This window comes from Corvus moneduloides, chromosome 1 (genome assembly GCF_009650955.1).
Source record: "Corvus moneduloides isolate bCorMon1 chromosome 1, bCorMon1.pri, whole genome shotgun sequence".
Lineage (NCBI taxonomy): Eukaryota > Metazoa > Chordata > Aves > Passeriformes > Corvidae > Corvus > Corvus moneduloides.
Genome location: NC_045476.1, coordinates 150,852,221 through 150,996,399, shown reverse-complemented (window position 1 = coordinate 150,996,399; position 144,179 = coordinate 150,852,221). Strand labels below are relative to the sequence as shown.

The 144,179-nt window shown below is 38.4% G+C and overlaps 1 long non-coding RNA gene across 1 annotated transcript; it reads left to right on the top strand.

Annotated features, from left to right (window-relative positions):
* Positions 1 to 48,716: 48,716 nt before the first annotated feature.
* Positions 48,717 to 116,208, top strand: LOC116450288. The gene is made up of 4 exons (XR_004242748.1): positions 48,717 to 48,877; positions 101,469 to 101,522; positions 104,239 to 104,288; positions 116,008 to 116,208. It is a non-coding gene; the product is annotated as an uncharacterized LOC116450288 (long non-coding RNA).
* Positions 116,209 to 144,179: the final 27,971 nt, after the last annotated feature.

The window sequence follows — 144,179 nt, the reverse complement described above, 5'->3', positions numbered from 1 at the left end:
GAGGACCTGGTGGGGAATGTGAAGGTCAAGGGCAGCCTGGGCTGCATTGACTACAAAATGGTGGAGTTCAAGATCATTAGGGCAACAACAAGGATGCACAACAAGCTCACTGCCCTGGACTTCAGCAGAGCAGACTTTGGCCTCTTTGGTGATCTGCTTGGTAGATGTAGTGGGTTCAGTTTGTAACTGGGTGGAAACACCAATTTAGTGTAGTGGTTTGGTCCAAAATACTCATTACTGTTTACCTTCTGTGAGATAAGAATTAGGAGAAATGCAAAGCAGGCACCAAACTTGAAAAAATATAAAGAAGTTTATTAATAGACCTAAAAGAAGGGGGGGAAAAAAAAAATCATACCACACCATCAGAACACTTCTCCTCCCCACACCTGTCTCCCTCTTTTCTCTCTCTTTTACATTGTCTCCCACTGACAATGTAAAAAGACAACCCTTGAGATGTTCAGTTTGTTTACCACTTCCATAATAACCTTGTTCAGTCCATTTAGGAAGAGGAGTCTCTCTTGTTCATACTATGGAGACATTATCACAACAAGACAGCCGCCCGGGTTGGTTCTCTGCTTGCATCATGTGGGAGTCCTTTCCCATGACTTGCAGCTTTTCCCACAACTGCTTTTGAGGGTCCAATCTTGAGCTACTGGGGTACAATTTTAAGGTTGAGCCGTTCAGAAACAAAAGTTCTCTTCACCCATCTCTGGGAGCATTTTCATCTCTGAGAATAGAGGCCCTCCCCCTTCCCTGGGTGTCATAGGTTAGCAAGCATAGTCCCAGAAGTGATATCTTTGCAAAGGGGTGCTTACAGCTTCCTCTGTGACCTGACAGAACCTATCAGCTGGCCAGTTTGAATAGGGACAATTCTTTAAGCCACTTAAAGTTGTGACCGCCTCTGTGATCCACACTTAAGAATAGATCCCACCCCCCACAGCGCTCTCTCGTTTCCAGTGCTGGGACAGGTGGCTGCGGGCCACGTGCAGCCCAGGGCCTGCTCGGGCCACGCCAGGCCAGGCCACAGCCATCCTGGAGCCGCCCTGTTCCACCCGCAGAACCCCTCCCCCCCCCCAGCCCTGCTGTGGGCAGCCAGAGCGGCTCGGCTCCCCGCCTTCTCCACTGCGATAAGCCGCATTCCAGCTGCAAGGCCTAGGTGAGATTAACCCTTTTAGTGCTGTGAAGAGCTGAAAACCTGAGGGAAGAGAAAGAGGAGATGCTTAAAGCTGAAATTCGGTTGTAAAGCTATGATATATCAGAGTATCCCGTTGTAATTTCATGAAGATATGGGGGATGGAGTGTTCAACTCGTAAACAAAAGCACCTGTGCTGAGATAGGCCGATGCTGATGCAGCCGTAATTTCATGAGAAGTTTGGACAGGGAGAGATGGAAGTGATGAGGACTTTTGCTCCAAATGGGAAAGGAGAAAACCTCAGTTCCTAGAGATGCTCCCAGAGATAGTCCTAAAGATGAAGATGATGAAGACCCTTTGCTCCCAGGGAAGGAGAAGGGCCTCTGTTCTTAGAGATGAAATGCTGCCAGAGATGGGTGAAGAGAACTTTTGTTTCTGAACGGCTCAACCTTAAAATTGTATCCCAAAAACCTTCAAGAATGGACCCTCGACAGCAGTTGTGGGAAAAGCTGCAAGTCGTGGGAAAGGACTCCCACATGATGCAAGCAGAGAACCAACCCAGGCGGCTGTCTCGTGATAATGTGTTCATAGCATGAGCAAGAGAGACTCCTCTTCCTAAATGGACTGAACAATATTTGGAAGTGGGCGGCTGTCTTGTTGTGATAATGCTTTCATAGCATGAGCAAGAGAGACTCCTCTTCCTAAATGGACTGAACAAGGTTATTATGGAAGTGGTAAACAGACTGAACATCTTAAGGGTTGTCTTTTTACATTATCAGTGGGAGATGGGAGGAAGGTGGGGGGAGGAGAAAAGTTCTGACGGTGTAGTATAATTTTTTTTTTCTTCTTTTAGGTCTATTAATAAACTTCTTTATATTCTTTGCCTGCTTTGTATTTCTCCTAATTCTTATCTCACAGAAGATAAACAGTAATGAGTATCTTGGACCAAACCACTACACTAAATTGGTGTTTCTGCCCAGTTACACACCCAACCTGCTACACTGGGTGAAAAAGGGTCCTCATCATCTTCATCTCTAGGACTAGCTCTCGGAGCATCTCTAGGAACTGAGGTCTTCTCCTTCCAATTTGGAGCAAGAGTCCTCATCACTTCCATCTCTCCCTGTTCAAACTTCTCATGAAATTACAGCTGCTTCAGCATTTGCTTATTCCAGCACAGGTGCTTTTGCTCACAAGTACAAGTTGAACGCTCCACCCCCCATGCTTTCATGAAATTACAACAGGTAGTCTGATACATCATAGCTTTACAACAGAATTTCAGCTTTAAGCATCTCCTCTTTCTCTTCCCTCAGGTTTCCAGCTCTTCACAGCACTAAAAAGGTTAATCTCACCCAGGCCTTGCAGCTGGAATGTCGCTTATCGCTGTTGGTCACATGATCTCTGCCAGACAGCGGTGCAGCTTCAGCTGAATCTTGGCCGCACTGGAGTGGGGGGCCGCGTCATCTGCACGTAGCAGGACTGTGGGGGGCTGCAGGTGGAACAGGGCTGCATGGCTCCAGAATGGCTGTGGCGTGGCGTGGCCTGGCCCGGCAGGTCCCGGCAGGGCCCGCAGGCCCCGCTGGGCTGTGCATGGGCCCAGCCCAGTTACCTGTCCCCCGGCTGGAAGCAAGAGAGGGCACTTCTCAGAATTTGTCCATTCTTAAATGTGGACCACAGAGGCGGTCAAAATTCTAAGTGGCTTAAAAATTTGTCAATATTCAAACTAGCCAGCTTATAGGTTGTGTCAGGTCATAGAGGAGCTGTAAGCACCTCTTTGCAAGAACATCACTTCCAGGACTATGCTTACTAACCCATGACAGCAGAGTAGCATGGGATAGAGCCCTGGAGGGAAGAGGGGCCCTAAGAAGCTGGTAAATATTCAAGAGTCACCTCCTCCAACTCAGGAGTGGCACAGCGCAACAAAGATGAAGTCAGGATGCCTGCATGGATGAAAAAGGAATTTTTGGACAAATTCAAGCCTACAGAAGGTGGAAGCAAGGACCTGTATCTTTGGAGAAATACAGACCAATTGCCCAAGCAGTCAGGAATCGGGCTAGAAAAGTTAAAGATCTAATAGAATTCTATCTGGCCAGGGACATCAAGGCTAACACTAAAGCTTGTATAGGTAAACCAGTAAAAGAAAGACTAGGCCTTCTCCATAAGGAAACAGGAGATGTGGTTACCTGGGATATGGAGAAGGCTGAGGTTCTCACTGACTTTTTTTGCCTTGGTCTTCACCAGAAAGTATTCCAGCCACACCATCCAAGTTGCAGAAGCTTGGATGGAGAACAACTTCCACTGTAGGAGATCAAGTTTGAGACCATCTAAGGAACCTGCAGCTGCGTAAGTCTATGAGACATGGATTTGCCACAACACCCTTCGGCAGCCTGTTCCAATGCCTGACTCTCTTCTTGGGGAAAAAATTTTTTCTTATATCCAGCCTGAACCATGAACCAGCTTCAGTTCATGCCTGCTCTCTCATCCTCCAGCTGTTCAACCCTGTGAAAAATCTGGTTTCACTTTCTTGGTAATGTCCCTGCAGGCCCTGGAGGATACTGTTAAGCCCATCCCAGAGCCATACCCTCTCCAGGCTGCAGCAGTTCAGCTTGCTCAGCCCCTCCTCAGAGGGCAAGTGTTCCCACACTGAATATTTTGGTGGTCCTTTGTTAAAGTCATTTCAATATCCCCATGTCTTAATCAAAATTGCTTTTGCTTTTATTCTCAAGTTTTGGGTACTTTTATGGCCTCTTGGCTTCTTCTTGGGACAGCAGGAAGAAGAATGGCACAGATGAAAGGCTGTAACCTCATGTCCTCACTCCTGCTATCACCACACAGGTCTTCCACTGGTAACTCATTTGTGCTGTGTCCCCACTGAAGAACAGGCCTTCATGTCTTCATGGAAATAGCATGTTTCTCCAGGTTTATAGGTCTGATCAATGTCAGGCACCACCTTAGATATCAGTATATGTCATTCACTGTAGTTTCTTCTGGTGCTTTCCCACACAGATATTTCCATTCATACTTCATTCATTCCAGACTTTGTATTTCCATCACAGAGCTCTATGTTATAAGCCTTGGGATAGATATCACCCAGGAAATAAGAAAAAAAAGGGATCATTTCTTAGATAATCCAAAAATTTAGGGAAGAATAGACTTGTGTCTTGTTTGTATGTATGACACCTTGATTCCCCTTTTTGTATTGATGCTTGTATAAAGTGTTGAAGCTTCCCCATTGGAAATAATGGAGGACTGCCTCCTAGCATGTGACGTGTCCACTGAATGCAGGAGATTGAACCAAACTCATGGCATTGATGGGACTGCAGAAAGGATGGGATACAATAAAACATTCATATTTGATGGGGTTCCACTATAGCTAAAGAAAGTGCATGACCTTGAGGTCAATTTTTTGAAAGAAAGGGCAACCTGAGCCTCTTCCCAGAGACTCCAGACTGCTCTGCTTACCAGTCTTTTCCATGTAGTTTGTAGTATTCATTAAGTTACTCTCTGACTTCTTCACTGTAAGTGAAAAAGCAATTGCTTAAAAATACTAACTTTATAAATCTAATCATATGGAAAGACAGACAGAATAGTTCTAATTTAGTAATTATTTTGCTATGTATCTGTTAGATTTCTTTTTTCTTTCTCTTTACTTTGACATTTTTCTTCCTCATACTGATCCAGGCAGAAACAAGCTGAAAGCCTGAGCTCATGAGGCATCAGTTCCTATTTTGCTGATCTGAATTTGGATAATTTTCAGAAGCTTTGGCTGTTTATGTAAAGTGAACTTTTAATCCATTTCATTTTAATTTGGTGTTATTGTGTGTCATCTTCCTGATTTTGAGACTGTTTTCAATGTTCATGATAAAGTGAATTTGCCTGATGGAAATATTGGGAAATTTTCATTCTGTTTTCAATTAGAGATAAACAGGAATAAAACCTCTGTATCTCAACATTTCTGAATTTTGAGGAAACTTAAATCAGAGCCAAAGTCTAAAACTCTTTATTTTTTGGGAACTTTACTGTGTAAATCATACAGCCCTGCTTTTCAAAGTGATGATTTTCAGTGTGATTTTTATCAGTAGAAATAAGAGAGGCAAATTCTGGTGTTTTCCCCTGAAAAATGAGAGCAGATTCTTTTTTTTTTTTTAATTATTTTGTATTAAAATTTTGATTAGGAAGTCATCACTCAGAGAGAGCTTCTAAGTAAGTAGTGTAAGTAACATCTGAATTAATTGCCAGAATTTTTGGAAGAATGAAGTGTGTGAAAAGTAGTTAGTTTTGTTCATTGTCACACCTACACTTTGCAAAAATATAGATTCCTTTTCATCATACTCAGCAGTAGATGAGGGTTAGTGTACTGGAAATGGTACTTTAGATTAATTGTAACTAATTGTTTAAATAGGTGAGCCAGTTTTGAAGAGGTCAATCAGAAACTGAAAATCAAGGTCAGATACAGAGAACATTTTCTAGTCTAGTGTGAGAACATGAACGTATTGTTTCCAGAGAATTCTATTGGATCTGGCCACCAGCATACACAAGATTGCCTTTCACATTTGTCTATAGACTTTCCCTACTAGGAAAACAAGTGGAAACCATGTGACAGAATTGTTTCCAGAGCTGTCATGGGTTAGCAAGCATAGTCCCGGAAGTGATGTCCTTGCAAAGGGGTGCTTACAGCTTCCTCTATGACCTAACAGAACCTCTCAGTGGCCAGTTTGAATAGGGACAATTCTTTAAGCCACTTAAAGTTGTGACCGCCTCTGTGATCCACACTTAAGAGTAGGAAACTCTGAGGCAGAGCCTCTCGATTCCCGTTTCCGGTGCTGGGACAGGTGGCTGCGGGCCACGTGCAGAGGGCCAGTGGGCCCGGCCCAGGCCCTGCTCAGGCCAGGCCAGGCCAGGCCACGGCCATCCTGGGGCCAATGGGCCCTGTTCCACCCGCAGAACCCCTCCCCCTCCCCCCCCCCACCCAGCCCTGCTGTGGGCAGCCAGAGCGGCTCGGCTCCCCCCCTCTCCACTGCGATAAGCCGCATTCCAGCTGCAAGGCCTAGGTGAGATTTACCCTTTTAGTGCTGTGAAGAGCTGAAAACCTGAGGGAAGAGAAAGAGGAGATGCTTAAAGCTGAAATTCGGTTGTAAAGCTATGATATATCAGAGTATCCCGTTGTAATTTCATGAAGGTATGGGGGGTGGAGTGTTCAATTCAACTTGTAAGCAAAAGCACGTGCACTGAGATAGGCAGATGCTGAAGCAGCTGTAATTTCATGAGAAGTTTGGACAGGGAGAGATGGAAGTGATAAGGACTTTTGCTCCAAATGGGAAAGGAGAAAACCTCAGTTCCTAGAGATGCTCCCAGAGATAGTCCTAAAGATGAAGATGAGGAGGACCCTTTGCTCCCAGGGAAGGAGAAGGGCCTCTGTTCTTAGAGATGAAATGCTGCCAGAGATGGGTGAAGAGAACTTTTGTTTCTGAACGGCTCAACCTTAAAATTGTATCCCAAAAACCTTCAAGAATGGACCCTCGACAGCAGTTGTGGGAAAAGCTGCAAGTTGGGGGAAAGGACTCACATGCGAGCAGAGAGACTCCTCTTCCTAAATGGACTGAACAAAGTTATTTGGAAGTGGTAAACAGACTGAACATCTCAAGGGTTGTCTTTTTACATTGTCAGTGGGAGAAGGGAGGAAGGTGGGGGGAGGAGAAGAGTTTTGAAGGTGTGGCATAATTTTTTTTTTTCTTCTTTTAGGTCTATTAATAAACTTCTTTATATTCTTTCAAGTTTGGTGCCTGCTTTGCGTTCCTCCTAATTCTTATCTCACAGAAGGTAAACAGTAATGAGTATTTTGGACCAAACCACTACACTATATTGGTGTTTCCGCCCAGTTACAAACCCAACCCGCTACAAGAGCACACATATAGACACCTATGTAAAGAAGAAACCATTTTCAGTGTACAACTATCCTACAAAAATTAGGAATTATGCTATGGATTTTTGAGTGTTGTCTCCCAGTATGCAAGTTATTGCGTGACTGTTCACATAACAGCTCTACAGTACTCTTGTAACCTTAGAGGTATCAGAAGAAAAGACTCATATCCTACCATGCTTGTCTTTTTGAAATTGTAAGGAAAACTGATTATTCGAGAAATGGCTATACTTGTTCCATGCCAACTCAAATCTGTGGAATTTAAAATTTTGTAGTTCTTAAGGTCTGGTCAAATCAAAGGTTATGCAAATTAAACCTCATGTCTACTTTCACAAATCAGAGCAGGAGGTGAGAAATCTTTTCCTATATTCTGCCCAAAACTTAATGTTCTTAAACCTGTGGAATTTGGTTGCAGCTGAAGATGTTGCCTGTAAAATCTTCATCTTCCTTTTCTAAAGTCTTTCATGTCAGAGGAATGGTTGATAGAGAGTGTCCCTCAGACAAGGAGGTCATTTTGGGGCACAAACTCATTAACATAGTAAAAAGAGGTTTAAATGAGTTTCGAAAGCCCACAGGGCAAAAGTCCAAAGGCAAATTAAAACCCAAGCAGCAGCAACAGCAATTATTGATCTAGTCATTTGGATGGAATCTGAAGATGAGCAGAAATCAAACATGCTGCTGAAGAGACAGAATGAAAATAACAGGGCAAACTGCTGAGAGAATCTATGCACAAGATGCAAGGATTCAGTGGCTCGAAGATTCAAACAATGATGACATAATGAGTGGCAGATGATGAATCATAACATCAAATTACAATGCTGGTTGCAGAAGAGCACAGCTTGTCTGTAAGTCAAGAGAGGGAAAAAAAGTAATAGGTGTGACTATATACATCAAAGATAGTCACGGAGACTGAATTGTGTGGTCATTTAAGGTTTTTCCAGCTATATAATTTTTTGGATTTTGTGCTTCTGTAAATTATCCACTTAAGCCATTAGAATTTAGTGAAAGAACAAATTCATATGCTTTTTATATTTAACAGTGTGAACCTTTCTCATTTTTTTTAATTGAGGAAAATTTCATCAGCCCCATGAGATAAACATGTTTTGATGTGGTCCAGTAGAGGGCAATGACACCTATACGCAACAGCTGTGTTGGTACACCCTGAAAAAACCCTCTTAAAGTTATGGTGAGAATAATCACACCACCGCCCTACCCCCCCTTCCCCCCCCCCCCCCCCCACCTTAACCTTTCAGATATCGGGTTAATGAGGCAGAACTCCAGTTCATACATATTATCCCAAGGGAACATGTTACTGTATATTTTCCTTTTGGATGTACAGCTGCAGTACTAAGTCAGGCATGATTTACATATTATATGATAGGCAATAATGAGGCCTAGAGCCTCGATGAGCCCATATACTGTGGATAACTGGTTTAGTTTTAATAAGATGAGCTTGAAAGTATTACATGAATATCGCTTCAATGATTGAAAACATTATAAATATTGCGTATTGCTGGAAATGTTGCCCTGTAACTGAGCTAGAGGCAGCCTCCATCATCTAATTCTCTGCAGTGAAGATTTATTTTCCTTTGAAGACACACTAAGAGACTTGTAGTTGCTCAGCCTGGAAAAGAGAAGGCTCCAAGAAGACATTATAGCACTTTCCAGTACCTTAAAGTGGTTGCAAGAAAGCTAGAGAGGGATTTTTGACAAGGATATGTCGTGATTGGACAAGGGGTAATGGCTTCAAAGTGACAGAGGGCACATTCAGGTTACCTGTGAGGAAGAAATTCTTTGCCGTGAGGGTGGTGAGGCACTGGCACAGGTTGCTCAGAGAAGTTGTGGATTCCCCATCCCTGGAAGTGTTCAAAGCAGGGTTGGACAGAGCTCTGAGCAGCCTGGTAAAATGAAAGGTATCTCTGCCCATGGCAGGGGGGTTGGAACTAGATGACCTTCAAGGTCCCTTCCAACATAAACCATTCTATGATTTTAGGATTTTATTACTTTTTTTTAAAATTTATTTAGCATGGTCTGTCTCCTAAAGATTTCAGCATCTAAATCAGTCATAGATAGGTGAGTATTAGGTAGAAATTATTTGAAGGCAGACAAATAGTACTTGTCTAGGTAGGTCATAAACTGTTCATTTTGGAAATATTTCCCTTAATATTTAAAAAACTTCCACTCATATTCATCCCTATCTAACCTCTACTATTGTTGATGTAGGCTAGGTTCATTCTCTATACTACCATTACTTATTATTTTTAAGGCAATAAACAAGACATTGTCCTAACTGAAGGTACGTTTTATAGTTAAAGCCATTGTCCTCTAATGCACCTTCACTTTGTCTTTCCTTGCTGTGTTAAATCCAAGATAAAATATGAGTTTATTGGAGTAGATCTTTCTATCGTACCTTGATGTGAGTCATTATCGAAATTTTTTGTATTTTATGTTGCTTGAAACTTTAATGATGTTATCAAGAGATTTTATATAGGAAGCTAAAAGTTCATCCAAATTCTCAAAGGTGTAAATTAGGTATTGATACTTACATTATGAAATACATTGATTATTATTCAAGGTCTGTGTTAAGAAGCTTGTACTCCATTCCAGTACTGGACAAATAAGTTTAGGAGGCCTCATTATTCAGTGATTATGGTTGATGAGTGTGCTTAACTCTTAACTCTGTACAGAAATGGATAGAAGGACAAAATCCCTGACCCGAAGATTTTGCAACCTATTATTAGACAAATATGATGATCAGATGGAAAAAGGGATTAGACAGAGGGGTTATGGGGAAAACTTTAGAGGGCTTGTCAAGAATGTGGTAGTATGATGACACATTCTTATCATGTGCGTGTGCTGACACTTTTTAGTTAAAAAAAGTTTATATTTGGGAGGGATCTTGTGCTGTTTCAACTGAAATGAGTTTTGGAGAAGGATTGAAGAAAGTCGGGTTCAGGGAGAATAGAATTAACAGTTCAGGGTGTAGGTGAAAGATCTGGGGAGGCAGGAATTAACAGGATGGGCATAATTTGTGAAGTAGAAAGGAAAATGGAAAGTTAATATGAAGGAAGACAAAATAAATAGTCTATCTATTTGCCTAAGATTCATTCTCAGTATGTCAGGTTATCATTGCACTGGGACAAACCTGCCTCTCCTTCATCCCACACAATTTGAATTATAACCCTTACATGAACAATGAGAAAAGGCAGAGGCATTTAAATGGGTTTTAGTTGAGGTTACCTCAATAAAGAATGATTTGTCATACATAACAAATAATTCCTTATTATTAGCTGTGTGGTAATTTTAATGTTATTCAAGTAACTTGGAACCTTGGTGGTGGTGTTTTATTTTGTTTGCTCTTCTACTGTGAATACATTGAGGTCATTTCTGACCAGTCTTTGAAAGGTTGAAAATGACTGTGAAACCCAGTTTCTAGAGTAGTCTGCTTTTGTTTGAAATGGGTAATATATACTTTAATTTTTAAAATAGAAATGAGTCAAGCAAATCATATGTTTGCTATTTCCAGAAACTTTTTTAAAGGTTTGAGGGTTTTTTTTTGTTCTGTCTAAAGTTATATTAGAAAGAATTTCCACACAGCTACTGCAAACCTGAATAAAATCTGTAACTTCTCATCTAAATTTATCATGAGTTTTTAACTATTTCATACAAATCCAGACATATTTTTAGCAATGAAAACTGAGTTATGGCTTGGGATTTAAAGTGCTCTAAGAAATTATTAGATTATTTATGAATTCAAGATGGTGTGAGTGTACCTATATGCTATTCAAAACCCTACCTTTTGAAAAAAGTCCAAAATGCTCCACGACGTAACCGTGATTAGTAATTTGGAGGAAGATGGATTCTTGACTGTGGAATGCTCCAGTCCTGATGCAGCAGGCTGGCTTTTGTGTCATGCTTAATATAGCACACTGGGATGAGTTAGTCGTGTCTAGATATGGAAAATTATGGCAACTGAGATGTGGTCCATTTTCTCTAAAGTAGATATTTTTCTTCAGATTCCAGCATAGTGTCCTGCCAATAAACCAAGCCTGGTTGTCTCTGATTTAAGTAGTGACATACTGAAAACCTTGTGGGTTTGTGATAATGACAACACTGGCTTTTTGGCACACTGGGTCTGCTTTTGTTCTTATTTTAGCATGCATTTTTTATGTCAGGACTGTCCATATTCCTTTTCAGAGTAGCCGTGGAGCATCCCTAAGTGTCTTAATGTGCTGAGATAAAGAAATGTGTTCCAGAAATGACATTTTGAGTCATGGTTCACTCATTTTAAGATGGAAAATGAGTACTTCAATGCCTGAAAATTTGTTGATTTATTTAGACTTGTCCAGTTAGTGATAACATAAATGTTTGCTTCATGTTGGATTTACATTTTCTTAAAACAGTCACATTGCTCTGTCAATCCAAATACTGTGTGGGACATATTGACAAGATTTATAATTTCTGATCTATCTTTAGGCTTTCAAAGATTACGAGATGAATGCGTGAAACAAAAAGGGTACAGTCTGTCCTAGCTTAGTTTATACCTTTTCATGTTGTTTTCTGGGAAATATCCCTATTGTCTCAAGTGTCATCCTATATGATTTCCAGTTTTGGAAACTCCATTCTCATTCTCTTTGTTTTGCTGTGCATTAAGGGTTCCAAAGGCATGGCTCAGATTTCTAAGTCTCACAAGACAAATATTAAATTCAGATTTTTCTAAGTAAAAAGCCCTTAAAAATTATTTATTTGTATGTTTAAATAAACACATATTTTGTTAATCATCTGGGATTTTGGTTTTTTATTTGCAAAATTTGTACAATTGAACCTTCATATAAAATGCCAAAATATGTGACTGATTTTTAAAATTGTTAGTTTTTTATAAATCTATAAAACTTTTTGTTATAAACTTTATTAACAAAAGCAGTAGTTAACAGATATAAAAATAAGCAAGTTACATAACCATGGCAGGCTCCTGCAGTCTTTAGCTTTTCCCCACAAATGACATACACAACATTCTTGGCTGGAGCTTTATTCAAAACACATTTCAAAGACACAACTGTAAAACATTAGACCCTTCCAAAGAGCAAAGTGACTAGTGGGAAGAAACAAGACAGACCTGCTATGTGATACAAAAGAAGTCTCCACCTAACCAAAATTCTAGTTTCTAAGAAAGCTATCACCTATAGAAGTCAGGAAGAGAAAGTTCTTCCCTTAAATTCACTTTCTAACTTGAGATAACTACAAATGGCTTTACAGTCTGCAGTCCCTCTGCTTATATCCTTCCTTTCATTTGTTGCATTCATGTCTGTGCTGAATATCTTCCCAAGATACATCAGTGAAGATTATAGTCAACCTACAATTTGACTTCTGAATGAAGTCATGGTCATCTTCTAGTCTAAATCATGTTCACACACAGGAATATGGGCAAATTTATCTTCTAGCATGAGGCAGACCACCCCTTTCTTAGGTTTTAATGACTTAATATTTAGTTTAGATCTGAAGTTAAATATTGGTGCACATATTCATTCAGAGTTGAAACAGCCTGTTTAATAATTACTAATTTTTCCTCTTTCCTGCCTCTTAATGCTGAGTGATAGCTTTTTGTTCAGCTTGTTAGCTTTTTATTTGATAGAGCTAATACAAATAGTGAGGGAGGGGTGAAGAACTCACAAATCTATCAGTTGAACAGAATGCTGAATCTTCCCTATATCTCTCAAATTTTTCAGACCCTCCACTTGAACTTAATTAGCTTACTGTATTTTTAATTACATTGTGGCCTTGCTAGAATTCATAAGTATTATCTGGACAGATAAATGTGGGATAGGAAGATTTTTAGAGAAGACATCGGTATTTAAGTGAGATTGGTGTCTTGGTGAATAAAAATAATCTCTTTAAGGGTATATTGAACTTTTGCCACTGGAAGGCAGTTAAGGGAATATGGTGCTACCATCTTTGTATTTATGTCCATTTACATGTGCATGACTACTAACAGCAAACTTTGGGCTGCACTGAACTCAACTCAGTAGGAACTCTAGCTGAATAACTGCTTTTCTATTGATTATGATGTTGATTTAGTTAAATAAATTGCTTAAATTCACATTGAAATTTTTGTCAAATGCAGTTGGGAATTTTTCCCCTCCTATAAGGCATTATGGGCCACTTTTGTTTACAAAACCTCTAGGTTTAAAATTAAGATCAAGATTGATGAACTATTGAAGAAAATACATTTATTCGGTAAATGTTGTAGAATTGTTGGAGTGTTCTGTATAATCACAGAAGAATGATCTTTGCCTGAACAGCTACATTCTCTTTTTTGACCTGTTAGTCACCTAAGACTGATGCAAATACATAATGATGCAAATTTTCAAAGAATCACGAGGATAAAAGCCACCTTATAATTACCATCTTATTCTAATGATTGTGTCTAGTCACATGGAGACAATTAATAACAGTAGGCCATGTGGATCATCATGCTGGGAAGACACGTTAATGGAAAATTTCATAAGCCTGAAGGTTTTTGTTTGTTTATTTTTGGGGTGGAATGGAATAAGACAGGAAACAAGGGGGTATTATCAAGACAAAAGGCTTTTATAAAATAAAATACTTTAAATATCTTCAAATCCTGTCAGAAAAAGGTGTAGGACTTATGCTTGTGTAGAAGTGACTATGAAATTAAATAGTTTGGGTATTTGTTTCTGTCAGATGAAAATGTTAAATGAAGTGTTATCTCTTAAAATATTTTGGCTGTGGTGGTGACATTGTATAAATGAAATACTTCTCAGATATATATTGGAATGTCTTCTCAAGTTTAACACTGTTTAGATGTGGAAAACTGGCTTCAGCCTATCTCAATCTCTGTGATTTAATTCCTGGAATCGACATTTTTGGACTACAATTATAAATAATAAGCATGATCTGGCTGGTCTCCTTTTTTCTATTTTGTGCTGTAAATGGTGAGATTAAACAGGAAGATTAAGGTCGCCTCACATCTTCTAGGATGACACTGAGATGGTACCATACCTTTGTTCACTTTTATAGAGACATCTATTTGCAAAACTAATGAGAGAATGAGAATAAAGTCAGAGTAGAAGGGAAGAATGCATGTATTTTACTTCAGCTGTTATCAAATAGTTTTACTGGTTTTCCTAGCTGCAGTAGGCACCAAGGTTGTCCACAGTTCACAACAGCTTTATCCTGATTGCAGATGACATTACATCAGAAAGCACATCTAGTAATTTATGTTTCATTTCTCTTTAATTCTCTTATAAAAATTGCTTCCTAGCGTTCTCTTAAACAGAGAAAGAATCCCTGACTTGAAGAAATAGAGAAAAGTAACACCCACTCTAAAAATGCATATGAAAATGTTGTATGACAAACTTGCTACTGAAGCAGATATAAATAAAGGTAGGTCTCTGTCTTACTGATGTTACGTCACTTAGGATGGAGAATAATTTGTATTCATAGTTTCCATAGATCAACGTTTCCATCCACTGAGTAATGAGCAAATTTACAAGACACCTACTGAGCTGTCTTAAGACAATACATGTGAAAAGAATTAATTATTTTTCTCTGTGGAATACAAATCTCCATTCATGGCCATCTGTGTTGCTGACTGTGTAGACAATGGAGGACTGTATCAAGCAGGTGTATTTTTATGAATTATCATGCCCTTCTTAAAGGCTTTGACAGGGACAGTCCTTCAGAGAAGAAGGAAAAGTAGCCTGAACAGTCCCCACATGTCCCTTCATGTTTGTTGGTGAAATTTCAGTTTCCTTGAAGATTCATTTATACCATATCCATCAGCATAGCATCTGATCTTCTTCCAGTAGTACATTAGGCAATATGACAAATATCTGTCACATTTTAGTTCCCTCTTCCTCTCCCCGGGGGAGAAAGACTAAATGAATATAGATGCACAGGGATAAATTCAGACCTGCTGTAAGTAATTGTGATTCCATTGATGTCAGTGGAGTTGCACCCTACTACTTTTGATTTGAAACTGGAACAGAGAGCCACATTGTTCTTTGTAAAATAAAAATAAACAGTATGTGAAGATGTTTCCAAACATTTCAAGAATATTATCTAGGACAGATTCTGCTCACAGTTAAAACCATACAAATCCATTTGAGTTAATGATGTTACACAATTGTAAATGGAATCAACCCTACACAAACATACAGCTTACAAATGGCTGTGATTGTTAGACACACATTTATAGATGTACAGAGATCAACATGCAAAACTGCAAGTTTGGCCTTCTGTCTTTTAGCAAATAGATCAGTGGGATGAAATGCCTTTGGGTAAACCATCCTTCACAGTTTTTGTGTACTCTCTGTATTTTCAACTGCAAATAGAAAATATTTTTAAAAATAATTTTTCAGGTGAGCTGCTTAGGATTTACTGTGGTCTTATGAGCCACATGTATGCCACTGAACACAGTCCGAGGGTTACCAAGATATGATATTTCTTTGATTCGGTTCCCATCTTGATGTGATAGACCCTATTTCTAATTTATCCAAGGAAATGATAAATTGAAAATACAAATAATCTTTAGCAATAATTCTTTGAAGTTAGGATACATATGAAAGTAAAATAGCCTAAGTTGCCATAAAATAAGCCTGTGGGAATTCCCCGTGGTTTGACTGGAGGCTTCCCAAAAATGATGGGTATGATGATGGCTTACTTTGCTAAGAAGAAGAAAAGTGATGGTATTTTTCATCACCCTTTTTTGAGTTTTCAACTGAACTGACTAATGTACTGCATTAATGTACTGTATTTAGCAAATAAAAAAGGTTTTTCTTCATGTGTAGTGTAGTCAGTCAAGTAGAAATTTGGAATTTAGAAATCCCCATCTTTTAAGTCACCAATGAGAAGGGTCATTTATACTTGTTTTTATCTCTACTTTTTAAAAAGTGCATAAATTATGATTTTGGTTAGTTCCCTAGGAGAAAAGAGTAGGCAGTTTCTTTACTCTCTTTCTGTTCTTTCTCTTAGACTCACATACACAGAGCCTTCATCGAGCCATATTCCTTTTCACCATGACCACTCACAGCTGGCAGGTCTGACTACTCATTGCTGGCCTTGCAGCCAAGCAGAGCTGCCAGCACATGAAACAGCTCTTTGCCATGACACTTGCTGCCCTAAGGAGTCCCTCATTCCAGCAGAGGAGGAAGCATCCCAGCACTTTTGCATCTGAAGAAGAATTCTTGGTATGGTCCTTGTTGATGATGAGAGCTCTGTTTGTGGTTGGGCTAAAATACACATGAAAACTTCTATTAGCACACTGTTTTATGGAGTCAAGACCTCTTGACCAGAGCTTTCCAGCTCTCAAATGCAAATATGTGTTGTTGTTGTTGTTGTTCCATCTCTGTGTAATGGCAAGGCCTAACTATATTATGCTGTTTCTATTGCCTCTCAAAATTTCAGAAACTCAGGAGCATGGTCTGGAGAGAGGTGCTTCCGCAGGTTTGGAATGTTATGGATTTATCGTGGGTAGATCCAGCCACAGCACAAAGATCTAATTCAGTTTTCATTGCAGTGAGTGAAAATTTCTGTAATTTTAAAGGTCTTTGGTTTATGAACAGCACTAATTCAACTGGAACTGGAAAAGTCTATTTGTAATGGTTTTGACACAGAGAATTCATAAGCTCCAAGCTCCATTTCTGAGAATGACTTCCTCTGGAGATTCAAAAGATTTCTATGGAGATCATTTGCAAGAGAAAAAAATTTTTTTTCAGAAATACTACATGGAACAATTATAAATGGGTTTATGTTGGGAAGAGAAAGACAAATGCTATCAGTACAATTACTGCCTTTTTCATCGTCACTCTGGGTGATTTGCAAGTTACAAGTTCCTGATTCATATGTCTTGAGGTTATCTTTTCATGATTAATGCTACCATGTTTTCTAGAGACAGAAATTTAACCCTCACTTGTAGTTTTAGCTGTATGACTACTTTTTTTTTGTGTCTAATATGTTTTTAGTTACCTACCATGGAGGAATTCTTTGAATCCTGTGTTAAACTATTATTGATCATAAGGGGTGGTCCTTTCTCCAGATTCTGGCTCTAGTCTTCTTAGCTGGGAGCAAGGCTTAATAAAACTGAAACAATAAATATCTTATATCTACATAACACTTGAATCCAAAAACAGTTTAAAAAGCAAGGATGAATTCATTTACCACTGAAATGCCAGCCACCTCTGGGGTAGAACACATGGTTCTTATTTTCACAGAGCTAAGCAGCTGTTTAACAGTACGAAACAACAGTACATTATAGTTTAAGTCATGAAATGAAGAATAATCCTGTATCCAATTGAAATGTAAGATTAAACTTAGATGGGGGGAAATAATTACCCAAATTGGTAAAATGATCAGAACACAAAGACTAACCCCGTGTTTTTGGCACAATGGACCTTCAAAACACTAAGGACTGAGTATGGTAAGAAACATAATTTTTCATTACATCTAAGAGCTGCTATCTTCAGTTAGATTGAATTTTCTAGAGCAGAGTGATTTCATGCTTAAAACTGTCTGTCCATCAGTATCCAGTCTTTCTGTGGAAAATACATGTCATTAAGACAGAAAAGGTTTTTTTGGAGTCTGTTGTGGAATTTCTGATCAAATAGAGATTGAGTCAGAACGACTAGTAACCTGACTGTTATGCACATCTCCCAGGATGTGGGAGAATGAAATTCAAGTTCCTGTTAAGATTACTTCACAGCATAGACTTGGACCTGGGTTTCCTACATTTCAGAGGAAAGCCCTTAATCCTGGACTTGCAGCTATTCCAATTATGTTTTCTTCTTATTTTCCCATGGAAAAAATAAAAAAAAAATTTGAAAGGTCTTGGGTTTGGCTCAGTGTAGAATGTGAGTTTTGCAATTTCAAAAACTTTCCTGGAACAGGAAAGTTATTTTCCACCCAGTTTACCTCCTGCTGCAATGTATTCCTTTGCAATATGATGAAAAGTTACTGAATTTACTGCAGTATTATCTTAGAGGGAAGACAATTGTTCTGTAGGATTCATGTGGGTTTATATTATACTGTAATGTTTCTATACATTCAGCTATGTAGCCTATACATCAGGCTAGGTAATCAGAAAATTTAATCTCAAAGTGGCAATGTATCTAGCAATTGCAGCAATCACCTTTTAAAATATGCTCCCAGTAATACTAAAATGAACACAAACCTACCTGCTCTTAAGACGAAATTAATAATCCTCTCAAGGACCTATTTACAATATCCAGTAGGTGAACACCACAAGATGGGCATATATGTCCTCATTCCTTCAAAAATTAGTAACATGACCGTGCCTGGCAGAGACACCTTTTCACATTCTTCTCTGTTGGGCAGGTTAAGGAGTCAGAAGATATTTTTGTAGTGAAGAAGGTGCTATCACTTGCTTTTGCTTTTGGCAATCACTTCCAGTAGTATTTATGTTCTTGTAGATGCCACTCCTGATACTGGTAAAAACCAGTATCTTTTGTCTATCAGGAAACCAAAAAATAGATTTAAGACTGTTTACGTGTTCAAATCCCTCCAGGCCAGGTGTCAACAAAATTCTACCACTAATGAACAATGTTTGGTTTGATTCCATAATGATTCTTCCATTCTATATCAATGCACTGAGCTTTCAGGTCTAATAAGGTCTATTGATTCCTGCAGATTTCTAGTACTTATTAATCTGTCAAATTCATTAATCATGTTACTGAAAGAGGTGGTACACAATTTTAAAGAAATATATATTACTTTCAGCAATATAATTTCTGTCTGGTATATGGACACTAAAGGTGTTGAGCCCAGGAACTGTGAAGTCAATGAACACATTTCACTGAGATTTGGATGAGCTCAAAATATTTATGCAACCCCATTGGCAAGGAAGTCTAGCATTGAAGAAACTTGAGTCTAAAGATTCCTCAAGTCTCTTGTTCTCTTAAGGCCAACTTTTATGAAAGTCAATGGGAGGCTAGTTTCCAACAAAATTAATGGCTGTATATTAATGGTTATTCAGAAAATTGAATTGTTTGGTCTTTGAGGAAAACACTAACCCTTTCTATTGTATTTGGACCACAGGAGGAGCAGAAATTTTTTTAAACAAGGTAGGAATGATAGTTTCAGGTTTGGGAGAGAAAGACCAAGTCCGGTAACAAGAAAAAAAATCATCAGAAAGATTAGCCAAAGAACAACAAAAAAGAAAAAATAGATTACAGAGCTCCTCAACATAAATCTTATTTCTAGTCTGATGGGCTAGATACTGAGGCCTTTATAGTTAAGTCAAATTAAACTTCAGTTGTCATGTATATAGTCACATGTATAAAAAGTCAATACCAACATAAAAATATATTAGATGTTCTTGTTAAGAATAAACAAACATTGCCTTGTTTGGCAGAATTTTCAAATGCATATTGCTTCCTTTATTTATTTTTTTATTACAATAAAAATGTGTTTTGTATTAAATCTATTGTTGTAAAGAAATTAAGCCCTGAAATCTGCCAGCATGGCTTTTTTTCCATAAAGTGGGAAAAAAAAGTCCTGTTTTAGATACTTGAAAACTTTAGAAATCTGAAAATGAAAAGACCAGCCTTTGCGTAGCAAATTACTCCATAAAAATAAAAAGAATTCTTCTGTGTGAACTTAAATGGTTTGAAAGCAGAACACAGCAGAAGAGAATAGCGTGCATGGTCATAAAGGAAAACAGAGGGTTTAAGTCAATCTTTACAGATGTATCAGATCCATTCAGGAAGAAAAATAATAAAAAGTATATAAATCGGAGGTTATTTCACAGAGGTTTGGGTCTCATTCCCACTCTGCTGGGGTGAAGATTATTTTCTTAAGCCTGCACTTGTAAAGAAAATTCCAAGAAAATCCCTGCAAAAAGTCTTTTCCTAGATTTGTTCCTTAACTTTGAGCAATATGGACAAAATTTTACAGCCTTTCATCTGTATTAAAGGGTATGGCTTGCAAGGCCTAAGCTTTCAAACTTTACTATTTAGTGTGCTTAGGTTCTCCTTTCATCCTCTGCTGTGATTTAACCTTCACTTCATACTACACCTTACAGTTCCCTTGTGTCCATCTACATTTTTGTACCGTCATTAATTCTGTGTAGTAGGTTACATATAACTCAGTGGTAACAAGCTGTGCTTGGGTTCTGTTCTGCAACATGCTTTACAAATTCTTAATAAAAGACAATCCTTGCTCCAGAGAGTAAAACATTAAAAGCAATAGAAGATTGACTGGAAGCTTGCAATCCTACAATTTCTTCTGTCCAAGATCCCAGGATCAGCCAGTGGGATCAGAAATAGTGTCTTATCTTCAAGTCCCTGAACACAGCTTGCTTTCTCTTCTTGCTTGATTATTCCTTTCTCCCTCAGGAACTTTCTTAGAGGCTGCTGTATCTGCCTCTGAACATTCAGTAAGAGTAGAACATCCAGGTATTATGACCCAGGTCACTTATCAACATAGAAATGGTCTGAGTGTTCAGAATGGTCTGAGTGTTCAGAGAGCAAATATTTATTGAGGGTAAAAAAATGAATATGTTTTCCTTTTTTTTTTTTTTTTTTCATTTGTGGCATAATCAGTGACTTGGCTGATAATAGAAGGGGACTGTCTTGAACATAATTTTTTTGGACTTTAGCAAAACATTTGACAAAATGCAGGTCAGGGAGCATGGTGAGCTCCATGATGGCATCAGTATCTGATAAGACTTAATAATTAGATGTGTGGCAACATACAGATAATATAAAGCTAAGTGAAGGAAAGGTTTCTGGCAGCAATAAAAAAATGAAGAGCTTTTATGGCTTGGGATTGGGACCAGTTCTGTTCAAGAGTTATGTATAGACTTCATGCTTGTGTGCATTTCCTGACTGTGAGTTGAATCACTGCAGTGTCCTGCTTTATCATGATGCAGCTGCACTCAAGTTTAAGCAAAACTGCCAGCCTTCCAATGGATATTAAGAAGAAAATTTAAAAGAAACTACACCTGATATGGGCACCTACCATATTTAAGGATGATCCCTGGTATCTTCTCCATTTGTTTTCCTGTGGCTTTACTTTTACGCAAGACAGAATTTTGACGCTATTGTAGCTGATTGTGGCCGCTGTGGTCTGTCACATGGCTTTTTCATGTATATTCTGGTGGTTTGAAATGGCTGGAGGTACCACTCAGAAGAGGGGTTACACAATATTTTATGTTTCGAAAGGTTCTGGACAGGACCCCACCAAAATCTGGGTAGTCCTGGCTGGTGTAATGAAGCCATAGATATCATAAAGTAAAATTGTAAGAGACCTGTGGTTGCTTCAGACTGCCAAACCCAAGCTCTGTGATATTTATTAAAGCACCACAGTCAAGCTACCACCCATGTCTGTAGCAGGCATCACATTGTGAAGTGATATTGGCAGTCGTATGTTATTCTGCCTCCTTCGTAAGTTTGGAAGCCTGTCTGCTTTCAGCCAGTTGTCATCTCATAGCTGAAAGCAGTCTTTGATGTGAGTCTGAAATGATGCTTGTGTTCACAGCCCTTCATCTGCTGCAAAATGTTTGTCTATGTCCACACTACAGCTGTGCAAATATTGATTTGGAGTTTCTGCTGTCACACTGGACCATGCTATGGAAGGAATATCCACAGGTCCTTATGTTTGAAGAAGTATAGGGATATGGACAAGGACCTAGTAAGGGTTGTCTTTCCACAATAAGGTAAAAATAGGGACTTTTAGAGTCTGTTGACTATGCTGGTGGAAGGTGGAGACACCACTGAGATGAGCTTAGATGAATGTCTTTCAAGGAAGGAAGCACCGGTGGCAGAGAGCTTATGGAATGGAGATTTACCAAATCAGATCAAGGGACCTCCAGCATAGCCTTGCAGATCTGATTACGGGGGTAGCACAAATTTGGCATAGGACCAAAATTTCCTTTCCTTATGGGCAGAGTTTGAGAATGTTCTAGAAATGAGGAGAGCATTCCTGAATAGGATTAGCCTGGCTCTGTTCTCAAACTGTTTTGTCCCAGAGAATTCACAAGAAGCTCTTTTTTTTGGTCTCACATAAGATGTCCACATGTATTACCCTTTGCAAGACAGAAGAGACAGAACTTAAATGAAATCCAGTCTCAAACACAATGGGGATGTTCTAGTGAGCATGGTGGCCCACCCAGATTTTGGAACTCTTTACTTTGCAGTCTGAAGAACATGCATTGGTATGAGAAATGTAAATTTTGATGATATAACTAAGGCCAGAGACTTGCTCCTATCCAAGTTGGTGTAAGGGACCTGGTAAACTCATTTTCATGCAGAAATTCACACAGTCAAAAGTTCAATCTTGCTTAATATCTCTCGAAACAGTGATAAAAATCAAAAAGAACAGATAACCTGTTAATTAGGTTAGCTGATTTGGACTCTGGAAATGGGTTGTATTTAATTTCCTACATATCCAATGACTTGATTTTTCAACCTCTTGCCAGTCACCTAAGGTGTCCTAAGTCACCTTTAGATCATTTATATGTATACATTCATTACAGATGTCAAAATGTCTTTAAGACACATTTTCCCTCCTGGCAGGTTAATTCCTAATATTTGTACTAATTTTGGCAACCTGATATTGCCGCACTCAGAGTGTGTGATTCTTTACCTCTTTTCCATCTTTGGATGTAGCTCAAGACCGTGCTGATTTGGTATGGAATTGCTACACTGTTTGAAATGTAGAATTGATTACTTGCTTGCATGTATTAAACAGAATTTAGGAGGAAAATGGCTGGTTTACTATAGGATCCCAATGTGAAGCAACAGAAATATAGAGTAATTTTGAATTAAAGAGCACACAATACAAAGGTGCTGCTATGATGGACACCACTTCCCCATTTGATGGTCAAACAACAGGAAGATACATGACCTAATAAAATATAAGACTGGGAACTATCACTAGAATTTTAGGCTGTCATTCCTTCTCTGTTAGGACAGGATCCAGAGACCAGAGGTAGTACTGTCTTTTGTCTGAAGATTTCCAAATTTCTTTTAAAAACTCTTCCAAAACAGCAATTTCACAAATCATCTTAGAAGTGCCACAGATGAACAGAATTATTGACTGTTAGGAACATGATACTTACTTGCTAGGAAAAAAGCAAAGTGAGAATACTAACAATTCTGGTTGAATATTTCTGGTGTATGCTGCCGCCTTCATCAAAACCAGAGAAAGTACTTTGTGGGAAATAAGAGAAGAAGGAGAAGAAACAGCAGAACAAAAAGTTTAGATGTTAATGTGCAGTTTTTTCTGGTTTGTTTTCCAAGAGACTCAAGCATGATTAAGCTGAGCAGACATTCCTTGGACAGACGGCAAACTTTTATAACCAGGCAGGATCCTGACATTCTGAAAGAAGACAATACTTTTGAAAAAGAAGCTTTGAGTCTGCATATGACATAACAAATGACATTCAATCCTCCATTGTGACTTTTCAAAGACTGTAACAGGTCAGCATATTCTGAGTTTTGAAAAATCAGTTTGCCATATATATTCACACACAAATAGACAAAACCATTCTGGTTTGTGGTACTGTTTGTCCTAGCGTCATTATGTTCTCTATCTGTTTGCTTTGCTTTGTGCCAGACTAAGAATTCTTCACCCAGGGTATTGAAAATAATTGAAAAAATCTGTCTATGTGCCTTGAATAAGTAAAATTCATGTATTTTTTTGTAAAAATGCAGGTATTTTGTAAATCCTATTTTAAAAGGGGGCTGAACGTGCTGAAAATGCAAAATTATCTGTCTTTGCTCATACTACAGCTTCAGTTCTTTATTCAGAACTAGAGTAAATTACTTCTACCAAAGTAGGTAAAACAGGTTTGGTCTATTCTCAGATGAATGTCTTTATAGATTCCATTGGCAGTAATTAACATAACTAAAAATATTTGCATCCAGGTTATGTCTCATTTCCCTAGTCTTCCTGTAGTCAACAGAGAGACAGTTTTATTTTGTGGGTGTTGCAGACCATTTTAGTTTACTGTAGTGACTATCAAGAAGTTTAATGAAACATATGTCCTTATTTAAGCACAACAGCCACATATATGTCTGCAACTCCCCAGTGTTTGTGATTTCATTGCAACATATATTTCTTCTTATTTTCCCCCCTTTATTTTATACTGAAATATAATTCCTTAATGGTTAGACAAATATAACAGGACCTCATTACGTCCAATTTTAAGGATAAGGTATCCATAAAAAGGATGTATCTGGAGATACACCACGAGAGAGTGTCAAGTTATGTTTTTAGAAAGTTACTCGTCAGGAAGTACCAGCGGAGAATGATTTGAGGGAAGCAGTCAAAATTCATAGGTTCCATAGTAACTGGTTATACATTTATTTTACTTTTACTCTGCAAGACATCAGCAGGCTCAGCAGCTATCCACAATATTTCTGAGATGCAATCAAAGGCCATCAGACAACTAACCACATCATTCAGATTATCTTCACAACAAGAAAAAAACCAGTAATTGAACCATAGAGTTGAGACCAACTGAGCAAGAATACTGAGGGCATGTAGACAACAAATTAAAACAACGCAACTAATTGGTAGCATTGTAAAAAATCATCTTAGAATAAAACATTATTATTAGCTGAATGCAACTAAATACTTGACCATTTTAACAAATTCTACTGAAATAAATAATTGATTAAAAAATTTATGTAATATGTCTGTGCTAGAAATAATTTACTCATTATGTTAGGCTTAAGAATGATAAGAAGATTTGATGATATGGCTTTCTTCCTTCCTAACATTAAAAGTTTTTATGGAGTGCTTAAATGTAAATGAAGCCAAAATATTATGTATAAGTTCAATTAACTTCAGCTTTTCCTAGCAAGCTGGTCTGATTTTCAGGTCTGTGTTGGCTGTGGGTAGGTCCCATGCAAACCCTGAAGCTCTGAAAATCAGACCTCAAAAATATACTGAGTCATTGAGTCAGCCAAAAATTGTGGATGACAATTACAAAGAAGTGCAGGAACACTTGGAATGCTTTGTGGACCCAATCATCCAAGGAAAGCATGAGATCTAACTTTTTTTTGCCTACAAACTGCTTTCGGAGAAACAGACACCTAGAACTAAGTCTGTCACGTGGGTCCCAAAATCTCTAAGCTCGCCCCACATATGCTGGACCTTGAAACAGAAAGAGTGGTTCTCCCTGTACAGACACACCAGACCGAGAGCACAGCAGTGTGACCTGAACACACAAATGATGTGGATACACCAGCACTATGCTGTGTCTGCACCAAATTACCAGTGGCCAAGAGTTAGTGCAGTTCTTCCAGCTCTGTTGAGACCCTTGACAGATGGAGGCACTTGTGGCCTGGAGAGTCTGTCTTCAATTGGAAACGATAACCTGAGAACCTGTCTTGGAGTGAAGTCACTTCCTTTCCCTTTCCCTTTCCCTTTTCCTTTTCCTTTTCCTTTTCCTTTTCCTTTTCCTTTCCCTTTCCCTTTCCCTTTCCCTTTCCCTTTCCTTTCCTTTCCTTTCTTTCTGACTTGCTCATCAGAGCATCAACCTGAGGTGTAGGAGGGCAAGATTAAATTCCTTCTTTTGTCAGAACCTGCCAGTTTCACATTTTATACACCTTCTCAAAGCAGACAGCAACAGAGTGCCTTTCGAACAGCTCCTTCCATCCCTCTTCTTGAACCTGTAATGACCAAATATTTATTGATAAGAGTCTGAGCACCAAACTGCACCCTATTGTTTAAGATGCATGAGTATTAGCCAGTAATCCAAATCTTAATTTAGAATACTTGAATATAAATTGAAACAAGGGCTGAAATACAGACCTCTGCCTTGTCAGGTGAGTTTCCTCAAGCACAGACTGGTCTAATAGAGCCATAATCACATTAATAATTCTCTTTTCTGTACCAGTGAATATTTAATTATTCCATGCAAGTTTAAAGACTTTGAGCAGAAGAGGGCTGGGGATATGACAGACTATTTTATATCTTGGTCACTTGCACATTCACTAAGAATTCACTAAGAAGGTAGGAAATCCAGTTAGAAGTTTTTCTGGGCAAGTGAAGTCACTGAACTCACATCTTTCTCATGTTAAGAAGAATCATTGCCACTAACCGACTCTATAACTCTATAAATTAACACTAAACCCTGGACATTATTTTTTGTCATGTCTAAATAGTATGTATCCTTTGGGAATATCTTGGCTGCAGACCTTGCAGGTTGATCCCTTGCAGGTTGGATTTTTGTGAATAGCAGCCAATTGTGTAATTCTAGGTCTGTGCAGGTATTTCAGTATTGCACTAAATTACCCACAGAATTTCAGTGTCTCATAGGCCAAATATCTGTGCAGAGAGAATTAAAATTGAGTGTGTTTTATGTTGAGTAGACGTAGGTACCAGAGTCTTTTGGTGGTGGGAGTCCTTCAGCTGGCACCAGCTCACTAAGGGGTGCATTTTACAGCAGGCGCTAGAGCTGCACTGCATACAAGTCCTCTGAGTACTGACACAGAATCAGACATCAATCTGAAAGTAAAAAATGTTTGTTTCTAATACTTGTCTAATATGATTTATTAAATACAGCAGATGAATGTAGAAAATTAATGTTACGAGGATATGAAAGGTTATTTATCAAATACGGAGTAATAATAATACAACACACAAATTAATCTGATAGTAAAAGAAAAGCTCAGCGCACATACTAATTGCTGTTAGTAAACTGTGGTGACCTGTGCTCCCACTCAATCCAGGAGGTATTTTCCGTATAAGAGGAAATAAATTGGGTCTGACTGTGTTTTCACTTATATGTGTGCAAAGCAGGAAACATTCCATTAAAAATGATGAGGCAAAATGAGCAGTGGTTTGAGATCAGAACACAATCCCTAAAGTGTTTTGCTATACCTTAATCAGTCTTTATAAGAGATAAGTGTTAAAAGGATCCCTCTTGAATTATATTATCCTTCATTTCTTCTTCTGCATTAGTGTTACTTCAGATCCTATCAAGTGCCAAAAGGTGCGTAAAGAAAAATGTATCTGCAAGCCTGCACCCATAGGAGGTATTGCATAAAAATAGAACACAAACCTGACAAAAGCTTAAAGAATAAAAGAAAGAGAATGATATTCAGAAAAAAATAAATATCTCTGATTTAGGGACAGACAAAAATTATTCTTAGATAAAAATATAGACCCATCTTTGTCAAATAGAGTAAAAATACTTTAAATCTTAAAGACAGATTATCCAACCTCTGTACTATGAAATGAGGATAGTAATCATCTTTAGCTTCAGCAGGAAAACTTCAGCCTGAATGAAGGGTGACAAATGCCCCCAGGTTAGAACTTGCCTTTCTAAATGTTCACCAGTGGAGCATAGGAGTTGCTTTGACTTCAAACAAAGATGCTCCTGGCACAGGTACAAGTCCGTCCTCTTTCCTTCAGGAAAGCTTTTCAGATGACAATTGATTTCTTTGGCAATGAGTACACAGACAGGATAATGTATGTGACACATGACTTTTAAATATCAATTAAAATGCACTTTTTTTGGCATATAAAAAAATAGTTGCCTGAGAAACAGGTGGGTGATCAGACATCATTGCTAAAATCTGAAATATCTTCACAATTTGTTTCCAAAAATGGCAAGAACCTTCAACTCACAATAATACAAAATATTTTGAGGACAATTTTCTTGTCAAATTTGTCATTCTTTTTAGATAAAACCTCGTCAAAAAGTCTGTCTTCAAACTTACTGTATTTTATGGTAAGCTTTTATGGAGGGAGATGCACCTTAAACTGTATGTAAAAGAGTTTCTTGATAGATATTGAACTCTCCTCTACACAACCCGAAGTGCATCAGAAAACTCCAACCTAGAGTGGACATTGCATCATTTTATTAGCAACAAGTAGTGAAACACATTGTACAGCATACACAGAAGAAAGCAGGATATCTTTTCCTCAGCTCTGAGTTGTAAATTGTGAATGAAAAGAAAATTGGTGGTTTCCTTACTGTTAAGCTTGCATATTAAATATAGATATTGATTATGAAATAATTTAAATTATAAAACCCAGTTAGGATATTATGTTGTGTCTTACTAAAATGTGTTTGGCACTGTTCAAATTTTGTTTGCCAAGTAATCTGCTCAAATATTAATATCTGATATACTATGGACTTTCTAGTGACTTTGCTCAGGAGAAGGTATAAGAAACTTTCCAGGCTTTGATTACGTATTAACCAGTGGCTTGTAGAACAGATATTGATGGAGGTGATGAGAGCTTCTTAAATACAGATGTTTCCAAATACATAAAAATGATCCAATAGTCTGGAGATCTCCTGTAACTCCAGAAATATTTTGAAAAGCACAGTGAAACATTTGCCAAAGATTTAGACATTGACAAATAGTCTCCTTTGAGCATGTGAGTTCACTGCCATTCAGCCATTCATCCAAGCCACTGGGAAATGGGGACAGTTCACAAGCACTGGGGAACTGTTGGACTCATTTAGTCACATTCGAAATGAGATCATGAGGTTTGATGTCATTCAAAATATGATTATTTTTGGTTTGGGTGTGACTTGAGGTTTGAATGTCAGGAAATATGGGAAAATAAGGAGTGGAGGAGCAGAAAATAGGAATTTTGAAGTAGAATCAGAGAAAGAACAATCAGCACAGATGGCTGCATGTTGGTCTCTGCTTGCTGAGTCAAAAGTAAGTCTGAAACAAGCAAAAGAAATAATGCTTTTAATTTAATTCATTCCTTATACATAATGCTTACTCCTCAGGAGCGTTTGGCTCCCTGCTGAGAACATGCCATCATCTAGGCCTTATCAATAACACTCCCAGCCACAATTGTCTTTATAGATACTGTTGTGTTTACAGCATAGAAATTGCATAGACCAACTCCTGGAGCTTCTCTGGCTTCTGTAGTTGCATCCTGTCTTTCAAGAATATAAAATGAGGTTTTAAAATTCTCACCTACCCACAGAAGTGCACCTATGCCAAAATTTGGAGGCAGTGTAATGTCCACCTAATTTTTAGGAGTTACGCTGGTTTTGCTGTGGGCAGGCTTATTTTATTGTATGGTTTAAGAGTGGAGTCCTTTAGCTCTGGGGGTCAAATCACTGGAGTGAAATTAAACAAGTGCTTGGAGATGTGCCACCAAAGTAGGGATTGGTCTTTGTGCAATTGAGAGAAACTCCATGAGCCAGGCATTCTAAGTAGGATCTAACCAACCAGAATGAGTCATTAGTTTTTTGTGATGATAGGTAAGAACATAAAAGAAGGGGGGAAAAAAGAGAAGAAATTAAGGTTATAAGGATGATTAAGTTGTTTTAGTGCTTTGATGGTCATCTTTAAAATCAGATTATTAAGAAATCATATAATTTGAGGGAGATTTGGTCTGATTTGAAATTTCTTTCCATAAACAAATGTCCTTACTTTATGGCCAGGTGTTTGGCAGCACATCCACTGAGGGAAAAGTCAAGGAGTTGGCTGATTCATGTTCTGTGGTGTTACACATTATTTTGACAGTCCAAGGAGGTGTTCTGGTTCATTGTGTTTTCTGTGCTTCACCTATTGCTGACAGCCTGTGGTGGAAGGATCAGCGCAAATCCATTGCTCCACAGATGGCAGCTGACGCAGGGGTCCCCCACATCGAGAGGCATTGACGCAATTGCTCCTACAAACCACTTCATCAGATAATTTTGTGTGCCTCTCTTGCCAGCCCTTCTCCAGCACTCGACAGCTAACTGTGGCTGAATAGCAACAGGTAGGAAAAAACAAATGGTCACCAGGAGTACTGAGTATCATTGATAGGCATATCCCTAAGTATTATTGCATATTTAATTGGCAGACAGCCCTTTCCTTCCTGCATGGTTATTAGAGGAATGTGCTTCCACTGCAGAGCTACAGTTTGACCTACTCCATGACCTGCTTGGGCTGGAGCAGAAATGAGAAATGAAATGTCAAATAATATCTGCATTAATGGCTTGAACTCAACCAAACCTGCAGGTCTGTGGATAATGTAGAAGCAAAAGAGAATGTTCTTGCTTTTCTAGTGGTTCCTGTAACTGACTGCTGAGGCTGTTGGGGGTGAATGTAGTAGGTTCAGAGCAGGATCCACCACACCAGTCCACCGTGCTCTCTGTGGTGAGCTAGGCACAGCTCTCAGGTTTTTGCCATCTCCTACTACCGACTGCTGTGGTTTTGGTGAAGTCACATAACCTCATAGTGTACTGACAGTAATACAGATCAATTAATAGAGATAACTTCGCATCTATTGGCAAATTATCATTTAAGAAGAGTGAGGAGATAGAGAGATTTCCATTGACCTGCTTTTTGAAGCTGCTTCCTCCTTCTTCCAAAGAAGTTACACCTTGTCATTGATAAATGATGTTCTGTACATCCCAGAATTAATTATTTAAATTCCATTAGCTTAATAATAGTACATGATAACTCTGCCTGAACACCATTTTAGGTTTTCTTCTTTTTATTAAATTGGTATTTTGATTGATTTCAGTTATTTTTACACAGAGTAAAAGTGGGTCTTAAGCCAGGATCTTGCAAAAACCATCACATCCTTTATAAACTCAGGATAATATTTTGTATTGAGGGTGAATATTCATAACAACCCACTGCTAAATAAAGGAGGAATCCCACTTGCTCTTCCCTTCTTTTCCAATCAACCCTGTTTCCTGCACTGGTCTGGAGTCACTTACTTTACTTTGACCCTAACGATCTTCCCATCTTTGAAAAGGCAGTTTTTTTCACCAGGCAAATTCACAAATCGTTTAACTATTGTTTTTTCTGAGGGCTTTCTTTAGGTGGTTTAGTTTTCTAAAAGTGTGGAATCCAGAAGGTAAGGGGCTAATATGTATTTCTTAGACACCAATAGCCAGACGCTTGTGGAGCCAGCCAAGAATTGTTGGCAATAACCAAGGGCTGTTGATAATAACGCACTGTGGTAAAGAAGTTGTGGCAGGAGAAGGAGGTGATGTGGAGGTAGGGCAGCACTTTTCCAGGACAAACATCCTTGTTCTAGTTCCTAGACATAAGCACAAAACAATACAGTGCAAGCACAGGAATGAGATCAAGAAGTGGGCATGGATTGCAAAGGGAGATCAAAACCACCCAAGACTGCTGAAGCCCTCCAACCCTGGAAGAACAGACTGTATATAACAACTATTTTGCATAGAAAGTGAGAAAGTTACATCCAGGGTGAGGAAAACTTTCTTTCTCTCTCTCTCTCTCTCTCTCTCTTTTTCTTTCCATTCTATATGTGCAATTTACTAATAAAGCTTTGTAAGAAGACTGGAGCCTCTGATTTTGTCATTGTTTTCACCCACAAGCCTCTATGAATCTTGAGTGCTCTCTTACACTTAAGGGTGGGACATCACAGCAAAGTTGGGTTTTGATTAGGTTAATGAGCTGATTTACAGAGGGTCTGTTAATCGGCTGGGATGATCTGGACAGGCAGCTGGAAGGTGCAGTTCAGGGGTGGGGAAGGTGGGTAACAGGACTGACCTGGATTTCTCTCTTTGGGCTGTGCCAAACTGTTTGCACATGCTGCTCACAGTGTGTATGGCTTCATAATTAGTTCCCAGAATTAATTGCCATGAATACCAGCAGGAGTCAAGTCAGCTTGACAATGGGATCTAAATATTTTCAGGATGTAGATAATCACTGCTCAGTGTAATCTTGCAAATTCTTTGCTAGTTATAATCTGCAAATGCTTGAAAAAGCAAGATAAATAAACATTGACAGTGACAGAAACAGTCAGCTGGGCTCAAGCACAGGGCTGAATCAAAACCCAAGCAGGAACCAGGGGTGTTCTGGTCTGAAATGGGGACTTTTACAAGAGAAATCACACTTTCTTAGTTGTCTTGGTGAAAAGTCTGGTGTAGACAATCAGGTAAGAAGCTTACATACCAAATTCTGCATTTTGATAGATTTCCTATCCTGACATTTTTTTAAAATCTAGACTTGATCCCATGCATTTTATATGGTTGAGTATTGTATTTAGGGGACTCAGTACATGAAGGTGCTGAAATTTCCATTCTGTAAGTTAGAAAAAGGAAGCATGTTTCTCTTCCCCTTCACTGTTATAATTTCCCATGAGTTTATCTTTACTTATTCCTGAGCAAATGGTACATTTCTTCCCATAAAATGATAGCTAAATTCTATTTGCTTGGCACTTCAGAAGTTTCCAAGTCACCATATCAGGTTTAAAAACAGTTTATATTTAAATGAATACTGAAAATATCTGTGCTATGCAATGTCTGACGTTAAAACAAGACTCACCCTAAGGCTGGGATCTGTCCTGTTTGAATCTTACTGATACAGCTATTAACACAACTGACTATAGGATTCCTTCACTCCCTGGCCCTCCTAATGGGCTTATCTTCTCTTTATGACATAATGGCATTTCCTGTGGTGGGTTCACTCCTCAACCTTTTCTGATAGCCCCTTTTTCCAGTCCTGGTCTTAAAAAAAGTAGCAGTGATAGTAAAAAAAATTCCTAGGTAGCCTCATTTGCTCAATTCAAGTGCGTTAAACACAATATACTGACCTCTGCGCAGAATGTATCAAAGCTCATTTCTGCACAGATTAATGTCCCAGCTGGGGAACTTGGATGAAAAGTGGATCTGACTACCAGTCTGCTCAGCCACTGCTTTGGAAGCATGAGCCTGCATGGCCCTTTGAAGTGTGATACAGTACAGCTTGTTCAGATACAGCTTATCTACCTCTGTAGACTGCTCTCTTGAATTGTAAATACACCTCCATGGATAAATACCTGAACTTGAGCAGCTTAAAACAAAATATAGCAAAAAACTCAAACAGAGAAACTAGAACCTTAGGATCTGCAGCTTGGCAAATGAGATGAAAAATATCAGCACCCACTTCAGAAAACCATATTCATTAGGTTTTGGAGGAAAGTCATTACACAGCCCTAGTTTGATAACCCTGTTTTCAGAAGTGACATAACAAACCTCTTTCTATTTGTATAACATCTAATTAAAGTACAAAGATAAGTGAGAGTAGTTTAATTTTTTAACTAAAAACTCCCTACAAATATAGTCATTTTTTCAGGTATGACGGAAAAAGACAAAACATGCTGTTTTCACAATTCACAGTCTTGTTGGAGTAGTTAATTTTGAAAGTAAGAAGGTCCATTAGGGGGAGGGTATACACTATTGTAACATAAACAGCTTATTTGTCAAAGTCAAGAAATAGTTCTTTTTGGAGACATTTTCAGCTAGATTAATTATTTATTTGCTTCTGTCAGTAATTTTAGGTTAGGGTCCAGATCTTTTCGAAAACACACACTTAATTTGTGCTATCCCTGCTGCAGTTCTAAAGTTGATGATACTAAGGATGTGTTGAACTGTATTCAGATAGCTTCAGCCTGGCCAAGAGTTTTGCAGCAGGAATGCTGAGACTTAGTCTAAGTGCATTACCCTGTGTTGTATCCCATGCCTCACCCCCATCCCAGGTTTCCTTGGTTCCTAGCTGGAGGGTACACACGGGGTAGGAGGTCGCTGATCTTGGCCTGAAGAATCCTAAAAGTTTTGGTGGGGGTTCATGCGATTGTTGTGGGCAGATGAGCCCAGGGCCTCTGGGGAGTCGTGTGGAGCCAGACAGGCTCTGCAGGAGCTGAGGAGGGACTGCGACCCCTGAGGCAAAATCCTGGATGCAGATCTCCAGCACACAGGTTTGGGCACATAGAGTGCTCCATTCTGCTGGTGCATCCAGCCAGTTCTGCAGGCTGGTGCAAGGGTAAGTGGATTAATGGTCTGGCTCTTTTTCACTCCTCTGGGGTAACTTGGGAAGCCAGGAGAGAGCAAATCTGCTCTCATGACAGGACTTGCCCATAATCCACATTGCATGAAATAGCCACAGCTCACTCATAGGCTTCCTTCAGTGTAGACACAGCCCCCTGCTCAGGCTGGAGGCAGCGGCCACGAGTAGGGCCAGTTCTGCTACAGGTCATGATTTCCTGAGGTTCAGAGTCCTTGCCAGGGGCTGAAATTGGAGCCTCAACTACAGTCAAACAGCATGCTGTGCGCAGCCTGCCTGTCTGTCTGGGCGCTCAGCCTGTCTTAAACTGGCTCTCCACTGAGCACGGTAGGCATAGACATTTTATTTTCCAGAGGAAATATATTTTCTCCTCTGCATCATCTATAGGAAGGAAGTACTAGGAAGAGGAGGCCTCCAAGCTTCTCTTCCTTCCCCACAGATTTGTACTAGAACAAGACATACTGTGGACTATCAATTTTTTGTGAATTTTTCTGTTCTTTCCTACTCAAGTGGTTGATTCAATGTCTTGCATAACAAAATGCTAGGCATAAAATATAAATCTTCACAATGTCTTTCCTGCATCTAATAAACATCCAAATGATTGAAGTTTTAAATAACCTAAGAAAACTAAATTCATTTCTTTAATTTGCGCTTCCAAAGAAAAAGAGTGCCTTTGGGTCCTTGGCAGACAGAACATTAGACTCTTTTTTTTCCCCAGGTATGAAGATAGTTTAATCTTTTTTTCAAGTTTGGAAAAGTAAGATCCTGCAAGTAGAGGTAGGCAATTCATAGGAAAGGGAATCCAGGCTCTGTTCTGTGGCCCTGAAACCTGCAGGCTTGGTAAACAGCAGATGACCATGTATTTAACTATTCAAATGTACAGCAACAAGCTAAATATTAAATGATATTTAAATTAGAACATAAATATAGCTATGCATAATTCAACAGAAGGATGCCTCTGCAGTCAGAGCAGACAGGAGGTCAATGACCCTTGATGATAGCTCCTTCAAGTATTAATATTAAGTCTATATAATGAAGTCAGTCCTTGCACAAGCTTTTTGCTCACTCTGTATGGGGAAATAGGGCCCTCATCCATTATGAGCACATGTGTAGAGAGTGTGGTTTGAATCTCCCCTATGTTTAATTTGATTATTAACCTTCCCGGCTTTCCACATTTGTATTCAGAGTTTGCTGATGTTATGACTTCCATTAGAAAGGCTATGATGAAAGTATTACATGCCTTGCTCTAGCAATGCCAACTAATTCTGACCCAGGTAGAACTATCTTTTATCTTTAACATTCTAACACACCTTTCTTACAATAGTGTTAAGGAACTTCATCAGTTTTTCAATTTGCTTGTCCGTCTCATAAGCATATCTTTTAGTACTGCTTTTTTTCTAAATACTTGGCCCTGAAGTTAGACATATTGACACTATCTGCTCTGCAGTGCACAGAAAAGGTCTGTATTTTCATGGCTCAACAGTCAAACAGCTGAGAAGTGGTTAAAACACACTCCATTTTACAGTAATTTATTTTCAGCCCTTGACAGATTGATTTCCATGGGGTTATTTGCTTCTTTCTGCACCCTACTTCATAACAATGCTTACTAGAATGATTTATTAACTCAGTGCCAAATTCTTTGATACCTTAATAGTTAAATTAACTTCAGGACATGAGGCTAAGTTATTTTTACCAGGTGTTTGGGGTGATGTTTTTTAATAATGAATGAATAAGGTCATGAACTAGTAACACTTTGGTGCTTGTGTGTGCCAAAAATGTGCTTTCTCTCGGAGTATTCAAAGCAGACATAAACAAGCTGGATAATAACTCCTATTCAAAATACTCTCATTTTTCTATGTGTACCATTGATTACTCAAACAGGGCATCTAGATTGCAGATCTCCCTCGTAGCACTGATTCTTGGCTTCCTCAAATTGTTTTGAAAGACAATTTGTGAACTTTGTGTTCAGGAGTCTCAACAAAGCCAAAGTGTCTATGAAATCAGAATAGGTTAAATAGAGCTGCATGAATAATTGTTTTTACAGTTAACTGCTGAAGTAGAAAAAGAAAAGGTTGTCTTACACAGACCCAAATTTTTTTTTGTTCTTTTACTGAAATGAAAAACAATTTGCTTTGGTTCAAGCAAAACTTGTCATTTGCAACCCCTTATTTTCCTCAGTTAAAGGAGAAGATTAATTTCTTAATGAAAAGCCAAAAATGAGCAATAAAGAAGATGAGTTTGGACATAGCAAAACAAATTATTTACGTTTTTAAATAAACAGGTCTTTTGAAATAAAAAAAAAAAGTGGCTAATTCAGGAGACTCACAATTGTTTGTGAGAAGGGAATTTCTGGCAGATAAAATATATAAACAGGAAAAAAAATTTACTCCGCGGTCAGACTAGAGGTCTGTGCTCTACAAACAGAGAAGAAAATTACCTGTGTTATCAAAACATAACATTTATGCTCCTATCTCAGGCCAGCAACTTTTCTCTCTTAGCCTCCTTTTAAGTGCCTATTTAATGATGTTGACATATCACTTCAATTTCCAGATAACTGAGTACAAACTCATGTAGCACACTCTTGCCTAACCCTAGGCTTAGCTCATGCATGCTGGGCACTTACTAAGGAAACTGTCCAGTAGCTGTTGTTGCACTGTAATTTGGAAACACCCACATAAACTTCCCTATATGCTCTAAGAGCCATTTTGTGCCATCAGCAATGCATAGTGCAATAAGATGAACTGAAGAGTAGTGATGAATAAAAATATCAGCCACGGTCATTAGGTTTATTGAACCCAAGAAAATTTAGTGTGGTGTGGCTCCTGGGCCACTCTCAAGCTACAGTGCTATTGAGAAAATGAGAGTTAGCAGGTGAGTGAGATGACCATAAAATGTACAGAGATAGGCAAAAGCTTTCACAATAGAGTGGCTGTGCTCTGTTAAAATCATGGGACCATGGATTATAGAAGGATCTGTGTAGTTTAACTTCATGATCAAAGCAGAACCAAAACCAGGTCTCCAGGAAATGGGCCACATACTTCATTAATGTCTACAGGGGATGAAATTCAGTCAGAGGTACAAAGAAGGAGGAAATGTGATATGTTTATCATATAAAAAAAATTATCATCTCTTTGATAATTTTTAAAACTCTATGCTAAGAATAATTATCCTGTACCTTTCTTCACTTCAGCTGTCCTCAGCCCACTCATATAGTTCCCTTAGACTTTGCAAACATTTACGTTTACCAAACTGTTTTCACTTTTCTAAATGTGAATCAGACAGTTACTTCTTCTCTCTTTATTTATGAAATCTTGTTGCTTAATCATGCCAACCCAAAACAGCGTCTCAAACTGGGACTGGTGTCTGTGTGTAAAACTGGAATTGTCATGAAAGGATTTCAGTTCCCAACTTTCACTTCTTTCTTTTCTTTCTTTTCTGTTCTTTCATTTCTTCAGAACAGCCTTCTGCTCACTGCTGTCACCCCCAGACACTTGTGTCAATAAAATTTTTTGTGCTGCAGAAGGTTGATATGTCTTTCAGCCCTGGAGGGTCTTATGTTCAAAACCCCTACACCTAATAACATGTGTTCTAGACAAAGGAAGGTTAATCTATAATGGTCTATGGGACCCTACATCATCCTTCAAAGGTCCAATGACAACTGTGGCCATTTAGCATTTGTGAAAATAAAGTTATGGAAATCAAAACATCTGGGTATTCATGCAGAGACGTACTGTAAATACAATTTTTCAGGAAGAAAAACAATGTGCAAGTAGACATTGTGGTAGATACTTGAAAATGTATAACGTACCTTGTGAATCAATGACAGAATGGAATACTGTATATATTTTAATAGAATTCCTTTGGAAATGACTGACATAATACAGTACTTACCAGTATTGACCAAATTTTTAGGTGAGAGAATCAATGATTTATCTAGCTTGGGAGGGTACTCTGGAGACTGGCCAACTCAGCACATGGCCAACTTACTTGGTTGATAAGGTTGACACTTCCTTCATTGACCTTTTTGTCTCTAACAAGAAATATAAAACTAACACGAAACAAACTGATGTGCTGCTTGCAAAGCAAGATGAACCAACAGCCTTCTGCTCACTGCTGCGAGGTCAGTTTACTGGGTCTTGTTACGGTGGCATTTGATAAGACTGTGGTTTCGCAGGATGAGGATGAAAAAAATACTGGGCCAGTTACTTCCCCTGTTTGCCACTTGTACATGCACATATACTCACATATAATGAATAGTTCATGACTGCTTTGTTCCTGAAAGGCAACTCAGCACTTGATTCTTCTCTAACACCTCTTGCCATGATCTGTCTTCCTTTTAGCAGGTCTGGGTACTATATAAACTTGACTTCTTATGGAAATGACTTGAGGAACAATGTCTTATAATCTGCTCCAAACTTCCTTGCTCAGCTGAGTTTTCTCAAAGCCTAAACTGCTGCCAGGATGGATTGTCTTTTTGCCTTTTTAGTCACCATTTTAGTACTAAAGGAAGAGAGGTTAGATTGTCTCAAGAAGTGGTCATTTGCAAAAGCTTGGTCCCAGAGTACATTTATTTCCCTTGTAATGATTTGATTGCCATGCCCTAACTCCAAATGGCAGCAGATATTCTGAAAGGTATTTATTGCCTACCTACCTACTTTATCTTTTGAGTTAAATCACCCTCTCTTTCAAGACAAAGTAAGAGCTACAGCTTGGATTTATTTGGGGAGGAATGGGAGAGTGTTGCCAATGTATTCTTGTCTTTGAATGATCTGATTATTTTCTTTTTAAACATGACACTAAAATCAATCCCCGCCCCTGTACTGCAGACAGGTATATCCAAGAGACTTACACACAATTAATAGATCTCCCAGTAAGTCTACTGCATGGCCAGGATACTGGTACTATAATGCTCTGATTTCTTTTCAGTAGGGAGGAAATCATATTGTCTAGATGAATAAATAAGTTCCTAGACTACTTGTTTTCCTCTGACTTGCATCTGGATTCATACTCTATACTGTTCTGCTCATATTTCTACTCAGCATAGACACTCGAATTTCTTGAAAATTCCTGACTGAATGCAGAAGGAACATGACATAGCCTAAAGAGAGGTATTTCAAAAATAGGTTTTTCTGTTCGCAGGTGTTTGGTTTTTGACAGTGTCTTGTTTTTCAAAGATAAAAATGACTTCCTGATACTGCTGAATTCAACTGCTTTTGGAGCAATTTCCTGATTTGTTTCTGGTCTGGCCTTTAAAGCCATAGATGGTAGCCACTTCTGAAAAAACCAAACCAATCTGGAGTAGCTGTCACTAGAGACCACAGATACTCGTTCCGGAGTAAGGTTATATGCAAGCAAACCAACTGCCCTCATTTTGTAGGTTAGAGACAAATGTACTAATTGACTCTATTGTGTTGCCTGTTATTAAACCCACTTGACTTCCATGCACAGAACAGCTACAAAATCAGATGCTATGTGCATTTAATTAATTAAATGTGATTATTTTGATTCATAGAAAAAAATGCCCACCCATTGTTCTGAGTGCTTTCACGTTAAACAATAAAACATTCTAAGGCTTTTTTGCTCACCCTTTTTAACGGAGCTGTTAGCCATTAATGGGCATCGCAGACTGACTCACTTGTGAGGGAGCATTTTGTTAATGTAAAGTACAATCCTGTTTGAAAGTTCTGGTTTGTGGTTTTTATTTAATTATAAAAAACTATATATTATAGTTCCAGAAGGAACTAAAGAAGTAAAAAAAGGGTGTGGATATGGGTGTTGGTATGCTTTTAAAGCAGGTTCAAGCAGCCTGGGTAACTTTGATTTTTCCTTTCAGCATTTTAATTTACATTAGTTGCTTATAAAAGCTTTTGATTAAATGAACCACTGCTGTATTCTTATGCTCATCAGTCAAGTTTGTCTTGCTGTGCTGCATTTATGTTGTGACTCAGGCCAAGCTGTCCCTTTCAATGTGGAGAGAAGGAAAAGAAATATGTCATTGCCATAAAAGGCTGAGCTAGCTTGTGCTTCTTTGGTAATTTGTTTTCTCCAGGGGGTTTGGCCAGGGACTGAGACTGTTTTTAGGTGATTTTGCTCTGGCTTCTCACCTAGCTGAGGTTCTCCACAGCAGCTGGTGGTCTCATATCCAACAAATATTTTTGAAAGCTTGCCTGTAGTATTGGCACTGGCTTCTGCCTATTGGGCCCCTCCTATCCCCAAACTGAGCAGCTACAGGAGACCCCAGAAGGCATATGGCACCTGGGAGAGGAGTAAGGCAGTCCCACCCCCACCAGAACAGTCCTCTGTGGGTAGAAACTGGGTGGTGGTTACTATGACAAAGATACATGCAGACCTTTCAGTCACAGCCCTGACAAAATTTAAATTGCCTGACAGTAACCATTGGCTTCATACTGGTGGCCTGGAAGTGGGGAAGAGAATTGTATAAAGTTGTACAGTCATGAGGCAAGCATACAGATACACCATTACTAATCCCAGCAGCAAGTCAGAGTTCATAAATATTATTTTTTGTCCTGAAAATGTAGTAATTAATGTGCTAAGGAGAACAAAAAGCCTCTGTTCTTTGTGTTTAGCTCTGAGCCATTCTGAATGCCATAGGGAGAAAAGGGAGCCCAATGCTTAATCATACTTGTATTAGCTTGGTTGTACAGCTCGAGATTGTGCGTGTTGCAGCACTCTGCTTCAGAGTCATTAAGTGAGTATTTTATTAAGAACTGTCCTATGTGGCACTAAGATCTTATAGTTAGGTGTGTGCTTGGTGTAATAAGTTACATTGAGCCAAAAAATAGGACTTGGCTTACTCATCAAGATTTTCAAATTAGGAATGTCCACCTCTCTTAAAAGGGCATAAATGCTGTATTTTAAATGATTTCTTTGAAAGTTTCTAAGGGTTTTCTTTTACATGACAGCATGATTTCCCAGATTTTAGTTCAAGAAATATTCTTTATATTATAATATAACAGCATAATATAATATATATAATATAATAAACATAATATATTTTTATTATAATAATATTTTAACATCTTATTATTAGAATCAGTTGTTATCAACTGTATTGCACTGGCCAGAAGTTCTGCCTGGATTAGGGGCACCGTACATGCAAGTGCTACTGCAACCTCACCTGAAACAGATTGAGATTTGATTTCATGATGCAACAGTGAGACAGGTACACAGGAGGATATGAAAAATATGAGAAGTGTTGTTCTTAAAAAACAAGATTTGCATGGCTGGTCTCCAGTATCTCATAGGCCATGAGTCTGGAGCGGGCTCTGAAAAGGATTTTGAGGTAGGAACAACTACCTGGAGCATTTCGTTTGTGTGAAGGTTCAGTGAAAAATCAGTTCTACCTAAGGAATATCTTGAATCAAGATTATCAGTGGATCTTTACTGCATCCCATAGAGAAACAAAACTCTGGACTGGTGACTCTGTAACAGTGTTTATTTCAGATTCAAAATGTGTATTACTGCTCCTCCAGAAAGCAAACAAACCAACAAAAAGAACTTTCATGAAAACTTTTTCCTCTTCAGCAGTTTAGTGGTTTCTGTACCAATTGACAGGGGAAAGAGGAAGGCAGAAAGACATAAGGTGATTTATTACCTCTTAAAGAAAAACTGGAGTTACTAAAACTGTGGCTTAAGATCATACAAGGTAGAAGGTCTTTGCAGAGCACTGGTGAAAGATGGTTAACCATGTTTTCCTCTAAAAGAAAAGCTGTTTCAAAAAGCGACCCTGTAGAATTGTATTGTTGAGCATTTCATGTTTATCTGGTTTTGGAAAAGCTTTCTTCTGGCAGAGGAAATTTTAAGTATTCAGAGCCATAGAGCTTGTCCATGAGGAGCTGCAGAGATATACTCTCCCTCAAAAAAGGCACTGAGTAAGAGACATCTAGTTCCAGCAAAACTCTGCCTAGCACTGACAACAAAATTATACATCCTCTGCCAGGCTATTTGCAGTAAGTAAGTCAATTTTAGGAATTAAAAATATAAGTAAAATACATCAGTTCTGCCTCAATCCATTGAGGGCTTGGCAAATGAATTTTCACTGCAGTCCAGGAGCCACCTCATCTCAAAGTCAACTGGGCACTTGTTTGAGTTATTAATGTTTCTAGATAGAGGGACAGAAGACAGAGTTACTTTGTTTGTGCAGAACAAACTTTAATGCTTTCCTGTATTTTTTGACTTCCTTTGGTGGGAGGCTTCCAGTATTTTTTTCATTCTTAATGAGTTGTAAATACAACAAAAAATACACTCTACTGTGGTATCCTCAATTCACAGAGAGGACAGGGAATTAAATATTTCCTTTACAAGTCAGTCCTGGCTTTTTTCTTAAGGGTTTTCTGAGTCTCAGAAAACACACCTACATGTGTAAGGTGTTACATAAAAAAAGTCATCTTGTTCCCCCTTTTCAACAGTGCTGTGTGAAAAAGTCTTAATTTTTTTTCAGTGTTGGATGCTATCTCTAAGTAAATAAAGAATCTTTAATGGTCACACAGCAGTTGTAAATAATGGATGTAAATTCTCCGTATTCAAAAAATATCTTGGTGTCCCAAAACTTCTTTGCTTTTCCCCACTTAAATCAATTGGTCTCACTGCCTGCTCTTCTATGCAGACTTGGCTTGAGGAGGTATTGGTAACAATTGGCAACCCTTTGCAGTTCTGCAAGGGAGATCTGGGTAGGCACTTCTAAAGAGTGTCTGCTTCCTTTTCTGGACTTGGAAAACTTCAAGAAAAAATTTATTCTAGTCATGGTCAGCTGGCATTTTAATAGTTTCAATTTCATAATAGATCCCCAATACAGCAATATGGTCTAAGGTTTTTTTCTTTTCCTTATGAAGTCAGAAAGAGCATTACTTGGCAAATTCGAAAATACCTCAAAAGTTAATTTCAATGGGATTACTGCAGGAAACAGAGAATAGGTGTTTCTAAACTGAAGCCTTAACTTTACTTAAAACTATAATTCCTTCAATATGATTAGGCAGAAATGTGAATTTCAAATTTGCTGTATACATTTGCTGATTACTTAAGGTATGTGCAAATGATCATACTATTCTATTGAATTAATACCTTAAATTTAGGACTCAGGCGCAAAGACTTTAATCCTAACTTTTGTCCCTCTGGTACAATTAATTTCATTCTTAATTATTTATTTTATTGATAATGGCAGATATTAAAAATATGCTAAATCTTTCTTTGCTCTTACGGAGGTGTATGTCTTCTTACTCTAAGAGACACAAATTCAGAAACAACGATGTACTGGCATGAATCTTCATCTCAAGTAAGGAAATACTCCTGTTTCTCCTCTTTTCCGAAATGACTGTGCACCCCACATCCAAAATATAGTAGGAAAACAGAATGGGGACCTTTGTAGAATAGCTGATCATTACTCTTCCTGGGGTATTACAGCCAATGCAGGAGTTAATAATTTTTACAGGTTGGATTCTTGTTACAATGCATTTCTTTAAGAGACAAGAAGTTGGGAAGGATCTCAGGCAGAATGCCATAGGGAAAGCAAAGCACAGGAGCTTTGGAGTGAAAATGGTACTGGTTTTATTTGACAATAAAAATGTTGTTTCTATGTTAGAAGAAATTACTCTCACAGGGATTTTTTCTTGTTGTAGCTTGACAATCTTGATTTACATTGTCATGGTTATATAGAATACTGTTAAGAAGAAAAAAGGCATATGACATCAGTCTTGAAATTCTTGGACATTCTTACTCATCTGTGGATAAAGAATGGTAGTCAAGTGAAAGTAGTGTCTGTTAGTCAGGCACACTCACCCAAATAATCTGCATGTGGATTAGATTCAACAAACAAAGCTTAGATATCTTATTCTGAAGCTACCTTTAAACTCCAAGGCTGTGTTGTCACTTACCAAGCAGAGTATTTTAAACTATTAAATTATAGTATATATGTATATATTATATATATATATTAAATTTTTATTCAGCATCCATCTTAAATTTTAGTTTCACAACCCTTCTCTTTGGTGATATCACAGGACAGAAATATGTAACCTCTCTAGGAGATCTTTTCTTTGCAGATTTGAAGCATAATTTCAGAGATACAGTGTTTTCAGAAAGGGTCCAGGGCCAGAACATCAGAGTGAGATAGGGTCAGGCACCCTGTGTCATAAATTTCAGGAAATGGGTAGGAAGTCTAAAGGCATGATTGCAGCATACAGTAGCAACTACAGGAGTATGCCAGTCTGTATTTGCTGCTGTTTCTGCTTTTTTATGAAGGAGGCAACGGAGCACCTTTGATAGGAGAGGAGGGGATGACCCTACTCTGCTCATCCAATATCTGCATGAGAGAAACTGCATACCAAGGGATGTACCCTTTTCAGATTTGTGAAACCTTTGTGGCTTTTCATGGAACGGTCATTGACTCCTTCATGTATTTTAACAGTAGTTCAAGAATTTTCATCATGAATACGTTAAGCCCAAAATCTTAAAAATTCACAAAAATTTCAGCTGAATGTGCAGAAAAACATTTTTTGCTGATGCTTAGGGAAATTAGCCCATGAGAACTGGGAGATAGCTCAGTGGGAGCAAAGCCAGTGAGACAGGTATGCTGTGACTGCTTTATTACAACCTGCAGAAGTGTGCATTTTGCTCAGCATGATAAAATGTTCTGCAGTTAATTCCCCCCCCCCCCCCCCTTTTTTTTGTGCAGTAGAAACATATTTATGGATTACTTGGTCTATTGGTGCCATTGTCTACTGGGTATTTTTCATTGCTCCCAGTGAAGAAAGGTTTAATACTTTTCCTACACAGTATATTTTTACCCTCATTCAGTTCAGTGCCAGTCGAGCCAATGGCTGGGGAATGACTTCAGGCAAAGTTATCTGAGAGCCCCAGGATGGCAGCCGGGCTGGCTGCAGTGGGGTGCAGTAGGGTAACAGCGGTCAGGCAGCCCTTCGTCCCTCCCTCCAGGGGGCTTCCCCTCCTTCCCTGTATCTGTCTCTGTATATATTGGCAGTCGCCTGGAATAGTGACTCACTCTCCTGACTGGTATGTAAAACCTTAAAGAAAGTCATTGTTTTTGCTGTAGTCCTGAATCTCAGCTGGGGGTGCTGGAAATTAAACTTGCAATTTCTGAAACTGTAGCAAGATCTAGAAGCCTAGTGACTGACTTTTCAAATAGATTTACCAGGTTTGTATGGTATTTAATAGCTTGTGTCTTGAAAGCCATTAAATTTACATTAACTTTATCACGTTACAAATAGTCATGGCTCAAACTTACTGTTTTGCAAGAACTCACTAGCTTGAATTTGGATACAATTTGTCATCTGCTTTTACTTTTCATTAAAAATATTTTTTGGTATACTGCTGCTGTATAGAAATGTAGCTCAAAATTGTCTTCTGGAAGAGTTATCTAAACAGCTGAGGAGTGCTTTATTTGTAATAACTTTGTTCAGTGTACCATTTTCTGCAACCCTTGGAATCTTACTGAAGCAGCAATATGAGACTAGACCCTTAAACAATGTCACCAAGAACATTGCATTTCTGGCAGTGCCGTCCTAGGTGCAAAAGCATGAGTACGAAAATGATTCATGCTGTCTATTAAAGGCTAATTTAAATACTGGAATACTGTTTTGCCATTCAGATGCTATGAATTATTGCACCTACTGTAGTTTGAGACTGTCGAGCCAGCTTGTCTAACATGTCAGGAAACTCCAACCTCAAAGGATTTTTTAAAAAATTGTAATTGTCACAATAGACAGATCTTCTTTTTATTTTACCTATGTAGATAATAATCTTTCATACACCTTAATACAATCCTAATGAAATCTAAAAAATAAATTTCGTAGTTCATCTGCTGGTTTACTACAGAGACTGCAGAGCAGTATATTAAAAATGTATTTCTTTTTCACTGTTACTCTCTTTATATTATCCATCAAGTAAATCAAACTTAGAATTCTAACTTATTAGCATAAAATCTCACCCAGACACAATCTGCTTGATGAAAAGACTTCCAACTTTTTTTTTTATGAAGACATAAATTATACTGGTATTACCAGGGAAAAAGAATTCTAGTACTTTACTCCGTGTTTTTGACAAAACTCTGTATTAGCTTATGGTTTTTAAAGAAACATGTTCTGTTTCAAATTCACAGATCTAAACTCAGTAGTTTATTAGTTGTAATACCTGTCTTATGTTTCCTGCTTAAATATGTACTGATATAAACCAATTCTGACATTCTCCTGTGCACGCAAGCACACGCACACACGTGTGCTCTGAGGAGGATCGCACACACACCCTCCTGCACATGTGGGCACATATATCTTTCATGCCACAAAAGTTGGCAAGTTATGTGTTTTCATGGGAGAATCTCTGGACTATTTAGTTCAGCCACACAGAATATTTTGGTATAATTTAGGAAATCATTCTTTGGATCCAATCCTGTATTTCTTGAACACCCATGTATTTCTGCAACTAACATGAATTAAAAGAAGGTCGGCTTCTTATCAGAGGTACCCTGGTGTCTTTATATTTCTTATGTAGGTAGGGATCCTGTCAGATTCTGAAAAAATACAGCAAGGTTTGGAGGTGAGCTTCATTCGAGCTGTGATTACAGAGGCATTAAGTACGTGCTGAGCACAGGCCTTAGCAAATCTCCATCGATAACCTGCCAGGCTTGTCACTGAGCATCTTTACACAGTGGGGTTGCCACACTGGTCTTTGCATGGAATTTTTAACATCTCATTTAAATGTCTCATCAACCTGTAAAATAAGTAGGTATCTCTGCCTGACTGTCATACTGAAACTGTTCCAATTACTGGGAATCTTCTCTTTGCTTTGTTTTTGTTTGTTCCACTCCCCCTCCCATTTTCTTGGAATTAATATATAAATAATGTAGAATAATTAATTGTACTTGCACAGATATATTTCTTTTCTCCACAGTAAGCCATTCCTCTGTCTACTCTTGGAATTATTTAATCTACCAGAAAAATGTTTTTCAATCCATTCTTGCATGTGTTAAGCATTTTACTTTGGAAGGATCTAGCACCAAGAATCGAGCACTTTTCAGGGTGGGGTGGCATCCCCACATGCCTGCTGGCCACTATGAGCCTCTCACTCCAGGCTGATTCAGCTCACAAACCCGGCCCCCACAAGAAGGTGCTGAGCACTGGTGTATCAGGCCACTGATGTGCCCAAACCCATGACCATCTCCTCTATATTCCATCATTACAGATGGTGTGGCATATGGGAGTGCCACACCAGCCTTCACAGAGACAGTGTGAGTCTTGAACTGTTTGATCCCTCATCTTTTAGGAGCATCCCTTTGCCTTTCATGTGAAAAGCTGCTATACTCTGAGCAGGATCACAGACTCAGACTTTCCATGTTAACCTTTACTAAGTGTGTGAGAGATGTTGGTGTAGCCTTCCCCGCTGTCCATGCTGAGGTGCAGCACTCTGAGCAGGTGCAGTGCCCTGAAATGAACAATCAAAGCAGGAAAGCTGCTGCAGGTGCCAATACTTCATGAGGAAGTTTCTGTTCCTCCTGATGCATGGGGGACTGACTCACAGCCTATCTCAGATGTCTGTCAGATTGTCAGTGACCATGAGAAAGCTTTCACTTATCCCAGCTGGGGAGGCTTAGAAGAAAATAGGAATTGCAGTGGGAACCAGCTGCTCACATGTCTGTGATGAGCAGGCTCACAGGAAGATTTTTACTCAATTTCTGTGCCTTGCATTATTTAACTTACCACCTGATGCAGTAAATCCAGAAAATTACTATTTGCTGAGATTTTCAATGTGTCTGTTTGTGCAGATACATACGGTAAGTTTCTGGAGAATTTAAGACTACATGAAGGAATTTTAGCATGACGTTTTAGTTGGTTTCTATTCTGTGCATGGTGCTCTGGCAGTGCCTGGAGCTTTCAATTCAGTTACTGCAGTCTGCAAGGATCTACTGTGCATTACCCTGCTCTCTGCACAGACACGTCCTGCAGGCTGATAATAATCAGGTACACATACAGAACAATGATCATGATAAAAATCAGTGTAACAAAAACAATTTACCTGATGATCACAAATGTTATTAATTGATTAGCACAGCAGCTTTACATCGTGATTCAAGACAAAGAAAGGTTTTCGTTTAAAAATACAGCTGTGAAAGAAAAAAGAAATGCCAAACAGTGATTCATATATAACTTTGTTTTAACTGTACTAAATCGCATATTTCTATGCATTTACATTGTATGGAACATTGTAGCCACTCGCACAACATGAGGAAAAAAAATTATTTTAACGTCAAAATTTATTTGTTAAACATTCCATGTTTTTCAAAGAAATTTAAAATCTATTAATGCAAGTATATAGCAGAGTTTTAAAAAAACTCCTGAATTTTGTTTTGATCCAGGCTCTAACATTTGCTGCATTGTGTCACTGAGTCAGGCAGTGACACTTTCATGCAGAATGGATGGTATCTTTTTCTACATTTACAGCTACGTCTTTTGCAGTTGTTCAAATGTGGTACCCCTGAGAACATATATTTCTCTTTAGAGTGAATAAGGTTATGAAAAACGTTATAGGGTTTTACCATTTCCCACCCATAAGTCTATCTTTATCCATTAGCACATGGAATTATATGTATTGCAGTTGTTTTTTTACTTTGGTTTTTTTGAGTTTTTTAGATAGTGTTTTGAAAAGCAAATAATTGTTCTGAATAAAGGGTGGTGGTGGTGAAGTTATTGCCTCTGTTTTAAACTGGCAGTATTTCTTAGGATTATATTTCAACGTAAGGGTTTTGATGACACGTTTTCAAAGCCTCTCAATTATGATATCTTGTTTTATTTACTACCAAAAAAAAAAATTCTGCCCAGTAGATAAGTGAAGCCTTCTAACATTCAGATTACGTACTCATCCTCCAGGGAATTGCTAACATCTTGGAAGCCATCTGCAGGATCTGGTCCTAGGAGGGATCGATCATCAGAAGCCTAGCAAGTGTTATCTATCCTCTTAAAGGGAAGGGCTGCTAATTCAACCTTTCAGTCTCCCGTGAGTCATGGAGCAAATAGGCCAGCAAGATGGATCTGAGGTTCCTTCAGACTTGTTAAGTTCCTGACAATTCTCAATATGCTCCATTAACCTTGTGCTTTTGAAGAGAAACCCAGTCTGATGCCTGAAGGCTTTCTATATTGACATTTCTGTTGCCAGTAGAGTTGAAGGAAAATACCATTTGTTTTTCATGGGAAAGTTCAGAAAGGAGAAAAAAAAAAAAAAGGTTGTTTTTAATTTCATTTTTATGCTGACATTTCCCATAAATGAAAACAGGAAAATAGTCAGTTTTCAAATACTGATTATATTTTTCAAAATGGAGGTTTCAGTATTAACAACAAATGCTTCCAGGATCAAAATTTTTAAGAAAGAGAATCCAATTTCTTTGAAAAATTCTTGTGGAGGAACAGATAAGTATTTACATTTAAAATGAGAGGCATTCTGTGTGTGAATATATGAGTTCAAATAACATTAATATAGTTATTTTAACAAATGTTTGATCTTTCATGGTTTTTTAAACTTCTTTTTTCTTTCTTTTTTCTTTCTTCTTTCTTTCTTTTTTCTTTCTTTCTTTCTTTCTTTTTTCTTTCTTTCTTTTTTCTTTCTTTCTTTTTTTCCTTCCTTCCTTCCTTCCTTCCTCCCTCTCTCCCTCCCTCCCTCTCTCCCTCCCTCCCTCTCTTCCTCCCTCCCTCTCTTCCTCTCTTCCTCTCTTCCTCTCTTTTCTCTCTTTTCTCTCTTTTCTCTCTTCCTTTCTCTCTTCCTTTCTCTCTTCCTTTCTCTCTTCCTTTCTCTCTTCCTTTCTCTCTTCCTTTCTCTCTTCCTTTCTCTCTTCCTTTCTCTCTCTTCCTTTCTCTCTTCCTTTCTCTCTTCCTTTCTCTCTTCCTTTCTCTCTTCCTTTCTCTCTTCTTTTCTCTCTTCCTTTCTCTCTTCCTTTCTCTTCTTTTCCTCTCTTCCTTTCTCTTCTTTCTCTCTTCCTTCTCTCTTTTCTCTCTTCCTTTCTCTCTTTTCTTCCTTCCCTCCCTCCCTCCTTCCCTCCCTCCCTTGTAAAGTTTATTTTTCAATAAGTGAGCACTAGTGAACAACAAGTTGGTGCTGAATTTGCCCTTCTTTGCACAAAACTGCCACAAGAGTACCTTGCAGAATGTGGGTGCTCCTATTTCCTTCCATGGAGAGTTCATGAGGGTACCTTAAGACTAAGTCCAGATGCCTGGATCAGGTATTTGGCACCACAATGCTTATTGCAAATAGACATAATAGTGGACTCTAACATTAACCGAGCTGTTAGCTTCAGAATATGAAACACCTCTGAAAAATCTCTGTGTCCAAGAGCACATGTTCTCCCTCAAAACTGTGCAACCAGAAAAAATAGGAATTTCTGCATATGGACCTATACATTATTTAAATTTAAATGATGGTCTCAAAGGAGAAAAACAGGGAAAAAATATATGACAGTGCTGTAGGAGTGCCTGCTTGGTACGTAGGTCCATCAAAAGCAGTGAATCACATCCTGCAAGGGCCTTTTCTCTTCCACCACCTGTAGCTGCAATGTGGATACCAAATGCAGATGCTTTTCCATGGCTGACATTAGAACCCTACAGGATCCACACAGAGGCTGCCCTTTCTCCAAGTGTCTGCCCAGACTTGCTGAACTGGTGCCTGTAGTGATGCCTTAGGGCAGTGGTGCTGAGGGTTTGCTGAGGCTTAGTTATGTCCCGTTGTCCTTTTTGTCCTGGGCTTGTTGCAACTGCTCTTTTCTGCATGGCTTAGCGTCTTCAGTCTCTTCTTCCATGAAAAGTGCCAAAACTAAGACAAGCATCTATGGCCCCAGGAGGAGCTGTACCCATGAACTTGGGCAATTTTTTAATTCAGCTTTCAAGGCTATAACTGTTTACAAATTTCTAGCTATGTTAACATCCTAAAATGTATTGGTTTAGTAAAGATTGTGACTAGTACTGCAAAAATGGACAAAGTCTCCAAGTCATGTAGAATAACACTGGGTCAAAAAAAACTTTTTACTTTCCAAGGGAGCAAAAACAGGAAAATCAGAAACATCATATAGCCTATCAGAACACTGACTTGTGTAACATTAATTTGTTGATGGTACTGAACAAAGTGCAAAGCCTAACAAGCAGAATTGAAAGTTATTAAAAAAAAACTTTTCTTTGTTTTGGATCTTTTGCATAGAGGTATCTGTCATGTTTTTCCCCTTGTGAATGTAAGAGAACACATCTCTTTAGCAAACTAATAGCAACTAGCAGCATTCAATGAAACTGATCTTTACAGCATATTAATCATGCAGCTTCTATGTCTGTAGCCACTCCTGCCTGCAGCCAGGACACTCAAGTACCTGTAGCATAAAAGAATGATGGGGAAAATGAAGCAGGAATCAAGAGAGAGCAATTCCAAGTATCCTTCTAGATTAGCCTTACCATTCTGATTTCTGAATTGGATGCAAATTGTTCAGGCATTATTCTATGTTTTTAGGGAAACATAAGTAAACATCAGTGGAATACAGCTCTGCTATGCTACTGCCTTTTCTATTCATCATCTTCACCTTGTCACCAGTCATCTTACATAGTGGTAGTTAATACAAGCAATAAAATATAACTATGGCTTCTCAGTCTTTGCTAAGCTAATGATTGTAAACCTACAGTTCTCACCCTGACAGGCATACAGTTTCCCCATTTTTCTTTCTCTTTTTTAACACTGGTGTATTTCTTACTTTCCCTTTTCTTGCTCAGAAATTTCAAACTACAGTCAGCTCAGTTTGCGTATTACCTGATAATAGGAAATGAATCAAGCTGTGTACTGCTCTCTGCGCCTTGCAGAGCACCATTATTACATGATAATAGTAGAGACAGATCTGTATGGCAGAACATATGTTTGATTAGTATCTCCCAACAAGGGCCTGAATTTTATTGGTATTTAATATCAATAGGCATCAGAACAGAGATCATCATCTTAGTGAGAATCTGTGCTAGGCTTAGTATCATTATCACTACTCATAGCCTTGGGTATTTGATATTATTATGGCAGTAGTAATGTAGGGTTGTAATGTCATGCAAGTAGTTTGATACCTATCTTTTCCGAATTTCATTCTGCTTTATATATTTTAAATATATGTAATACGGAAAACAGAAGATACCTAAGTGCCCAGCAGGGTGATGACAAAATTTGCTCTAAAGATGACATTCACTGCTCATTTTCAAACAGCTGCAGTTTTACATCAAAATTCTTGATGTCTCCGTATGTTTTAGTTCAACAGTTTGATAATACATAGCAGAAATACTATCATTTAAGTAAGTTACAGAATTCAGCTCAGTTGAAAAGCTATTGCAGACAACTCTCAGAGGAATGGCAAAAGTAATCACAAAACATGAATTTAAATGAATTTGAATTTTCATTATGTTTGATAAAACAGAAATTGAGCAAAAATATGTCCTTTAAATGTTTTTTTTTTTCCACCACAGCATCTCACTATTTCATCAAAAATTTAATAACACTTATCCTTTGACTGCAATCTCACTCTTCATGTGTGGTATCCTTGAAGAAATTTTGCTATTATTATAATTATTATTACTGTTAGTAGTACTTCCAGAGAACATATGTCTAACCATTCTACCCCTGGGCAAGATCTCCCTTTGTGCCCAGTGCTATATTAACTCAGAACTAAAAAAGTATCCCAGCCAAAAGCTTAGAAATCAAAGCACAAGACCACTTTGGTAGGCAAGACACATAAAAGAATGAGCAACTGTCTGGCTCACCACCACATTTTATGAAGAAACCATTGAAAAATTATTATTTTTGGTTTAAAATGTTTAAAATACCACACACGCATAAAATACCATTACAGGTGAAGAGGGGGGAAATGACAACTAAATTATGTGAGAAAAGGAAGGTTATTTTCTGTATGATGGTGGAATCAAACATATTTTCAAGGGCTGCAGAAAGAGGGATTGCAAGAGAGGAAAGCAGAGACATGAGCCTGGATGCTCATGGATTTTGGCCGTGAGCTTGGAGCGGTGCTGCAGGGAAACGCTCCCCTGAGCACAGTCCTGGGAGCTGGAGTTGCTGTGTGCAGGGAGCTCACACTCAGCTGCAGGGAAGAGGCTGAAGTCAGAGGGACACTCCCAGGTGAGGGGGGCAGTGCTGGCCAGGGTCCCACCCTCACTGAGGAGTCACTGGCAAGTGCGGAACAGGAATGTGGGTCCTGTGGCTGCACGATCACACACTGAAAGGCCTTCACAGAGGAGTCTGCTGGTGCCATCTGTATAAAGAAAATAGGAAGTGTGCTTCTTTCGGGGGGAAAGGAAACTTGTGTGTGTCATAGCTACTCCTCATTAAACTGTTTGTAAACAAGTAATTTGTTTAATCTGCCTTGGAGTATATGTGTTGCAGGATAAAATGTTTCTGTGAACTAGCCATCACAATTATAAAGGGCCATGAGATTATGCTTTGCAGCGTAGAGCTGATCATGGGCAATTTATGACAAGGTGAAATAATAATATTTATTTCTTGCCGAAGTCATCAGGAAGATCTGCTTCAGGGAACTGGAGCATATTCAGTAGAGAACTTGACCAGTCAGAGTAATTAAAAGCAGTTCAAAGATATCCCAAGAGAGAAAAAACAGTCTTGGGAAATAATATTGTGGAGTGTTCACGAGTTTTTTGGGCAAACTAGCAAAGGAAAATTACTGGGTAATTTAGCTAGATAGCTTCTCAGAGTGACTTAGAGCCTAGTGACAAATCTTGATTTGAAAAAAGCACAGAGGCTTTCTGTGAGTCTAAAAAAAAGATGCTGTCACTTAAAAGGATTTTGATAACTGGGAAATGTTATATTTTGGGAACTTCTGTGTTGGGTAAATTTAGACGGTGCAATAAGGTTGCTGTGAACCCCAAAAGTGAGTGCCATGGGTGCTCAAAATTCACGCCGGCATCCAATTTAATACTGGATTCACCCAAGAATGAACATAAAAGCAATAAGATAAAAAGGACCTTTAATCTCAGCAAAGGATGAAAGGAAAGAGTTAGTGAGGATGTCAGGTAGATTAATTAAAGGAGTCACAGTGAACAATATTAGGCAGTAAATAACATTAGGGCATAACATAATTACCATTTCTAAGGGTTATTTATCACCAAGTAACCCTTTTTGGTCTAGGCCAGTCTTAATCCCCGTGGGCTCATGTACTTTTCTGGAGCAGCCACACCTTTAATTATGTAAACCTTTAGCTTTCTTAATTTTTAGTGCTGATCTGTGCTTGGACAAGTTATTGTTACATTTTGGTTGGATCCTTCCAGCCCTCTGGCCCCAGTCCCTCATTTCTTGCTGGATTTGTGAATTAGAGTCTGAGGCAATGCTTGCACTGAAGCATCATCTCTTTGTAACTCACTGAGCCTTCAAGAGATGTCAGATGCCACCAGCTGTGTGTTTGTCGGGGGCTTCCTTGTGGCACTCTTTTGCAGTTTGGTTTAAAAAGGCTTTTTCTACTGATTTTCTGCACCCTTTTTTCCCCAAGTAGCAGCACATGACTGGATCCTGTAAGGACAGAGATGAGCCTCCCTTATTACCTGCTTTTTGTAAGAAGTAGGACATCTTTCATTTTTGATGTAATATCCCTTGCATTGTTTTGTCGTAAAAGCCAAGCACGTGCCACAGGAAAACCTGCACTTTTTCCCTCTACTCCCAATGTCCAATTGACATGTATGTCTTTTAAGTTGTAATGAAAACCATTCCCTGAAGGAAAATGACTATTTGGTTCAAGGCAAAACATTTACAAATGTTGACTCTTTACAACAATCTGTTAAAAAAAAAAAAAAAATGGAATAAGCATTTTGAGGGGATAAGAAATGACCAGAAGTTCTTCAGCTATGCATTTCAAAGGAGCTTTTTTTTTTTTGTAACAGAATTTGTTTTCTTTAAATATATATAAAAGCTTAATTAAATATTTAAAAGGTCAAAATCAAACAAGAATGATGTGATATTACTGAGAAAATATTCTTGGACTAATACCAAAATAAGCCTTTTAAAAATACTAAAAATTAACTCCTCAAGACATGTCTGAAACATTATTTACATGTTCAGTGAGTGAAAAGAAGAAGCTAGATCTTCTTTTACTGGAAAACATTCCTTGCACTTCCCAGAGAACACCTCTGTAAGCTATTACGTCAATGGACCTTCACCTCTGCTCCTCAGGTTCTGGGGAAGTAATTAATCTGATTTAATTCTGATTTTTCAAAGATTTAGTCAATGTTTGTTGCTCAGACTTCCTCTGCAGACACTGAAGAAAGCTGAGGAACCCCAAAGAGTCCATACAGTTGGGAAGAAGTGCTTTATGGAGAAAGTATCTCTTAGAAGGAGTCTAGATAGCCAGATAAGGTCTGTAGTTAAAGGAAGCCAGGAGATGAACTTTAATAGAAAACTGCTTTGTTACAATGTTGACCATAAGTACAAAAGAAGTAATACCAGCCTTGCCTTTTCCCACTCTGAAAAAAAGTGGAGAGGTGAGAAGAGCTAGTGGAACTCAGAGATTTCCATGGTGGTTGCCTCAGAAGAGGAAATTCCTGAAGTGAAGGACATTACTTTTTCTTCTGTCTTCACCTTTTTCTTACAGTTATTTATAGCCATAAAGACATATATCTGTATACATATATCCCATCTTCATAAATGACATAACCTCTCCTTAGTGAAATTGAGTAGTTTTCTAAAATGGAAAGATCAGTCCACAAGTTATAGGTGCCTAATTTATTAAGAATTTCTTTAACACCTGAGTGATAAGCAAAAGTTGGCTTGAGATGCTAAGCTGACAGCACATCCAAAAATATTGGTCTTATGTATATGGTGATACAGCTGTGCTACTTAAGCAACCTTATTATACTGTTCTGAGTCCCTGCCTCCACTAGGCATAAAAACTGCATTTTGGTCTTACATTAACCAAGATTATGATCATTAACACGTAGTGAAGACTGAAGGTATCATTTAACTAAATTCTGATAAATCAAGGTAACACCTAAACTCCTGCTTAGTGTTCTTCTCAGTTTGTTTAAACATGTGAAAACTGTACTTTCACTCGGATTCTCTATCTTTTTTTACCTGGTATGTGGTCAGAGCACACATTTTTCCCCTAGCTTGGGCATACTATTATGTGTGGTATGTCTAAGTATGGAGTGGAGTTTGCCTTTTGTGCTAGCTAGGCTAATGAGTAAACACTGAGAGAAACTCATCTTGGTAAGTTTAAGACACATTAGGAATATTCTGATCTACCTACACTATGCTTCTCACATGCCTTAATTGGAGCCTACTAGCAGCATATTTAGAATGTATTTAAATATTCAACTCCATTCAAGGGCTCCCAGTACTTAAACATTATGGCTGGCATACTTATTAATGCTGCATATCCTCTTTTCCAAACAAAAGAGCCCTAAAATTGTTTTAAATAACAGAACAATGTGAAGTTGAAAGTGCAGGACACCTGGAAAATTTACCTTGTATCAAAATAGCAGTGGAAATACATCTTTAAAGATGGAGCAATTGAAATGAATACCATAAAAGCACTCATTAATATGCTGTTGTATTTATAATAATCCCCCTCATTTTTATTACAACACAGAAGTGCTGTTACATCAGCTGCTCTACTTTCAAATATTCTGCTAAATAACCAAGCCTTTTTATTACTTAAGTGAGAAAATACATAATGCCTAGTCAATAAGTCTGTTTACCTTTGACAAAAACTGTGCAGAAACCCTGTGCTGGTGAAGGTGCTGAGCATCAGACAAGATCACATGTGTCTTCAGCTTGAGTGAATCAGGGGCACTGAGCACCTGGCAGGATTGAGCCCTGCACAGAAAGGAAGAACTCAAGGTCAGCATGTGGAGCTGTGTTACACTTCCTTTGATATTTTGAAACCATAAATGTAGGATTGGATATGTTGCTTTCTTTTGGGAAGGTTTTTTCCTTCAGTAAAATAGATGGTAATACATCTAAAAGTCTGCAAATATGTATTTAAAATGGGCTTTGTGCAACAAGGAAACCAAATGTCTCTAAAAACGAATTGCTTGTGATTTCAAAATAGTCATCTTTCTGACCTGTTTTAGAGCCCTCCGTGCAAAGCTCAGAATCTGGAGGATCAGACATCTCCTCCCACGCATGCCCATCATGAATTCTCATCACACCATGGCAGGGAAAGGCAGATACTCTGACTGACTTCAATAGAAAGACTTGTCTCCTGTATCAAGTTAACAGTGAACCATTGCTAGAGCAAGTGAATTTGAGGACATTTTGGCCTGTAGGCCAAGTTCCTCAAGACAGAAACATTGGAGGAAAGGCAAAATGCCACTCACATTTGCAGCGTGGTACAAATAAATAATATTGGCCAAAAGTGAAACTACGCTGAAAGTCATCCTTGCTTTTAGTACAAACAAGGAGCTCCCTGTGCAGTGAACAGAATAAATGAAGCCTGGTTTTCTATGGATTTGTGCCTCACAGTTGGATTCTCTGGTGTCTAGTAAAGTGTAAGCCCCATTTAAAAGTTTTTCTTGCATTGCAGGTATTTAGGCCATCCGTCTCCCATGGTGTGAGCTCAGCTGAAGCCTGTTCCTAAATGGAGCATGTTAAGAAGTGCTTTTTCTTCTGAGCAACGTCTTTTTGCTAAACTTGTGGAATTTTATCTCTGACACCCTTTTCTCAATGACTGAGGTTGGCCAACAGGTTCAAAAGTTAGGGATACAGTCAGATAGACAGTAAGCCTCACAAGCAGGGGCACTAAAAGACACATATATATATAGATAATGTGATGTTATCCAAGACGAATCAGATTAATCTGGGTTGCCTGCCTCTTTGGTGCCAGACGATCACTGGCCCATGTAGAAGAAATTCCCAGAAGACCAGATGGGCTTCAATGAGCTTCCACAACAGGTAGATGAGTTCTTCACTTCTGACACAAGCTACGCTTATGAAACACATCAATATACAAGTGTGCTTTTTGCACATCCTTTCCATAACATTTCCCTGTACAGGGAGACTCTGAATGTCTCCTCTCTACTGTGCTAGGTTCTCATGGAAAGCCTGAAATATGTTAATTCCCACTAAAATCACAGAAGATTAGCTTTATAGTGAGCTATTTAACTCTCATGACTAAGATAATTTTTTTTCAAGCCATTACTGCCTAGGAGTTTCTTTTGTGGCATTTCTTGCTGCATTTTTCACTTCTAAAATTGCAGCCTCGCTTATGGCTTCTAATGACCTATTCTGGAAATTTTAGCCTCCTTCAAACTGCAGGGAAAAAATGGATTTCACTGAAGAAGAAAGTTTTTTGCCTGACAGAGATTGAGGCTCTAGTCTGAAAATTCCTCTGAGGCTGGGGAGGCCTGTGCCACCTTCTGCCAGTAAGATTATGCTGTGTAAGTGGATTGTGACTCAAACAAAAATGACTCAGTTGTGCAAGACATATAGATGTTGCCAGTTTGCCAGTACTTGAAAAACAAAGCATCATCGGGTCACTGACGGTGATTAGGCAATTTAACACAACATCAAAAGAATCGAGGCAGTTACCTGATTTCTTCTGTATCTGCTGAGTTAATCTAATTTCTGACCAGTCTTAAAACAAAATGAGAATAAATATTGTAGGAATAAATTAAAATGGATCAGTGAGAAAAGATATTAAATTCTCCTCATTAATCTGCCATGGAAGCAAGATTAAAATAATTACAGTTTAAAATTTTACACAGGTTTCATTAAATTCCGAACAGACTTTTCAATAAGGGATTACGGCTCAATGACAATTGTTGGAGATGCCATCTAAGAGGACAGAGGTATTATCTGTATTTTATAGTCATGTAAAAATGTAATAACATTTGGTCACATTTAACTAATATCATTTGAAGCTGGAATATTGATTGGCAATCACATATAGCAGCCCCAAGTAATTAACAGGAGATTCTTCTAATGGTTGCTGGACATGAATACTCCAGATACTTGGCCAGCAGCCCCCCTGATGACTTTTGCCTTGGAAGAAAGCAGACTTTGTAGGCTGTTTTCCTCTTCTGCCCAGGCTGACAGAGAGAAAGAGAAATTGAGTACTAGGAACCTGCATGCTCAATACAGGTGTACTGATGTGGAGGAAAAGGAATTTGTGTGGTTCAAGATTTGGCTGCCTTTCTTCCAGAATCAGAAGGGATGGAAGAGTACTGACCACTTTCTGTTCATGACTGGTGTCTGCAGATGGCACAGTTGGCAATGTATGCCTAAAGCACTGATCGTGCTACATTATTCATCTATTTAGTCCTTTTCAGATGAGTAAAGGAAGCCTGAAATGAAAATTTCATAACTCTGACAATGAAGTACCACAGATTTAATATCGGCATTTGCAGTCCTTGTACACTGCATGTGCTCTTGGATGACATATAGCTCATGATAGGAAAACATTGTTTCTAGACCTAGAAGAGTATCTCTGGATCTGGTCTAAAAGGACCTTGAGTCCTGTGTGCAGTTTCAGTCAGAGCAATATAAGAAAATCATTAAGCTATGAGAGTGTCCAAAGGAGGGCAGAAAAGATGGTGAAAGGCCTTGAGGGGAAGCCATATGAGGAACAGCTGAGGACACTTGATCTGTTCAGCCTGGAGGAGAGTGAGGGGAGACCTCACTGCAGTTCACAACTTCCTTGTGAGGAGAAGAGGAGGGGCAGACACTGATCTGTTCTCTGTCTCGTGACCAATGAAAGGACCTGAGGGAATGGCCTGAAGTTGTGTCAGGCGAGGTTTCGGTTAGATATAAGAAAAAAGTTCTTCATCCAGAGGTTGGTTGGGCACTGGAACAGGCTCCCCAGGGAAGTGGTCACAGCACCAAGCCTGACAGAGCTCGAGAAGAGTTTGGCCAATGCTCTCAGGCACATGGTGTGACTCTTGGGGATGGCACTGTGCAGGGCCAGGAGGTGGACTTGATGATGCTGGTGGGTCCCTTCCAAGTCAGCTAATTCTGTGATTCTGTGACATATTGTTCTTCCAGAACCATCACATGAAGCCCATATGTTCAGTCATTGACTGTAAGGATTCTGGTTAGTTTTGGTTTTCTTGTATGACTCCAGGTTAAGGAAAGTTCTAGCAAAAAAAACAGAGAGGGAAAGCACATTTGGAGACAAGGAAAATCATACTTCCATTTTTATGAAAATTATTGGAAAGGCAACCTTTTTAAAGTTTCAAAGCTAGGGAAAGCAAAGTTACAAGTCTTTATTCTCTTTATGAGTTGACACGAAGGTAGGATAAGAACTTGGATATAAACATTTTTTTTCTTCTATATTCAGTGGTCAACTGTAATTTTCCCTCAGGCAAAAGAAAACTATTCAGGTTGACAACATTAACAAATATTTCTCATTTCTATTCTTCAGGTAATTTGTTTTTCATTTGAGTGTCCTCTTGTCCTGCTTCATTCATGTTTGCTCTTATAGGGAATATTTCTGTCCTATAAAATTTGGCATTTAAAAGTAATTTGAAATGCAGAGTTCCTTAAAACCAGAGTTAAAATCTTTTAGAAGATTGAAAGTAATCATTACAGTATTAAAACAAATAAGAAGGTTCAGTCATAAGTGAATCTAGTTTTACCACAGTGTTTTAATTTAGAACCAATAATTCTTACAAAGACAAACCTTGCCGTCTGGCTCATAAAGTAGATGAAATGATACATACACAGTTGTTGGCACACTGTCATCTTTTTTTATTTTATGCTACTGGAGAATCTCGTGTCTTTCTCCATTTTCATTATGATCTTTTTTTTTTATTGTTACATTTATTTGTTACAACAAAATATAATTAAAATTGGAGGAGAAGAGAAATAGGAGTTAGAAAATCCATGTTGTTAAATAAGCAAACTTATTCTTACTGCTAATAAGAATATTTTCTTTTCCTCCTAGCTGCCTGAGACAGCCTTTTTCCCCTAAGAAACAGACAACATTTTGAAGTTTAGTCCTTCAATTCCTCAAAAAAGACAAAAAATTGTCCTTAATATCTCTACTCCTTTCTATTTACTTTTTTCTTTGTTTTTATGCACAAAATCAAATTTCATACAAGAGTAAGAAAATATTTTTTCCTCATTTGCTCAAACTTCAATGAAATAATATAAATTTTGTGTGCTGTTTAAAATGTACATGACCGAAATAGATGTATAACCTTTAATGAAATTGCGTAGTAATTAAGTATTCTATAATTTATTTTTTAGCTCCTTACAAGGACTGCAGACCTGACATTGAAGAATAACGGAATTTTTTGTGTTTCTGATTTCTGGTGAATACCTATCAAGTTATAGAATCCTGCTAAATTTATTAATGTGTATTTAAATCCACAATATAAACTGTATTTATTTTTTAAAAAGAAAATAAAAATGTAAAAGTGAGAGATGGCTTTTGAGAATAATACTAATAGGCAGTACAAAATGAAGCCTTTTTATACTTATGCCTAAATATAGTCACAGTAGCAAAATGCTATATGGCAGTCAATTAATTAGGGTTTCCTTTTGGTGAGTGCAGAAAGTAAAATATTTGACAACATGGAGTAATGAGCTGGTAAAGGAAGATCCCCTTCTCTCACAGAGGGCTGTTGAGGCACAGCTTGGCCTGTGCTGGTGTGCTGAAATCAAGTGCAGGTTCTATCCCCTTGTAAGGCCACACAGCTGAACCTAATTTTACCATATTGCAAAGACCGGAATCTTCAGTTAACATCTACCACATCCTGGCCCCTTAATCTCTCTATTATATGGTGGCACCTCCCACAGAAAGAGTTCTAATATTCTCACAGAACCTCAAACTAATTGTTATTGCATGTCAAACATACGGATCTACAATTCATATTTACTAGCGCTAGCTGATTGCACTGAATATATTTAATCTTGTTTTCACCACTTGATCTTGGTTTTTAGTGAAACTTTCCCTGAAACAAATGCTCTTTAAAAATTATTTTAAAAGTACTGTATCTTGTATCAAGGTGTACTTTCAAAATTATATTTGTGAAAAATAAAAATTTCTTTCAAACTATCATACACTGTAAGTAGGAATGATGCAGCAATAAAAGAAGTTACTGACATTCTGAGTTCTTTCGCAAGTACTTTTCTTTACTCAGAAGATATCTTTGTTCATAGCATCACAGAGCTAATGTAGTTGGCTTCTCTGTGCTGCTTTCCTCAGACCTTCAGGCTGACCTGTTCATACAATCAGTCCCAAACACGCCTTACTCATTGTGAGTCAGACCAGTTTCACAATTTAAATAGGACATTTTTGCTGGCTTAATTCATTTAGATGGAAGTAAGTGAAGAAAAACTTGCCCAAAGACCTGAATAGGCAGATTTTAGCAAGGTGGTCACTGCACTGTGAGAGTGCCAAGCAGGACGAGTAGGTTGGAAGGTGAGGTTGAAGGCAGTGCAAGACGATCAGCAGACATGATCATTCACTGCTTGTTCTGTGCACTGGGACTTACTCATGTCTCAGCAAGGGTCAGATAATATTCTCCTATGAACAACCCCTTTTTTTGTGTTTGAGATACAGAACAAAGTTGAATAGTTCCTGATTTGGTGGTTCTAATGCGGGATGGAAACACAGAGCGGGGGTTATTCACCACCAGTTGGAAACCATCAACTTTTGGATTTGAATTCTAAATGATTAGATTATTTTTGGTTATACTTATTGATAACCAGACACTCCTGCTATACCCTTGGAGTCTGGGAACGTTCAGGCTTGGAGTCTGGATTTGAGGACATCTTTGATTTGATTCACACTTGCTACTTGTGTACTTGCTGCCAACATTGTTTAGATAATGCAGCACATCTGACAGGCTCTGTAGGAAAAGCATGTCAAACAATGATGCTTTTTGTTGTGGCCTGGCTGGAATGTTAAACCAGACTTTAGACTATAGTGGAGTCAAGAAAAGATTAAAACATCTTTTTAACAAAGGCTTCAAATGCAGAAATTAAGCAACTTATTCCTTCCACATCACAACCCTTGGATCACAGCCAGGGTAACATTTACAATGTATTGAAGGAGCTCATTCATCCTTCAGATAAAGAGATTTTTTTTGGGTTTTGTTTTGTTTTAAAAAAGGGAATGTATTTCCAGCAAAAAATCTTGATCTGCCCAAGCGTGCCAGAATCACACTAGATGTTAATTCTCAAAATTATTTTATTGCTCTTGGGAATATATGAAGAGAATATTACATTTTTTTTTTTTATTATATTCTTCTGGTCTGTGTCATTCAATTTTTACATCTGAACACCAGTTACATCACTGATTGCTTTGACCTCTGATGTAAACCAGATGAAAGAACATCAGACAATATTTTGCATTGTGTTTCAGGTAAAGTGCATTTTTTAAAGATATTTTATACTATTTTTAAATCTTCAAGTCAAGTCCCACAAAGACATACAAGCAGGTTTTTTTTTGAGGGGGGGAACAAGAAAAAACCCAAACAAATTTAAAAAACCCCAAGAAACCAACATTCAAAAACTGTCCAGGATTTTTTTCTAGGAGATGTTTTAAAAACAATTCAGGAAAACAAAAATCTTTCGTGCAAGACTCCAGTGGTTATTGCATTCACAAAATGTGAATACTTGGGTCATTTCACTCCAGAGTGAAGCAAGTTTCCATCCATTGCTTTCTGCTTCTGAGGAGATTGTCTTCAGCATCAAAAAATAATATTGATAAAGGGAACTTCATTCTGCTGAAGGTGATTGCTTCCACCAAGAGAAGAGTGAGCAACATAGCAGATAACTCTATCCTAGCAGAAGTGAAGCTTTGGAGAAACGAGGCTTGGGGAGCATTTTTCTGTAAGAAACATAAATTCAGTTGTGAATTTATGACTGAATTGTACCAAAACATGAGAATTCATGACGTGTCTAGATAAACTAAGTGGTACTAAGATATAGGTACTTTGATATACTTTGTATCTGAATGATACAAATACATCTGAACAGATGGAAATATATCACAGCTTTTTACCTATCTGCACGTGCCAGTGGTTGATCCAACTAGAAGACAAAATTCCCCAATCCAAGGTATATACACACTGCCTCGACAGTTTTGCAAGTATCCCTCTGGATTTCCAAATTTGTCCCTCTGACATACAGCAGACCAGATGGGCAGTGCCTCCACCCTGTACTGCAGCTGCTCTCATTCTGCTCCAGCAGTCACCTACCTGCTCCATCTTCAATTCAATGAGTTTTTTTCCATTGCAAATGTGAGCCACCAAGAGCTTTACATGACTTTTTCATCCATTCTCTTCTATGGATCACTGTTAGGACTAAGCACTATGAACTATATTCATAAAAGAAACCTCACAGAACATAAACTTTTCTTTAATCATTTATGACCATTCAGCTGGACATTTCTGTCCACAGCTGAGTCTTTATAGTAAACAATAGACTTCTTGTGGGCCATAAAGCTGTGTGAAGAGGCCTCTGACATAGTAATGATGTAATATTTGTACTCAAAGATCTGCTCTTTTTGCAGCATCTTTCTCCTATTTTATATTAATAAGACAGTGTAAAAGAATATTTGCACTTGCACTGAAATCAATACCAAATATCTTAGTTTACCATTTGATTACTAATATCTAGTACATTTTATCCCCTGTATTTGAGTGTCTAATAAAAGCTATTTGTAAAGGAAATTGTTTCCATAGAGAATAATAGCAATTCACATTTGATAATTTCACCTGTAAACAGAATGAACAAAGTGATTAAGAACATATAAATGAAATTTGGCAGTTATACTCTGGCTGTTTCAAAGTGCCTTACGTACATAGGTGAGCAAATAATGGGGTCTGAAAAATAATTTCAGTCCGGCGGCTCATATATCTGCCAAAATATAAGGGAAGAAAATCAGTGATGATGAAAGAAGTTCTCTTTGGGGAAAGAAGAGAAGCAACTTCTTCCCTGTTATGATTTTAGGAATTCAAAACATGGGCGTTCTTCAGCCCATAATTTTTGTTCTGTTACATATTTCAAAATTATTTAAATTCTGTATTTTTCATTCTGTGATTTAAATTATTTGTATTGTTTTTAATTAAAATGTCTGACACAAAACACAAATGTTTTAATCAAAAATGTCAAAGCAAAGTTCTTGGCATTTCAAAATATTCCCAGGTATATATATATTTTTAATTTCACTAAATTTTTTTACATAGTTTTGGTTTCTGAGAATTTTTTTTGCAAATTTGGTATTCATTAAAAATTTTGCCTCACCTCAATTACATTAGTGTACATTAGTACACCCACATAACACCCTTTGAGGTAGCAAAGTGTCGTTGGCCTACTCCAACAAAACAAGATGCCAAATTATTTCTGAGGAAGGCAGGGAGAAATGAGTTTTATCCATTGAAATGTCAATGAGCTCAGCTTCCCACCAAAGGCACTTGGCATGCTGCAGACTTCAAGCTCTTACTTGTCCACAAGCTTCTTGCTCTGAGGCTTGGTGCTCCCAGCAGTACACCAGTAGGAGTCCTGTCCCACAGCAGACCACAGCTCCATTCAGACTCCATACCTGAACTTCCTTCCCATGTCGGCAGGACAGGGAGGATGGTACATACCCCAGTCTTGTCATGCTATGGGGTTGGACAGAAACCTGGTTCAGAATCTGAAATAATTTGCAGGTTAAACACTAGGGACATATGGTTGTGTCTGTCTGTCCAACATGAGCTTCTCCAATTAACTTCCTTCAGCCCCTCCTTTGACTCTTCACCTGGGGGAAGGGATGGCTGGATGGGGTCGGGCATCAGGGACCACGGCTTTTACAAGCCATCTGCCTCATAAATCTTCTCTTTTACATATGCCTGTCACAGGCAGCTATGGAAGGACAGAGGTGGAAGTACATCTTTGCCCAGACGAGAGAGTGGATTAAGTATGAGAGATGTGTGCCTGAGGTGGAGGAATTTACTCCACCTCTCTACACAAGACTGAGCCATGTGCACATGTAACTGTTGGGTGGGGATGACAGTCTTCTCTTTCTCCTCTCAGATAAATAGAGCACATTGTTCCTGAAGTCAAAGGTAGAGCAAGGAATTGAAACCTAGTTGCTTTTCAAGTAAGGAATTCAATTCTGTAGCAAGTGTAGGTTTCTGTAGTGACAACTGCCAGGTGTTACTTCATGGTCTTCTGAGGTATTGTGCCAAAGGTAAGAGGCAGAAAAGAACTATCCAGGCAAATGGATATAAAATGCACGGACCATACTAATGAAGAAGAAAAAACAATGCTTTCTGTGAAAAGTTATCTAACTCAAGCACTGTCTGAAACAACCAATTATAGCCAGGAACCATAGTCAACTTTTACTATTAGTATTTGGCCTGACTTAACTGGCTTTAGAAAAGGACCTCAATTAATTTCTTTAATTGAATGAGCTGGACTTATCAATTAGTTTACTCACATAAGATATTCCTGTAAGTGTTTAGACATAATGAAATTATTAGAAATTTGTTAGCAATATCAAGGAAATCCAATATTTTTACCGAATTCCAAATTATTCACCTTTAAGCTACAGTGCATGAAATCCATGCAGACTTTGTGATATTTAACAAATATTCTAAATGTCTCCTGCAAGGGCAAGGATATCATTTACAAGGAAGCATGCTGTGGCATTAAACACAACACAAAACTTAAACCGTGTGTCCCTCAGGACCTCCCCAAACATTCTTGTTTACAACAAACAGCTGACAATATGCTAAAGTTGCCTTGGTGCTTGTGACGTATTTGCCTGATGTTTTGACAGGTAAATATTTGGTTTTAAATTTGTCATCCTGTGTGCTTCTTCACAGAAGACTCCAGAGATTGATGGTAGAACATGGAATCTTTCACCTGTAAGGTCTTTGGTCTGTATCCACAGTAAGGAGAAGTACAAAATCTTCCGTATCTCTTTTTATTTTCCCAGTGCATTTATGGTGAGGAGAAGACAGAAGGAGCTATTTGCAGTATGCAACAGAATGTTTAATTACTTGCAATTCTGCATGCCGTTTAGGGCCTTAGTTGTTCAGCTGAAGCTCACACAGGCAATGAAACCCATCAACACTGGCATTAATTGGAACTCCTGTGAACAGTTTCAGCATTTGTCTTTCTATCTATCACTTCAAAGCGAAGTGTTGCTCTGCCAAAAAGATACCTCCCTCCAAGTGACAATGAAACAGAACATTAGTGCACTGTGGAGAAATTCCTGTTGACTTCATCATATATAGACTGAATGTGGGTTCTAATGCTGTCTGTCTGGATCTCTCAAAAAGGAACTCTTGTAAATCCTGAGTGTTTTCTTTTACCAAAGAAGACCACTTTCATAAGTAAAACTCCTTCTTACATGAAGTTGTATTCTCTACTTTATTAAAAGGGAAAACAAAACCAGGATGAGACTCCACCTTAGAATTCATAGAGTTCTGACAGAGGTTTTTAAGAGCTCTGAACAAACCAAAAACCGTAACAGGGCTTTTACTGTCAAACAAGCAAGGAAAAGCTTAGATGAGATGAACTCCTTTCCTCTCTGTAATTTAACGGTTGCACCAGTGGAAAGAAAAGGTCTAAACAGGTAAAATAGCTTTGAAATATTTATTTGTTTTCCATAATAACTGTATGTATCCCAGCTATAACCAATTATTGATGCTGGTGCAGATCACAAATTGATGTGACAGAAAGAGAGGCTAGTTTAATAGAAAATTATAATAACAATGAGCAGTGTAAACAACTAAATCAATTTCTATTGATATACCAGTAAAAGATCTTACACGATATACAGACCTGGCTTGTTCCTACAGCTTTTTCTAGCTGTTCTTATTGAGTATAGCAGGTATTTAAAATTATGCTCTAGAGTTTCTGACATGGACTAATTAAAGCAGCATTGCACTAAACTTTACAGTATTTCTTCCATGATAAGAGGCAAGTAGATAATACCTCTGCTTGCCGTTCCTCTAATGCATTTCCTCTGTTGGAACTCAAATATTATAATTTCTTCCATTAAGCTTTGAGTCAGGGTCTCTGCTTAATAGGGAAGACCTGGTTGTCCTTCTGCAGTCACTGCTCTTTCTAAACCTCAACCTTGATTACAAGCTGAAAAATTTTACATGTAGAAAATGATTGATGCTGCCAACACACTGGCTTTTCAGAGATGATGCCAAGTATTTTACTGTAAAGGCAGACAGGGATGCTCAGACTCCAACAAAAAGCCGTGTAAATAGTTAAAGATAGATACCAGTAGAAGCAACAGATTTTCCTACTAATGTGAAATGGTATGTTTTAAAAAATCTATTTGAACATCTAAGTGTCAGTAAATAAAAATAACACTGCAGAGAGCATTTGTCTACAGGGGTTTAAAAGCACCTGTTGACTCAGATTGCCTGGTAAGAAATTACCACTTCACTTACAAGGCAGTGTGCTGTGGGATTAAAAAAGAGCACAATACCTAAACCATTCCCTGTCTCAGAGCTACCTCAGCCACTTAATCACCCCACTGTAATAAATGGCTGCCTATATCCTAAAGGAGGCTTTTCTCTTTATGATGAGTCAAGCACACTGTCAGTGCCTACAGCACCTGAGCAGAACTTTTTTTTTCTGTAAATATTTATTTTCTCATTCTCAAAAAGCTAGTCTGTGTAAGCTGTTCCATAGCTGACTGGGAACAAAAAAAGTTTCTCACTACTAGTAACATATCTGGTACCTTAGAATACACCATACTTGAGTATCTGAAACACTTGTTTAAATATACAGATGGCTCTAGATATCAGGGGTCCCAGCCGGCCTCATCTCAATAATCTTCATCCATTTCACTGAACTAAGGGTTCCAAACTAAGAGCACAGCTAAAGTATAAAAGCCCAGACTACACTACAGAGCCAAAACTTCAGATTGTGCCCATGCAAATCTCCCTCACATTTCTAATATCATCAGGACTTTGCAGAACTGAGTGCCTATTTTCTGACTGATCCTTTTAAAGAGAGAAATGCCATCAGAACCAACTGAAATACAAACTGCATCTGTAGTGACAACTTGACATTTTGGTTCTTTTCCGTAGGTTTCAATTTGGTTCTTGTGAACAGGATTAAGTTGCATACTCTCAAGTATTGGAAAGAATCTGACAACTGGGCCAGGGAAAGGCTAGGCAGTATTCTTGTTTTCCTTTTAATTCCTGTAAAGAAGAAACTAATCTTTCTTGTTTTTAATGAACAAGCTCTTTTTATGTGTGACAATAGATTTCCCTTTCAAGAAAGCTTGCCCCAGTGAACCGGATGCTTCCCTGAGCAGTAACAGAAGCAGTCAAACAGTCCTGCAGACTGTTTGTGACTGGGAGTGGAAATGGGAAAGGATGGGGACTGTGGTGTTACAGAGAGTACTGACTGATTCTTGCCCCCACAAGATAAGCAAGGAACATAATTTGAGGTAAATAAACATTCATATTGTCCTCAGTGAATTTAAATCTGTTGGACTGGGTGGCTGCATTAAAAATAGGCACAAGTGCTGTTTTCCAAGCATCATCCCTTTACAAAATGTGTATTGCAGCAAAACACATACTTGTTATTGGCCTTGCTGCAGAATCCTCATATGCTTTTATTCAGACTGGGCCTGATTTTATGAGGAGCTAAGTCATCACCAAACTCCCTTTAAGTTCAGTGGAAACGGAGCTCCTGAAATTATTTTAAATATTGTGCTTTATTTGTAATTTGTTTTTAGCCTTTCATTTCCAAGTCATCTTTGAAGCTTTGGTACTGCTATGGCTGTAAGAAACGGTTTGCTCCATTTTAACCTTTCACTTTATATTAACAAAATCAAAACCAGGAAAATTAGATACCTCCTGATTTTCATTTATTTTAATATTAAGGGAATGTTTGAAATGGCACAAGTCTTGGGGAAAGTACTTCAAGCCGTGGCTGCAGCAGCACTGGGGTTCTGGTCACAGACATCAAAGATAACTTGAAAAGAAGTAAAAAATTTGAAACCGATAATTCTTTACATTTGTGGATATATTTAAATAATTTTGTTACATATATATGAAAAAAAAAGCTAAAAAAAGAGAATTGAGTACTGTTGAAAACCAGTATTTTAAATGTATAACTAAGTTTTTTTCCGATTTTGTCTTCTTTGGGGAAAGCACGAGAAATAAAACTGTATGGCAACAGTGGAAGATTGAGTAAGCAGGTATTTAGGAGAATACCTGCAGGAGAGTCTCTGCCACTGGCTTCCTGTATGGCCATTAGAAAATTACTTATTATATTGTTCTTGTTCCTAAACTCAGATTTCTCTACCTCAAACGTCTGTGCACTAATGATAGATAGATGTGAATATTCCATGTCTTAAATGCTTAAGCCAGAGTGCTTGCTGTTTATTGCCCAAAAAATGGCACATTAAAGTAAAACATGGCAACAAAAATATATCATATCTGAAATCTCTCTACTGTTCCCCTTATGTTGAACCTGAATAATGTAGCCTGATGCAGATTTAAAAAAACAGTAAAGGTATTATAGTATTGTCAATTTTCTCTTCACTTCTTTTGTTTGCTGTGCCTCTCCTATCTTTCGTTTTCAAAATACTTGGGATTGAAACTATGGCTGAATTTATGACTCTGAAGGGAATTTTGCATTTGTATTTGTAAGCACTCCATAATTTTCATAGCAAGACTTAAAGAATAGTAAGGAAAATTCTGTTTTTCAAAATTCCCTGACAGTGCTGGACTTTTGAAGAAGTTTTGAGGAGTTTGTGGGCGTGAAAAATGAAAACATAATTAATTGATAACTAAAAATAGCATTGGCCCTAAAAAGTGTTAGGGCTACACTCAACCAAAACTTTGCAGAAGGCAAACATGTGAGCCATTAGCAACTAACGGGGTGTTGAAGAAGGTGAAAAATAAGCAAGAAGACTGGCCAGACACTATAAGATTTAGTCCGCAAAGACTAGACATTCAGTTCTTTTATTAAAATGTCTCTTTCAAAGATTAAACCCAACAATAATTTAGAACTTTGAGAAGATATTTTAATTATTATTTTTATACCTGCTTACATAAACACTCTAAGATTAGCAACAAGGTCTGTTATTGTATTACATTACTAAGAAAAGAACTGAAGTGTTCAAATCAAAGTGTATTAATATATTACTTCTGCTTTGGCAGAATTTAATATAATTTTAAAAGTATCAGAACTGAATTACTATGCTTATCAAAAACTTTAGATACTGCCAGGTAAATCACAATAAAGGTACAATTTAAATATTTGAACAACTTCAAACTCTGTTTCTTTATTGATCATATTGAAGGTGTCGTTGGCATAGAGACTTCACCTGAGCTTTACATTTTAAATGGAGGCTTCTGAAAACTGCTGCATGCAAATAATTTTAGTAGCTGAGGTAGGAAAATTTTCATTTAAATTGGAATAAACTTGGTCTTTGGGGCTTGGACTACTGATACCTCATTATAAATTCCATTATCAAGTATTAATAGTGAGATGATTGTAGCCATCAAATGCAGAGTTCATGGGCAGAGGACAGAACATGCACATCACAGGAACATCGATAGCAGGCCTTGATCCTGAGCACTGAGTTGCTGTTTTTTCACAGCTCTCTCTATAACAACTTCAAAATCTCTCTGACCACTGCTTAATGAATGTAAAAGTAGGATTGTTTCTCACTGAATGTAACATTTTTCATTTACCTACACTGGATTTCATCTGCCACTTAACAATTTAATCTCCCACTCATTTTTTTTTGTAACCAGCCCTCATCTTTATTCCCCCAAGTAATTACAGTGTTTGCTTAGGAAATTCTCATGGGAGCGTAGGTTCCCTTCTTCTGCCTGAATGCAGTATGAAGAACAGCAGAGGTCATTCTGCCCCATAAATAAAACAGTTCAACAGTAATAAATGAGAAAGAAATCCCACTGTCTTTCTCACAGAGGCTTTACCTTCCCATGGCTTTCACTCCCAGGGGTGGCCATTGTCAAACAATTCCTTCCCCTCCTCAGCTGTTCCACTCAAGTTCATGATTCAGCCTGAAGTGGTTTCCCACTAAGCTTGTTTTCTCTTGTGCTTCTGGTCCAGATGTTTGTGTGCATATCTCAGTGCCATGGATGCCAGCCTCCGTCAAACCAGGAGGAGGTCTGTGTGCTGAGAGAGGCTGCCTGGCCACAAAAAGGAAAGACAGAAGAGAAATGAGCGAGTTCACACCCTTCAGATTTGTAACCACAGGTCTTGTGACCCCTGTGTCACCAGCAGTCTCTGGCATCTCCTAAGAAGAACACAGCACCTTCCAGACAGATAGGTCCAGCCATGCCCTCCTCCCCCAGAAGATGACCTCTTAAAGTTGTCTGTGTGCTCATTAGCAACCAGGATGGTTGCTTCAGAGGGAGCGGAGTTTTTTGGTAGGAAGGCGGCGTAGATGTTCTGGATCCCAGCTCTTCCTTTCCATATGTTCTGCAATAAGCCAAAGAAAAGCTGTCCCACTCTAAACTTGTGTCTGGGGCTATGTAATCCAAGGAATAGGTCAGCAAGGGATGAAGGTGTCAGGGTGCAGCTTCAAGATGAGCTTGATCCCAGGAATGGGCTCTGTCTCTGTTTTCCGATTTGCAACCAGTTTTGACGTCCTGCACAAAACCTGTGCTCCATCTACTCAGATGAAGGTGTTAAGAAAGGAGCTCACCAGAACTTTCCTCCTGTTCCTTGGATGTTCTTACAAGAGGTCGCACAGAAAGATCCTGGACTAGTTCAGGACACAACTGCGAGGGAAGGTGTGTGGCGTAACAGAGACGATAGGATCTGAATAGGAACTTGCAGTTCAGCACAGCTGCCAAGTTTGGCAGCTGGGATAGAACAAATGCTAGAGCTGCTCACTCACAAGGAGGAACATCATTGCTACTTGGTCACGACCTCATTCAGGCACAGATTTTAGGGCAGTTAAGGTCATTCTTAAGCTGCTCTGCTGCTATTGGCAGAGGTTGGAACTTAACGTGAACATGACAAATATTTAATAATTTCTCAAGGGTATGTTCTCTGCCATCCCTTCCCTGTCAGATGATGGGTCCTTCTGCCATGACAGTAGTTTTCCTAATAGCAACAAGATTTTGGGAATTCTTACTTGGAGGCAATTGCCATATTTGGCAACTCTCTCCTTCACGTTATCCCTGGGTTCCCATCTTAGGAGACCTTATAGTCTTCAGGAAAGTGGTCCCAGTGAAGGGATGGATGATGAGGAAACTTGGCCTTAGGTATCCTAAATGAAATCCTTAGTCACTTTAGGTACATCTGAAAAGGAAGTTTGATGAGTTACATTTTGTGCTTACTCAGCAAACCATGATTTTAGATGCCTGGTGTGTTCTCTAAATGTCAGAGCTTTCCCAGCAAAAGCCCTGGCATCAACATAATTCTAGACAGAAAAGAGTTTTCAGGTTTTGACACTCCTAGATGTCATATAGGTTTCCTAGAAATAGTTCTGTCAGCCAGTTCTCTTACTCTGCTGGGCTTGTCTGCTGACAGAGGCACAGGTCACTGTAAGAATAGTGATAGGAACTTATAAGTGTAGGAAAGAAACGGATCTTTTTGTGATTCTGACTCTAACTTGTGCCTCACTTCTGCACTTCTGTCATGAATATAGAAGTGCTCTAATACTACCTATGTTGCTCTGAGACTCTCTGGGCCTTTTTCTGCTGATGGGAGGTGGAGAGTGATTGTCTTTACGTCACTTTTTTTTTCTTTTTTCTTCACTTCTTAAAGTGTCTTTATCTTAAACTGCAAGTTTTTCTCACTTTTGCCCTAATGATCCTCTCCCCCACCCTGATGGGGGAGCAAGCAATTGGCTGGGGCCTTAGCTCCTGGGGGCTTGGCTGGGGTAAGCTCACTACCATGATTCAATATAAATGTTAAAAATTTTCAGTACCACATCTCCTGCATTTCAGCTGTGATGTGAATAATATTTTGATAGTCCCAAACAATGCAAAAATATGTCTGTCTGACTTACCAAGTCTTTGGTGTGATGTTTCCTGTCTGGCGTATAGGTCTTTATTCTTTCTCATGGCAGGAGCCACACAGAGCAAATGCATGGAACCCCCTCCTCTTTGATACTCTTTTCCAGAACTGTTGGGGCATTGGTGGTATCCTCTTGCAGAGGGGTTTCAAGGTGATTATTCAATTTTGTCCTGCTGAAGGAATAATTGCCAATTACAATATCACATACATAGTCACTTAAAGAAGTAAAGAGCACAGGAAAAAACCCAATCTTTTCCCTCTTTCATTCTGTTCTTTCACTATGTTTGGGGACATTTGTCCACATGATCAAAGCTGCATTGCCAGTGAAAGGAGTCTGTGCACCTGTAAATATGTGTGGGGAAGGAGCTGAGCAGGAGTAAATGACGACAATTATTACAGTCCTAACTAATTGATTCCATTCTATATAGAACACGTGGAATCCAGTGATCAAGTCTGTGTGGACGCAATATTTACTGTAGATAACTTCTACAGAGTTAATGTTCTTGAATAAAAATAAACATGAAACACCACTGATTTTACTTCACACAGTGAAGAAAAACAGTCACTTAATTTCACGACTGGATGTATTTCTATGGCCATTCTTCTGCAAGAAGTTACAGTAGATAGTCCAGCTATCTCTTCCAGTCCTAATCACCAGGAACACAATTCTATGCAAGTCCTCTTCTTTGTATCCATGCCTAAGACAATTTTTCTTTTTTACAGTTTTTGCTCTTCTTTTAGCCTACTCCTGCTGATTGGTTGAGAATTATTTGGCTTTCTCAAGTAGTTTTTCCCAAAGGACTACATCCCTTCCACCAATGGTTCATTGTTCTACCTCCTGAATGACAGAGGCTGCATGTGGATTAAAGAAATAATATATCAAATTATGTGGCAGAGAAAGGGATATTCTGTCTTAAAGCTGAATTTCGCCTCCCTTGCTTTGGTCTGTGTTCCACCTCCAACCATAACTCATTGCCTCTAACCTTTGCTGCACACAGGGTGTTCCAGATGGTAACGAGGTAATGAGATACTCACAGTCCTCAAAATTCAGCTCTAGGAAGCAAAATGGTCCCACTGCTCTAATGAAGGTAGGGCATGAGGCCAGTCTAGTAGAGAATTCATTTTGTTTTCCAAATTATGCCTCACTGCTAGTACTTCTGAAAAGATCAGAAAGTGGACTAGAATCTCTAAAAAGATTAATTGTATTACTAAAACTTCAAATGAAGCCGATAATCCACTGGCACTTGTAAAAGAAACAACTGTCAGGAAAGTGCTGAATTCAGCAGACATAGTTTTCTACTGAGGTGTGGATGAATGACTGTGACAGGGTCTCCTGGAGTTTTTTAGCTGAAAAGTAAGCTGCTTTCTGTTTAATTCCCAGGTCATGTATGAGTGCTTAGACAAAGTTGGTTGGTGCATCACTGACCATATCCGCCAACATACTTTACTTGTGACCTGTAAAGTAAAGTGCGTTTTATATTTATTTAGTCACTGGGTTTGGTCTCCTCTGAATTATAAAACTACGTCTTGGGTAAAATGCTGTGAGATTGTGCTGTGAATTTAGTCCATAAATTCACACCAATATTTGTTTTTATCAGTATTAGATCAGTCCTGGCAGTTTTCCTTACAAATGTAATTCCTGTGACAGAGTAGCTCTTTTTATTTCCACTGAAAGTAATGCAGAGAATTTTCAATAAGACATGGGCATGAACCAAAATGCAGGTTCCAATCAGTTCTGTGCACCTTTTTGCTCTATGGCAAATAAAAAAGAATATTTTCTTTATTTTAGTTTAACAGTCAAATCTAAAGTTACATACAAAAGAGATAAATGGTTTCTGCAGAATTCCTTTTGAGGTTTATTTAAGAAGATTTAAAAATTATTTCTTCTAGAGTATTTTTAGCAGATTTCGTGCACTTTACTTTTTCTAAAACTTTATGGATAAGTGAAAGCAGTATTCCATGCATTGAATGTAATTATATGTGAGGAAAAAGTATATGTTTAATTATGGTTTAAATAACAGACTTTTCCATTTTTTTCACATAGGAAAAAAAAAAAGATTAATTTAGGAAGGACTTAACATTGTGTTTCTTCAATTAAAATCCGAAGTAGTCTATAATTACACCGTAGATCTTTAATGGTCTTCTAAAAAATCATCAAAAAGCAAACAAACAAGCCTTAGAGATCTGAATGTTCATATTTCCACTGCCTATAGAGGCTTTTGAATCAGGCAAAAAAAAAAGAAATTAGTCATGTTTCCCACATAGAATCATAGAATAGTTTGGGTTGGAAGGGACCTTAAAGATAATGAGTAGGGACAGTTTTCATTCGACCAGGTTGCTCAGAGCTCCATCCAACCTGGCCTTGAACACTTTCAGGGATGGGGCATCCACAACTTCTCTGGGCAACCTGTTCCTCATCATCCCCACAGTAAAGCTTTTTTTCCTGATATCTAATTTGAACCTCCTCTCTTTCAGTTTAAAATGACTCCCTTTTGTCCTGTCACTATTGGAAGGAAAAGGTTTCACAGGTCCAAGCAGTGTGTTCAGCCCTTCAGATCTATATAGGGACCAGATGATTTGTTGCGCAGGTTAGGAATGGGAAATGTTGATCGTCAGTACCAAGGGCCCAGGGAGGCCCTGTTCAATAATTCACATAGATCTAAGATCTAAATCTCATAGATCACAAATCCAAATGCCAGACATAATAGTGGCACTTAGGAGTACTGAGTGGGCAGTTTTCATTGCTGTTCAAGGACAAGGGTTTAAGCTGCCTTTCTTTATCAATCTGAGACACTCCTTTGCCTGTACCATGTCATGTTCTCACAAGAAAAGCTGTATCATCTGCTTGGCCACAGAGCTAACATATCTTCCAAATGAGGAAGGTTTTCTCCCACTCAGTTTTCCAACAGAACAATCTCATATTTTCAGTCAGCTTTTTCTTGGTGGCAGCAGAGGGCCTGAGGTACACAGCAAACTGCTTATAAAGCCTACTGGCCTTCTTCCACTGTGCCAGGGGATGGCTTTAATGGCACATTGTTCTGTCACTGGAAGCTGCTCACACATTCCCTGTGGTCATAGCTATGGGTAGCAGAGAAGGCCTTCTAGATGCAAACGTGGTGCATAGATGGTTGCATTACAACCCAAAATTCCCTTGAGAATTTAATTTTAAGCCTAGATTAGCCTAGACATATCCAGTGAAAATCAAAATCCAAGCTGATACTCTAGTCACAAATTAGAGTAGGAAGATTATATGTATAAAAGATTTGAAGTGTATATATTTCCCTTCTTCCCATTACATAAATGCCGAAATGGAATCAAAGATTTTCACCACTAATGGAGTTTCTGTTCTTTGTCTGCTGAGGTCAGAATTGTAAAACATCTTAAAGATGCTGTCTGGAGTTTTTGGTTTTGTTTTCTCAGAGGAAAGTATGTTTTGTTTTATAAAAGTCTTTTAATTAGAAATCAGATCTTATCAGGGTGAATTCTGTGACCTTCTGAAAGACTATTTTAGCAATGGAAAGTGAGTTAAGATTCTAATTCTCATATAATAGATATGTCTTTGGTTTTGTCTGATGTTGAAAATAAAAGATTTATGTTATTTCCACGGCTGAGTACGTTGCAATAGCTGATTTGCACAAAGTAGCAGCAGCATTTAATAGACCGATGATGAATAACACTGAGCTGGACCTCAAAAGGCTCCTTCACACTTTCCTGAAGACTGCTGGTAAACCATTTTAATATTCTTATCCCTCAGTTTTCCTGTTTGTAAAATAAAGTTTATTATATTCCATTCCTTGGTAAAGCCAGTTGATTCATACCAGTCAAAAACATGTGTATTACTAAACTAAGAGGAACCTGAAATTCATCCTGTATGTTATATTTTATGAATATAAAAAACCCACACAACAAAAAATATATCCAGAGAGTCTCATAATTTTATACTTTTCAGAGTAAATAACTGTATTTATTATCTGTTTTGAACAATTAAATTATTATCATTTTTTCCACAGCAGAGAAAATGTGGAAAAATCATTTCGCAGAGCCTCGTCTAGGTTGGCTAGTGTTCAAATGAAGGCGATTTTGCTGTCTCTTGATGTTTCTGACACCAGACCTAAATATATTTGTAGCTTTTCTGTAAGAAATGAGAGGTCTGATGTCCACTTTGATTATAACATTTAGTGGAAAGATGTTTTCATGGTGAATTTGGGTACTCAGAAAAAAATCTCATAAAAGAGATTGGTCACTTGCTATTTAAGTTGTAAAAAAGAAGGTTTCTTTTCACCTATAGTATGAGATACCCATCCATTTTTTTTCTGAGCTTAGCAAAAGCAGGTTCATTTATCACTTTGACTCTTTCGGCTTTTGAGTCAGCAGAGTTTGAACACCTCTTATATTTTTTTCCCTTTCCTATTTTTGAAAGACAGCCATAAACACTATACTAAGCACAAATAAAGACAGCCTTTCTCCTGAAGAGCTTTACAAGTAAACACTTTGGAAGGCTAGACATTCTAGGAAATCCAGATGATTGGAAGGACTTGAGTGTTGAAAGGGTGCTGTGTTGGCCAAAGCTAAGCATGAATGTTTTTACCAAAATATGCTACTAAATTTAGCCTGGGTGGCTCAAGAATTTTCCCTTTTTTACCCAGATAGTTCTCACTATTATATTTTAGGGATCCATTTGGATCATAACCAGGGGCACATGAACAGCTCTGGATAACTACAACTTCACTTACTCCTTGAATGAGCTTCAAAGACCTGGAATACCAGTGTTTCTTACCTCTAATTAGGGCTGAGACACTCCTTGTGTGTCAGAATATGGTTTATCCCCATTTATTTTCAGTGTCTTCCCAAATAAAATCAGGTTAGTGACAATTGTGTCAAGAATCTCTTTGGGTTAGTCTGCACCCAAGTCATCTTTAGACAATCTTACATGTTGTTGTTGGATATGGTTCTTACTTCCCACCCCCCCCACCCCGCCAAATTCCCTTTAGTGATCAAGAGCATAGTAACAATGCAGCATTTGGACACTGCTCTGGGCTTGAACTGACTTCATATCTTGATGCAAACCTCCTGAAGTTCATTCATAATACTGCTGCCTTTGTGCCATGGTATGAAGGTGCTGGGAGTGTGATTCACCTCTTCCTCACTGTAACTTTCTATTGGTGCACTCCCAGTTTCAATCTGCTAGGATGTGGCCTGGAAGTGAGGTGTCCCCTACAGGGTATATACTTGGGAGTCTATAAGCACAGTAAGAGAGGAATATTCCTTTGCACTTTGGCAAATGCAGTAAAAAAGGAATACACTCCTCTGACTTTTTGGAGTATCTCTGCATTACTATTGATTAGTGAGATTAAAACTTGAATCCCTGATTTTTAAAATTTTATTTTAGAAAAACAAGATTTTTTAAAATCAATTAACACAGGCTTAGAGAAGAAGTACCTTTTAATTATGAAAAATCTGCCCAAAACAAAGAATGAACTAATGGTTTATAACTTCTAAAGCACATTTTAAGGTTGGGTTATGAAGTGAAAAAACCTTTACATATGGAGGTCTCAGAGGAACTGTCATTCATTAATGTTTTAAACAGATGCTTCACTAAGCAACATATTTAATTAAATCCACAACTGTTGTGCTTAAACAAGACAGATTTTTACTAGAGCAAGCATAAAGTTGAATTCACAGCAACAATTAATCAGACTTGTTTGTACAGTGTGTTTTATCAAACAGGTAGAGTGGCTTTTCAAAGACATTAATTTAAGTGTTGATCATCATTAAAATCTCTGAAAGCTGAAGATCATAGTGTACATGTAGTCACTGCAAAGAAAAGGTAGGTAGCTATTCTTTTCACAAGGTCTGATGCCATTTCCAATGGACTTAATGAGAGCTACGGTGAGCTTCTATATCTGTTGGTGATATATGTACATGCATATATGTATATAATACTATGTTTTTGCATGAATAAATACTTCTAATATGTAGGTATAAATGTTTTGTGAAGGCCATAAACAAGTGTATGGTACAATTGCTTATATTGTAAGCAAGTAAATAGGAACCACTTGTTTATGGCTTCAACACAACCCAAGGTCACAAACCCTGATTTCATCAAATATCATCCAGGTATAGGAAGGACTAGAGGACACAATGACACCTTCACTTCTGTCAGTTCTCTGTCAAGGAATCTCATCAGGTTCAGAGATTTGCTCTATTATTAACACAAGAATTTTATTGGTATTGTATCTGGGCTAGTCTATTGACCTCAGTGGAGTTCCTCCAATATAAATAGTAGTTGAATAATAAGATTTCTGTATGGGAAGGTTCCTCTGACAATGTCATGTAAGACTGCACACTTTCTCATATTCCTTTCTCTTTTCAATAGAGTGCCTTGGAAGAAGCTAACTTCTTTCTTCTCAAACGTAGCAAGGTCTTTAACTTGATCCATAATGATGGAAATTTAAAGACTCTCTCTGAGTGGATTCTATGCTGAGCTTCATCTGCTGCAGCACTGTGATGTGCATAATTCCACAAAACACATGAACTGTCAGAGGCATTTCAGGGTTTCTGTATTGCAGGAAAGGTTAGAAGCAGTTGCAGCCATTATTCTTCTATGTACCATTCATTTCTAATGTTTATGCTTTTGTGGAGTAAGGCACACTGCAATGCACACTGGTGTTTTTGAGGAAATCTTACTGTCAATTTACATCAACTAGAACTGTCTAGTCTTGAGTGCACTAAATAAAGGCTGTGGACATTCTTTCCCTGCTCTGACACAGACTCTTTATTTCAGCAGACAGAAAAATATCTGAAGCTTTCCTGATTTTCCCAGTCAGGCCTTCCAACTCTTCTTTGCCTCTACATAATTTGACCTGCAAATATTTGGTGAAAGGATTATTTTATGTGCTATGAAAACAAGACTTTTTTTTTTTAAATGACAACTAAATAGCATTGTGAAGTGATCTATTTATACCTAACTTTACCATGGTGCTATTTCATTAATAGCACTATTTGCATTACTTAATTTATTCAATATTCAGAGACCAGACAAATCTGGTCATATTTTTGCTATCATGGTAGGAATTAATGATGATCTACTACTGTATTTCTGATAAAAGGGATTTGTGTCAAAGCACTTGTTGCTACACAGCCTGATAATGCCACACATAGAAAAAAAATCCTATGGTTAGTTAATTTACATATTTATTTTTTTAAGCACCAAAGAAAACCAGCTTTTCTCCATTCCAGAGCAATGCCCTATCAGATTATGCCACAGAATAATTGCATTGTCTGGTAAAATGACTGAGTTGTTGCCCATGACAAAAATCTTTGTTCTTTCGGGAACTTGTGGAGAAATTTTGCCCTGGGTAAAATTCTCAGTTTTGCTTAATCATCTGTTGTTGTCGATATTATCTGGTTTTATAAGAAAAATTCAGAATGGGGCTGGTAGCAGTTTCACACTCTCCACAGCTCAATAAATTTTTGAAACATGGACTATTTTGATAGCTTGTGATCCAAGCAATAAACAAACTAAGATGCATAATTTGGTATTTTCTCAAACTGTTTACAAAGGTCTAGAGAAAGGACAGGATGTTATTTTGTGGTTCGGCAGTTTTCCTTTTGACTGTTAGGCTAAAAGAATGAAATAGTATTCCAGAAGAGAGTTAACATGAGGTACTTTTGAATACATAGAAACAGGGGACTCAGTCCTCCTTTTGTCTTTCTCTCCATTTGTCTTCTTTGTGAAATAGCATTAGAGTTAAAAAGGGGAATCATGAAAGGTGTGAAGACTGCCAAGAGAGTTGCCATGGTTTTAAAAGCAGCTGTAGCCACCAAAGCCAGAAAACAAATCTACATGGGAGCAACATTAGGAAGTCTAAGGAATCGTCAATAACAGTATATGGGACATATGTCAGTACTCTGACTCACTGAAAAATATAAGGCCCAGTCTCCTTCAGATTTGATGGCAAAAATCCCATTTACTTCAACAGCATAGGACTGGAATTTCTATTTGTAATGTGATTATCAAAATTATTTTAGTTGGCTGAAGTTCTTTTTTTCTTATTTCCCATAACTTGGAGGTAAAATGACTTGTCAACAATAGATATAGTATACCAGCAGCAGTTTTCTTGTTAATGGTACGAGATGTTGAAGAATTCACAGTCTACAGGTAATTAGTCTTCTCTACCTGCAAATATTACATTTAATTTTGTGAAGCAACACTCTTTTCAAGCTATGGGGTATTTCACAGTACTATACTGGATGCCTGTGCAGAGAATTGAAAGGTCATAGGTATTTTAGTGCAGTCTCTATGTTATTTGTAAATTCAAGAGACATATTACTCCCGTATTAAAGATACTCCAAATGTTATCCAACAAATTGTATTTCACTATGCTAGCTTAGAGAGGAGTGTACAGAACAGCAGGAAAAACAAAAGGTGTGTGAAAGAGCAGCTCAGGAACAGAACATTTATTATTCATAAAAAGTAATAATGAACTGAGACACCTAAAGAATTTGTTGCTTTTTTGAACATATTGACTCTAGAACTAGTTGCCATAGAGGTTTTTATTATTCCTATTAAAATTATTGTCAGTGCTATTTATTGATTACACTGCTCTTCTAGATTGTCTGTAAACAAAACCTGTATTTCCAGCTTTTTAACCAATTGTCATGCTGTCTACTTCTGGGAATCAGTTTCTTTTAAAGAAATTAACATTTCACAAAGCAATAGCAATACTGCCTACAAGTATGGTCAGTCACACACTGCTTCCTACTTTAAATCCAAATGGAAAGCTTTGATAGGCATAACTATTTGGAATAAAACTGTGTTCTAATGGCAAGTACTTGCTGACCTGGTAATTAAAGGGTCAATTGAATTTATTGGATTTAATTTTTTACTAGGAAAGCAATTTTGATCATTTTTAGGTTTAGTTAAAAAAATTTTGAATAACTTCTCCAGTTATATATATATATATATATAAGGATCATATTTTTAGAAATACAGAGATAATTCAAAACATATGGGCTCTGAAGAGTGTCTTTGTACACAACCTTTTCAGAGCAGGTTCTATCAATGCCATTGCATTTATTCTGCACTTTCCTACAAAGTACAGCAGGCTGAGGTGAGTAATTGAGATGACTGCCATGCCAGGGTTGCTGCGGGCGGTGGCGTCCCTCGGACAACTAGGGTGACCAGGGATCCTCAAAGAGAGAAAGGATCCTGCTAACTTGGGCAAACCAGGTATTTCAAGTGCCTGCAAGACCTGCAGGACCTGGATGCCCTGAGTCGCTGGGTGACTCAACCACCCAGACACCTGACTTGCCTTGGGTAATCCACATTCCTCCGGCTTTATAAGAGAAAGAGATGAACACAGAAACTCCTGTTTTCCATTCCTGGACATCAGCTGCAGAGGTCACTGAAGTTCTGATACTTGTCAAACTTTGGAGGTCTAAAACTCCTATCCTTAAGCTGCCTAGGGCTGTTTGGGATGGCCTCCCAACAAAAATCCCCCTAAAGAAATTTGAAATATTATGGCGAGATAGGCTGTGAACTTCTCTGACAAAGGACCACCACTTTTACCCCCACCACAGGGAGACACCACCACTGACCTAGAGACCTTCTGCAGGAGAAGGGCGGGCAGTAACCCGGGGACAGCAAGGGCTGCTGACAGTAGGCAAAGTCCAAATGAGACCTTAGAGACAGCATAAATCCAAACTGCTGACATGGCTAGTGCAGAAGCATTTTTGGTCGTAGGAGTGCAGAAAGACAAAGATTTGATGAGTGGACACAACTAAAAATCCAATGCACTGTTTTGCTGTTTATTTCCAGCTATTTTGATTATGTCTTTTCCACGACCAAAATGTAACATGGACTAGGAAAGTGGTCCAAATGGTCTTCTGAATGAAACATAATCACTTTTATTTCCTCAAGCCAAAAGTATATTTAGCCCTGGAACAATAAATCTGTCATTGTACTGATTGAAGCAGTGAATAGATATTGTAATCAAAGTGCATGTTTATGAAGTGATAAAGTAACTATCTCCAGAGGGTTGTGCCTCCAGCTCAGTACAACCCTTTTTTGGAAGTCATGGTGGCTCTGGAGACCGGACAGCTCCTGGATTTGTTTTCCTTTCTTTTTTCCAGCCAGTACAACAGAATGGGCTCTGGGCATGAAAAGTAATGTAATGGTGAAAAACAGAGCAGTCTGCCCTCTAGTTTACCCTTTTATATTGCACCAAGCATTGCACTTAGGCCCAGCGCTCTGGGAATTAACACTCCCTAGAAATATTTTTTATAATTATTTGCTACATCACTGCTTCTTTTATTCTTCGTTGCATTTAGATGATAAAAATAGTATTGTGCTGTATATATAGCCATCTACTTAAAATAAAACCAGCTGTTATCCATTAAAATGTTAAATATTTTTAATTAATTTTTTTTTTCTCAGTGCGAAGCAGGAATTTTAGAGTAAGCTCATTGAATCTTGTAAGTATTAAATCATGAAGGGCAAGTTTCCTCTGTTACACTGTGGGATGTTTAGTAACATAGCAGTCAGTTTTAAGTGCCACTGATCATCTCTGGGGAAATGTTAAACAGCCACCACTTTCACTGAAACCATTGATTTGTTTTGGGTTGATTTAGGCTTCTTACATCTGTTCAGGTTGTACATCATACTTAAGGGAAGTGAGAATAATAGTGCAACATGAAAAGATGAGCCTTCCACCTGGCACTGTCAAGAATGGAAAGTTCTGTTCATGTATGCAAAACCCTTCATAAAATAAAATATTTTTTATCTTATTAGCCAGCCACAACTGAGACACAGTTTTCTCTTCTCTTCTCTTCTCTTCTCTTCTCTTCTCTTCTCTTCTCTTCTCTTCTCTTCTCTTCTCTTCTCTTCTCTTCTCTTCTCTTCTCTTCTCTCTTCTCTTTTCTCTTTTCTCTTTTCTCTTTTCTCTTTTCTCTTTTCTCTTTTCTCTTTTCTCTTCCTTTGAGTTTGATAAGTGTTTCATATGAAAATTAAACAAATGTTCTCTCAGAATGGCCTGATATAATGATATAATTTTACGATGGAACTCTTGGAACCATGAATGTACTGAACTTACAAAATATCTTCTTTCACAGCTCGGATGAGCTCCGTACTGAAGATTGTAATGAAATTCAAGATATGCATGCAGGGCTGAACAGCCTGGAGTGAATTTGGTTGTGCAAGAAAGGTTTATGATGAGGGAGGATGAGAACGAATTAACACTGAAATTGTATTATATCATTCTCTGTAGGAGGAGTATACTTTAATTGACCTGTGTATGAAAAACAAAGAAATGTTAATAACCTTATTTACTGAAACATATAAGCTGTATAATAACTTTGTCTGACTCTAACACGAACACATGCATTATATTCAAGCACTTATGGTTACAATCTCTTTTATCCCTTCCCTCTTAACATAACAGAATCAATCAGGTCTTAAACCACACTGGGTGATACTGTGATAAGCATCAGGGTGTATCCACACTCTTCATCAAATATTAAAGAGGTTGAAGGCAGGAGTCTGGGATGACTTTTACACCCTGTGCAATCTACTGATTCCTCCAGGGTGTGAGCGTGTAAGGAATATGGGAACTGAGAATCAAGTAATTTCAAAAGCAGATCCAGAGGGAGGTGTATATATATGTCTGAGTGCTATAATGGCAACAGGTCTTTCAGCAATGCAGAGTCAAGGAAAGGTATTGATAGTATGTAGTATTTTACTTATATACTTGTCAATGTATTCCATTCCATTTCTGATTTCATTGCAATGCTGGCATCACCCATTTCAGAGTAACTTTTCCAGACATTTGTATATGAGTCATAACATGTACAATTATTTGAGCACTAGCCTCTCTTGCTTTTCCTTTTACTATTCATGCAGCTTTGTCACTTTCCTGGGATGTCTCCACCTTCTTCAGTTTCACCTGTGTCTCTGAGCTCATCATGCTCCTCTCCCTCCTCTGCCTCCTCTTGTGCCACCCCTGGGCACTGCAGATCTCAGTGGTCAGTGGCTCCAGTGAGGCTCCAGTTCCCCCATGTTGGTGCCTACAAAAACGTTACTCCACAAGGAGACACCGGAGATAGCTTTTACCAGGGATATAACCTGAATGGCAAACGATGTTTTGACCATTACCTACAATGATAGCAGGAGCTTCTGTGGCCCAGAAAAAGTATAGTGAAATACAATCTGAAGGCAGGTAAATTTTGAAAAAATAAAATAAATAAAAGCTTCTTTTTTTTGTTTCTTAATGATAGGGTAACTAAGTTTGGAGAGAACGTGCCTGAAGTTGTGTCGATTTTTTTTGTCACATCAGATCCTTCATTAAAAAAACCCCAGCACAGTTCAAAAGATACTCTGTCTCTAAGAGAAGTTACTTTGCTGCACAAATGTTTAGAGCAAGGGCCTGTATTGTTGAGAAGGCAGCGTGGATGTCCACAGTGGTCATTTTAGCTACAGCTATCAATTCATCACCAGGAAGAAACTGATGATGGGAGTTTAACAACTCTCCATTTTTATTGTAGCCCATTCTTTTGCCCTACATTTGTCTGCAGGCTATGATCAGTGTTACTAGGAAAAAAACTCACATATAGGAAATATTTTTCAGCAGATATAGCTATTCCAAACAATACAGTATGAACAGAAAAAGTAAAGTTATTAATATCATAATTTCTGCTGATTTTTATAACCTTGTCTATAGAGTCAAAATCATGACATTACAGATAACCCAGAGATAGCTTATCTACACTTCAGGATATGATACTTCATGACCTACATATGCACACCAAAAGAAAATCCACTCAAAACACTCTACCCAATAGCTTTTTACAAGGATCAACCTTCTTTTCCTTAGAACAAACCCTGAACAAACAGACAAGAAAACAAAACCAACAGCACAAAAACAAAAGTCCTACAAAATCTTTGGGCTATTTAATCAATTAAGAGCTTTAATACATCTCAAAATGTTAGATTTCTCCCCTGTCACACCTCCATATAGCCAGTATCTTGCATTTAATTAAAGTATATGTTACAGAAAGCATCAGCTGGAAGACACTAACATGGATCAAAGGCTCTGACTGTAAGAATTCAGACACGCAGATGTCCTCCCTCATTAGCTCATTTCAGTGACTAATCAATTAAAAGCATGTGTTTTTCTTGTAGTAAGAGTCTATTCTACCTTCTGGTTTTACCATCCAGCCATAGCTTCTTAATAGTTTTATTCCTATTCTAATGTCTACAAATATATTAGTCTCTAATCTAAAATCTTTTCTATATCATGACAGTGTACACCATGATGTGGCTTATGGCAGGCTCAAAAAGCATCTGAAATATGCATTTTGCTTTTGAATCTTGTGATAGCTGACAATAGAAAATTTTTATTCTCCTACAGACCATCCAAGAAATAATAAGATTTGGGATCCACTCAAATTTCTAACTTCTGGGACCAGAACTTTATGCAGAAACTGTATGTAATTCCTTTGGATATAGATTTGGGCAGTAAGAGTTATTAATCTATTCAAGAATGTCAACTTTTGATGTTTCCCTTTCCTTGTTTCCCTGCACCAAGTGGAGATGTAATGACAGTCTTCTTCTTAGGTGAATGCAAGACTGAGTGGGACTTAACATTCCTAATAATCCCAGAGAAGAAAAGAAGAAAATGGCTTGCTGGCTCCCAGATCTGCAGCAGCTGAGGGAGCAGTGACCCCAGAAAGGGGCTTGAAGTGTCACATTTCTCATCTGTGACTGCCACTGCAATACAACTCTACACTGGAGTTATAGTGCTTTTATTAATACAGCTTTTAATCTATTATTTAATGGCTAAATAGGACTAAATAGCTAAATTGCATTTTTTGCAATCATTTACCATAACACAGATTGCTCCTCTTAAAAGGAAAATGGTATCCTGTTCATGATATTCCCTGGCATATTATAGGTTTAATTAATCTTTCTTCAGTCAAAATATAAGGAAATATGTAGAAGTTTTTCTGAACCCTTGAGAGGAGTTTTAGACATGTTTGTTATAGAATTTATCAATATTCTTATATATTTCCTGATATTTTCCTCTCCCCTCATTCCATGCTTTATTTCTGCTGTAATATTTTCATGAACAAATTCCATGATGGAGTAGTTCACTGAATACGTGAGAAAAACATTAGTAATGCAAAGCAAATGCATGAATATTGCATAAATTCCATATATTTACTTCATGCCCTGAGGACACCTTTATTTGTACTAGATAGTGTTTCATGAACAGTTTGAGTTCCTGAAGCATGTTTGTTGTTTGGTTGAGCAGCTGTATCCCAGGGTATTCACAGACGAAACCAAGCAAAATGCATAAAAACAACTCCTCAGGGCACCATAAACTTTTAAGGCCCAAATCCTGGTGTCAGATATTCATGTACAACTCCCAATGATGTCAATGGAAGTTTCATGAACATATCTGAAAACAGATGATGTACTTTATCACAGCAAGGGAAAACATGAACCAGCAAAGTCCTGATGAAACCAGAAACTAGAGCTCATAAGAGTGACCTGAGTACTGTCAGTCCCACTTCAGGCACCCCTGAGTTGCCAGCGTTATCCTTTTACTTAGCTCTCAGAAGAGATTTCTAAACAAATCCCTGCTTTTCTATAGTTTCAGTGTACATCTTGGAGGGGAAAAGAATCACATCTAAAATATTCTGGTTATCCTGGCTTCCAGATGACCCAGCTTTGCTCATTGGTGCAATAGGGATACAGACTGGGGCTTTTGTCAGCACATATTTCATAAACTGATGCCAACCAATTCTACCTGGAGGACCAGCAGAAATGGACTCTGTTGTTGTTTCAGGGGAGTTTGGATTAGCTATTAGGGAATATTTCTTTACTGAAAGGGGGGGGTCAGGCACTGGAACAGGCTGCACAGGGAAGTGGTAGAATCATCATCCCTGGAAGTGTTCAAAAGGCATGTGGATGTGGCTCTTGGCGCTATGGCTTAGTGGTAATCACAGTGGTTCTGGGTTAATGCTTGGACTCAATCTTAGAGTTCTTTTCCAACCTCAGTGATTCTAGGATTCATGAGCCATACCTCTGTGTTCCTTCCCATATTTCAGTGAGCTACCTGTGGGTGCAGACAGCATCAGCTGCACAAACAGGTTGTCTGGATCCACCCTACAATCTTTGGGCATCCAACGGGGATTTGGTGGTCAGTGTTCGCAGGCAGTTAGTTCTAGAGGCAATTTACTTTATATTTGAGCTGAATCCTCCTCTCAAGGCACCTGGCCATCTTCACCTGCTCTGAGGAGAGAGAAGGAATCTAAATTATGAACAGAGGCATCACAGTTTGGACCCTAGAACTTGGCAATGTGAATCTAGAAAAGAATGGTTACCATACTAGTTTTCCACCCCAGCATGACCTACAAAGCAGTGATAAAACTGCAAATGTACTGCTGTGTATGGATACCTGAGTAGAAAATAAATGAACTGTACATTAATTACTGAAAGCAGTTGTAAATCTTATCTGAGCACTTGAAAGAGTGACAATCTTTCTGTTAATCTGGGCTTGAACTTTTTTTGATGATGCCCTCTTGAATGCCCCATTTGGTTCCCTCTTTTACAGAATGAAAACTCTAGTCCTACGTGTTACCAGAGCAATTGGAGAAACTGCACCAGGATCTGTGCTGAGGAAACTCAGCTTTAGATGACAACAATTGCTTAGTCAGCAGTGCATGCAGTCAATGCATTTTAACTAATTGTCTATTTATTTCTGTACTCTTAGGCTGGTGAGATTTTGTCATGAGACAGGCCAGATGGCACAGACATCAACACCTGTAATTAAGAGAGAAATAAATGCTGCAGCATCATGGCTTACCCCTGCCCCCGGCTTTTTTTAAAAATCCTGTTGGCTGTGCTTACGGGCTCAGCTGTATTTAGAATGCTGAATTTCTTAAAAGAACCCATAACTTTTGTAACATGACTCCTAGGAATCAATTTTAATTTCCTAATTTAGCTGATGACAGACTTGGGAAGGCCTCTTCTAGGAGTCCCTTCTTATTGCGCATAAAGAAGAGAATGTGTTTAATGTAGCCAGCCGGAGAGCAAGGTTTAAACATCAGAGTTTAAAGGCAGTCAGTGATGAAATTCTGTCAACACAGCCTCAGCTGATATGCAACTCCATACAATCAATTACCAGATTCAATTTTCTTCCTTTTTAGGCAAATTGCAAATATCTCATGAGATATTTTTCTTTATTTTGTTTAGTTTTCCTACAAGTCAGGCAGTGACATTGCCTCTGTCATAAACCTTAAGTATTGGTGCTTCAATTCATGAATTGAAAGGGAGGCGGGGAAATGTGGGGGGAAAACCCACACTACCCCTATTTACAGATACCTCTTGATGAAAAAATGGTAAAAGCTGTTACCAATCAAGCATAATTTCATGGACTTGACTGATGGCACTGAGAAAAGAATTTGCAAGATCAAGGGAGAAAATAGTCTCAGTCCCTGAGTATATTTATTTTTGATTGAAAAACCTGAATACGCACGTTTCCTCTAAAGTTATAAAATCTGTGTCTAAAAACCTGCTATAGCACCAGCACATTAAAACACCTAAGCCGTTTACATTAGTATGCAAACTGTTTATTCAACTGAATGTACTACATATACCATGTTTATATACTTCACTCTGTTTATATAGGTCATGATTTGGTTTAAGCAGAGAAGAGCCAGCTAAAACTCACATGAGACAGTGTGTTGACAGTCTGGGTTTTCTTTTCCCTTTAAATCTTCCTTAAATAGGTGTTCCTCTAGCCTCCATAGATGACTTATAGGAGCAAATGCACAAATGAAATAATGTTTTTTTTCCTATCAGCCTACACCTACAGGACTATATGTCCTGGAAGTAGGATATTACTTCCTGTAAGTGTCTCTGGTAATTCTGTGTCAGTCCAACTTATGCCTTTGGCTGCTGAAAACTTTCATTTCTCTATCACTTAAGAGTGCTCATCCATGACACAAAAATTCCCATCATACTGAACTCCATTATCTAAATGAGATGAAGCATGGAGAGAAACTTTGGTTTCTCCTTTTGTATGTGCGGCTCTTAGGCAGTAATATGGGCACAATGAACTTATTGGAGCTGGGAGCAATGGTGTGAGATTGCTCACACCATTACTTTAGATGGAAATTGAGTCTGTGCTGTCTGCACTGAAGTCTTCTTGAGGCTCTACTTTCTGCTTTATTTTAATTCTCTTTGCCTCAAGGATAATGAATATGGAATTTTTCAAAGACCTTTCCAGCCAGCAGTCATTCCTTAGTCTCAATTATGTAACACTGGGATTTTGCTTTTGAAAAAGTTGTTTATTTATTTGCATTATTTTTCTAATATACTAATTCCTGTGTGCCTTAACCCTCTGTAGCAATTATTTTAAAGCCGAAACCTAGTAGCAAGAACTTTCATTTTATCAAATTTTCATTGTTCATGCATTCCAAATTAAGAGCTTGATTCTTTCCTATTCACTTATACATTGTAACTCCAGGTTTTTCTTTGTCAGTGAGCTTTGGAGTTAATTTCAGCTCTGATCACTGGCGGTTGGAACTTTTCAATTCTGCTATTTTATCATCACTTGTTCTTTTGTGTTATGATACCACCTGAGAAAAGTCAGACCCCATAACACAATGTGGTGTGCTGAAACAGACCGTGGAAACGGTCCCAGGCCCCACCACCTTGAAATGGTGCATCATGATGCTTTAAAATGATAAAAAAATGATAAAACAATGTGCCTACCAGATAATATTTCATTAATTAGTTTTACTGTCTGTGAGAACACAGTCATACATGAGGATCCCATTGTTGGAAGAAAGAAGTCAAGCACACTAGAGAACTGCATTTAAAGTACAGTGAACTTAAGGCTGTTATCAGTTTGTGGCTTAGATTCAGACAATATGCACAGATATAAGAGGTAAGCATCTTATGAGGGAGAGATAAATATGTGTAAAAATAATTATTTATCTAATACCCACAAATTGGTGCAAATGCAAGTGACCAACCTGCTTAGGAAAACAGGTCTTGCTTCTTGACAAACATATTATCCAGCTCAGCTTCCTGACACTTTACAACACAGTGTGTCCCAACCTAGGAAATGAATTGCATCAGGAGACAGAAATGACCACAATCCCATCACTTTTGAAATCATATCTGTGATTCACCTTGACTTAGCATTAGCTGAGCACCTCCTTCTGTAAGTCACACCACACCCACTTAGGAATAAAGCAGCTCAATATGCAATCTATAAATTATTCAGTTTATCTCTGTTACAGGGAGAATATGAGTTATTATTCCTACTCTTATATTCTTGAATGATATCCAGGGTAGGAAACAGGTGTGTGTTTGTGTTTACAGTAGAGGTGATGGCAGAGAGGGGAACGAATACAAGGTTCATTCTAAATCCACAAAATAATGGTAGCTCTGACAATTTGCATTTTGCCTTGGATGGCATTTGAATATCTTTTAAGAAATTGAATTTCCTATGCTTGATAGTGAGTTGTACATTCAAACAGATGCCCACTGTGAAGTTTTATAGAGTTGGATTAAATGTGTTGTATATTGTCATGCAAGAAACTGTCAATATATTTTGTCCTTGCGTCATCTCCTTGATATCCATTCTGAAGATGAATATGGTTTAACAGATTTGAGATTCAGTTCAATCGAAGAAGATGGTGTGTAAACCCAATCTTTATCTTTGTGAAAGACAAATAAGCTTAGATACACTGAAGCAATAGTTTTGTTTCAAGGTGGCTAAGTTTCAAATTCCTTTATATATTTACTGTTTTGCCTGCATTTGACATGACTCACGAATGTAGAGCTTGATTCAGATGGAGGGACAGCTTCCCACAACTAGAATTAAGGCCCCTTGGCTGCAGAAGAATAAGACAGGAGCTGTACAGATACTATATAAAGTGCGAAATCTATAACTGCAATGATTTAAATCCTCCTGGCCCTGAAACAATGAATTTCTCTTCTGCTGATTGCAAACAGAAGCCCTTCTGAATTCGTATCCAGATCTGGACTACTTGTCTGGCCTTCAGGGCACTGACAGCAGAGGAAGGAAACAAATGCACGTAGAACAGGCAACATGAAGTAAACGAAAAGGAAGACAAAAGCTGGGTACACACCAGCTAACCAGGTATCATGGGAAATAGAGCTCTGCTCTTGTTGGTATCTGGATTTTCAAGATTTATGATAGAAGAGTGCACTGTATTCAGTGTAGGATTGTAAATTCAAGGCTATGTCCTCATGGGAGTGGAAGCAAGCAATCACAGAGGCACAGACAAATGACATAGCACAGCAGTAACATAAGTGCTGCAGTGTTTAGTTCCCAAACAAAGTGATCTAGAAGAGAATTCATCTTGGCTGTGATCCTCATTATAGGCAGACTGAAAGCAAACGAGTATGGCACCTCGACAACCCAAATCCCTTCATTGTCAACAGATGTGAGCACAGCTGCTCACACAATACCGGTGTTGAAACGAGCACTCAAGCATGGGCTGACGTGTTTAGGGCAGAACAGGACATAGCAAGTGTAGAAATCAAACTGGGGGTTGGGAGAACAACACTTTCTGTTCACAGAAGGACCGATCATATGCTTAACAGGTTCAATCTGTTCTCATCCTGATATAGTAGCACAACCACATGGTTTTGTTATCCTGGTGCAGCCTAGTCAAATGAAAGGGATTTTTCAAATTAGAACCATATTCCAATAGTTGCCTGTAATCGGTAACTCCATGTTTCTCTGTATCAAGATGCTTCAGGGCTGTATCCTCTCTGTGATAAACAGTGTAGTTTGGGTTAGAGGCAGGAGAACACCAGGTTGCCCTGGCTGTTGGGAGATACTTCCACAGATTCCATTTTCCTCGGTCATGAGGGATTTGGATTTTTCAATTCAGTCCAGAAATTTCTCTCTTGCAAGATGTGGCTTAACAGAGTGGTTGTGCTCGTTACTTTGTTGTAACAGAAAAGAGAAAAAAGGCAATTTGTTGTGCTTGTGGAGGTTTTTAACATAGGGGTTAAATGCTTTTATAGTTATTAGATATATGTAGATCTTTTACTGAGCCTTTCTTCTGTCCTGATACTTGCTTTCCTCCAGCCCCTACCCACAACAGCTCCAGCCATATAGTCTCTTATTTCTGAGCCATCTTCCAAAGCAAAGTCTCATGCAGGATCTTCTCTCCTGATAACTTCACGGTTTCTAGTTTACTGGGAGCTGCTTCATCCTGCTGTGGTAAGAAATGCTTCACAAAGAGTGCACCATTGCAGTGCTAATATGTAGTAATCATAAAAGTGAATTTTTCCTATATGTCACAGATGTTCTCTAAAGATTTGAAAACACATCATGAGCACCTTTCATTGTCCCCTGTTTTACAACAAGCCCTTCCCATTTGGTAAGGACCTAAGTTATTCCCTTTGCAGATGGCATAAAAAATTTCAGTTAAAGTTTTAAAAATTTGATAAGCCTGACACTGTGTACCAAAATTCCTATTAAGAAATAAAAATAAATAGTCTGTCTTTCTGCTTGATGTAACTCCCTCATTCATAAATATATGCATATTTAGGTTCTTGAATATGAAGCTGGATGTATAACTTGAAACACTTAAATTTGACTTTGTTAGAGGGACTTTGCTCAAGGTGATATAATGATTAAGTGGCAGAATTGGAAACAGACCCAGGTCTTCTAGTTCCCACAACACAGAAAAGTCACTGGCTCATACTACTTCCTCCCAGGGTCAATCTATATTTAATGTGAGCATTGTATCATTCAAAGAAAAAATAAATGGTTCCAAAACTTAACATGCATAATTTAGTTTACACAAAATTGACACTTTTCCTCAACAGAATATAAAATCTGCACAAGTATTCAGCAGTGCTGTGAATGCTGTAAAAATTAGAAGCTAAAACGTGCTTGAATTTCAAAGGGAAATAATGCTGGGGCACATTTCATGGACATATATTTGTGCAAAATTCAGAGCTGATTCTTCAACTGAGTTAATCACAAGCAGAGATTCATCTGATATAATTTTGGCACAATTTTCACCCTACTATTTTTCTATCCAAGTAATTTTTCTGAAGAAATCAAATTATTGATGAAAGTAATAAAATTATTAAAATAACAGTTTTAAAATAAAAGTAGTCTATCATAATACTTTGGATAAGAAATTATTTGTGTAGTTTTTCTAATTGAGTTCTTCTGAAATTAAATAAAATTTCATTATATTATCACAGATCTAATTCAGCCCATTGAAACTTACTCTACTAATAAAAGTGATAGCAAAGAAATATTAATAAAATAGTAGTGAGAAAATGGCCTAACCCCGGCTACAGATGGTGTTAAATTTTACCCATGCCAGGGTCTTCTTTTGAATCTGATTTTTTTCCCAAAGAGGTCTTTCTGTGAATCCCTAATATGAATGGTAAATAGAAAGTGACTGCCAATTACTCTGAGATAGAGTTGAGAATATTTCCTCAGACTTCTTGAAAAGCAATGTGACTGCCACACTGCTACAATACACCTTTTGATTGCTTAGGTTAATATATTTCAGAAGTTCTTTGAATTTCCTAGTTTTGGCATGTTTGTTAAAAAAAAAAAGGAAAAAAAACCAACAACATGATCATCAGTATTCATAATGACATGAAAATCACTTTCGTCTTGTTGAAATATCTGCTGAGCTTTTCTCCACTTTTAGCCATTCTACTAAAACTCAGTGTTATCTCAGCAGCTGAGCCTGAGAGAACAAAACAGGCTTGTAACAAAATGATGCCCTAACATTTACACTTCAAAGGAGCTTTACAAAGAGCAAACTTCTCATACTTAATGCCACTGATTTATTACTCCTTAAGAAGTCATCTTATGCCCCAATCCTTATTATTCATGGACTTGTGAGGAAACCCAATGTATTCAAAGTGGCTCCAAGTACATGAAGTAAATTGTAGCATCAAAGCCCTGAACTCAATGAAATTGCTCTATGCATGAAGTCATTATCATGTGTTTGCAGGGCAGTGATCTCTATGAGCATGTAGGACACTGTGATCTTGCATTTGATTGCTCCAAAGCCCTTGCTAATTTCCAACAATATGCCACAGGACTAAGAGGATCAATTGCTCTTGTTAGGAGTATGTGGGATCTGCAACGAAATGTGCCACCAAAGGAAAGTAGGAGATTAAAGAAATCAGATAGTAGCAATTTCAAAAATTGATCAGGGAATTTAAAAATATTGTGGAAATAAAATTTTACTCAGTCAAAAAAGTGTGAGAGAAGACCAAATAATGGAATATGAAATAATGTCTTCAGGTTTTGGTCTGCCCAGGCTGCTTGCTACCAATGGGGAATTTTTTTCCTGACTTTAATGGGAGCAGGAGCAAGTTCTTTTAACTTTGAAAATTATCTGATCTAAATTGTGTTTGACAGTAGAATAAAGATCTTGAAGATATCTGACCCAATTATTTAATGCCTGTGGTGTTCCATTTACATGTCAAAGCACATGGGATACCACAATTGAGTGCTCTGTGGGGAGGATCTTTCCACTCCGAAGATAAACTCATGCTTTGCTCAAACTACCTTTACCAGAAAGTGATATGTGAGAGTCAGTTTAATATGACCTTTGCTTTTGAATCAGCAAATAAGGGAAGAAGTGAAGGCATTCAATGTTGAGTTTAGTTAAAAAAGCATGTCTGTGGAATGCCGAACTGGTATGAGGATAAAATAGAAAAGAAGACCATCCAAGAAGACCATGCATATATTTTGTGTATTTAGTGCGTAGCAGAATGAAACATTTGGATACTAAATGGAAAGGCAATTACTATTTAAACATGTGAGAAAAAAATTTTTGGGAGTTTCCATCTACCTTTCCAGCAGACACTTCTCAAAAGTTCACTGCTTTTCAAGTGCATCATTGAGATGATGAGACAAAATTATTTAAAATAGAAAGAGAGGTTTCCATTTTAATAATTGTGTCTCATTATTTTATGAATATGATGTCTTCAAGAATGTATTTAGCTTTAAACACAACATTTAAGTACATGCTGAGGTAAAGCCCTTTGACTTTTGAAAGGGCCTCTATGTAGTTTCTGTTGCTGAGTTATGAAGTTGGTTTTCTTTTGCCTGCATGAGAAATTTCAAAACTTAGTGTTGCATCATGCTGGAGAAAGCTGAGTATCCGAAGTAAGAGTTCTGATTGTTTGTTGCTTCACATCTTCTTCACAACCATTCATTAGCATTTGTAGAAGTCAAATACATGATGATGTAAAATACAGTCCTCTGTTTACACTAGCATGAGTAACTTGTACACCATTTTTACATAGACTTAGCTAAAATTTAAATATAGGATTCAAAATGCTAGACACTGGAGGATCAGGATTTGGAACTGTAAAGTTTACGGGGACAAAGGGCTTTGGATGTAAATTGGTAAGATTATTTCATTAAAAATACTCATATAAGATGCATCATAGGTTTCTAGCTAGACCTCAACTCCTTAGCATACTAGCTAATGAATAAAACACACTTCCAATGCCCTCCAAAGAGCAACAGACCTGTTAATGAGCTAGTTCTATGTTTCCCCCCCCCCAAAAAAAATCAAAACACAAGAAGTTTAGAAAAACATATATTCCAAACTCTTTCTGAACTTGAAAAATGTTCCAGGCAGTTCTTATCCAAGCTGTTAAATAAAAGTTCCTGCAGTAAAGTAACAGCAGAACAATTTTTCAGTAACAAGAAATTAATGTCAGAAATTCCTCAGTTTTTGCTTTAAAATGCTTATCTAGCTTCAGTTCAATTCTTAGCTTGTACAGCACTTCTTCTGACAATTACTAATTATCTTTTGGAAGTCAAAGATACATATTTATTTCACTGTTTGCCCCTCATGCAGGTCCAGTGAGCTATAAAGATTCTGAGAGATTGAGCTATAAAGATATAGAGCTATAGATTCCCAGCTGGTTTTGCGGCAACTGCATTGATTTACATCTACAGAGGACTTTTATTCCCCACAGGTTTTATTTCTGAGTGCTTTGTAAAACTTTTTATGTTTTTATCATAAACCATTTGCAACACACCGTACATGAAAACATAATCTTTCTTATCAGAGGCAATAAAGATATCCATAGAATATAATTGTTATGCTTAAGATGAAACAAAGATTCATTTGTAATTGTATGATTAGCAGGAGGCTGTGTCTTTGCTAGTCTTGCACACCAGGTCGAATTGTCCAGGGATGAGGCAGAATTTGACTGCAGATTTTGCAGTACCTTCAAAGGAGGCTGAGCATGAAAAAGTGAAAACAACTCCCCTTCTGCAGACCCAAGCAACAATCTCAATGGATCTTACTCCAAGCATGCATCACCTGAGCTCTTAAGGAGAGCCTTCTACCAAACACCTGCTGGGCACTGGGGGAACTACCCTTAGAGGTGTCCCAGTGACACAGGGAGGTGCTGTGCCTGCCAGCTGGCAGCCACACACAGCCCTGGACCTGTCCCACTGATGGTGCTGGGGACACTGCACTAGCACAGCTGAGATTCCAGCCCCAGCGTCTGCTGTCTCTATCCACCAGCTCAAACAAGATGTGCTGAAAAGAGCCTCTCCCGTGGCCCAGCCAGCAGAAGTGGAGCTGCTCATGGCTTGTTGGGAAGTTGGGATCCCTGCTTTGAAGTTGTCAACAACCTCCTGGACAGGCAGAGGCCAAGCACCCAGTTGAAACAGTGCTCTCTACAAGCATCATACCTGTCTAACTTAGCAACAACTGTAATCCACAATAATAACAATTCCACCTGAAGATGTCCCTTGGAAGTGTTTAAACACCAAATATAAGATGAAATTATGTATTTAAAAAAAAGCTGAAATTGTGCTCAATTTTGTTGTGACAGGACAAGTTTCTCATAATTTTCCCCAAAATGGAAAGATAAATGTACACGATTATTCCTTCCTGTTAAGAAAATGACAGATTTGTAGGTAGTATAGCTGTCTGCTTTAGCAATGCCTTTCACAGTTACAGCATGATTAGAGCAAGAGGCAGCAGGCCTGCCCTTACCACAAAGATGGCTATATGTTGGACTGTTACAAATAGCCAAGTGCGTTATGATGTCTTATTAATATGCTAGCACAAGAAGAAAACAGAATAGACAAAAGAGCTGAGTCTGTTCCATTTCATGAGAAACATGGGAAACCACCAAGCAGAAAACAAAGGACACCTCAAGCTCCCTCCCTTTAAAATATTTCCCAATTAAAATGTTAAGCAAATACCATTGGGTTCAGACTGTTTACACAAGGCTGGTCTTGTCAAAGAATAAATGCTGGCAGGGCAGGCTAGAAAATGCCAAACTCTCTCATCTTCTGTATACCTGTAAAAAACTGCATAATTAATAGAACAGTTACTCTAGACAGGCCCCAAGGGCTAGAACCACAAAATGGTTTCGACCCCTCGCTGTCATGCCTACCTCCAAATGGCAGAACCTCCAAATTCTTTGCCAGTCGTTCCTTAATCCTGCAGTTTCTAAATAGACTCACTGCCATGTTTTCATCAGTTACTCTCTCCTAGTGCTTATATGAATGGTGCTGTGCCTTGCCTAGAAGTCCCTGGCTGTCCAAGCCCAAGCAGCACCAGGGTCACCTGCCCATGCCCACCAGGCAGGCAGCACTCCTGGGTCACCCCACACCTGAAGCATGAGCAGCTGGCACTGCAGGGGCTCAGAGCCCTCCTCTCCCAGTGTGTGGTCAATGGGTGCTGTAGATGCTGCACACTTTCCATCCTCCACACACAGGAGGGCAAAAGTTTTCATCCAAGCTGTCTGTTCTCAGGAATGCAGCTCAAGACTCAGCTTTGTTGGCTTTCTCTGGACATGCTGGGCCTCCTGGACACCACTGGGAAACGAATTTCAACCTGCAGTCTCAAGGCCAAAAGAATAATTTTAAGAATATAGACAAAATCAGAGGCTTAGAGGGACCACAATGTCGAGGTAAAAATGAACTCCATCAGGAACACAGGAGAAAGATACAACTGCATTTATTTTCCCTTGATAGAACCACACACTGTAACAGGTAGGCTCTCTTCCTACAGCACTGATGCTGCCATCCCAGTGCAGATTGCAGCCTGCTCTCCATATTTCAGGGTAAACTGGTGAATTACAAAGGAATTTGGTGCTGGGTTGTACACTAATCATTAATAAACATATCAAACAGTGTATAAATCTCTATAGAAGTGAATTCTCTGTGCAGCTACTCATTCACCAATACTTGATAGTTAAAAAAAATCATTATAAACTAATAACAGTTGAAAGATTTTCTTTAGATTTAGTGTAGTGTTCTCTCTACCAGTGAATGAGGAATGCTGACAAACCCTAAGACTCCAGGGCTGGTAAGCAGTTACAAAAGATAATCAGAATTTAAACACCTTAGCTTCTGAATATTCATACAGCTCAGTAAATATTATGCATTTATTAAAAATCTATTGCCATCCTTCCCAGAGGCAGAGGACATACAATGCCTGGTTGGTTTAATCAGTTTCCCTACAAATGAATGGTTTCTTAAAAATGCAGAGTCAGTATTTCCTCTCAAGACATCACTGGGCGAGCTGACCTCCTTAAACACTGTTTATTATAGTGAGTCTGTACTGGCCCAGTAGCCCAACTCTCTCCTTAGACAATTAAACTGTGCATACAATAAGTTTCCCTTGAAGGCTCTTTGAAAGGCTGAGAATTATAAATGGAGATCTTAACAGCATCTTTCAGCTGTGTTCTGTGTCTCATTCCTGAATCAAATTTTTTTCCCAAAGATGTGTTCCCATGTCTCTCTTGCTGTCTCAGGTAGAAACAGAATCTAATGACAGGGCACTATGCTAGTCTCAGCTGTTTAACTAATTTCATTAGAGCTAACATTCAGAGATATTTGCTCTTGAAATATTTAAGGAAAAAAGCCAAGTGTTTTGGGATGTTTTACCAAATTTTGCATGCTTGTATCAAAAAATAAGGTTGTTTAACTTGATCATCTGGTTTCTGTGTTTTAGTTCAACAGTAAGACAAAAGGGATTGCCTGAATGTCTCTTTGCAAAATATATCAAAAAAGCTAAACAAAACCAAGAACTGGGTATTTTCTTTTAGTACCATAAATTAACTCAGTATAAAAGCAGAATATTTACATCAAAGGAGCACTATCTTGTGTCCACAGGGTTAGATTTTCATATTCTATGGCCTCCGTGTCTAACTTAGGCTTTGAATTTTGATTCTCTGGGTATAGTTAACACAAATTCAGTGAGATATTTTGGTGGTACATACTGCTATTAATACCTTATCTAAAAACACTTGTCTGCAAGTCTAAAGGGCAACTTTTAGCTCAAAAGCTTTAGTGTTCATCAGCCAGGAAGACATTAGTTTTTAACAGACATTATTAAATTTGACAAGATTAATTCTTTTTCTAGCAAATGTGGTTACCATTCTTAGCAATCACCAAGGTATTTGGATGGTCCAGTTCTAAATGTAACCCCGAAATTCTTCTTATTAATTTGCTCTTGCTTAATTTTATTTCACACCATTACCTTTATATCCACTTGTCTTAAACCTGTTTTCTTCAGAGAATTACATAGGAATCTATGTTGCTCAAATAACTTGGTTTCTTTAGAAATAATATCTACTAGATATTAAATCTGACAACAAATATTTATTTGGGTTTTCTTTCAGATTTGTCCTGGCTTGTTAGAAAGCATCCCAGAATGAGTCAGAGTGAAGATCAGGGTAATTTAAAGTAATTTTCTTTTATTATGTCTGGTTCTTTTATGGGAAATCCTTTCTTTGGCGGGATCTGCAGCACAGCCTTGCATTTCTGATTAAAACATTAGCCTAGATGGGTCAGTTCAGACCTCAGTCCAAGATTTTAGATTAACCCTTTTTGCTTTATGCTGTTCAGTGAGAATAATAAGGTTACTTACTGCATTTGTCAACTATATATGTAGGCAAAAGCTTAATAAAAAAGAAACAGAGACTGCATAATTATTTTTAGTGATATCAGGTTATTGCTACATTTTTCTTCCTCCAGTATGTAAGTTCTCTTTAAACTTAATTTAATATAATTTTATTTTATTTTGGTTTGGTTTATTTTGTTTTGTTTTATTTTGGAAAGGCTCAGTCACAAGACTGGCGTTCTGACCCTTTTTATGGTGATACAAACTATTTCCCTGTTTTTCCAAAGATGAAGTTATTTTTCCCATTAACTCTTTTTCAAAGGGCAGCTTAAGAAACTCATTAAGAAAGACTGCTTCACAAGTAACATATGAAATTAGATAGAATTCTTATTGTATCCATTTCCAACAGCACAGAAGAAAAAAATGAATTAAAGCTATATATCTTGTTATGAAAACTGTTCTGGAACAAATGGAAGCTCAAGCTAAAACCAGGTGCCATTTATCATATCTATTATTTTTCTGTAGCTAAAGCCTGAAACATATTTTATTGGGAAAAAAAGACACTTTTATAAAGCATTTTACCCAAACTGCAGCCATCAGCCAACATATCCTACATACCTTTTATCTTTCAACAATTTGCAAAAATACTGGCATAATACGTGCAAGAACCTTTTCCATGGTTCTGAATATAAAGGGAGTATATATGCTTGAATCAGCACTCAAATTATATCTTCTGTTTCAAAAGCCCTATGTGTACAACATTCAGGAAACAGAAATAAAGCCCAATTCCCGACATTAATAGACTGCTATCCAATTGGATAAGAATTAGAACTATTGTCTGAACTTGAAAGCACTGACTTTCATGGAGCCTGGATTTTGCTCATATTTTTAGTAAAATATTTTTTTCAGAGCTTTAAAAATCCTGCTACAGAATGTATTTAAAAATTATACAAAGAAAAACCACTGATTTTTCACATTCTTCCTCAGGTGGGTATCCCAGCTATTTGGCTGTGCACACAACATGTCAGAATTGGGGTGTTTGAAATGTTGTACCATTTGCCATGCTACCTCCAGGAGCCTTCAGAGCCAACCACCCTATCGTATTTAATTTTTTTTTTCTTTTTTGTTAGTGTATCAGTCTGCTAAGTCTCTCTAAAGCTTCTTTTCAAAAGTTTTTTTTTAATTGATTTCTTATTTACTTAGTGATCTTTTTCATCTTTTTGCAGAGGGCTTACATTTTCACATAGTGCTAGAAAGGACTTGGGAGTTGCATATTAGTCATTTGTTTTGTCCTCTAACAGCATGAGGCTTTCAAAATCTATGTAAAAAGGACACACTTGACCTACTTAATAGGTCTGAATGGACAGATGATTATAAACAGAACTATTTCAAATCAATTCATGTTTTAATTTTAACTTGCATTTGTTATTTAAAAAGACCCAAAACGACAGACTTTCAAAAAACAGAGGACACTGGAGGGCAGGGCTCTGATTTATCTACTGATTTTGCCTTCAGCATCATTGACAACAAATTATTGTTAGGTTTAAAATTACCAGTTTGCATGAAATATCTGCATATAATGCACTACTACTATTGCTTGTCCTATATTAATCTAAAAGCATCCTGGAAAAATCATTGATTAGTATTTGCACTGAAGATAGTACAGTCTGTACACAGGACTTGAATATGGCTGCACTATAAGATAGAAAGAGGTAGGACAACTTACAAGTTCATGCTGCACATAATTATGTGGTCGCTGCTTTATATGCCCTAGTGACAAAAGACTTACTGTTTATTAATTGTGAAAACATTACTATTTCCATGTGATTATGTAGAAGTTGGAATTCTGTAGCAATTTAAACAAGAAAAAGGGAGAAGGCTGGCTAAGTTATGTTGTGAGAGTTCTTTCAGCCTAGGTGTTGAGTGGAAGAAATGATGGAAGTACTTATGAGAAGGGAAGGGGATTTGGAGATAAAAGCTGGAGCCATCAGCAGAGCAGGGAAGCTTGTAATGAGTAAGTGTGAAAAGGAATTAGTACAGAGCATACGCAGAGACTGTGTGGCTTGTAACCTTAAAAACAATCACAAGAAAAAATGAATGTGAGGTGAAACTAATAAGAGATTGAGTTAAGTGACTCAGAGACTATAAAAGGGAGATGACATAGTCAGAGGACCAAGTAGGAAAGATCATCTTGATGACAGCAGTCTGGACTAATTGAAGAGGCAGAAATTAATACTCTAAAAAATTGCTTCGGTCTCTCACAATAGGACTATTTGTTCAATTTAATTATAAGGTTTCTTACAGAAGGAACCTAAAAGCAATATATAAAATAAAGCGATACATTTTTTTTTAATCTTCCCTGCTACTTTTTAAAATCCATATAATATTATATTTCAGAAAAACTATGTACAGGGAAGTACAGGACTAGAACTTGATATTGGTGATCTCTAAAAATTATGCAACATAGCAGAGTTCTAAAAATGTAGAGCTGGTTTTTTTAAAATTTTTGATCAACCCAATCTAATATTTTCTGTTTCCTATATTATCAGGTTGTTCTAGTCATCAAAGGCTTACAAAACAGTATTAAAAACAAATTGCGGTAAGTATTTCTTTTCCCTATCTGAAAAAACCAAGCAATGGAAACAAACATTCCCAAGGACTAATTGTCCTAGTTCAAAATACCCTTCATAATTCCTGGAAACTACAGAATACTACATTCCCTGAATGGCCACATCTCCCACAGTTGCAGCCTCCACCCCAAAACAATCTCTCCACCTTAGCTTCCTCTCCCACTCAGAGAGATTCTCAGGCTTCTTTTGAAAGCCCCCACCCCAGGTCTGGACTTTTGTCTTCCTTCTACTCCTGAGCCCTTGAAGTTCTTGCCAAGTCTGCAGCCCAGCCTAAGCCAGCAGGCTGGTTGGCACCTGCTGGGCCACGCTGTCTGCTTCTTTGCCTTTCAGTCATGGCTGTGTCCAGATTCTCCCTGACCACAAAGATTTGATTCCAATTCCAGGCTTTAATCTTGTCCTGAAGTAGTAGGAACCCCATTCTTTTTGGCTGGATAAGTCATTTCTCATTTCTGCTTGGACACAAATTATCTTTGCCATCAGTAAAATGGTTACCCATTCCCACGGTATTAGTGATGGGTGAAGTGAAGTCATCACTATCATATCCTCATGAAAGGTAGGTTGTAAACCAATACAGAATAATAACACTGGGTACAATGAGTAGTTTACACTTATTGGAACCACTGTTTGCCTTTTGTATTTTTAGCTTAGGGATAATACCACACCCTGTCCTCCCTCCCCCGCCCCTTGATGGGCAAACCCAACAGAAACTCTGCAAGTTGAAACTCATGGAGCTTCTTAGCCCTTCCATAATTATTTTTATCCCCAGTGTAAAGGATGATTCAGTCATCAGTTCTCTGAAGAGAGACAGAGATAAAGACAGTGAAGGAGAAGCGTATGTTGAATTGCTGTTGGAGATAATCCTTTCCACATGAAGTAGGAGTGAGTATTAGAGGAACAAATGTCCAGTGGAAGCTGGAAGGGGGATGCTTTGTGGAAAGCCTTGTGCAAACTAGGGCACTCCATTATCCACAGCAGAACAGAGATAAATGTTGTCACACAGCCACTTAACCAATCATAGGAGAACGATGTACATGAGTAATATTTAAAAAAAAAAATAAAAATCTGTCCTGTGTTGTTTGTATTTTTGGTTTTCCTCTTTACAAAGGCAGGAGCTGGTACTAGCAGTGTATAAGGCTGACACTGAACATAGAGATATTCCTTGCCTCAACTGTTTTTGAGTGGAAGGAGGCGGAAGAGGGTGAATCAGTGAGTAAAGTGTAATGCAGTACAGATCTGGGGAAGGCTGATGGGTCCTGGAACTGATGATCTCTGCTTAGAAGAAAGAAGAAAAATGCCCTTATTTGCGAGACTTTTGTTGAATAGTGCAGCACATGGCAAACAGCTCCCCTTGAGACGTCAAAAAAAGAAATGTAAAGGACAAAGCAAATGAAAACTTTGACAGTCCACAAAGTGAAACAGAATTAGAGATCTTGAGTTTGTTTTAAAGAAAAGCCAGAACAATATAGTGTGTAGAGCATGAATTGTACCTACTGTACTTTAAGATGGCAAATCTCTCTGAGAGGGATTCTCAAAAGTGACTAAGAAACATTATTCCTATTGACAGTTTCGTGTATCTTTCTGTTTTGGAAATGTAATACTAAGCCTAAAAGAGAAACATGGTGAAATTTTAATTAATTTATAAGGTTTAAGACCCACTGCAATGTTTCTATACTGGTCTCTAGTCCTGCAAGCTCAGCTGCTCCAGAGGATTTGTGCCACAGTGGGTTGTCAAACTGCTGCCTCTGGAGGAGCCCTCAACTCCCAGTAACATGTCCATACAACCAACAAATTTATATTCTAATTTTTTTTCTTGGTCGAGACAATCACCAACAGCAAATTTTACTGATCCAGGAACTAAGTGCAATGGACAGTAGACACATAATTGAGGAATTCAGAAGAGAACAGCAGGGACATTAAAAAAAAATTTGGTTTGGTAAACTTGGAGATGTCTGTAAAATGCTAATGTCTTAATCAGCTTATTACAGTTCATACAGTTGTCATGTGTGGTGTTAAAAGGCTATTCAGTGAGTCAAGAGTGACCTTTATGAAAATAACTCCTAACTTTGGGATCTGACTAACACAATTTGTCCCTGAAGGAGGGACAGTTTGCATGTAAATTTTCATTCGGATTATTTCTTGCTGTTCTTTTAATCTTCAAATGTGGCAGACAGTCCCTTGAGTCCTATTAGATGTGGAGTGGCTTTCTAACTTATTTTATGCCAACTGGCCCTCTTCTTTGAGGAAAATTAATTTTGTTTGTACTGTTTATCTCAGTAATGATTGGTTTTGACTGAGAGCAAATTAACTTCTGTTTCAACAGTGAGGGTCTGGTCCACCTACTCAGCATTGTCTGAAAAAGGCCATACTAATTTCTCAACAGATTGCAAATGTCCCCTCCTATGTTCTATCCCTGGTGCAGGAAACCACCTACTGATCTTGGGATATGCCTCTTTTTAAAAGACAGGTCATTCCCAAGTGACACATCGGTGAGATACTGTAGGGATCTGGACTGAAATATCAGTGAGTTAAAATCTGTATTCCACCAGTGGGCTTGGCTGGGCAAACCATTGCTTCTGAATGGTGTCAGCGTGTCCGGGGCACCACCAGCAACAAACACATCGGATAGTCCAGTTACTAGAGGGCCTTGCACAAGCTCTGGGACAGGCACAGCCTCAGCTTACCTGCTGGCTCTACTTTAGCAGGGCAATTATCAGAACAACAATGGCAACTAGCATGGAGCTCAGCTCTAAAATAAGGGTATGGCCACACAGGGCTCCATACTCAACACTGAACCTCTGTACCATGAATATGGAATAAACATTTATGAGATGTTGACCATCATTTGAAGCATGGCACAGAGAGTAAGGTGGGAGAATATAGAAACAAGAATACTCCTTTCCTGAGCTAGTGCTGGCTTGTCACACAGAACATGAAGGTGGTTAAGCATATACTGAAACACATAGCCCACTGTTGGTCATCCCTTATTTGGACAAAAAAGAGTTTTGTGATTGCACGACAGGGATGGAAGACTAGTGATGGAAAGAGGGGAAAAAAGTGGCCGCCATTAGCAGCTTGACCATGCTCCCCACATATGGGAAAATGTCTGAGCCATACCAGGTATTGATAACCACCATGGGATTCTGAGACTCCCTGTGATTTGGAAAAGGGGTGAACTTGAGTCTACTGGGGTGCTGTCTAACATGACTCTAGGCCGTGGCTGTCACCTCAGCTTGTCACATTCTTTGTGTGACCTCTGCTGAGCTTCCTGCAACTCTCTCAGCCAGCTTCATGAGTACAAACTTGTCTAATTAACCAAATGCAGTAGGACCAGTGTGGATGCTGAAGGGCAGTGAAAGGTAGGTCACCAAGGTGGAGTCATGAGATGATTACAGTGCACAGAGGTCAGGCTTTGAATGCCAACTGACAGGGAGTGTTTGGGGGAGCTCAAGTGCTCTTTGTAGAGGTGACAGAGCTGCTTCAGTGATGTAGCAGTGGGGACTGCTCAGGCGACCCCAGTGAGGACGTGGATGGGGAGTTGCAGTGAGTTTGCTCTCATTGTGGGAACCTGCATACACAGCCTTGCTGGGCAGAGTCAGAACAGAGCCTTCCTCAGCCCCAGAGCCATATTGAACAGCAGAAAACTGATGATGTAAGGCTTAAGAACTGCTTTCTCAAGAGATGCTGAATCACAGTTTTCACTTAGTGTCTGTAGTGGCAACACTGGTTAGTGTGACCCCAGATGGCTCCTGTGTTCTGGGCATCTTGGCCATTCTTGCTACTTACTACACTTAGCAGTAAACTGTATTTTAACACACAACCACAGCAAAGTACTCTAATATTTTCTACATGTGTGTTCATATTCTGGGGAAACTAGCTCTGACAAATAGAAATGCTTTAGGTAAAAAAATTGCAGAAATGACTAATTTATTCTCCAGTTATCCTATTTTGTTCATCAAAATTATCCCTCTGATCCAATATACTTCAATTTATATGAACTATGTGTTTCTTCAGGAAATTAGCATATTATGTAACTAATAAGGAAGATGAACCAGAGAAAAGACTGAAGCTAAAAGCAAACCCAAACTAAAATGAGTACTAGGTTAATGATAGGCCTATTGGCTAAGGTAGAATACAGCAGATGAATGACCACATCAACAAAATCAAGCTGTGTTCTCATCTATATTTTTAAATGTTAATACTTTTAGTACTCCTGCAATTGACTGTGTCCAGAGGCCAGAAACTTAAAGCTTGATGGCTGTGATACTCAGATTCACTCTTAAATGCTCAGCCATTTATGGACCTACTCAGTTCCTAGTGAGGTACAGAAATTCCCTGTAGGTTGTTAAAATGGACTTAAACCCAACTCCCTTCCTGATACACACACATATGCCTTCTTAAAGCTATGACCTTTCCAAAGTCTCTGCCTACACTCAGCAGAATTGTGGTCTACTGCTTTTGGCTGCTGCAAGGAAACATTTCTGCCTCCTGGATGGAGCTAGAATAAAAACAATATTATAGTAACCACCAGATACTGGAAGAGATCCAAAATGATAGTAGCTCTTTGGCCTGGAAAACAAAATTAAGGAATACATCGGTGAAGAATGTGTGCAGGACCAGTCTGTTAAGTATCCCCATTGCGTCCAGGTACAGTTGAATAGAGCATTTTATCTGTGTGTATCAATAAAAGCTATTTGTTTCTAATGTGGAGGGTGAACTGTAATAAACAATGCAGAACTTTCAAAACATATAATCTCAGAACCACAATTTTCGCATTTTCTTTTTTTTAATTGCTTTTGTTGCATTTTAGAGTAAAATGAATGAAGCACAACACATAGTCATAATTTCAATTTTTTTCCTCATTAAAAGTAAATCTTGCAGTTGGCATCATTAAGCTATTGACATTCTGCTCCAGTGTAATTACCTTTATGACTCTGTCTATAGTGCACCTTTTACTTAGAATGGGAAATACCTCAAATAGTCTGGTAAATTTTACTACTGCAGGTGGGGAATGTCCAGTTTAATGGCCCCACTGTATTACTCTTTGTTATTCACATGTGCCAAAAAATACACAGGATATAGATGGGGCTGAGTCAATACTGTTGGAATTTCCTAATTTTTTTAATACTTGATCTTGTATCCTTAATATTGTAGGTGAACAGGCAGAGGTGAGAGGACTGGGATGTCATACTTCCATTTTGGCAGTAAACAGAAGGTGGATAAATAGTTGGAGAATTCAAAGTAATTTAATCTGACAGGTAATAGGACAGACATCCCTAACAGAGTCACACAAGCATATATAGATGTGTATACATACTCAGCCTCATTTGTTTCATAGTCAACAAAATGTGATTCACAAATGTGGTTTAAATGGAAAAAAAAGGCATTTGTGAATCTGATGAAGGTCTGTGTTTGTCAATAATTCATGTTTCACACAAAGGCAAATCAATAAAACACATTTTATGAGGCTGATATATTGGTTGTAACTGTGTTCGGCAGACAAGATATTTTGAATTCGTTCCCACAGAAAAGAATAATCCTCCAAAAGAACAACTGATACTTGGGCTTTATCTAATGAGATGGATATTACTGAGGCTTTGACTGGTTCAGAAGGCTAAAGAAGGCTCCAAAATGTAATTAGGATGCATTAGTTGCATCAGTTTCCCTTTTAATAGGTTACAGCTCTTCATGCAGATGTTAAAAAAAACTCACCCTGATATGTTTTTTTGACTCCAAGTGCCCAGAGGTGCCTGGCCAGCCAGGGGAGGTATGCCAGGGCAAGCTCACTGACTCAAAGGAGAGGACTTGCAAAACACCCTGGGAATACAAGAATGGAAAATATCTAGGCAGGAAGCTCTAGTAATAATTTGGTTGGAAAGAGAGCTGTTTTCAAGACCTGTTCATGCAAACCATTCCCTATTTTTTTTTTTTTTTTTTTTATTTTAACCCCTTCTCTGGAATTTGAAAAGCATAAGCCATTTCTTTGGCATTGTGTTATTTTCTGCCATGTTCCAATAACTCTTGTGTTTAAGGATGTTACTGATATATTGCTCATTTGTCAATAATATCCCCAAAGGATTTGTAAATATCACAAGGTGCTGAAGGCTAACAGTTCCCTTAACCTCCAAGTCTCAGTTGTTTCTTATTCACTGGTGCACACACAGAGGGTCCATTATATCTGGATGGCTGTATACTGGTGGGAGATGCAGACAGATTCAGGGTTTTCTCCTGTTTTCCCTAGCTGGCTAGTGGATGTTGGATCTGTGGTCCTGTGCTGGAGCTAACAAGTTCCGGCAAAAGCACTGATGGGACCACTCCTGTGATGTTCAATCTCTACATATGTGTCAAGAGTTCAGTATAGAGAAAGATTTAAATTTATTTTTTGTCAATGCAGGATTGTATTTTGCTACAGCACACAAGGCATTTATTTAAACAGTAACTGCAACAAACCTGCCAAGGTCAGCACCTTCGGTTTGTGTCTGTGGGCGAGCGGTGGTGATAACAGTGGGACCTGTGTGCGTGCTGCTGGCTTCTCTCACCCTTGCCTCACTGGCAGGGTAATGAATCAGCACTTTGGTACGTGAATGTACTGTTCAGCGAGCTAAATTCTCAGCTCACTCTGTACATCTGTTGACTGGATACAAGTATATGTTCTAGTGCCCTTTCATATGTTCTTGGCACAGATGCATTTTGTTGGCATGAGCATTAGGCTGAGTTTGTTGGCATTTTAGGAAGTAAATCTGATTTAAAATGCAAACAGAAGAACAAATAGAATAAAGCAAACAAACAAACACACCAGGAGAGTGTTCCCACAGCAGAAGCTGCTCATGGCTCACAGTTTACAAACACATGCTTAGTCGTCCTGCCCTCTATCTCCCAGGTTTACTCATCCCATCAGGGAGTGAATATGGAGTTTCAAGTGAGCAGCATTTCATTGCTCAGATGGCAGATGCTTTCTGTCCAGAGGACTTCTGTCTGATGAGGAGCTGGAGGATGTCTTTTCTGCTCTTCCCCCAGCAAGCCCAAAGATTTAAACAGCACAGAAGAAGACATTAGTCAAAAAGACCTCTCTAAAGTCCAAGGCAAATGCATTTTCTCTAGGTTATCCACTAAACTAATTTTCTTATGCACCTTAATTTTAAAGAATCATTGAATATATGGAAGTAAAAAATTATATATGTGCTTAAAAGCAAACAACAGACTACTTAAAAAGCTTTCAGAATAAGTTTCTTATCTACTAGTGAACTTTCCTATGTGAGAAAACTTTGATATGCCTTTTGAGATGTTTGCCTTGATGATGTGGGTTTAGCAGGACTGCTTGAGTCCCATACTTTATCATCAGAATGATAGCATGCTGAAATGACTAATACAGCTAACACAGAATTTCATGAAATTACATGTCAGACAGGTGCTATTAAACATACGGGAGATGCTCTAGGGGACTGCTGTATTGCAACCCAGTAATGAGAGTAGCTCAAGTGCAACCATAGATGGGATCTTGAGTAAGAGCACCTTGAGGAGAACAAAGTTTTTTGATGTTAAAAAAACCCCAACAAACAAGTTCTGCTGCACAAAAGGACAATAGGTCATGTTCAAATGTTAGATGATACATTGGGTGAGAGCAAAACCCACAGTATGTAGGCCATGATTTTCTGAAATAACAGTCTTTTATGTTATCATTAAGTATATTGGCCACCTTAACAAAGGTCAGATAATCAAACTTGAAACACTTCCCTATATTCACACATTTACAGTTTATTTGCTGTCTAGAGGCTTAACTGGTTACACAAGGTTGGGCTTTACAGGAAAAAGATTTTGTGATAATATTTTGATATAAAAAAGAATAGTAAATGTTCAAAGAACTTGTAATTAGAAGGTTTATAACTTGTCACCATTCTTGCCCTTATAAGGTTTGATTTTTTGTAGTCTTTATTATGGTAAAGAAAGTATAGCAGCAGTACTCATGGCAGAGTACAGAAAAACTGCATGTGAGAAAAGTTAGAAAACCCAAAATACAATATTTGGAACTTGATTGGGGCCTCTGATTTTTTTTCCTATTGAGTTCAATTAATTTTAAGTTCTTTTTCTTGTGTTATTAAAATCAGAACACACATAGAATAGTTTGCTGTCTGCTCTAGCTCAGAAAAATATGAAAGCACAGCCTGTACTGAATGATAGAGTTGTGCTTTAATGTCCAGCCATGTGGTTTCTCCATGGAAAACTAATGAGTTAAAGATGAAATTCCTCTTCTAGTTTGCATATATCTTCTTGCAAGGATTCTGCTGAGCAGAAGTATAATTGGAGGCTCTATACAATTGAGTCTTGTACTTTTTAATCCTAACATCATAGGCTACAAAACATCTTTCTTCCCACAAAACCACGATGTTTTTGGTCCTAGACATGATCAGTTATGGATATTTTTGAAATAAAGTAAACATTCTTGAAAATATCAGGACCATTCCCCTGAACTGTATTCAATAACATCTGGAAAAAGAGCAGGGTAAAAAGCAGAGAAACAGAAAGATATAACTAATGTCTCAAGGCTGAAAGAATTGTCCTTAGTTTCTGTACTAGGGTCTTATTCAGCTCTTATTGAATCAAAAGTAAAACTGAAGCAGAAAGTAGAGGGGAGGTTTCCATTCATGCTTCCCATGCTGTTTTCACTTATTAAACTTTGTTCTGAGTTAACAGGAGTACATTCACAAGTCTTCCACATAAACTGTGTCTGAAATTGTGTAAATCATATTCAGAGGTGTACTGAAGGTGTACAGAGACATTTCACTTGTATTATAGTATATGACTGTGGATTTAAAATACATTTTATGACATAGTGGCTTTAAGATATCCATGATTATTTTTAGAAGTGTTGAAAATTGGAACTATATCCCTCTGTTGCCCTATTTCATTGCAATTTAACCAAGGGAACAGGGATAAGTCCCTTTCTCAAAATATTTCTATACAGAAAGTATAGAAATGTGTGTCTGGATCTTTTGAACCAAATTTAGTATCAGCAGAAAATGTTTTGTTGCTACTGCTTATATGTGTACAGCGAGAGTCTTTGGGTTTAGGCCAGAAGTCTTCAGGGAATGGACATTCTGACTGCAGTTGTTAAGTACTTTGCACTATGACTCTTGGTTTCTGACATGAACTCCTGCAATACAAATAATAAAGATGCTTTCCCACTGAGGCTGGAAGCCTTGGTCACATGCAGATGCCGTGGAGGAGGTAATTCTTGCTGAAAGCTTGGCACTTGCACAATCAGAATAAAACAAGTTAAGAAAAGGGAGAGAATGTCAAATTATTAAACTGTCTGCAGTGAAGAATAAAAAAAAATTAAGCTGGTATTTTTGCCTTCCCTTTTGACTAACTGAGCGAAGTCTGTCAGTGATGTTCTCCTGTAGAAAAGCAATTGGCAATACACAACCACTTAGTTCTGTTCCTGTAGGCAGCAGTTAATGGTAGCTTGAGCTTCAGTGGGGTTTTTTATGAGGTTATGAAATTAAGGATGCCACCCTGATAAGCTGACACACAGCTATTTTCCATTAGATTGATCTTTTCAGCTTTATGCAGACAGAGCTCACAAGTTATCCTTCCACCCCTACAGCTCATGTAAATCCAAAGTCTGTCCCAAAGACTTGCTTGCCTTGAACTTTTAAATTAATTTAAACCCCATTGTTGTATCATATAACTCCTGCTGAAGATATTCTTTATCCAGAGCAAGGATGCTTTTTCTTCCTTGTGTATCCTATTTGGAATGCAGATTTCATCCCCAGGAATGGCCCTGCTATGATAATGATACTATACTTATCCACATCTAATCATGTATGTCAAATATTTTAATATGGAAAACCCCTCAATGTTTGGAAAACATCTTTGGACATCATTTGAATTATGTCAAGGATTGTCAAGATGCCAGCAGCAGCAGTAGTGAAATCTAAGAAACAATTGGAACAGGGTAAGATATTTTTGTGTTTAGAATGAGGAATAAGAGAGAGTGTACAGTAGAGGGACTTCAGTTGAGGGGAGCCAAGTGGTAGGCCAAAGGGAAGGAAATGGAGAAGTAGGGTATTCAGAGTTAAGATGCTTACAAGGAACACAAAAACTGGCTTATTGATGTGTCATAACATTCCTGTGTGACCTTAGCAATCCACAGGCCCAGTTTTCTAAAGAATGTGAGGCAGATAACTCCTCGTTTTCATATATAATTAGTTATAAAACTAATATAGTGTGTGGCTACTACCATATGATTAATTATCTTAATTCATGAATGCTTTTCAAGTATGAGTTTCAAGTGTTAGCATTAAATGCCCCTTAATTTTAAGACCCAATCCTGCAAATATTTGTTAGCGCTTGCTGTCAAGAGTAAGTTATTACTCAAAAGAAAACGTTAACTTCAATGGAATTACTTGTGGTATTGAGTGCTATCACAGAAGGGAATGTTTTCAGAGTTTTTATTTTAGCTACATAAATATACAGGTCATCATGCATGTATTTCTATATGTATATACACATATACATGTTTTCATAAAATGAATTTTCAAAACTTTTTTTTTCTATGTAGTCCTTGCTGTCTTTTTTAAGTTGTGGGTTTTTTTTCTGCTAATGCATCCTAATTATCACTTTCTTCAAGGTACAACTAGCAAATGAAAATGCCATGTGTTCTCCTATCATAAGTTAGAGCTGGTGAGGAACATTAATTAACACAAGTCTCATGATTTTGGGACCAGATGAGTATGAATAAAGCAATTCATTGCTTTTTCTTCCTTTTCGCCCCTCTTTTTTCTTCTTTCTTTTTTTAAGTCTGCATTTTTAAATTCTGCAGTGCTGTTTTCCAAAGTTGAAATGCAACCCTGAGGCCAGTTCAGACACGGTGTGACGCAGGCCAGTTGAATTGACTGGTGGTTCTACTGTGGATGAGTTAAAGAAGGAATCACCCAGAGCAATGGTAGCTCTCAGAAGGGGGCCTACCCTTCAACAGTTTAAAGCCTTTGAAGAGAGATTTTCTTTGAGCAATGTGAAGTCTTTGTGGTGATGGGAAACATACATTTGTAATTACAGAAGAACACAGTGTACAGTAGGAATAGTATAAAAGCATGCGATTTACAGTGTCTAAGGAGAAGCTTTGATGTAGGGGGCCCCACTGACCTAGTTTGCTGCTGAAAGCCCTAGAAACATAAGTCTGACTGACTACAGTTATAGGGATGCAGGCTGTGAACGACATCCTTCTGCCTCTGCACTGCCGCTCTACACTAAATGAATAACCTTTTGCAGTACTGACTGTATGGAAATACTATATGAATGCAAAATAACTGCATTTAAAAACATTAATAAAGTTTGCTGTGCTCCTCTGGGGAAAATGTGCTAAAAAAGGACCATTGGGAATCAGCGTGCAGGCTGGGGAAAAGATTTATCTGGGAAGATTTTTTTAGGGAAAAAGATGTTGAAAACTTCATTCCAGGGCAGCCACCCTTTGGGAGGGTGTGGGGAGAGAATAAAAAAGGATGCTAATCTCTGTTAACAAGAGACAGAATGTAAAACTCAAGAAGTGATACTGATTCTAGATGGTTATGGTATCAGGGTCTGTAAGAAAGGTTGTGTTTGACAGCAGCCAACAAACCATTTACCTTTGGGGTATGGACTGCTGTGAAGAAATCTGATATGAGACCCAAGACTAGATATTCCCCTCCACAGGAAGAATGGGAATGGTGAAAGAGAATTGAAGGAAACAGGCTGCCATGATCTCAAACATTCTTCAAACCAGCTGTGTGATGTGGACAGTACCAGTCCTTCAGCAGCGTCCACCAACTGTCCACCAAGAGAAGAGCTGCAATTCATGGGTCACCTCACATAGGTGGCAAAAACCCTGGGAAACCACACAGTTGAGAGAGTCAGAAGTGTTTCACAGTAGCTCCTGTACTACTTCAAAAGTGAAAAATAAAGTATTCTTTATTCCATGGACTCACGTTGAGATTTTTAGTAAAGCCACCTCAGATTTGTGTACTAATAGATTTGGATGGCTACATTCAGGCCATTTCATGATTGCTCTTAATTTGGATGCTAAGTTGAGCTGAGGTGGGTATCTGGGGGTTTGGTTAGTGACCACATCTAAATAACATTGTGCTGAGGTAGCACTGTCTGCCTTATAATCACTTTGCCTGTGGGAGAGGGCCAGTCTGAGGGAGGTCACTGAAATTAAAATGGAAAACTTAATTACATAAAAATAATATGGGTGTGTTGGGTGCTTTGATGGACAAGGATGATGCAGGAAAAGAAGAATATAATGTAAGAGCTATTTATAAATCTTACCTAATGGGAGTAATAGACAACAAAGGATAAATCAGTGACTATTAAGCAGTGTTTTGTGCCAGCACAAATACAAGCTTTAAAAAGTTCAGCCTTAGACCTAGTAAACATAAGGTACTCAGTGAGGTATGGGAGAGACCCTGGGGATCTTGCTGCCTGTAATTCAGCTATTGGCTAAGACTCCTGTAGTCACCTCTGACTCACCAGTCACTGACCTGATCCTAGGGCAGAACAAGCCTAAGGCTTTTCTAGGTTTGCAGAGTGCCCCAACCACCATCTGAGGCTTCACTGCAGGACCTTTGATGCCTGTGCATTTTGCCTGCACTGCCACAATAAATATGTCATCAGCAACAAAATAAATAGTGAAATCAACTTTTCCAGGATCAGGTAATTTTTATTTCAAATTTGGCAGGCCCTTACCTTTTGGCTTAACATGCTTCAAATTTGGATCTATTTCAGGGAGAGAAGTTACTCCTCAGATATCATTTCCAACCCGTGATCATTATCCAGATGACTTGCCCATGCCCTTTTCAACTCCACTTCACAGACATGTCCCTGCCTCAATTTACTTTCAATTAAGTCTGAAGGAGCCCTTCTTCTACTGTCAACATCACTGCTGTCACCATTCCCACCAAACATTTGCCATTCATTCCTAGTTAACACTGAAATGTTAGTGGTTGCTCTCTTGCCTTCCTAGGTTAGATGACATCCTTAACCCTTTCTTTTTTAGGAAACAATACAATCTAAAAGTGTAGAGACTAAAGCACTTTCGGTAAACATAAATTACATTTTCCCACCTGACGTATTTTCCTTCTTTAGAAGATTGAATTCTGGCAAGATCTGTTTAACTTGGAGTTCATGAAAGGCTGGACAAAGAGTGATGTTGGAAGTCACCCACATTAAGTGAAATTTCATGTTGTAGTTCTTATTTTTAACCACACAAGACTTTTCCTTTCACAAGTAACTAGAAGAGCTGAAGGTTGTGGTCCTTCTGGTCTTTTGACATAATTGCCCCTGGATCCCTTAAGTTTCTTCCTCCCCTTTATAAAGTCCCATCCCAGCTAGGATACTGCTAAGTACATCTGTATTTCTGAGAAATACCACTGTATCTGTCAGTGGTATTGGACTAGAACAATACAGTCATAATTACAGATGGAGACAAGAGATCCTCTAACTTGATCTCACAAACAGGTCTCTCTGGATTTATTGCACTTGTGGGCCATAATCAAGGCTGAACTCACCTCCACTCAGATGCAAGTTTCAGACAAGCTTTGCTCATGCCCATGCTCATGCCCATGCTCTGTCTGCCTCGGTGGAAATACCACACGATTGATGCTGAGCAGTGAAGGCAGCCAGAGACTCTACGGACAGCCCCAGGTGCTGCACACTGGCTGCAGGTAGTCTTGCTGCCCATGCAGCATGAAGCTGCATGTCCCTAGAGGCATGTGAAAACTTTGAGGCCCATGGGTCCCGAAATTCTGTACCTGGGTCAGAAATTATGCTTGAGTTTAGCTTATCTCATGGCCTCAGCAGTATGGGGTTGTATTCTCAGTGAAATTCAAAGGAGAATCCAGAGTACAGACTGTCCAGCTCTTTCTTAGTCTTTACCCTTCCCCTGCCAAAATACCTCATTTTGTCATACATACACCTGCCTTTGGCCACTCACTCAAGATCTAACACATTAGTCTTCAGAAACAAGAATACAATATCAGGATTCACATCTGTCTTTGAAGAGTTCTGATTTTATGCATGATAATAAGCCCTTTTCCCCACAGACACAAAAGTGCATGTTTCAGGAAACTGTCAAACCAGTTATGAAGACAAAACATGGCTTTCATGCTAACTCAGCACTGGGGAGAGTTGAAGGTGTGTGAATCACTCAGAAATAGGTGTGAAGAGCATTATAAGAGTAAAGAAGAATCTAGCCTGTATAGTAAAAGCTGACCACTGCATGACCCAAAGACAATTTCAAGGAAACACCCTTTTAATAGTGATTCTGTTGAGAAACAGCGTTATCTGCCCATCTGCCCATACATTTTGAACTGAATATTATGAAAGAGAAACTGCTTCAAGGTCCACAGAGAAGCGCTATTTTATACTATGTGTTTTATCTTTATCATTTTATGTAATATTTTTAGCAATATGAACTACTGATCTTTATCTCAGAAATTCTCCAAGTGTGGTCGTGTACAATGCTAGCAGATTATGGCACACATTATGAGGTGAGATTACTTCATTTTATGTCTTAGGAAGCTGAGGGAAAAAAAAGATAAGTGAGCTCCAAAATCTTGAAATACTTTTTCTGCAATATAGGGTTTGTAGGTTGCAAACTCAAGTCATTGAATGGATGCTTGAGGAATGCTTTATTTAAAATACGTGAATTCAAAGCATTAAAAAAAAACCCAAACCAACTCTGTAAAAGCTCAGCTGGACCAAAACTTTCAAGCTTATCAGCAGTTTTAAGTGTCACAATTGAATATGCCCAGTTTGAATTCTCAAACTGGTTGCTCTTCAGGAAAAAGCTCTAAAGAACTTGCATAGCCAAAATGCTGATGCAGCCAAAGGTTCTGAAAATCTGGGCCTAAAAATAGCCCCTATAAGAGTCAACCTAACCTTCCCCTGCCTTAGTAGTGTAGAATACGCTTTACCTCCTTTTGTCTTTACATCCCCTCTCAGTATTTTCCTAGGCACCAACAGGAAGAGCACCACCTTCATGGGAGGTAATTATTGAAACATCTTCAAGGCATAACACAGTGCAAAGAGCTAAGGCGTGGCCAGCTCTGAGCCCCACAGCACAGTGCTGTAGTCAGTGACTGGAGTGCACAGCTTTTGGGAGTTAATTTGTGTGTCTGCTCGGCCTGGCATGGTACAAATGTAGTCTGTGTGCTGTGCTCATATGGTGCTGTTTGAGGCTATTAATTGCTTTCCTTTGGAGCCTGTTCCTGTGATCTAGGACTGCAACCCTCTGCAACCACTGCCGAAGCAGCAAGTCCAGGGGACCCTTCCATTCACAATAAAACATTTATTCTCAAGAATTTACTTTTTATAAAGTGAGGAGACAGGAGACCCACTCCAATGTAGTTTTCTCTTTCCATATCTTTTCCCATGGGGGTTTACACAAGACTTTATGGAAGGGTTTTAATTTTATTGGGATATTTTCTAAGCTACCCTTAAGTAATGTTTTTGAGCTCATTCATGTTCTCTGTGGTAGGGTGTTCTCTTGCAGTTACAGACATACAGCAAAACAGCGAAGAGCTGAAAATAGAATGTACAAGTCATTTTTCTCACTACAGTTCAGAGGGAAGGCGACAGTATATGCCACTGCTTTGTGGAATCACAAGTATCGCTGTGATTCCCCCAGCAAGCCAGGACAAGGGCTTACAATGCTATTGTGATAATGTCTGGAGGCCCCAAGTAAAATCAAAGCTTCATTTTGCTTGCTGCTGAACAGCTTCTACTTTGAAGAATTTTTAATCCAAAACTTGAATCCTGCACTCACAGTATGACTGCTTTTGTGCAGAAAGTTATACTCCAAAGAGGGAAAAAAAAAGGAAAGAAGAAGAAAAATCCAATGTAATTTTATTATATATTATTTCTACTATTTGGGGATAGAAAACTAAGGTGCAAAAGAACTGAAAAACTTTTCCAACCAAATCTTTGATGTTCTAGTCTAGTGTTGATCTACAAAACTATCCTTCAGAGCTGTAGAGTTTGTGATCTTTCTTGTGTAAGCAGGTTGCTTGCTAGCCAGAGTAATCACTACATTTGTCTTGTGCTCTCATTTTAAAGCTGTCTTGGGCACACAGAGGCCTGTAGTGCATTTCTACACCCATTTTTTACATCCATACAGCCACCAATGCAACCATTCTTCCATTCTTGCCAGCACCTTTCTCTAGTCCTTAGGTAGAGATGCAAAATTCAAACTCACCAATAACATTTTTCAGAGCACACCCTCATACACACCATATTTCCTTACTTTCCCTTTTTCTGCTCATATTTTATTGCATTATTGTCCCACTCCATTACTTTCCTCATTTGTTTCCAAATCAGCCTTCCAAAACCATACTTTTGACACTATCCTTCCAACTATTTGTCCCCATTCCTCCAAGTACATGCCTTGTCCCTAAAATACACACCTTTTCCCAGCAGCTTTGCATACCATGTCTCTCAAGCCTCCCGCCTGACTGAAGAGGATGCCAAGACACCACTGGGAATCCCAAGGAACCACAAATCCTCCGTGCACAGTAGTTCTGTGTACCTGGACACTGTTACTGGTGCAGCCCCCAAGGAATAAGAACCTAGAAACATTTGTTTAGCTGAGATTAAGTCTTATCCAAGATTAGGCAGTGCTACCAACCTGCTGCTCTTGAAACACACAGGTACCAAAATCCAGTGCTATACCAGCAGTGCCTGCTGTTCAAAGATTGTTATCTCCATCAATAAAAGTTTGCAAGCACCTCTTTCCATACTTTAGCTGTTGGCAGATTATTGCCTCCAGGACTAAAGCTCCGCAAGCGTGTACTTCTATGCATTAGCTGATAAACAATGGTGCTGTGCACAGCATTGACTCTCTGGCTGGTTTTGCCTTGTTTTTGGTGGCAGTGGCTCAGCTGAAGCTTGTGTTTTCTGAGCACAGTGGGTTAATCCAGCTGCTTTCCTGCGATAGGCCTTAGATTGATTCGTGCGAATTAGGTCTGCCGTGTGCTTTGGCAAGAGTGAGCTCAAGCCGATCAGCTCTCCTACATGACATCCCCACATCCAGTTTTGACATGCCTCTCTAGAGCACACACCTCAACCCACCCTTCTGTGTCGTAAGATGTCCCAAAGCTCTCCAGCAGGGTAATGGCACTGACTCCCTTACTTCCCACAACCCTATTACGTTTTGGGCCAAGGTCACTATGTAGATGTAATGTAAGGACAGAGTGAGCCAAGGAACAATTTGACTCTCTCCTTCCTTGATTATTTCTCCCCACAAAGGTCCATCACCAAAAGCAGGAAGGCTATTCCAGGTTATTCATGGGTGTTAACTTCAGAAACATATATCTCATATACTCCAAAAACAGATGATAAACACCAGATGCAGATGGACTGCCTGGTATCCTGGAGAGCCCTGGTAGCCCTTTTTTTGAACATGGGGCAGAAGAGGTTCAACACATAATGGGGATCTCTGGAAGTTCACTGTTGCCGCACTTTTCAAAAGCAGATAAAACATCAAACTCATTGAAGCTTGTTCTTTGCTGTATCCAGTTGACTTAGTTGTACCTCCAAAAATGGAGATTTTCCCACCTTGGTGGGCCTCTGTTTCATTGTTTCATCACTGTCAGTGAGAAGCATTTTTAATTTCTTTGCTGCAACTTGTGCAACTTGTGCCTTTCAGCCTTTGCTGTGCACTGTCAAGGGATTATCAATCTGCAAATACCCATTAGGAAGCTGAAAAACAACAGTTAGATGCCCCCTGAATGTTCTAATTTCCAGGATAAACCCACACAGCTTTTCATACACCATATCTTTGCATGTCTCTGGTTCCTCATATACTGTATTCTCAGTCCCCTCAAATATCTTTCTGACCCTCCACCAGACTTCATTCAATTTGTCTGTCAGTCTTGTACTGGGAACCCAGAAGTGCAAGTAAGATTTGAAACGTGGTCTCACAAGTGCTAAAAACAAACGAATAATCACTTGCTCCAACCTGTTGGCTACAGTGCTGTGGTACAGACCAGTGAACTGTTGGATTTTATCCACAGATGAAGGCCACAATTTTTGGCTCACATTCAACTCCTTGCTTATCAGGTCCTTTCCTGACAGGGTGCTCTGTAGGTAGACAGACCCCACAGCCTGCAATGTTGTGTCTCTCTGTGCAGGACTTTACCTTTGCACATTAGGGACAGCTGCCTTAAAACAAGAGAGCTGCTTTCCAGCAGCCCCAGTTTGTGGTTGACATTGAAGGTAATCAGCAGTGAATAAGGTGTGAGGACAGATCCCTACTCTTTAGAGGAATAGGAGACATCTGGTTTAAGACTTGTGCTGAAGAGTTCATTCTAGGGATATGCATGGGACACATACTTGAGCTAATCCCACACTCTTACAAGAAGCCATTTGGATTCAGTCAGATTTGACCAAGTTGCAGAACAACACATGGGAGAGCCGAGACTCAACAGAAGCATGAACTGATGTGACAACAAAGGAAGTAGGCTTAAAAACCCCAGAGAGCTACTGCTGCCTCTCAGTCACGGAGGCAATCAGCATTAACTTCCCAACAGCTTCTTTGCTTCTCCTGGATTCTCTGCAGCCTTCCAGACACGCGTCCCAGCAGCACAAACCAGATGTGTCCTTTTACTTGAGCAGTAAAAAAATTACATTGCAGGCCTCTTGTTGAAGCCCAGTGAGGATGCACCCTACTTTTTATAAGCTTTGATGCTTCTATTCTCAGTAAGTCATATATTTTTTGAAAAATCACTTAGTGTTATGACTGCATAAAAAGAAATGTGATTTACTTGATAGAGGTTTGGGTATTCTGATCCTTGAACAGTGCTCAGTAACTTATGCATTCACTGTATATTCATTGTGATTGAGAAAAAGTGTTCTTTAAAGTGTAAGATGCATTAAAACACCTTTGAGAGACTTCCTTCCAGAGCTCCAAGAATTCACAGAAATGAGAAATAATTACCTACACTGATCAGCTCTCAATATTTTGGTGTACTTAGTCATCTCTAACCATTATTACAGCTAATGTGTTTCTACAGAATCTGACACTGCAGGTCTCTGTTGACAAAAATAAGAACTGAAAGTCTCATTTGTTTACCCCTTTCTTGAGCATCTCCATGCTCCCTGTCTAAGGGCTTGTTTTCACTACTGAGGAAGGTTATATTTCCTCCCTCTAGAAAAAAAACACATATTAAATCTGCCCAGGTCAGCTCTCCTTTTGTGAGTTTGGCTTATGATACAGTCTGAATACTGTCTCCTCCTACAACTACAAAATGCAAGAACAAGGGGGAAAAAAGGTAGAAAAAGAAAGATGTAATTCTAGCATCCCAGAAGACCTTAGAATATGCTGTTAAGAATTACTCAGTTTATCAGCTTATCAGAATCAATGAAAACTTGACTTCTATTAATGCTTACTTTTAAATTTTGCTTCAATTACCAATGCTATGTTCAAGTATTAGAAAACTCATACTTCTTGTATTGTTCAAAATTAGGACACCAACCAATTTCCATATTCAGTATCCAATAAGCTATGACTGCATTACAGCATTTTCATCTAAAATCTCACTTTGTCCAGAACTATATTTTAGCCCTACCACTGCTCCATCGCACAACGTTTGTCCTTTTATAGCTTGGAGTATGCAAATCTTCTGTGATCTTTTCAGAAGGCTAACATCACTGATGTGGTTCTGATAGCTGCATAACTGAGGAATAATTGTACTTATTGAATACATATTGCATATTTAGATCAGCAGACAGGCCCTAATCATTTCTCACTGATAGACTTACCTGGAGAGGCATCATCGCTGCAAGCTCATTGCAATGTTGGATACTTAGCTGGCAAATCCTGTAAGAAAAGAAAAGAAATGACCCCTTTAATATATGTTCTCAGAATTGTACAAAAGTGGTGGAGAAAAGTCATCATTTGTATTTAAAGACAGGTGATCAAAGCTTTGGTTATCACGCAAAGTTTTTTAAAGCAGTATGTGAATTTTCTCCAGGTTGATCTCAATTAATTTATATACATGTGTGTGATTTCAGTAATTGTTTAACTCAAGTTGAAATGTTCCTGGAAAGCTGCTGCACAAAGGGTTGATTTCCTCCTGATAAAGGGGTTTTCACCAATCTGTTTCATTTTAGAAAAGGATGCAAATGCAGTAATTGGATTTGACACAATGGAAGGCTTTCTAACTAGAACAGGTGAAAACATAACTGGCAACAATTAAACACTAATTATCTGCAGTCATCAAATGGTCACCAGCTGTTCTGAACCACATAAGGAAGTACACACTACAAGGGAACAGCATATGCTATGGAGAGAAATATTAGTAAGGACTACAGCGCTGTGAGGAGATATGCAGGAGGTTCAATTCTAATCCAAGACTGATCCTATAAGTCTTCCTATGAGTAGCTGTATTCTACAGATTCTCACAAAGGATAATATAATGTCTCAAGTTGCAAAGGACCCAAAGTGCTGAATCTTGTCCTGATTTCACCAGGGCATAATCACTGTGAGCTGCTAAGTTTAGAAACACCCATTCCTGGTTTACTGCAGTTGTGGCTTCAGTGGAATTGCTCACTTTAACCAGCTGCTAAACTTAATCTTTCTTGTTGGGCCTGTGTTTGTGCTCAGCTGAGGAACAGAACCAGCAAACTGGTGGGGCTGTGAGTGGGGACTTTTTGTGTTTGTTTGCTTTTTTCACACAGAAAGCATTTCCAAGTGCCTTCTCAGTTCTCTTCTTTTGTCTGGTTGCCTTTTATCCCACATTAATTAATGTAATTGCTACAATTTCATAGTCCAGTGGAGACTAACTAATGATACTGGAGCTGAGTGTTCTGTTTCTGCAATAAATCAAAAAAGCAGTTCATATAATATAGCCTTCCACTTCTTCCCACCACATCAAATTAAAGAAGATAAATATTTCTTTTTCATGGCTTAGGGTCTGGTGGTTAGATCACTCCCCCATGACTTCATGCGAAGATCTGATACAATGCTTACTTCTGCCTGGGGGAAGCTCAGATCCAAAACTTCAGGTGTTTGAGAGAGTATCCAGTGCTCTGGTCTTGGGAGGAACAATCTCTGCAGCTTCCTTTGACTCTTGCTCCTCAACGTAGAAATTCACATGAGATTTATGGTGCTAGAAAAACAGAAAAGAAGAAGGGATATACATAAGCACCTAGGAAAAATTCCTAGAGTACAGGCGTCTTGCAGGAGTAGGTCTAGTAAGCAGTTTTTGTTTAAAAGGAGACAAGAGATACTATCCTTGCAACAGAGGCCTTGTGAGCTAGGCTGCACATGGTAAGAGGAAACATAAATCTTCTAATTTAGAAGTGGCCTACAAGATGAACTGCTGAAGGAGATGGAGACCTGCTCTATGAAAAACAAACTCTTCCCACCAGAAGACCACCACTGTTTGAAATGAAAAAGAGCTTGCCACAGCAATACCTGGGAAGAGGAACTGCTGGTGCTGCTGCCTCACCTCTTATGTGAGGCTAGGAGCTGACCAGTCCATTACTATTATTGCTTTCCCAAACTGAAGCAAAGAAGGAAAGGGGGAAATAGGAGAAATAGGTTTTTTTTGTAAAGGGCTTTTGGCACACCAGCCCTGCCTGGTCACTGCTAGTTAAAATGATAATTTGAGGTGAAATAAAGTTTAAAAATCTGTAAAACCTCAGCAGATGTCAGGAAAAAAAAGGGGATCTGATTGCATATATTTACTTTCTCAAGTCCATAGATGTGTAGTGACATGTCCATGGTCTACAGCTGGATTTGTTAACAAACCCTGGAATATTCTTACATTTTTCCCCACTTTCTTAAAGAATAAAGAAAATGGAGGGAGGGACAGATGAGACTAAACTTAAGAAGTCACAGGGTAGGGAGCTGCTGCTTCAAAATCAAAACAAATTTCAATATATTTTCAGAAAAACAACTTGACTCTTCTTTAAACGTAAAGATTATAGAGGAAAAATGGCCTTCATACCCTAAGGCCCACATTATGACAAGACTCCAGTACTATCTACCCAAATTGTCAAGGCTGTAAGCAGGCATGGGTTGCATGCAACATATTCAGTCAAGATGATGTCATGGACAGTTTTATATGTGAATTCTTTGTGCTGCACAATAGACTATTTTTTCAAGGCACAAAAGGTTAAATTGACTGGCATATTATTGGGTAGAGCTGAGAACATGTAAATATTCCACTCAAAGATAAATTCTGAACCTGACTTTCAACCAAGAGCATCTCTGAAGTGAGGCTTGCCTAGAGACATAATGTTTACCATTCTTTTTCAAGTCAAAAAGCTTGTGATTTTGTAGAGGGAAAAACCAGACTTGAAATGTATTTGATTTTGTATTTTTATAAGCTGGCACCTTACCTTAGGTAAGAAGAATTTTCTTGTTCTGAATACTGACCTTTAGGTTAAAGGTAAGCTCTTCAGAGAGATATATACAGCATCCATAGGGAAACACCTGAAATCAGCAGGCTGAGGTGTTTGGTGATAGCCACTTATGGAACAGTGAAGATGAGGAATCAGGCCCTCCCACATGCTGCTGTTCACCAGGAGTCCATAAGCTGTGGCCCTTCACTTCCCTTTGTGAAATGCTGCTGGTTCTATTCTCATTGATAATTCTATTCTCATTCTCATGGGTTGTTAGTAAAAGTGTCCAGATACTGGGAGACAACCACGTTAGTTCTTCCCCAGCGTGAAGTCATAAAAACTGAAATCCCCCACCTCCACAGAAAGGAATTAAACATTCAACCTATAAAGTTTTTGGGTGAAGAAAAGAGGGACAGCTGAGAAATGTAGAAAACATTGCACTCCCTGAATAATCCAACCAGCTGATCCATTGCGTTCTACTCTGCTCAATGCGGATATATCAGGCAGAATAGGATCTGTATCAAATCCAGGATGCCCCCATCCATTCCCACCAAGGAGTCAGGCAGATTTCATTCAACAAGAATTCCCTCTAAATATTGTGGAATTGTGCCATAATCTTAAAAAGTAAATGAATTTAAAATTCAAGACTTGTGATGTGTTGAGAGAGTATGAAGAAAAGTGAGCACAGCTTTTTTAAAATTAAAAAAGACAGTGAAGGGAGAGTCTCAAGACAAAATCCAGGGAGGACCCTGGGCACTCACAGGAAAAACAGGTTTTCTTTCATCTAGGAAGAACTTCAATCATTATGCTGTAGCATGTGGCATAACTGATAACTCTCTCTTTCCATCCAATGACTTCTAAACCATTGTACATACATGCAGCTACTTATAGGAAGAGTGTCTTACTTCCCATTATTCTGAGTAAATTAGACTCTCATCTTCAGGAAGAAGGAAGAAGTGGATGTTGAACCCTCATTTAGCTGAATCCAGGTCACCTAATTAAAAATATCTGTAGAGAGCAAGAATATTTCTCCCTCTGGTCTCCCACTTCCCAAGCAAAGAATCCTACATAGAGAATAGCAGCAGCAATCGCCTTTTATGCAGAGCCTACTACAACTGCTATGTCTTAGGTATGCTTTGATAACATTTTCCAGATCAAAGTCCTAGAGAACTGTGGCAGGGTGGGGGGAATTGAGAAATGCCTGATTTTGGATTTCAGTTTGATTTAAACAGGAATTAAGTACTGAGCTCTTCTGTTCTCTCAAGGCAAGGAATTTGGGGTGCCCTTTTTGTATCACTGCCTAAGAAACACAAAAAGTAAAGCAGTTAGGGATCTTAGATGCTTCCTGGGATATGTAACAGGAGTTTTCAGAAACACTATTTTGGGTCTAAGTGCTTAGATTTCTTTAAGTTTTATTTATCACAGCTACGATGCATGTTCTTTACTCTCTCTTCTACCAATATAAATCCATATTAAGTGGAAACTAATACACATATAGGATTAAAAAGGGAGGTTAACTTGCCAAATTTATGCTATTGGTGGTCCTTCTTGAACCATTTATCACTTGGTAGTTACATGTTCGAAAGAGTATTTATACTGACTATTGTGATGTGTCATACTGAACTAGGTCAAATTGGTTTCACTCAAATTTATCTTTGTCTCATCAAATAAAATTCACTTACTTAAGCGTCACTCTAAAGATTGGCCTTTTGAGAACAGGAATTTGTCTTTGACAACAACCCAAATCACTTTATCTGAAGTTTATTGATATGGGTGTTAGGAAAAACTTCACGAAAAGGGTGGTCAAGCTTTGGAACAGGCTGCCCACAGAAGTAGTTGGTTCACCATCCCTGGAGGTATTTAAAAGACATGTAGGTGTGGGGCTTGAGGACATTGTTTAGTGGTGAATCTCACAGTGTTGGGACAATGGTTGGACTCAATGATCTTAAGAATATTTTCATATCTAAATGACTCTATCATTCTATGATTCTATTACTTACTCTGCTTCCATTACACCTATTTCTTCTAATATTAGATGTGGAAGTTGGTACTAAGGAAATGAAGGACCTTCCTTCTTATGCTCATCTAGTCTGTTTTGTAAATTCTGCAAAGATACAGACACATTTCCATCTGCTTTAGGGGGTTCTGTTATCAGTCACATATGCTCTGAGAAATACTTCTTATATTTTAGTGCTAGACCTGATCAGATAATTCACAGTGAATAATTTATTTGAACAAATTTAGACTTTCCTTTGTTTGTTAGTTGTCTGGAAGCTGGTTTTGATATTCTTGAATTTATTCATTATTCAAAAGCATTTGCTTGATAACTTCTATGAATATCTTAATGAGAACAGGTTTGCTTAAGGACTGTGTGAACAGTTTGACATGAGGACTGAGAGCTTGGTGCTGCTGCTCAGGTATTTTTGATACCAAGGCAATAAACATTTTTCTACTTCTTGACTGTGTGAATAAATTGAAGCTACTGTATGTGAATACTTACATGCAAAAGTTGAAAATTTGCTTTTCATAACAAGTAGTAGTCAGTTATAAAGTGCTGCAACTGTGTATAACCCTAAAGTAAATATTTCATTTCCATACTTCCAATACTGCAAATAGGACATTCACTTCTAAATGGGATTTAATTTTTTCACAAGTGGGTCTAGATTAAGGGTTATTTTTAGGTAGCCAGCCTGTATTTGCTGGATGTCTGCTCTTTAACCCCATAGCTAGAAGAAATAAAAAACAAGAGGATTACTGCTGTTAGCAAATAATATGACAATTTTAAAAAAAACTCTTTCTTCTCTCATCATTGCCAGCTTTTTATTTCAAAATATAATCTTAATCTTGTGTCTATGAAAAGTTAAATATTTGATAAAAAACATCTTGAGCACTGGCTTCTTATTGGAAAATTGGAACACTTTTATATGAAATAAACAATACCATTTTTTAAATTTATGAATTACAATATAAAAAAATTATGCAGCAAATATTAAAAATGGATGATTATAGAAATCTTCAGAATCCAGAGTCTGATAAAACAAATGGAATAATTCAATGATAGGGTTGTTTATTTGTATTTAAAGCTGATTAAGCTAATTTCTGTTTCTTTTAGTAAAAGGTACAGAGGCTTTATCTGTAATTAGATGCACTAAATCTTTCTGAGACATTCTATACAGAAAAATAAGCAGAAGAAGTGCAGTTGTTTTATGACTTTTAATGTTGTTTAAAGCACGGTAACCATGATCTTATTTTGCATTTTTGTTCATCATGACACTTGTGTAAGATTGATGAAAATGCATTAAGCAGGATATATTTATCTCCCTTTATATTCCTTTGGAAATGTCATTTATGTAGCACCAAAATGCTACGTTTTAGTTAGGCTGCTGCATATTCGACATGTAACTGACAGATGATGTCCAGGCATTATGCAGGGCTATTAAAGATGACATAGAATGCACAAATATATCAGTATATGAGGGAGAAAGCTGGTGAGATTTTAGAAAAAATCTAGCATCGCTGGGTGAAAGTCACAAGTGGAGTTATGTGAATTAAATAAAGGAGAGAAAATGCATCAGCAGCAAGATAAAAATCAAAACTCTATGAGGCAGTGTATCAGGCCAAGAGTAATAAAATAAAATGGGAAAAAAAGCCCCAAACACAAATTCAGGAAATAAATATGGGTAGAGCAGAGTATAACAGCCTATTTCATATGCTTGTGCAGGTCTGATTTAATCTTAGAGCAACAGATTTTCTACTGTTTGAACATTCGATTGGGATCTGCCATACAAGAATTCAGATCACTTGTGTCTGTAAGGGGCTTCTCATCTCCTGTCTCCCACTAGATTTCAGTCTGAACTTCAGACTCCTAGGAATTTTCATGAAAAGTGCAGAACCCTACCTAAGAAACTTGAATCCTTTAGTACTGTGGTTTTTAGGTTTTTTAAAGTATATGTGTAAAACCTCTTAAAAACCCTCTTCCTCCTCCCAGGACTTCATGAACCATGAAGTGGAAATTGTATGTCCTAGTTACCAGAAGAGACAGATTTTTTGAAAGAGACAATTGTCTCAGACATTATTGTAGAGTTTGACCAAATAAGTAGAAAGAAACAGACATTAAAAGGGCTAGGGTGTTACAAAAAGTGGTCCAATGTCTGAATGTCACTACAACTAGGCATAAAACAAAGTAAAAGTTACCTAGCTGGTAGTTCATATACATTCCTACTTTCCTAACTGACTAGAAGTTGTACAAGGGCCTGAAACATGGGAGAAAAATGTGTTTGATGTTAAATCATTTTTCTCACATTTGTATTCTTGAATCTTGCATTTGGGTTACTTGTGTTGCAGAAAGGTGTGTCCTCACTTGTGCTCTCTGTTGGAATGAAGGAACATCTCGCTCCAGGGACATCTCCTGTTGATAGACATGGACATGACAACACCTGCATTGGTGCCTCCTGGTCTAGCCTGTGCCAGTAAGCTTTCCATTGCCATGAGCTCCCTGTCCTCATCTAAATTTCATCTTTTCAAGGATTTTGCAAAGAACGTACATTGGGGACAGCGTTCTGCAGTAATGATGGATATGACCGAGTAGAGAGCACTATGAGAGAAGAGAGAATGGTAGTAAGCACTGTATTGAACAATGTGCAAGCATATATAAAGGCAACAAAAACGTTAATCTCTCAAGTAGGCTTTGTTTATATTTTAACCAGGTTTTAGTTTAAAAGCTAACATAACTTCAAGTAATACATGCTTGAATTTTTGTCTTGTGAGCTCATCTATTTGGTTTTGCATTGACCCATTTTGTTTTGCTTTTAGCTTTATATTCTTTCCTCTCTCCCTTCTCAACTTGCTCTGCTTTTGTTTCTCTTGTGACACCACAGTGGCAGCACTGTAAAGCCCCACAGAGATCTTGTTTCAATTCAATTTGACTCTCACATATTGCTTTGCTTCTTCCTGAAATTGTATTGCCATTTCCAGAAATGACATGGCAATATTTCATTATTAGTGGACCTTCATGTATTTGCATTAATGATATGAAACCATGCCTAATGGAACTACAGTGTGGAGAAAAGTAAAATTAAATTAGTGTAGCTTATTGTCTGCCGTGCACTGAATTGGCACAGAAAGTAAAATTGTGGATTATTATAGCACTTATAAAAATCCTGAGGAATCAGTCCTAAACTATCGTCAAAATCTGTGCATGCTGATAAACAAACAACAAATATAAAAGTATAAAGTTACTCTGTTTGTCTCTGAAGAAAAGATAAAGTTGATGAGGTGGGTTCACCCTGTCTGGACACCAGGTCCAAAGCTGCTCTATCACTTCTCTCTTTAGCTGGGCAGGGGAGATAAAATATAACAAAAGGCTCATGGGACAATACAAGGGCAGTGAGAGATAATTCACCAGCTACCAACATGGGCAAAACAGATTTGACTTGGGGAAATTAGTTTAATTAATTGCCAATCAAATCAGAGTAAGGTAATGAGAAATAAGAGCCAAATCTTGAAAACACTCTCCCTCTTCCCCTGATTCCTTTCTTCGTGGGCTTGACTTCCCTCCAATTTTCTCTACATCCTTCCCCCCAGCAACAGAGGGGGGTCAGGAAATGGAGGCTGTGGTCGGTTCATCACACGTTGTTTCTACTGCTCCTTCCTCCTCAGGAGGAGGACTCCTCACACTCCTCCCCACTCCAGCATGGTGTCCCTCCCATGGGAGTCAGCCCTCCATGAACTTTTCCAATGTGAGTCCTGCCCATGGGCTGCAGTTCCTCACAAGCTGCTCCAATGCTGGGCTCCTTCCACAGGGCACAGCAGGTCTCTCCAACATGGTCCCCAACAGGGTCACAGGTTCTACTAGCAAACCTGCTCCAAAGTGGGCTCTTTTCTTCATGGGCCCGTAAGTCCTGCCAGACCCTGCTCCAGTGCAGGCTTCCCACAGGATCCCAGCCTTCTTTGGGCATCCACCTGCTCCAGTGTGGGTGCTCCAGGGACACAGTTGCCTCACCATGGTCTTCACTATGGACTGCAGTGCAACCTCTGCTCTGGTGCCTGAAGCACCTCCTTCCCCTCCTCCCTCACTGATCTTGGTGTCTGCAGGGCTGTTTCTCTCAGATGTTCTCACTCCTCTCTCTTTGGCTGTGGTTGCACAATGTTTTTCCTCCTTTTTAAATGCATTATTCCAGAGGCACTAGCACTGTCACTGAAGGGTTTGACCTTGGCCAGTGTCAGGTCTGTCTTGGAGCCAGCTGACTGTTGAATGTGGGGGAAACTTCTAGCAGCGTCTTACAGAAGCCACCCCTTCTGTAGCCCATACCATGCAAAACCTTACCATACAAACCCAACACAGTTGGGGAAAGGCATAAAAAATCTGCAGGCAAAGATTTCAGAACTATTTTGCAGCTTTCTCAGAACATGGCTGGTTTTCTTGGTCTTTAGCAAACAACATATGAACTTTTTAAGAAGTCTGACTAAGCCCTTTTGCAATGTTTTAAAAATTTCAAAAATTGGTGTATTGAAATAAAATATAAACAAACAGGAAACTCCATCAACTGTCTGTGATTCACATTTCTGAGCAGACAGCAGCATTGCACAACAGCTTGAGATTGGAAACAAGAAGGCTCCTACATCCAGATGAAACTTTATGGGGATTTCAGGCAGAATATAATTATTTCATATAATTATATTATATACGAACAGAATGTAATTATGCAAAACTGGAATTTTGTCAGGACACTGTGGTGAGCACCTATGCTTTGTGAAAAGCTTATGGGGATTTTTAATTACAATAAGTGGTCAGAATCTTAGTTTGATGTCTCAGCCAAGAGATGAATTGATACAGAACTACCAGACTCTCAGTACACGCCGGGGTAGTATGAAAATAACAGAACCATTAGACAGTTTGACTCACCTTGTAGTGATGGCAGAATGGGCTGTATCTGAAATCTGGAACAACGATTAAAAAATACTGTTGCTCTTCAACAGAAGAACAGTGATTATAAGGGATGTAACTCTGCATTCAAGATTCTTTCAGTCTGGGGAAAGATATGCATCTGCAAAACATGCAGATATGTTATCTGTTCACTTCAGAAACATTTAAACAACTGAGCATCTCTCCTTAAAAATTACCACAGAATGGAATAACTTTTAAGAAGTTATCGTGCTGTGGAATGAGTCTTATGATATGAACTCATTATGAGTTGTAGAGCCTTCACTCAGCAGAGTGGATATTACACTGGATAGCTGAATACCCAAAAGTTTCTTAACTGGTTCAGTCCTATCTGTGTAATCTATCTATCTTCTCATGTCACACCCAGCTCTACTGTATCTGAATATCTTCCAAGTCTCTCTGGGGCAACAATTTTTTTTCATTATTTTTGGTAACGTAATATAAACTGGAGGCAAAAGTATCATTATTTTATTGCTACCCCTGAGATATTTTTGTCAGATGTTAATTTATAATGTAGCAAAGTTCTTTCAAAAGAACAGAAACTAGAGTTGATACTTAGGAAAAATGGAATTGAAATGCTCACTAGTAGTTTTTTAACTTTTCTATATGTGTTGTGTTCAACATTTCCAAAAACACTTTAAAAGATTGCTAGGAGTCCTACTTTCAGAATTTCTAGCAAGTTTTTGGGGGTTTTTTTTTGTTTGTTTGTTTTTTTGGGGTTTTTTTGGGATGCTTACATCTTGACTAAGATCCTGGACTGAGAAAAGGGTACCTGATTCAAAATTCAGACTGACACAAATTTTATTTATTTTAAGGTCCCATATTGGTAGTATTCGTGTGAGTTTGCATTAGGTTTGTGAAGTCCAGGTAACTGACTCGCAGATTAAAGCACACACTGTCCTCACTGAGTGGTGCCTAGATAGGATTATGAATTGGGGTGCCTCATATATTTTTTGAAATGCTGGAAGGAGAAAGAACAAGGTAAGTAAAACTGACTGAATTGCTACCCTGATTTTTGTGTAGCTACATACACAGATGCATATAACAGGCAATAAAATGCAGTTGTCTGTAGGCTCTCAACATGACGCAACCTGATTGCCAGAAACTTTAACTCATGCAAAAATATGATCCATATACAAAAAGTCAACTTAACTTTAGCAGAGCTGCTACTGGCTTCACTGTAATTAAGTGCTAATCATAGGGGTGTGCTGTTTTGCAAGGCAGTAAACTGGTTTCCTGAGCGGATAAACTTGGAGGTCAAAGGCCAAGGAGTTGGCTCCGTTGGGGACCAGGACCGCTGCTGAGAAAAACAGCACACCTGTCCTGTTATTGTGATTATGACACAAATGTGAATAAGGCCAGTAAAACAAAGTAACCTAAAATCTGGAAAATTTACTGACATAATTGTACAGAGCGGCATGTCATGCACACCGTGAGCAGGGAGCTGGGTTCTGCTGGGTCCCACAAGACAGGGTCAGCTCCCCAGCATGAAGGGGAGCTCTCACAGGACTCTGGGGCCACTGCCCCTTGGTGCCATCTCGGGAAAGCTGCCCTGGCTTTATAAGGTTATATTTTCCAAGCTATGAAATGAGAATATTAGTTAGTAAACTTCACAGAGGGGTTTCCAAGTGCAAATAACAAATTACATATAGCTCTTCAGTATAATAGGGTGGGAAGTTTAATCTATAGTAAATAAAAATAGCAGCTGTTCCACACGTTTCAAGCTATACTGTAAGAATGGTAAGAATAGATTCAATTAAAAAGTCATAAAGTTTCATGAAAAAGGTGGAAAAAAACCCTTTGAGAGTAAGTTAAAACAACCATTATTTATTCATAGACTTGGAAAGAAAGGGAAGGAGAGAGGTGCTGTGCTTTTACCACCAGAACAGCACATTTGTCAGTAAATAATTCGAGTGTTAGTAAGCACTGGTAGGGAACATCCATCCCAGCATAAAATGCTGTGACCTTACACAGGGAGAAGTATGGGTGTATTGTTTCTGCATCATGGATTCCAAATATCTGAGGATCATTTCTATGGGAGATAGACTCATATAGTTTCAAAACCAAGTCATGTTTTGATCCAAAGAGAATTTCATATGAGCAAAAAAGGAGTAGCTTTTCCTCAAAGACCAGAAAAAAGGGGAAAAAAAGCTCCAAACCCAAGAGCTGATATTTCTGAATAACTATATTAACATTCAAAATACTCCTGACATATGGAGAAATGAGCTTGACAAACTTCCTGTCACAGGAATGAGTGAAACAAAGAATTCAGTTATTTTACGAAGGCTGAGATGCTTCTAATCATAAGCAAAAATATGTATATACATAACTTCACATACAGATGTTTGTTCCAGCAGCAGATACTGTTAAAACATTTAGAGATCTATCTGGAGAAATAAGAAATATGGGCTGGTTTGGCGTCTAAATGAATGTAGCTCTCCCCCATTAGTCCTTGCTAATGCCTCATCACAGGACACCTCACAAACCTGGGCAGCATTTCCACATCTCTATGGCACAGAGCTCCTGCAGCCAGCCATCAAGAAAGTCAGAGAGACGACCCCTTCTGTCTGCACAGCTTATTAGAACAAAATTATATTTCCACTTCCTCCTACACTGGAGAATCTGATACCAATGATATTAGTGAAATTGTATCACAGAAGTTGCATTTATGGTCTGATCCCACCTCACAGTCCCTGTGCTTTCTTTACATAAATGATGACTAACAGCTAGCAGTGCTTATCCTGTGTGTCTTCAAGATGATGAGATGATCACTTTTCTCATATGTATGGTATCAATCTCACCAGTGTATGTAAGTACCTGGCGAGGAGATTAAAGAAGATGGCAGTAGGCCATTCTCAGTTGTGCCCACAGACCAGATGAAGTCGGGGGGCAGAAATGGAAATAAAAGAAGTTCCATTAAAACATAAACATAAGAGACTTTTTTGCTATGAGTGGTCGATAGGACACGAATAAAAGTACATGGAGTGTCAAGGATGTTTTGAAGAACCTTGGAGATGTTCAAAACCTGACTGGACATGTCCCTGAGCTCCCTGCTCCCACTGACCCTGGTCTACAGTGTGGGGTTGGACGAGGCCATCACCAGACCTGCTTTCCTACTTAGACTGTTCTGTGACTCTTCCAAAATAACCATCAGCCTCACAATCAGCATGATGATTCTTCTGTTTGAGTAATCTGCCTGTACCTTTATTGATGAGGAAAATAAACTGTATGATTTTCACATCCCCTAGACAGAATACATGTATGAGTGGAAGACAGCGAATTGATTTATAATTAGACCTCTATTTTAAAATATCTGTGTTACTGGATTTTCAATGGTGCAGAACTAATTTATGCATAGTGACTCCCCAATCACATATATCACTGCAGTAATACTATATGGTTACTATAGAAGGATTTTTTATTTATAGATCCCCAGGGGTATTGCAGATGCACAATGCAGTTAGACCTATTTCATAGAACCCTAGAAATTCACACTGGAAAAGACCTTAATCCCCCCAAAAAATTAGCCTAACCTGTTAGATGAAGATCTTCAGTATCTCCAAATGGAGACTCCAAGACTTCCCCAGGCAATCTGCTACTGTACTTGGAGGAAGCTTTCCCTCACAGCAAAGTCAATCCCTCTTCCTATGATTATTTTACCTATCTTGACCATGAAAAATAGGGTCTTTTCAACAGCCTTTTATGTATTTGAAAGTTTGATGTCTCTTTTCTTGACTGAACAAGGCCATGTTTTCTAGATGTGTGATTACTCTCACTGACTCTCACCTGGACTCCTTCCAGTTAGTCCACATCTTTCTTTAATTTATACAAATGACATAAGAGAAAGGTCTGGCTTTATAGATGGCATTCCTGCACACACAAGGGTTTTTGGGAGTTGGGAGAACAAACCGGAAACACTGTTGGCTATTGGAACAAAACCAAGCTTCAAAAATATTGCAAAAAATGTCTTAAAGGGGAAAAAAAAGTCATAAAATATCCTAAAGGTCTCCAACCCTTGCTCCCAGAACACCTGCTTCTAGTGGTTTAGGATGCTACTACTTTTCTGCCAGAGGATTTTGCCTGAGTAGCAGTGTTGGACATATTCAGAGAAACTAAATCCAGATCAAGATGAACTTGTAGTTTAACTTGTTGCATAAAACCCCTGCATCAAGCCCAGGAGTTGCTGTTTGAACTAAGTATATTTTAGAAAGACGGCCAATGCTGATTTAAGAACTGACAATGATAAGGAATATACCAGATCCCTGCACAAATTATTCCAATGGTTAATTGCACAACCTAATTGCTAGTTTGAATTTGTCCAGCAACAGCTTCCAGTCTTTGGACAGTGTTATGCTTTTGTTTACTAAACAAAAGATCCCTCTACTAGCAGAAATATTTCTTCAGCTGCTCACTGTAATGCAGCTGTCTCAGATGTCGGTTCACTTCTGTAGACCTCTTTTGTAGCATTTCTAATTTTTATATTTTATTTAGCATGTTTAGTACTTGCTTCTTTATTTGGAATATTGGGGTTCAATAATCATCTAGTGGCACATACAAAAGTAACTACAAGAGCCAAAACTTTTGAAGATATTTCAGAGTGGTTCAGATCAAATCTTTATCGCTTGGGACCCATTGTGTGTGGATTTCTTCAATCTCATGCAGAATGTCCCTTGCAACAACATCTTCTCCTTCCATCCAGAAGTAAAGCGAGTAGGAAGTTCGAGCAACAACTGGACAGCTCAGTTCCACACTTAAAAGGTTGTTTTGGTTTGTGACAAATTTAGGAGGAAAATGCTCTGGAATGAACGTCTCCCCTAAAGACAGGTTTTTGGCACTCCCTCCCCCACCAATGTGAAAATAATTTCTTGGATGAAAATGAAAAAAACTATTTATTTAACAAACAAAGTGCTGGCAGGGCACAGGAAAAATGAATAAAAGTTGGTCGATTTAGAGTTCCCTCTGTAGTTGTCTCGGCCCCTCCCGAGGTCCAAGGCTGGGACGCAGCATCCCTGCAGCCTCCCTGCCGGTCCATGGGGTCCAGTGATCTGGTTCTTGGATCACAGTTAGGCTGAACAGTTCCAGAAGAGGAAGAAGTTACTGGAGGATTTTGGTGGGCCAGTATAGGAAAAATTTATTGCCTCAGCTAACAGGCTAGCTAAAAGCAGGAAGGTACTCTCTCCCACTGCAAGCAGAGCTGAGCAATAGGGAGGAGTCTGTGAGTCCTTGAACACAAACCACGCTGAAAAATTTGTCCGGCTTCCCCCCCTCTTTTTTTAGACCCAGCTTAAAGCTGTGGGACTCATTTCTGGGCATACAGCAGATGATAGGGAAATACAGTATTATCATAAAATCACCCCAAGACAAGAATGACTGAAGCAACTTAGTCTGTGACTTAAGAATATTATTTTTGAATTATTTAGTTGCTTCTTAAAGTGGTGTTTTTCAATTTAAGGGTCTGGAAAATTGTCCATATGGTCTCAGCCACAAGAAAAGTGGACAGAACTGTAGCCATCTGTCCCTACAGTGGTCTGGGGAGGTCCTGCTCAGAATCTGCACCTACAGTTTGTCATACAGTAGCAGTACTGAGTCGTGTCTTCTTCTTGAGATTATTTTGTGTCTGGTTTCCCTGGAAACTCTGAGCATAAACAGAAGATGTAGGCTTTTTGTCAACTGAGAATTTATTGAAATTTGGCAGATTATACAAGTAGCTACTGCACATGTGCAGATCGACTCAAACATGGATGTGCAATGAGATGGTTTTATCCCGTGTATTTTGAATTTACCAGCTCAGGGACTGGAAGAGCGATATTTACTGGACATATCCAGTTTCTGCATCGGTGTTGTAGAGTCAGTCTGCTGATACACAGTAATTTTTCCACATTTAGGATGTATCTTACAAACTGCATGTTCCTATAGACCATTAAGGTTACTCAAATCCTGTACTGGATGTGTGCCCTGAGCACAGAAGGCATTGGCATTTTGCACATGGGGGCAATCAAAAGGGCAACTCCCCCTTTACCCTTGTGGCAGTCAAAACTCATAATCCATAAATTTTATTTTGTAGAAATTCCTTAAAGAACAAATAAGTATATCTTGCTTTGTGGTTTTAATTCAAACTGATTGATCTAAAATGTATTTTATCTCCAAGGTACTATTGTCCTTTTGATTAATTTTTCAGATTTTTAAGATATCATCTTAGTGAAAACATGTAGTGTTAGCACTGAAGGTTTTTCCACCCCTAGGGGTTTTTTTACTTAGCTGTGTCTTTTCACTGTAAAATCAGAGGAAATATATTAATGTTGGCTAATTAACAAGACATTCTACAAGTCCTGAATTGTTTAATTCCACAAGTTCCAAACCATTGCACCCAAAACAGAATACAGACATTTAAATTATAAACACTTTCGCAGACACTTTTTATTGCTCTTTTACTGTTTGTAAGTGTTACACGTCAAAGTGAGAAAAGTACCAGATAAGATCGCCTATTCCTTTTTTTGCTATTATCATGCTTTAAGGCTGTGTTAGATAGCACCTCCTTCTAGCAAAGCAAAAAGAATGGGACCATCATCACAAATTTTATCACATAAAACAAGGAAAGGAAGGAATCCAAGTAATGTTGAGAGTAGGCCATATGATGATAAGCATCTTCACTATCTGTGCCATACATCGTTTGCCTCTAAAATTACTTTGATCTAATACACAGCCTTTGATCTAAAGAAATTAGCCATCTTCCCTTCTCTTGACAAGATGAAAGGTGAGACTGTATAGCCAGCTTTAGTGCAGGATGCTGTCTTAGCATGGTTCACTTCCCATTTTGCTCCCAGAAGGTCCATGTGTGTGTGCTGATTCATTCTTAGTCTGTTCCGGAGCAACCACTGTCTCCTTCACAGAGAAGCAGACAGTTCACTCCAGGGTCTCCTCCAGGTGGAGTATTCAAGAGATGCTTAGTTTGGGTCCCCTGACTCCAACAGCATAACACCCAAAAGTCTTTCTGAACTTGGGTGCTGCAACATTGGTCATAGGCATCAAAACTGCCAAGCGAATGGCTGCAGCAGAGCTTTGCCATTATTTCAAGCCCACAGGAATGAAAAAGCCTATAAAATTAACAATTGTATTTCAAGACCAGAGGAGGATTAAAGTATACCTTATATTTAATAGAGTATGAGCCAGAGCACACTGACCAGAGAGACAGGACTCGGCATACAAAGGTAGCTGCCAGGAGCAGCAGTAGCCAACACCAATTACATCAAAACAAACAAGCAAAAAATTCAACCCACCCAAATATATATGCATATGAGTGTACTTGTGTATGTGTGTGTGTGTGTGTGCAGGTGTGTGTGTGTGTGTGTGAGTTCTGGAGTGGGTTGTCCCATTTAGAAGTTCTTCCTCCCTTACCAGCTACAAGATTTGTAGCAGGATTCCACCACTACAACACTGCACAGGGGTAATGCTTGTATAGCTCTTGTGACTTACAGTGTGCTTTTCCCCTGTCTCTCCTTTGCAGAGATTAAGCAGCTTTGTAGCTGATAAATAGTTTGGTTTAGGTGAAAGAGTAAAAGCTTTCACTTTTTACGTTTTCTAGTCTCTTCCTAGTCTCTTCTTGCCTTCTGACTCATAATGACTGTTCACTCTTCTATAGTCTTTTCTAGCCGATCTCAAAGTGTAAAACAGCAAATACATTTGACTACATGATAACACAGTGGGTTGTTCCCAGGATGTGTAACTCTATCTATTTAATTAAGTAGCAATTAATTTGAATATGTTCAACATATTCTCTCATCACTGCAGGATTTGTAGGAGCCAGTGTGTTACCCAGCTGGTTGCTATTCTCTAGTTCAAAGTGAATGGGAGATCATAGGACACAGATGTAGCTGGGACTTTTAAACCAGATTTCAGACAGAAAAAAAGGTCTTTTAAGGAGAATTAGCTCATTGCACTCTGAGAATAAGTGAAAGGTTATTAGCGCTCACATATTGCCAAATTTTCTCATTTGAGGCTGCCTGTGTATTCTGTTTTGTGTAGAGATTTCATCAGATGACAATTGGACATTCATAATCAGATGTCCTGGTGACATCCAAATTTCCAAGTAAGCTCCACACACAGAACATAGTATGGACTGATTTAATTTCTACTGTCCTGTTGAACAGAAGGAGTTTGATGTTTTTTAATATATTTTTACATAAAACAAAAAGAAAGTTTAACAGACATGAACAGGTTGTTAGCTAGAACAGCTAATGAAATGTAGAAACAGTAGTTTTTTCTAAGCTCTATTGCTTAGTTTAACACTGTATGAGCGAGCATAGTTTCTTGCTTACTTAGTTAACTTCATTATCCAGTATACCTTATCAACCCACAAACATTTTCAGTTTTTCAGTTAGGGATTAAAAGCCATGCCCAAACAACAGTCCCACTGAAGTCCAAAGTACTTTTGTCAAAATAAAATATGTAGAACTTGGCAAGAGGAAAGGGAATAAATATAATGGATTTTTTTCTTCTTTCTTTTTTTTTTAAGGTGAAAAGATGGAGAGTTTAATGGAGTTTAGGTATGTGTTTGATAGATTAAATCTTTATATATATATTTTGGAAATGGCTTTCATTAACAAGTGGCTGCTTTTTGTACAAATTATCCAACAGTAATGCTAAAGGGTCTGGATAGGACCTCATCTGAAACACCTTCACAGTTTTGAATATCTCCCTATTTAAAAGATAAATCAAAACTGAACATGGTGCAGGAGGAGTGTTGTCAGTCCTCTGGTCCTCCCTGTTACTTACAATGATGACACTAAAAAGGTTTTGTTTTGGTTTACCTAGTAAAGCAAATATTGAAGAAAGAGTTATAATTAGATCAAAAGTGTAAGAGCAGACCTAGTAAAGGACTGTTTAGACTAAGGAACGAGTACAAAACAAATGGGAATCACATGAATAAACTAAGAATGAAAACTAGAAGATGGCTTAAGATCAAAAGACTAGTGAGGTTTTCATTCCCCTGTCCAATAAGAGTGGTAGGAAATGGCCAGTCCTCCTGCTGTCCCCTGGCAAAATGCACGGGCAGCACCAGCTCCCCACTGCACTTCTTCCACATTATCTAGCCTATGCACTCCTAAACAGTGTGGTTCAGGTTAAACTTCATCTCTGAAAACATTGAAAATCTCAACATTTTCTTTGGTTGTTCATAGATTACTTTTGTATAAAACCATGGCATCAATAAAAAAACTAGCACTTTGCATTTGTTTGCATTCTTGTAGATGTTGAAGCGGTCTACAGGTCTGGGGATGACCTCTGTGTTGCTCTCACGTTAAAAGAAATGCAATTTTGAATTTTGAATTATGCCTGTATACCCAATGATATATCACCAAAATCTCCACCAAATCTTACCAAAATCTCTGGGTTTGCTGTGTTCACATCAAAATAAGTGTATCCCAAATTGCAGAAAGTGGAACGTGCCATTTTTTTTTTTCCAAACATGTTTGCTTTTCATATTTATAAAGACTTTATTGTAGCCTGCTTTGATTACCTTCAGTTCCTAAGTCAGCTCAGATACCTTTATCATCTTTCAGGTCTGAACAATTACTATAAAACAGTCTGTCTCTGGTATAATCACAATGTAAAGTATATTTTTTATGTTTAATATGAGGAAATTATGCGTTGAAAAGTAAAGCGACATGTAATTAATAGCAAACCTGGCTAATGATAGCTAAAATACATCAAAGCATTGCTCCAGCCCATTGGCTAGTACACATGCTTTCAGCAACTAACTTCCAAGCAAACTAACTTCTTTTCTAACTAGAGATCTTCTTGAGTTTTATAGTGGGAGACGCTGATTGAAGCTTTGATTCATTAATAAAATGGTAGATCCATGTCATTAACTCATGCAGTTGATGCATAAGTTGATGCATGATCTTCCTATTATAGTGTTTTACTTGATGACTGCCAAACGTGTGGTATTCCTATATGTGTTCAAATTGAGTCATAGTTATGGTAGCTGTGTTTGTGTCATTTATGCAGGACTTGGGTCAAGGGCTATTGTAACATATGGAGGCTCTTTGGGGAGTTAGCTTGGCTGTTGATTTCTTAGATACTGTTCCCGTCGGTTGGTTTTACTCATCTATCAGGAGAAAAATGAAGTCTTAGATGGCTTGTATGTAATTTTTATGGGACCACAAAAGTTTATGGCCAAAGCCTCTGAAAGGGCTATTCTAACCTTTTGAATTATGCATTACATGGACTTCATTCAGTGACAAGAAGTATTAGGGTCTGCTACCTAGATTCTATCAAGTGAAGTAATATGGAGCCAAATTACAGCTAATCCAGCCTAGAATTAGATTGGGATCTTCAAAGAAATCACAGGGAGTTCAGCAGAATAAAAATGTCTGCTCATATTCTTACTTCTAAATCCTTCTCTGTTGAGTTTCCTTTGTAGAACTGAATCTGGGTGAGGAAATTACATCAAGAAATAATTACTGGCAAGGCTTTGAGAAAGACCTTGCACAGGTCTTCATTTGTTTACAAAGTTCTCTCCTGATTCCTGTTTATGCTG